This window comes from Macaca nemestrina, chromosome 15, assembly GCF_043159975.1.
Source record: "Macaca nemestrina isolate mMacNem1 chromosome 15, mMacNem.hap1, whole genome shotgun sequence".
In the NCBI taxonomy this organism is placed as follows: domain Eukaryota; kingdom Metazoa; phylum Chordata; class Mammalia; order Primates; family Cercopithecidae; genus Macaca; species Macaca nemestrina.
This window is the reverse complement of record NC_092139.1, coordinates 33,896,114-34,037,283: the sequence shown is the minus strand read 5'-3', so window position 1 is coordinate 34,037,283 and position 141,170 is coordinate 33,896,114. Positions and strand designations below refer to the sequence as shown.

General features: G+C 48.6%; 4 protein-coding genes across 12 annotated transcripts; 1 reads left to right on the top strand and 3 right to left on the bottom strand.

Annotated features, from left to right (window-relative positions):
• Window positions 1-16,743: 16,743 nt before the first annotated feature.
• LOC105496132 (TBC1 domain family member 20) lies at window positions 16,744-44,261 on the top strand. 2 transcript variants are annotated; one of them, XM_011766255.3, is made up of 8 exons: window positions 16,744-16,939; window positions 32,260-32,445; window positions 35,204-35,284; window positions 38,306-38,492; window positions 38,661-38,762; window positions 39,953-40,094; window positions 41,149-41,336; window positions 41,604-44,261. In XM_011766255.3, exons 1-8 carry the CDS (start codon window positions 16,870-16,872, stop codon window positions 41,857-41,859), a joined length of 1,212 nt encoding a protein of 403 aa, XP_011764557.1. In that variant the 5' UTR covers window positions 16,744-16,869; the 3' UTR covers window positions 41,860-44,261. The 2 variants fall into 2 exon arrangements, with proteins under 2 accessions (XP_011764557.1, XP_011764558.1); XM_011766256.3 differs by lacking the exon at window positions 16,744-16,939 and adding an exon at window positions 17,879-17,901.
• A 5,211-nt stretch (window positions 44,262-49,472) lies between these two features.
• Window positions 49,473-71,298, bottom strand: LOC105496133 (RANBP2-type and C3HC4-type zinc finger containing 1). Of its 5 annotated transcripts, XM_011766257.2 has the most exons (12): window positions 70,506-71,213; window positions 69,263-69,407; window positions 61,295-61,388; window positions 60,984-61,182; window positions 59,441-59,562; window positions 59,164-59,337; window positions 57,921-58,081; window positions 56,698-56,809; window positions 53,323-53,502; window positions 52,230-52,328; window positions 51,408-51,551; window positions 49,473-50,148 (listed from the first exon to the last, which is right to left on the bottom strand). In XM_011766257.2, exons 1-12 carry the CDS (start codon window positions 70,525-70,527, stop codon window positions 50,068-50,070), a joined length of 1,533 nt encoding a protein of 510 aa, XP_011764559.2. In that variant the 5' UTR covers window positions 70,528-71,213; the 3' UTR covers window positions 49,473-50,067. The 5 variants fall into 5 exon arrangements, with proteins under 5 accessions (XP_011764559.2, XP_070935654.1, XP_070935655.1 ...); XM_071079553.1 differs by lacking the exon at window positions 69,263-69,407 and having other exon boundaries at window positions 70,506-71,218; XM_071079554.1 differs by lacking the exons at window positions 69,263-69,407; window positions 70,506-71,213 and having other exon boundaries at window positions 57,921-58,172.
• A 12,351-nt stretch (window positions 71,299-83,649) lies between these two features.
• On the bottom strand, window positions 83,650-101,384 carry LOC105496134 (tribbles pseudokinase 3). Of its 2 annotated transcripts, none has more exons than XM_011766258.3 (4): window positions 101,223-101,384; window positions 94,694-94,984; window positions 89,941-90,233; window positions 83,650-85,010 (listed from the first exon to the last, which is right to left on the bottom strand). In XM_011766258.3, exons 2-4 carry the CDS (start codon window positions 94,982-94,984, stop codon window positions 84,518-84,520), a joined length of 1,077 nt encoding a protein of 358 aa, XP_011764560.2. In that variant the 5' UTR covers window positions 101,223-101,384; the 3' UTR covers window positions 83,650-84,517. The 2 variants fall into 2 exon arrangements, with proteins under 2 accessions (XP_011764560.2, XP_011764562.2); XM_011766260.3 differs by lacking the exon at window positions 101,223-101,384 and adding an exon at window positions 99,665-100,286.
• A 26,993-nt stretch (window positions 101,385-128,377) lies between these two features.
• LOC105496136 (neurensin 2) lies at window positions 128,378-136,153 on the bottom strand. Of its 3 annotated transcripts, none has more exons than XM_011766261.2 (4): window positions 136,072-136,153; window positions 133,838-133,952; window positions 133,369-133,585; window positions 128,378-129,784 (listed from the first exon to the last, which is right to left on the bottom strand). In XM_011766261.2, exons 3-4 carry the CDS (start codon window positions 133,555-133,557, stop codon window positions 129,359-129,361), a joined length of 615 nt encoding a protein of 204 aa, XP_011764563.1. In that variant the 5' UTR covers window positions 133,558-133,585; window positions 133,838-133,952; window positions 136,072-136,153; the 3' UTR covers window positions 128,378-129,358. The 3 variants fall into 3 exon arrangements, with proteins under 3 accessions (XP_011764563.1, XP_011764564.1, XP_011764565.1); XM_011766262.3 differs by lacking the exon at window positions 136,072-136,153 and adding an exon at window positions 134,959-135,505; XM_011766263.3 differs by lacking the exon at window positions 133,838-133,952 and having other exon boundaries at window positions 136,072-136,138.
• Window positions 136,154-141,170: the final 5,017 nt, after the last annotated feature.

The following is a 141,170-nucleotide window of genomic DNA, read 5'->3' as shown; positions in this document are numbered from 1 at the left end:
GGAAAGAGAGGACCTTGCTTCTGTGTGTTGTATGGTTCCAAGAACTCCATGGTGAACTTCCTATGACAAACCCTCGATAACCCTCAAGTCTTCAAACCTGGTGGTATACCTCATTCTGTTCCCCCGTCTCTGGCATTCCTCACCCACCCACGCTAACTGGTCTTTCCGAAGTTCATTTCTATAATATAGGATGTCCTTGGATTCAACAAACATTTGTAAGTGCCCCTGAGCCTGGTCCTTTGCTAAACACTGGGGATTGAGAGATGAGACACAAGCCCATGGGGAAATGTATGTTGTTAATTAGAAAAGTGAAAAACAAAATTGTGTATATGGGATAATTCCAACTGTTTAAAAAAAAAAAAAAATCCTAGGAAAAATGCAAATTTCCAAATCAGCATGGTTGACTGAGCTAACTCACCTCTTAAACCCCCATTTATTTGAATAAATGGGGATGCTGACCAAAGTAGCATCACTTTTCAAATAGCCTATTTCAAAGACAGAAATGGAAATCTCAAGGTGGCAAAAAAGAAGGCAGAATTCATCCTGAATATAAGTGGGGTTTTTTTGTTTGGTTTGGTTTGGGTTTTTTTGTTCGTTTGTTTTGTTTCTGAGACAGAGCTTCGCTCTTGTTGCCCAGGCTGGAGTGGAATGGCGCGATCTCGGCTCACTGCAACCTCTGCCTCCCGGGTTCAAGCGATTCTTCTGCCTCAGCCTCCCAAGTAGCTGAGATTACAGGCATGTGCCACCACGCCCAGCTAGTTTTGTATTTTCAGTAGAGACGGGGTTTCTCCATGTTGGTCAGGCTGGTCTCGAATTCCCGACCTCTGGTGACCCGCCCCTTCGGCCTCCCAAAGTGCTGGGATTACAGGTGTGAGCCACTGCCCCTGGCCTAAGTGAGTATTAAAGTCACAGTGTCTCCAAGACAATAGGTCTGGGTATAGGTGGGCCTCAGGCTAGGGACTAAGGTTTGAATGCCGCCAGGGAGATAGGACACAGACTCAGGGCCTTGTAAGATAGAAACTGAAACAATGCTGTGGCACTTGGAAAGGCTGCAGGGGTGGGATTGAGGTGGTGGGGGGCGGTAAAAACTGGAAGAATACTAGCTGTTGTTGCCTCTGGGAGATGAGGTTGATACCACTGAAGGCCCACATGCTTGTGGTTGGAACACTTTGGGAGCCCGGGAGTCCCAGACCAGCCTAGACAACATGGCGAAAACCCATCTCTACAAAAAATAGATTAGCTGAATGTGGTGGTGTGCACCTGTGTCCCAGCTACAGAGGAGGCCAAAGGATGAGAATTAATTGCCTGAGCCCAGGAAGTCGAGGCTGCAGTGAGGTGTGATTGCACCACAGTACTTGAGCCCAAGTGACAGAGCAAGACCCTGTCTAAAAAAATTTTTTTTTAAGTCACGGAAGCTGGGTGTGGTGGTTCATACCTGTAATCGCAGCTCTTTGGGAGGCTGAGGCAGGAGGATTGCTTGAGGCTGAGATTTGGAGACCAGCCTGGGCAACATAGGGAGACCCCGTCTCTACCAAAATTAAAAATTAGCTGGATGTGGTGATACATGCCTATAGTGCTAACTACTATGGAGGCTGAGGCAGGAGGATCACTTGAGCCCAGGAGTTCAAGGCTGCAGTGAGCTATGATAGTGCCACTGCACCCCAGACTGAGCAACAGAGTGAGAAACCCTGTCTGTAAAAGAAGTTATTAATTGAAAAAAGATTTAACAGACTGGGTGCAGTGGCTCACACCTGTAATCTCAGCAATTTGAGAGGTGGAGGCAGGCAACTCACTTCAACTCAGGAATTCAAGGCCAGCCTGGGAAACATGACAAATCCCTATCTCTACCAAAAAAATACACAAATTAACTGGGCATGGTGGTGCATGCCTGTAGTCCCAGCTACCTGGGAGGTTGAGGTGGAAGAATTGATTGAGCCCAGGAGGTTGAGGCTTCAGTGAGCCATGATTTCACCACTGTACTCCAGCCTGTGCAACAGGGAGACCCTGACTCAAAAAAAAAAAAAAAAAAAAGGAAAACTCACTAGGTGCCGGGCATGGTGGCTCAAGCTTGTAATCCAGCACTTTGGGAGACCGAGGCGGGTTGACCACCTGAGGTCAGGAGTTTGCAACCAGACTGAACAACATGGTGACACCCTGTTTCTGCTAAAAAAAAATACAAAAATTAGCTGGGCATGGTGACGTGTGCCCTGCAGTCCCAGCTACTCGGGAGGCTGAGGCAGGAGAATCACTTGAGCCTAGGAGGTGGTGGTTGCAGTGAGCTGAGATCATGCCACTGTACTCCAGCCTGGGTGACAGAGCCAGACTCCCATCTAAAAGAAAAAAGAAAAACTCACTAGGAAGGAATCTTGAAGTCTTGGAGAAGGGAGAACAGTTAGTGAGGCCTCAGAGGAGGGGCTGCCTGAACTGGCTAGGGAGAGGCCCAACCTAAAAAGTTTCAGCTGCCAAGGCCCATGCCTGAGATCAGAACCCTGTCTCCTGGCTCAGTTTTGCTTGCGGGGCTGCTTTTGCACAGCTGTGTTGCCAGGAATCTGTCCAGGTTTCTAGCCAGTCATTGCAGATAAATTTTTTCTTTCTCTTGTTTTTGCTCTCTGTCTAGTCTTAGTCTCACGCAAATTTCTAAGGCAACTGTACTTTAGCTGATCTAGATCCAGTTCAGCCCAAGCAGCTGTTTTTCAGGTTGTGGGTCGGCTGGGCTGGACACCTCCATGTGAACTGGATTCAGGTTTGCCCAATGTGGCAGAAGTTGCAGCAGCTACCCAGGGCACGCTCTTCTCATGGATCACAGAAACATAAGAGACCAAATGAAATCACACAAGCACATTTCAAGCCTCTGCTGTGTCACCAGAACTATCATTCCACTGGCTAAAGCAAATTACATAGCCAAGCCCAACATCAGTGGAGTAGGGAAGTATAGAGCCTGTGTTGGGAAAACTTTATGAGGTTATATGGCAAAAGGTGTGTATGTGTTGTCTTATTACAGGGGAGTGAAGAAACAAAACCAATAATGCAATCAGCCATACTATTAATATATATCAGTAGGAACAGAAGGTAACCACATATAACATCTATGTACATATGTGTGTGGAAAGGATTACACCAACTCTTTTTTTTTTTTTTTTTTTTTGAGATGGAGTCTTAACTCTGTCGCCCAGGCTGGAGTGCGGTGGCATGATCTCGGCTCATTGCAACCTCCACCTCCCAGGTTCAAGCGATTCTCCTGCTTCAGCCTCCCAAGTAGCTGGGATTATAGATGCATGCCACCACACCCGGATAGTGTTTGTATTTTTAGTAGAGACAAGGTTTCACCGTGTTGGCCAGGCTGGTCTCGAACTCCTGACCTTAAGTGATCTGCCTGCCTCGGCCTCCAAAAGTGCTGAGATTACAGGTGTGAGCCACCGTGCCCGGCTGAGAATACTTGTTTTCAAGCAACAAAATTCGAGAATCAGTCTTTGAGACTCCATGGCCAGAAACAGCACAACATTCCACTGTATACAGGGTGCTTTGGGGGTCCTCAGTGTTCTGTTTATTGGAGTGGTAGTTACATGTTATATTTGCTGTATAATTATTTGTTTAACTCTCCATTTATGTTTGGGGCACTTCTCAGTATATTTGCTAGAGTTCAAATGTTTAAAAGTTTACAAAATAAAAGGAAGACTGAGCAGAGTAAGACAAGCCAAAAAAGTATTAACTCAGCAGGAATGGGAAAAGTTATGCAAGGAAGGAAAACTAAATATCATACTGCTGGTTCAGCTGTGATTAGAATTTACATAGTCATAATGGAAACACTGAATACTGGTCTAACCAGGATTACAGTATGATTCCATTATTACAATGGAAAGAGGAGTGATGGGAAATGTTGGCATGTGTGGTACTGTTGGTAACAGTGCAGTCTAAGCTCTAAACTCTCATCATTTATAAGGGGAACTAATGCCTAAAATTGAAAAATCAACCAGTTGCATGTTATTTTGAGATTTTTTAAATTATTGTTAATGTAGTAGCAGTATTTACTTTTAAAACTATATTTATGTATTACTGTGGTGAAAAAGCAACTACATTTTAATAAATGGGTATTTATCTTGAATGCATCCACTCCCCACCTTTCCAATTGCCAAATTTCTCGTCCAGGCCACCATCCTCTCTTGCTTGGAGTATCATAGCAGATAATTGGTCTTGATGCCTTCCCATCTCTCTCAATTCCTGATTCATCTGACATCTGCAACCAGAGATCTTTCAAAAACCAATATTCTAGACCAGGCACAGTGGCTCATATCTATAACCCCAGCATTTTGGGAGACCAAGGCCAGATGATCACTTGAGGCCTGGTAACACAGTGAGTCCCCTTCTACAAAATATAAAAGTAAAAACATTAACTAGTGTGGTGGCGTGTGCCTGTAGTGCTAGCTACTGGGGAGGCTGGGTGGGAGAATCAATGGATTCTCCAGGAGTTGGAGGCTGCAGTGAGCTATGATCACACTACTCTCATTGAGACCTGGGTGACAGAGGGAGACCCTCTCTCTTAAAAATAATAAATAAATTTTATCTCAGTCCCTTGCTTAAAAGCCTTTCAAAGACTAGATCGCAGGCAATGTTGTTGTCTCCTCCCTTCCTCTTTGTTGACAGAGCCCCAGTTTGAGGGGCAGCAGGATCTCCAGCCTGCTGCTGTGAGACTCGGGCAGTTGTGACTGGTTTACAGGTGGACACACAGGGAGAGGTCTTCTGGAGAGCTGAGATCAGAGGACAATCAACTGGCTTCAAATCTAAGGAGAGGCACAAAATGGAAGAGATGACATGGGCACTGGTTACCTGGTAAACACAAGTGGACACTGGTGAGGGACTGGGTCATGGAGATTGCAGGAGTCTTTACCTTTTTCAGGGTTTTTCACCATGAACCCCACTGGGAGCACACAGAAGACTGGAGAAAGTTTTAATAAAATGTCTCAAGATCTGGAAGAAGACAATGGCAGTCACTGTGAAAGGATCACAGTGCTCCACCCAGACCCTTCCCAAATCCTGTCACCCCCTTGGGTGAAGCCCCCTTGCATCTGGGGGAATGAACCAGAACAAAACAAAACTTTCCCTGGGCAGGGGCAGGAATACACACTGGGCCCAGAACTGGGGGAGGAACAGAAGCACTAAGGAGGCCATAACCCCAAAACCCAGGGACACAAAGGGCCTGACAGAGACAGACTTGATCAGAACAGAGAATTCCCTCCTCCTCCACCTGCCAATGGTAAGCTGACAAGCCTTGAGTAGAAAGTAAAAATGTTGGAGGAGAGGGACAAGAGCATGGAAAGAAGACCCTTTCTGAGGGTCACAGAGGGAAGACCTGAAGCTGAGTGGGGAGCACACATGGAAGGAGGAAAATACCTCTGGCAGGCCAGCCCGCACCCTCGGTCCAAGGTGTCATTGGAGGAACTTGAAGCTTCTGCATTGGGGGTAACCATCACAACAATAAACCTCAAACCTAGCCCAACTCTTTTTTCTCATTTATTTTTTAGAGACAGGGTCTTGCTCTGTTGCCCAGGCTGAAGTGCAGTGGTGTGATCGCAGCTCACTGCAGCCTCAAACTCCTGGGCTCAAGCGATCCTCCTGCCTCAGCCTTTGTAGGAGATCAGTCAGGGTGGTGGGAGAAATTGTAGGAAAGACACAAACCATCTTGGAAGGCCGAGAGGTTTTGCAAAAGCTTCGGAAGGAAATTATGGCTGAAGGCAGCCAAATTCTTATCTGGAGCCTGAGAGCAAAGGGCAGATAACAAGGGAATTGTATAGGAACTTATCTAGATAAATTTGTTTATTCCTGTGTCCAGAAACCAACCTTTGATCATTCACACACAGGACTGCTCTCTACTTGGGGTGTTGACAATGTTTATTACCCACAAATTGTGTTTGCTCCAAGGCTTTGTCATTAAATTTGTACTAAATAAATGCGAGGGCCACCAGCTTAGGGGGACTGCTAACTCTATTCGGCCCCTAGTGCCGGCAGTCCCCTAGCCTGCTCTTTCACTGGATATCTGTGTCTGAGTACTCCTTTCATCTGTCGTTTGGCCAGAGTCTGTGAGACAGACTTGACAGGTGGTTCCCTGTGTGAGGAATGCTGCAACAGATTGCAATGGAGCCCTCAAAAATGAAGGTGAAGAGACCGCGCAGTCAGTAAGTCATTGGTGCCTCCTCAGCATTTCCAAGTTCAAGGGAATTGCGCAGGCTAGGGTTTCATCATGGAACAACAGTTGTCAGCTCAACAGCAACAGAATATAAAAGTATCAAAAGAGCTGCTAAAAGCTAGCAGAGGCCGGGCGCGGTGGCTCAAGCCTGTAATCCCAGCACTTTGGGAGGCCGAGATAGGCGGATCACGACGTCAGGAGATCGAGACCATCCTGGCTAACACGGTGAAACCCCGTCTCTACTAAAAAATACAAAAAACTAGCCGGGCGCGGTGGCGCCTGTAGTCCCAGCTACTCAGGAGGCTGAGGCAGGAGAATGGCGTGAACCCGGGAGGCGGAGCTTGCAGTGAGCTGAGATCCGGCCACTGCACTCCAGTCTGGGCGGCAGAGCGAGACTCCGTCTCAAAAAAAAAAAAAAAAAAAAGCTAGCAGAGCCTCAGTTTCACAGGCTCAATTATGGGACCTAATGCAAACTGTTGTTTCCCATAACCCATGGTTCTCGGAAGAAGGTACACTAGACGTAAAGCTCTGGGAACAAGTGGGGAGAAATCTTAACATCATGCACGAGGGCAATGGTTGCTAGTAACATCTTTAACGTTATGGGGCTTTAGTTAGGACTGCTTTGGTCCCACTCTACACAGAAGAGCCTAAAAAGGTAAGGGAGGTGGAACCGTCACCTACCCTGCCGCCTCTTCCTTCTCCCTCAGCCCTGCCATTAACAGGCAAAAATAACAAAGAGGAAACAGAGGTTTTGCCTGAGCCCCCTCCTCCAATAAATTGGAAAAAAGACAAGGGATACACTACAGCTATGGGACCCTGTCTTAGGCAAGCAGCATTAGAAGGGGAGCTCTTAGCCTGCCCGGTAATGCAAGATTGACAAGGCAATCAGGTATATGAGCCCATTTCTTTTGACGCTTATAAAGAGATAAGAAAAAAACATTAAAGAAAATGGAGCTGCTAGTCTGTTTATGAAAGGAATAATTGAAGCCATAGCAGACAACTTCTTTTGACACTTATAAAGAGATAAGAAAGCCGGGCGCGGTGGCTCACGCCTGTAATCCCAGCACTTTGGGAGGCCGAGATGGGCGGATCACAAGGTCAGGAGATCGAGACCACGGTGAAACCCCGTCTCTACTAAAAATACAAAAAAAAAAATTAGCCGGGCGCGGTTGTGGGCGCCTGTAGTCCCAGCTACTCGGGAGGCTGAGGCAGGAGAATGGCGTGAACCCGGGAGGCGGAGCTTGCAGTGAGCTGAGATCCGGCCACTGCACTCCAGCCTGGGCGACAGCGCGAGACTCCGTCTCAAAAAAAAAAAAAAAAAAAAAAGAGATAAGAAAAAGCATTAAAGAAAACACATCCACTAGCCCATTTATGAAAGGAATAGTAGAAGCCATAGCAGACAACTTCCATATCACCCCATGGGACTGGTCAGTGCTAGCTAAAACAACTTTAAAGGCCAGTCAATACCTCCTCTGGAGGGCAGAATTTGATAAATTATGTGAACAGCAAACCTTTTTCTAATTATGGCCACTGTTATTCCTCCCCTACCCCTGATGTGGCTCTCTCAAAATCCTATTTGGGTAGAACAGTAGCCTTTAGAGAGAGAAATTACAAAAAGCCCATGAATTAGTTGAGGAGCAATTAAAAGCTGGCCATATAGAACCGTCAAACAACCCTTGGAATTCGCCCATTTTTGTCATTCCCAAAAGGTCTGGCAAATGGAGACTTTTGCATGACTTACAGGCTATCAATGCTAATTTGCAACCTATGGGGCCCCTTCAACAGGGCCTCCCTTCCCCCTTGAGGTGATTCCTCAAGATTGGCCTATAGTCATTATTGACTTAAAAGACTGCTTTTATACTATTCCCCTTGCAGAACAGGACTCAGAAAAATTGGCATTTACAATACCAGCTATCAATAATGAGAGGGCGGCCAGCTTGCTGATTTCATTGGAAAGTACTTCCTCAAGGGATGCTGTTCTGTCCTACCATGTGTCAGTATCATGTAAATCAGGCTTTGCTCCCCAGTAGAAAAGAATTTCCTAGTTGCAAGATTGTTCATTTTATGGATGATATTTTACTAGCAGCCCAAACAGAGCCAGTACTTTTAAGTTTATATGCCTCTATCATAAAGAATACTCAGTTAAGAGGTTTAATCATAGCACCTGAAAAAGTACAATTGAAATATCTTGGATACATACTAACTTCACAGTAAGACCTCAAAATGTTAAATACTAGCAATATACACACCTTAAATTATTATCAAAAATTACTGGGCAATATTAATTGGCTTTGCCCCACCTTGGGCATAACTACTGATAAGTTACAAAACCTGTTTTCTATCCTAAAGGGCAATACAGCCCTAGACTCTCCCAGGTATTTGACTCCTGCAGCAAAAAGGGGAAATTGAGGAAATAAAGCAAACTATTTCTCAGAGGCAACTGTATCACATAGACCCACAATATTCAGTTCAATTGTTTGTTTTTCCTACTAAACATTCCCCAACAGGATTAATAGGACAGATGACCCCAGGACTACGCTTCCTAGATTGGGTTTTTTACTCACATACCAGGACTAAAACACTGTCTTCCTATATCCAGCTAGTTAGTAAAGTTATCTACATAGGCTGCAGACAATGCAATCAGTTGCTAGGTTATGACCCTGATGTCATAAGAATTCCTTTGAGTAAAAGGCAATTTGGAGCAGTATTGCCCCTATCTCTAGATCTTCAGATAGCACTCTTTGATTACACAGGCCATATAGAGCATGCCCTTCCTGCTGACAACCTAATTCAGTTCTTATCTCGTACTCCTGTAGTTGTGCCTACAAAAGTATTTCACTCTCCCATACCCCAATGCTTTAATGCTTTTTACTGATGGCTCTGGTAAAAATGGAAAAGCAACTATTTGGTGGAAACTGCATAATTTCCTCACTCATTCTGGATTTACTAGCACTCAGAGAGCTGAGTTTGGAGCCTTAATATTGCCCCTGGAGGCCTTTTCCACTCTGCCTATCAATATCGTTAGTGACTCTGCTTACTCTGTTTGTTTATTGCAAAACCTTAAAACAGCCCTCATTAAGTTCACTCTCGAGCCCACCCTGTGTGCACTTTTTCTTCAACTTCAGCAATTGCTGGATCAACGTACACATCCTATTTTTATCACAGTTCACTGCCTGGCCCACTGGCTTATGGCAATGAACAAGCAGACCTGCAACTTACGACATCACTGCTTGACCAAGCCACGCAGTCACATCAATTTTTCCACCAAAATTGGAGGAACTTAACAATTTCAACTTTCCCAAAGACTAGCTAAACAAATTATCCTGCGATGCCTGGATTGCCAGCTTATAGGCATGTCCCCTCCTTCAACAGGCATTAACCCTAGAGGACTAGAACCTAATCAGTTATGGCAAACAGATGTTACTCACATCCCTGACTTTGGAAAACTAAGATATGTACATGTATCCATTGATACCTATTCTCACCTACTTAGTGCACATGCTGTTCCTGGAAAGTCCACCTGATATGTTATTAAACATCTCTTAACTTTTGCATTTATGGGGCAGCCCACAAAAACTAAAACTGATAGTGGCCCAGCTTATGCCAACTCACAATGTCAACAATTTTGTCACACGTGGAACATCCAACATTCCACAGGCATCCCATATAACCCCCAAGGACAGGCCATAGTAGAACGTGTCCACTCTTAAAAATATGCTCAAAAAACAAAAAAGGGGGAATATGAATAAGGACCCTGCAACACTACTAGCAAAAGCCTTATTTGCCCTTAATTTCTTAAATTTAAACGATAAGTTTCAATCAGCTGTAGAAAAGCACTTTGCTAAAACCTCTCAAGACATAAAACCCACAGTTTTCGGCCAGGCGCGGTGGCTCAAGCCTGTAATCCCAGCACTTTGGGAGGCCGAGACGGGCGGATCACGAGGTCAGGAGTTCAAGACCATCCGGGCTAACATGGTGAAACCCCGTCTCTACTAAAAATACAAAAAATTAGCCGGGCGTGGTGGCGGGCGCCTGTAGTCCCAGCTACTCGGGAGGCTGAGGCAGGAGAATGGCGTAAACCCGGGAGGCAGAGCTTGCAGTGAGCTGAGATCCGGCCACTGTACTCCAGCCTGGGTGACAGAGCGAGACTCTGTCTCAAAAAAAAAAAAAAAAAAAAAACCCACAGTTTTATTGAAAGATGTAAACAGTAATATATGGTGTGGTCCAGATGAATTGCTAACAAGGGGAAGAGGATACACTTGTGTTCACATCACCTCAGGTCCTCTTTGGATTCCAGCACAATGCATCAACCTTATGGTGTGGCTAGGACCCAACCTGGTACCAGAAATGAAAGAAATGTTCCTTCAGGACCCACAGCCCTGAACAATGCAGCTTCCTCAGACGACACAAGTCCCGGACATTACCTGGGGGATGCTGAAGAAAACAACCGAGGAGGCTGAGCGAATCTTGCTCTGGACACAAACACCATTCACTCCAGATAATTTATTCCTTGCTATGCTTTATTAACCTTTTTTAATTCCCTCACTCTGCCTGCAACCAGTACCTGCTACACTCTATTGGGTCCATCTTCTACATCCACTTTTCTTCCACCCTATTACCTGGTGGACACCCCCTTCCCAGGCTCTAATAACGTAACTGCTTGGCTGGAAGGGGTTAACATACCCCAGTGGGGTTCCTTAGTAATGACACACACTGAACTGAGGTGGCAAGTAACACTACATGTCACTCCTTGACTGGAAAAAATAATGTTACTGATTATATTCATGTTTATCTTATGTTATTTACTAATTCTAGGATGCAAAGCCAGAATACAAGCAGTGACCACTACACCTGACAAACCTGTTGCTGCACACGTCTGTACTCTTCAACTAACAAAACCTGATACAAAAAACAGAAAAGGGGGAGATGTAGGAGATTGGTCAGTGTGGTGCGAGAAATTATAGGAAAGACACAAATCTTCTTGAAAGGCCGGGAGGTCTTGCAAAACTTTGGAAGGAAATTATGGCTGAAGGCAGCCAAATTCTCTTACCTGGAGCCTGAGAGCAAAGAGCAGATAACAAGGGAATGTAAAGGAACTTAATCTAGATAAAATTGTCTACTCCTGTCTCCAGAAACCAACCTTTGATCATTTGCATGCAGGACTTGGGGGATCAACAATGTTTATTACCCACAAATTGTGTTTGCTCCAAGCCTTTGTCATTAAATCTGTACTAAATAAATGCGAGGGCTGCCAGCTTAGGGGAACTGCTAATTTTCTTCAGCCCCTGGTGCTGGCAGTCCCCTATCCCGCCCTTTCACCAGATATCTGTGTCTGAGTACTCCTTTCAACCATTGCTGGGGCAGAGTGTGTGGGACAGACTCGGCAAACCTTCCCAGTAGCTAGGACAACAGGTGAGCACCAAAAATGCGCAAGTAATTTTTATTATTTTTTTATAGAGATGGGGTTTCACTATGTTGTCCAGGCTGATCTCAAACTCCTGTGTTCAAGCAATCTTCCTGCCTTGGCCTCCCAAAGTGCTGGGATTACAGGCATGAGCCACCCACCCAGCCTATCACAGCTCCTGACTAGGTTAATTCAAACCCCCACACTAAAGGCCTAACAGAAGGAAAAGTGTGCCAGCATGGTGAAACCCTGTCTCTACTAAAAATACAAAAATTAGCCAGGCATGGTGGTGCATGCCTGTAATCCCAGCTACTCAGGAGGCTGAGGTAGGAGAATCACTTGACCCTGGGAGGCGGAGGTTGCAGTGAGCTGAGTCGAGATTGTGCCACTGCACTCCAGCCTGGGCGACAGAGTGAGACTCTGTTTCAAAAAAAGAAAAAGACAAAGAAAACAATGATGTGTACTATAAATCCTAGGTCAATCGTAAACATTAACTTTTCCGTATCTTTCCGACTCAGCCCCATGCTCAGTGGCGGAGCATGAAACAGGCCTAGCCAATGAGCTCATGGCATTCTTCTGGCCACAGTGACCGATTGGTGACTGAGTCAGAGACAGTGAGACACTGCAAAACTTTGCTTGGAAATGCTGGGACAATGGCAGTTGCTCTATTTCACAGAGTAAGACCGGGACATATGTGACATCTGCAGCCACCAGAGTCATGCTAGGACCCCAAAACCTGTTGGAGGATGCATTCAACATGAAGAGGTAAGGAGATGAGCGATGGAGAGAGGCTATGCAGAGGGGTAATAACTTTTTAATTACAGAAGCCAAAAAATCCTCCTCTTGGGAACTTGTTTTGGGTGGGATTTTCAATCACTTGGTTGTGTAACAAAATACTATTAATACAAATTTAGCAGCTTAAATGACACAAATTAATTATCTCAGTCTCCATGGGTCAGATGTCCAAGTGTGGGTCAGCTGAGTCCTTTGTTCAGGGTCTCATTGGGATGAAATCCAAGTATTGGCCAGGGCTGTGATTTCAACTTAGGCTTGCAATCCTCTTCCAAGGTTGCTGAATTCAGTTCCTTATGGTGTAGGACTGAAGCCCTGTGCTCCTAGAGGCCGCATGTCATTCTCTGCCATGTGGCTGCTTAACAGCCAATAGGAGAGCATCTGTGCTGCTTTGAATATCTTTCAGGGAAGGCCGGGAGGCTCTTTGATGTTTTTTGTTGCTGTTGTTTTTGTTGTTGTTGTTGTTGTTGTTTTTAAGATAGAGTCTCACTCTGCCGCCCAGGCTGGAACGCAGTGGCATGATCTTGGCTCACTGCAACCTCCACCTCCCAGGTTCAAGCAATTCTCCTGCCTCAGCCTCCCAAGTAGCTGAGACTACAAGTGTGGGCCACCACGCCTGGCTAATTTTTGTATTTTTAGTAGAGACGGGGTTTCACCATGTTGGTCAGGCCCATCTCAAACTCCTGACCTCACGTAATCCACCTGCCTCGGCCTCCCAAAGTGCTGGGATTACAGGCGTGAGCCATTGCACCCAGCCTCTGGAACCTCTTTTAAAGGACTCAACTTGATCAGGTTCACCCAGGCCAATTTCCCTTTCGGTTACTTCAAAGACAACTGATTAGGGATCCTCATTATATCTGCAAAATCCCTTCATCTTTGCCATGTAACATAACCCAATCGTGAGAGTGAAACCCTGTCATATTCATAAGTATTGCACACGCTCGAGGGGAATTTCTGTCCACACATGCGTACTATGCACACCATTGGTGGGAATCTTGGTGACCATCTTAGAATTCTGCTGTTCTCTTTTTGTTTCTGGAATTTTCCGTGTTCTCCCAGACTTCTAGGCTATAGCCTGTCTGATATATTTTCACCTGGCTTTACTTGTCTCTCTTCCCAGTTGAAAGCTGAGCAATTCACCTGTCACTCTATGTCCTAGCTCACAGCCTGACATGGCTTTGGTGCTCCATAAACATTTGTTAATGGATAAGTAGGTGTGATTCTCACATTGTAAGTGGAGATAAAAATGTTAAAATACTGTAGTTCTACCCTACTGGCTCCATCCAGTCCAAATTCAAATATGACTCAAGAGGCCCTGCCTGACCTGCCCTTGTACACTTCTCTGCCCTCACCTCACTTTCTCTCTCATACCATACTGTAAGAACATTAAATCACTTCCTGTTTCTAATGTATGATTTGCTTTCTCTTAGCTCCATTCCAGTGCCTGTGCTGTTTTCTTGACCTAGGATGCTCTTCCTTACATCATTGACTGACTGACTCGTACCCATCCCTTGATAAACAGCTTGGAGGTTACCTACCCAGGAAACTTCCTCATCACCCTCTCCTGCCCCATTGTGTGGTTCGTGCCCCTGTATGGGCTTCCACAACCCTCTAAGCTTCCTTCTCCTTCCCTAGAACTTGTCATGCCTTCTATGTTAAGAGTCCCTCTCCTCTGCCAGCCTGAGCTGTCCTGGAGAGTAGAGAATGAAACTGTATTGGGTCCCAGGAAAGGTCTGATCTAGAGTTAAGACAATTTGTTGACCAAACAAACGAGTTCAGTATTCTCCATGTTTGTGATTCTGAGTCTTCCAAGATGTCTGTGCTTTCAGGTGTCCTGGGCCCCCGTGGCAGGCCAGCCTGGCAGGCTCTGGCTGCCCTGTGGTCTCCAAGCCCAGGCCACAGGGCACCGTCACAATGCTCAGATCATGGCCTGACAGCCTGTTTTCTATTAGTCCAGGAAAATTTTTGAAAAATTATTGCCCAACACATGGAACTCCTTTCAAAAAGAGTAGGCATGGGAGATTACGAAGAAAATGACTGTCATTTAGAGCTCCGTGCTGATGGAGTGTAGTTAGGCAATGTGCTGCCCGGAAGGTAGAGTACCAGTCCAGAACAGGAGCTGAGTATCTCAACAGGCACACCTCTTCCTTCACCCTGCTGAGCACTTGACATTAGCTTGAGCATCTCTCCCTTTTCCCTGAGAACCAGCCACTTCCTTTTTTTTTTAACAGAGGGTGAGGGGGGCCCAAGCTTCGCAATGACCACACAACTGTTTAGTCCTAGAGTTGTGGTGGTGGGAATGGGGTGGGGGTCACTGTTCAGTCACTACCAAAAACAAGAATCCAACTGACTAGATGGCCAGCGCAGTAAACTGAGAAGGGAATAAATACCTCAAATTGTTTGAACAGGTTACTCTTAAATTGCGATCACTTAATTATTCCTTCAATGGGCACTAAGCGTCTTTTAACCTCAATGATGATTTATTTCATTTCATTTCTTTTTTTTTTTTTTTTTTTGAGATGGAGTCTCACTCTGTCTCTTAGGCTGGAGTGCAGTGGCACAATCTTGGCTCACTGAAACCTCCACCTCCCAGGTTCAAGCAATTCTCCTGCCTCAGCCTCCCAAGTAGCTGGGATTATAGGCAAGCGCCACCATGCCCAGCTAATTTTTGTATTTTTAGTAGAGACGGAGTTTCACCACGTTGGCGAGGCTGGTCTTGAACTCCAGACCTCAAGTGATCTGTGGGCCTTGGCCTCCCAAAGTGCTGGGATTACAGGCATGAGCCATTGTGCCAGGTCTCAAAGATGACTTAGAACAAAGACTAGAAATGTTTTCAAACTTCTAGTGTTAATTTTGCATTAATGTGTAAACATGATACTTTAAATTCTTATAATGTTTAAGATAATTTCAAGAGCTTGGCACTGTGACTCATGCCTGTAATCCCAGAGCTTTGGGAGGCCAAGGCAGGAGGATCCTTTGAGGCCAGGAGTTTGAGACCAGCCTGGGCAACATAGCGAGATTCCCCACCCCCTCTATAAAAACTAAAAAAATTAGCCAGGCATGGTAGTCTTAGCTACTCAGGAGGCTGCAACAGGAGGATAGCTTGAGCCCAGGAGCTTGAGGCTGCAGTGAGCTATGATCACTATTGCACTCCAGCCTGGGTGACAGAGTGAGACTCTGTCTCAAAAAAAAAAAAAAAGAAAGAATTTTGAGAATTCTAATAGATTATTCTTGTACTAATTACAAATATGTATTTGAATAATAGATTCAGACTGTTGATTTTAAGATGAAATCTCATTTGTATTGACACATTTAAAAGTACTCATGACTCAGTATTCTTATAAATTTATTATATTTACAAGAATTACACAAGGACTTGAAAGGCTTTGCTAGACAGAAAACTGTGATACTTAGAAAAATGAATTAAATTTATAAATGCAGTTTCAAATGTTCAAAGAATTTTAATTAGCTAAGTTTATTAATGGGACCAAATAAGTGATATAATTTACTAGATTTATGAATAAAACTGTAAAATTTGGCTGTGCGCCGTGGCTGCCTGTAATCCCAGCACTTTGGAAGGCTGAGGCGGGTGGATCACGAGGTCAGGAGTTTCATGGGTTGGAGGTCTCAGGATAATAAAGAACTGTTGTAGTTGGGGGTGGGAGGTGGAAGAGAGTCATCAAGCAACTGGAATTATAAGAACCTCAGCATAAAGAGCTAGTACTAGAAATTCGGGAGGCCACAATCACAGTATCAGGGACGTAAGTAAGGGAATGGATGTCCAACTGGAAAGAAAGGAACGTCACTGGAGACGAGAAGGAAATCAGACCTGATAAGGCAGAGTGCTACTTTAGATGAGTGGCCACTATTTTGCACAATGTAAGCGGGGCATTGCTCACATGAACGTCTACGTGAATGGCGCTCCCAGGCCTTGTGCAGTGCATAACCTGCGGACCCGTATGAGATGAACCTGCTAGATCCCCAAGTACCCAAGAACTGATGACAGGAGTTCGTGTGGGGAGATGAGACAGGAGGTAAAAAAAAATAAAAATCCTTGGTAAGCAAAGATTTGTCATAATTGTGGAGTATTTACTATATGCTTGGTAATGTTCTAAACACTCTCAATAACCCTGTGAGTTCAATATTTTTATTATCATCTATACTATTTAACAGATGAAAGAAGCTAAGGAAATGACAGCCGGTCTTGAGCACACTCGTTCAAAAGCGCCACACTCTACACCGTAGAGTCTACAGCGCAGAGGAAACTAACTGCTCAGCGCGCTCACCGCCCTCCTTCCGCGTCCAGGCGTAGCGCAAGGTCACGTGCCGGCGCGGGGCGGGGCCAGCGGGGCGCCTTCGCGCCTGCGCGCCGCTGGCCGACCGAGCGGAGCCTGCCGATGCCGAGCGGGCGCTACGTCCCGCGGTCGGAGCCGCGTTTTCTCCCGGCTCCGCCACCAGCCGGGGCTCGGGTGGGGGCCCGGGCCCCCGGGGCATGGCCCTCCGGAGTGCGCAGGGCGACGGCCCCAACTCCAGCCACTGGGACGGCGGCACGGAGAAGGCAGGTACGGAAGCCGACCAGGGCGCCGGGAGCGGCCTGCGAGGGCGGCCCAGGGGGCAGTGGCAGCTGGTGGCGGAGGCGGTGCCGGAGGGGCTCGGGCTGGCGACCGGGGGCTGCGGCGGGGTTCCGGGCGGCGAGAGAGGAAGAGGCGGAGGGCCCGAGGCACGTCTGATGGGGAGAGGGCCTGGAACGGGGGGGCTCGGGCGGGTGCCGAGCTGACCCGAGGGTGTCTGGCGGCAGAGTAGCGTCCCCAGGCAGAAGAGCGGGCGGGAGCTCCGCGCCCCGGCTTTCTTCCGTCTGGAGAGGACCGGGACTCCCCGAGCGCTGGCAGGCCCACCCCGTCCCAGGCGTCCGCCACGTTCGCAGACTCCCGGAGCCGCCTCCCCGAGGGAAATCAGCTCTCCCGAACTTCATTCACTGTCGCCGGCTTGATTGACGCGCTGTCCGCGTACCGCCGATTTAATTACCATACAATTCTCCCTTTAAGGTGCACAGTTCAGTGATTCTTAGCACATTCACAAAGTTGTGCAGCCATCGCCGCTGTCTGATTCCGAAATGAAACCCTTACCCATTAGCAGGCACTCCCCATTCCCCAGTATTCACGAAGCCTGGCAACCACAAATAGACTTTCTGTCTGTCTTCTGCCACCTATTTTAATGTTGATTAGTTGTGTAAAAGCGACCTGGCGCTATGGCTCCCGCCTGTAATCCCAGCGCTTTGGGAGGCCGTGGTTGGAGGATCGATTGAGGCCAGGATTTCGAGGTCAGGCTGGGAAGCATAGCGAGGCCTCATCTCTACAAAAAGTTTTTTTTTTAACGCCAGATGTGGAGGCTCGAGCCTGTGATCCCAACGACTCAGGAGGCTGAGGCGGGAGGATCGCTTGAACCCAGGACTTGGAGGCTACTCTATGATTGCGCCATTGCACTCCAGCCTGGGTGACAGATGGAGACCCTATCTCAATAATGAGTAAATTATTGTATACAAAGCGATTCTATTTTTATACTCTTTTAGTTTGGACCATTTCTGTGAACTCATGTTTTTGTTGCACATTATGTTCTCTAATGTTTTTCATTCAATAAATACATGACAGTTAAAATTATGAATGTACACCGTGAACCAAGTTAAATAATCTTTTTTCCTTGAGGAAGACTAAGGTGACTTTCCCCATTTCCAGTCCTCTGATGGATGGTACCCATAACAGAGCCAAACACGTTATTCAACCCACGTATTTTGAGGAAGCTGCTGGTATTCATATTTTATTTTATATTTTATTTGGGCTCATTTTCTGTTTTTTCCCTTTTTCTCATGTTCTGATACTGAATGAAAGTGGATGGAGCTCTGAACCCTTTGGCACCGTAACCCTTTCATTACTGGTGTTTGTGTGATGTCTGTCCTCAGTGGCATAATAGTCAATGCCCTAGGCAACATGGGTCTTGTGACCTGTTGGCAGTGCAACTGTGTGTCTGTTGCAAGACTTTACCGCCTCTAGTTTCCTTGATTTTGCTTCTCTGGATGAATGGGACAAATTTAAAAATGAGGTTTTTTGTTTTTGTTACTGTTTTGTTTTTTAATCATATCAGAGTATTGTTGGCAAAGTTCCTAATGCTTATCCCTCTTTTGTAGCGTTTATGATCAGATTGGTTTACTCACTAGACTGTTTTTTTTCCATTATAGGGGTGAAACATTCTTAAGTCTTTATAACCTGCTTTATGTTCCAGGTAGTTAACAGAATTTTTGCTAATTTGGATACTGTTTTGTAGAAACTACTAGTTAAGACCTCCAAAAACAGAGGCTACTTTGTTTTATTTTGTGTTTAATAGGACTCTTACCCAGACTGAAGAGTCTCTGTGGTCTCCTGCTGTGGTCTTCTGGTACAGACATGGAGTTAAAGCTTTTTTTTTTTTTTTTTTTTTTTTTTGAGAGATGGGATCTTGCTCTGTCACCCGGGCTGGAGTGCAGTGTCACAGTCAAAGCTCACTGTCACCTCCCAACTCCTGGACTTAAGTGATCCTCCTACCTCAGCCTCCTGAGTAGCTGGGACTACAGGCATAAATTTTTAAGTTAATTTCCAATGTCAATGTCAGGAGTTGTGGGTGGGTGTAGGGGGATGTCTGTCTCCCTCCCTCCACAGAAAACGTCCCCAACCCTCCATTGTTTTAAGACTAGCATTGCTTAATGTGAGCTTAACTTCAGTTTAAAGACTGTAAAGCTTTTATGATAATGCAAGCTTAAACCAAATAATCAGTATGGAATTTTGTACTCTCACACGAGATTCCATTATATAAATTAGTTGATCCAAGTTAGTATTTGTTTTGGTGATATGGAAAAATACATGAAAAAACTTTTAGATGAGGCATGGATAGTGGTCATCTTTAGTTGTTATTGTCCCTTCCCTGTATATTAAGTGCCCTAATCCAGGTGATTTTGGACATGCCTGTTACTCTGAGGAGGCAGAAATCTTTACCTGGATTCTGTAGCCAGAGTTGGGAGAAATTTAAGACAGTAGTGGGTTGTGTCATCTTCATCTGAACCATTAAGAACAACAGTTCAGTTAAAGTGTCCCATTGTTAAAATTAACATTTTAGGGAGTTGAGTCTGATCTCGCTCCCTGACTACAAGACCCTGTTGCAGTTGTTTCTATACCTGTTGCTGTGGTACCCCTCAAATGAAGTCTGCTTTGCACTCTTTATAAATAAATAAATAAAAATAAGCATTCTAATGAAGAGTAGGCCAAAGTCATACCTATCTTCCTTTGTCGAATGAATTACTTTTCAGGCATCAGGGATTTATTTATAGCAGTCTTATATTTTGCAGCCAGCTGTAGGACAGTCATTTTGTTCCATCATGGTTATGATAGCCAAGACCTCTACTGTAAAGGAATTTGGAAGGTTTCGGCTTTGGAATAATAGTGCACTCTCTTGTAAATGGGACAATAAAGAAATTGGAGAAGAAAGGATTGAGGGAGATTAGAATGACATACATTCTACCTCTAGATGAAATGTGGGCTTTTATTCCAAGCAGATATGGCATTCTCAAGTCCAGAAATGCGTGTCCTGCTCTAAATCTATAAAGTTTATCTTGAAATACAATACATAATAGGCGTTTATTTTAATCTTTTCCTGAACATCCCAAGAATAGCTCTATGGTGTTTCTCTTTCGGAAATAAACAGGATGTCTGTGAATTTGTTTTTCAGTGGAGATGCTGCTAACCTCCCTCCCTGTGTCATCTAGCAGTTGATCTCACTCTGTATTCATACATCTTTTGCTCACTTGAGTTTTCTGTTTCCTCTTCCCTTTTTATGTCACAGTGAAAGTCTATACATTTAGTTGGAATAAAGTATTTGTCAGAGTGGCACACGTGTGAGTGCTTTCTCCATCGGCCACTGACATTTACTCACTAGGGTGTGGGGTTGAGGAAGGTGGTGTTGGGGCCTGAAAAAAACAGCAGTCGAAATCCACACTGGGGCAGCATCCTACTCTGGGAAACACCAGTAGTTTTAGAAACAGGCCAAAGAGTCTGCAGATCTGTTTATAGAGAGTTCTGCAGTGAGCATCATCTTAACAGTATGGGAAAAATAATGTCATTTACTGCAAGCCAGTTTTTTCCAGAGGAACGATAAACTAAATCACTTATTATATTCTGCGTGTATTTGTTGCGTTCCCACAGAGTGCCAAAAATTTTGAAATAGTAAGTAAATTTTGAAATGCAGTATTAAAAATAGAATTGGAGGCCAGGTATGGTGGCTCAATGCCTGTAATCCCAGCACTTTGGGAGATCGAGGTGGGAGGATCACTAGAATCCAGGAGTTCAAGATCAGCCTGGGTAACATTTTTTTTCTCTACCAAAAAAAAAAAATATATATATACACACACACACACACACACGGCAACATTTTTTTTCTCTACCAAAAAAAAAAATATATACACACACACACACACACACACACACACACACACACACACACACAGTAACTGGGCCAGATGGAGCCTGTCTGTGGTCCCAGCTACCTGGGAGGCTGAGGCAGGAGGATCACTTGAGCCCAGGAGGTCAAGGCTGCAGTGAGCCACGATCGTGCCACTGTACTCCAGCCTGGGTAACAGAGTAAGACCCTGCCTCAAAAAAAAAAAAAAAAAAAAAAAAAATTGGGACAGAATCTTAAGAGAAATGAGTTATGGGAGGTATGATTTGAGGATTTGAGTTTAGAATTAAGTAACATTCTGGCATATGGTTTGCCAAAACCTCATGGAAATTCAGTTGACTGCATAGTGTTTTTTCCCCCAAGATACAAGATTTCCTTTCCCCCAGATTGCCGAATAACTTATTTAGAAAGAGAGGTGAGGTGGATGTATGTCTAAACAAACTGAAGAAAAATTATCATACTCTTAGCAAATAGGTTAACAAGATTTTTGAATGTCAGCTTCCCTCAAGCAGTATTCAGTATTGCCGCTCAAGTGCTGTCAATTTGTGATGTGTGGAAAGTGCAGGGGTACTCCCAAGTTAAAAAAAATTAAATATGTTAGATTTTTTTCTCTTTGTTGGAAATTCTTCTCAGGTTTTGCCTCCACCAATGTTATATAAAAAGTCTTCTCTGTTTCCTGCGTGTTTTTGACCCCTCTTGAAAACATACAGCCTGGTCTTCCAAAGGATGGCCCTCAGGCCCAAAGTAAAATCCCTCCCTGTGTTCCTCCTGAGTGCAGGATAAACCCAGGCTCCTGTGCGGGATAAATGCAGCCCGGCCTCTTTTACTGCGGTGCTACCTGCTTCTGTTCTCTCCCTTTACCTGACACTTCAGCGTCATAGAACTCTTTGTTTCCTGGATATGGTGTTTCTTTCATGTGACAAGGTCTTTGCATATAACTCTTTTCTTCTGCCTGGAGTACTTTCCCCTTAACACACTCTTCCCTTTGGCAAAATTTTCTTTAAGAAGGTACCAGAGCCCAGTGTGGTGGCTCACATCTGTAATCCTATCACTTTGGGAGGTTGAGGCAGGAGGATTGCTTGAGCCCAGGAGTTCAAGATCAGTCTGGGCAACATAGTGAGACCCCACCTCTATAAAAAATTTTTTAAAATTAGGCATGGTGGCGCAGAAGTCTGAGGTGGGAGGATCGCTTGAGCCCTAGAGGTTGAGGCTGCAGTGAGCTGTGATCGTGCCGCTGTACTCCAGCCAGGGCAACAGAGTGAGACCCTGTCTAAATAAATAAATAAAAATTAAAAAGAAGGGCCAGATGCAGTGGCTCACACCTGTAATCCTAACACTTTGGGAGGTCAAGGTGGGTGGATCACCTGAGGTTGGGAGTTTGAGACCAACCTGACCAACATGGAGAAATCCCATCTCTACCAAAAATACAAAATTAGCCAGGCATGGTGGCGCGTGCCTGTAATCCCAGCTACTCGGGAGGCTGAGGCAGGAGAATCGCTTGAACCTGGGATGCGGAGGTTGCAGTAAGCCAAGATCGCGCCACTGCACTCCAGCCTGGGCAACAAGAGTGAAACTCCATCTCAAAAAAAAAAAATGGAAAAGAAGGATCCAGAATATGTTCTTGGTGAAGCCTTTCCTGACTGCTTTAGAAGTAGTCATTCGTAGGGCTGGGCGCGGTGGCTCAAGCCTGTAATCCCAGCACTTTGGGAGGCCGAGACGGGCGGATCACGAGGTCGGGAGATCGAGACCATCCTGGCTAACACGGTGAAACCCCGTCTCTACTAAAAAAAATACAAAAAACTAGCCGGGCAACGTGGCGGGCGCCTGTAGTCCCAGCTACTCGGGAGGCTGAGGCAGGAGAATGGCGTAAACCCGGGAGGCGGAGCTTGCAGTGAGCTGAGATCCGGCCACTGCACTCTAGCCTGGGCAGCAGAGTGAGACTCCATCTCAAAAAAAAAAAAAAGAAGTAGTCATTCTTGGCCGGGCACGGTAGCTCACTGCTGTAATCCCAGCACTTTGGGAGGCCGAGGCAGGTGGATCACCTCAGGTCAGGATTTCGAGACCAGCCTGACCAACATGGCAAAACCCCGTCTCTACTAAAAGTACAAAAAATTAGCCAGGCATGGTGGTGAATGTCTGTAATCCCAGCTACTCTGGAGGCTGAGGCAGGAAAATTGCTCGAACCCGGGAGGCGGAGGTTGCGGTGAACCGAGATCGTGCCACTGCACTCCAGCCTGGGCAACAAGAGCGTAACTCCATCTCAAAAAAAAAAACAAAGAAATAGTCATTCTTTCCTCTGGATTTTCACAATCCCTTAGATTCTATTATATATAATAATTGTTTGTGTCCCTGCTGTGAGCCCTTCAAGGGCCGGGAGGGAGTAATTCATCTTTTTTATCCCCAGTACAGTGCTTAATACAAGTAGACACTCATTAAGTGACAGACTGAAGAATGACTGGACAAATGGGCAGGCAGATGAATGGATAGAAGGGCACACCTGAGTCAAGAGCTTGACACATCTCATGAACAATTGACTAGGTGCTATGCTGACAGAAGAAACTGGAGATTTTTGTTTGTTTATTTTTGAGACAGAGCCTTACACCGTCACCCAGGCTGGAGTGCAGTGGCACAATCATGCCTCACTACAACCCGCCTCTGCCTCCTAAGCAGCTGGAATTACAGGTGCACGCTGTCACACCCAGCTATTTTTTGTAGAGACAAGATTTTGCCATGTTGCGCAGGCTGGTTGCTCTCCAAATACCGGGGTCAAGCAATCCGCCCACCTTGGCTTCCTAAAGTGCTGGGATTATAGGCATGAGCCCCGTCTCAACTAAAAACCATGCCGGCAGTGCTTTTTATTTTATTTTATTTTATTTTATTTTATTTTTATTTTATTTTTTTTTTTTTATTTTATTTATTTATTTTTTTTGAGATGGAGTCTCGCTCTGTGGCCCAGGCTGGAGTGCAGTGGCCGGATCTCAGCTCACTGCAAGCTCCGCCTCCCGGGTTTACGCCATTCTCCTGCCTCAGCCTCCCGAGTAGCTGGGACTACAGGCGCCCGCCACCTTGCCCGGCTAGTTTTTTGTATTTTTTAGTAGAGATGGGGTTTCACCGTGTTAGCCAGGATGGTCTTGATCTCCTGACCTCGTGATCCGCCCGTCTCGGCCTCCCAAAGTGCTGGGATTACAGGCTTGAGCCACCGCGCCCGGCCTTATTTTTATTTTATTTATTTATTTTTTTGAGACGGAGTTTTGCTCTTGTTGCCAAGGCTGGAGTGCAATGGCACGATCTCAGCTCATTGTAACCTCCACCTCCTGGGTTCAAGCGATTCTCCTGCCTCAGCCTCCCAAGTAACTGGGATTACAGGCACCCGCCACTACACCTGGCTAATTTTGTATTTTTAGTAGAGATGGGGTTTTGCCATGTTGGTCAGGCTGGTCTCGGAACACCTGACCTCAGGTGATCCGCCTGCCTCGACCTCCCAAAGTGCTGGGATTACAGGCATGAGCCACCAGCCTATTTTATTTTATTATTTATTTATTTATTTATTTTATGAGACAGAGTCTCACTCTGTTGCCCAGTCTGGAGTACAGTGGCGCGATCTCGGCATACTGTAACCTCTGCCTCCCGGATTCAAGCGATTCTCCTGCCTCAGCCTCCTGAGTAGCTGGGACTACAAGCGTGCACCACCACACTTGGCTGATTTTTGTATTTTTAGTAGAGACAGGGTTTCAACATGTTGGTCAGGCTGATCTCGATCTCCAGACCTCAGGTAATCTGCCCGCCTCGGCCCCCCAAAGTACTGGGATTACAGGCGTGCCCAGAAGGGGTTTTATTTTTAATGATTTCTAGGTAGGGTAACCATTTAATTTGGCATCCAAACTGGGACATATTTGAAAGTACAGGGAACAAAAAGGGTTTGCTGTGAACAATTTGCCAGTACTCTAGGTATAAACCAGGAAGATCTCAGACAAACGAGAACAAATGGTCACCGTACTAGGTTACCAGGAAACAGCAGTGAAGCCAGGAGGGCAGGTTTACCGAGGTGAAAAGTCACTTGTATTATCTTTCTGTCTGCACCTCCAATTGCACATGACTCCAAACCAGTTAGTGCCTCTGTTTATGTGGTTTTTATGTTTCAGGTCTCGTAGGTAGCTCACCTGTGACTTACTACCAACTTTAATTTATGTTAATAATGGGCCGGATGTGATGGCTCATGCCTATAATCCCAGCACTTTGGGAGGCTGAGGCAGGCAGATCACTTGAGGTCAGGAGTTCAAGACCAGCCTGGCATGGTGAAACCCCATCTCTACGAAAACACAAAAAACTTAGCCAGGCGTGGTGGCAGCATGCGCTTACAATCCTGGCTACCTGGGAGGCTGAGGCCTGAGAATCATTTGAACCCGAGAGACAGAGGTTCCAGCGAACCAAGATTGCTCCACTGCACTCCAGCCTGGGATACAAAGCAAGACTGTTGCAAAATAAATAAATAAAAATAAAATAATAATAATAATGTGGCCGGGCGCGGTGGCTCACGCCTGTAATCCCAGCACTTTGGGAGGCCGAGGCGGGCGGATCACAAGGTCAGGAGATCGAGACCATCCTGGCTAACACTGTGAAACCCCGTCTCTACTAAAAATGCAAAAAATTAGCCGGGCGAGGCGGCGGGCGCCTGTAGTCCCAGCTACTCGGGAGGCTGAGGCAGGAGAATGGCGTGAACCCGGGAGGCGGAGCTTGCAGTGAGCCGAGATCGCGCCACTGCACTCCAGCCTGGGCGACTAAGCGAGACTCTGTCTCAAAAAAAAAAAAAAAAATAATAATAATAATAATAATAATGTACAGCTTTGTCATGGAAACAGTTTGTAGACTGTGGTCTCAGACTAGAACATTGCTGGGGAAGCTGCTTAGTGTCCCTTCTAAAATCTAATGTACCTTCTGATGTTAATCCTTTCTAAAATCTACCCTACCTTCTGGTGATATCTTCCACTTCACATGAACTCTGGTGCCTTGCGTCTAATATATACTACATAAATGTTTTTTCATTAGTCTATTTACTGTCAAATGGAAGGGCCGTATCTCTTGGCCTTTCTTCTGTATCCTTCATCCCAGGCCCTGAATGTCCTTCCTTTCCTTTATGTGTATACACATTTAGTTTTATTGTAACAAGGCAACTTGTACTTTTTTTTCCCCTTTTTTCTTATATAAGCAGGTGAATCCATGTTCTTTTTGCCTTTTTTTTTTTGAGACAGAGTGTTGCTCTTTTCACTCATGCTGGAGTACAGTGGCATGATCTCAGCTCACTGCATTCCCCACCTCCCAGGTTTAAGCGATTCTCCTGCCTCAGCCTCCTGAGTAGCTGAGATTACAGGTAACTGCCACCATGCCCAGCTAATTTTTTTTTTTTTTTTGAGATGGAGTCTCGCTCTGTGCCCCAGGCTGGAGTGCAGTGGTGCGATCTCGGCTCACTGCAAGCTCCGCCTCCCAGGTTCACGCTATTCTCCTGCCTCAGCCTCCCGAATAGCTGGGACGACAGGTGCCTGCCACCACGCCTGACTAATTTTTTTGTATTTTTCTAGTAAAGATGAGGTTTCACCGTAATAGCCAGGATGGTCTTGATCTCCTGACCTCATGATCCGCCTGCCTTGGCCTCCCAAAGTGCTGGGATTACAGGTGTGAGCCACCGCGCCACGCCTAATTTTTGTATTTTTAATAGAGATGGGGTTTCACCATGTTGGCCAGGCTGGTCTCAAATCTCCTGACCTCAGTGATCCACCTGCCTCAGCCTCCTGAAGTGCTGGGATAGGCTGGGTGTGGTGGCTCACGCCTGTAATCCCAGTACTTTGGGAGGCCGAGACTTGCGGGTCACAAAGTCAGAAGTTCGAGACTAGTCTGACCAACATGGTGAAACCCTGTCTCTACTAAAAATACAAAAAAGAAAAGAAAAAATTAGCCAGGCATGGTGGCGCGCGCCTGTAATCCCAGCTACTCAGGAGGCTGAGGCAGGAGAATCACTTGAACCTGGGAGGTGGAGGTTGCAGTAAGCCGAGATTGCGTCTCTGCACTCCAGCCTGGGTGACAGGGCGAGACTCTGTCTCAAAAATAAAAAAAAAAAAAGGGTAGGATTACAGGCATGAGCCACAGTCCCTGGCTGCTTTTGGTTTTTGTTTTTTGTTTGTTTGTTTTTTGAGACGGAGTTTTGCTCTTGTTGCCTAGGCTAGAGTGCAGTGGCATATGGCATCGTCTCGGCTCACTGCAACCTCTGCCTCCCAGGTTCAAGCAATTCTCCTGTCTCAGCCTCCCGAGTAGCTGGGATTACAGGCATGTGCCACCATGCCCAGATAATTTTTTGTACTTCTAGTAGAGATGGGGTTTCTCCATGTTGGTCAGGCTGGCCTCGAACTGCCGACCTCAGGTGATCTGCCCACCTCGGCCTCCCACAGTGCTAGGATTACAAGCATGAGCCACTGCGCCTGGCTGTTGTTGTTGTTGTTTTGAAACAGAGTTTTGCTCTTGTTGCCCAGGCTGGAGTGCAATGGCGCGATCTGCAATCTTAGCTCACCGCAACCTCTGTCCCCTGGGTTCAAGCAATTCTCCTACTTCAGCCTCCTGAGTAGCTGGGATTACCGGCCTGCGCCACCACGTCCAGCTAATTTTGTATTTTTAGTAGGGATGGGGTCTCTCCATGTTGGTCAGGCTGGTCTCGAACTCCTGATCTCAGGTGATCTGTCCGTCTCGGCCTTCCAAAGTGCTGGGATTACAGGCATGAGCCACCGTGCCTAGCCTTGTTTTTGTTGTTAAAGACAGGTCACCAGGATACCTTCCTCCTTTTCCTGCCAAGCCCATTCTGCTGGAGTGGAAAAGTCCAGTGCCTTGATAATAGGGTCTTGCTCTGTCACCTAGGCTGAAGTGCAGTGGTGCTATCATAGCTCACTGCAGCCTTATACTCCTGGGCTCAAGTGATCCTCTCGCCCCAGCCTCCTAAGTAGCTGGGACCACCATGCCTGGCTAACTTTTCGTACATTTTGTAGAGACAGGGTCTCACTTTGTTGCCCAGGCTGTTCTCAATCTTGTGGGCTCAAGCGATTCTCACACTGCGGCCCTCTACAGCACTGGGATTATAGGCGTGAGCCATTGTACCTGGTTCCCTTAACTCATACACTTTTGTTTGTTTGTTTTTGAGATGGAGTCTCACTATGCCTCCCAGGCTGGAGTACAGTGGTGCGATCTTGGCTCACTCCAACCTCCACCACCGGGGTTCAAGCGATTCTCCTGCCTCAGCCTCCTGAGTAGCTGGGATTACAGGCATGCGCCACCAGGCCAGGCTCATTTTTGTGTTTTTAGTAGAGACGGGGTTTTCACCATGTTGGTCAGGCTGGTCTTGAACGCCTGATTTCGTGATCCGCCTGCCTTGGCCTCCCAAAGTGCTGGGATTACAGGTGTGAGCCACTGCACCTGGCCTTTTGCCCGTACACTTTTAACATTTAAAACTGAGCATCATCTTTCCAGTGAAACAAAAATAAAATTTAAAAATGAACAGGAACAAAATTACAATACAGAATTCAATTCCAAGTAAGATCCTACAGGTTATGCTGATTCTCCTAATCAAGTGGTGAGGCTCGAACCATCATTGAGAGAATTTATTGATTTATTTAAACTATATATATATGGTTGAGGCTGCAGTGAGCCATGATTGTGCCACTGCACTCCATCTTGGGTGACTGAGCAAGATCCTGGTATCAAGGCGTTGGACTTTTCCACTCCAGCAGAATGGGCTTTGCAGGAAAAGGAAGAAGGTATCTGGAAGCAATGGGAGACAAAAGTGAAGAAAAGGCAGATGTGATGGGTGCTGCTTTGGATTTAAGAGACCAAAGATAGGTGGGTCTGAAGCCGAGAGAATGTATTGATTGATTGATTGATTGATTGAGACAGAGTCTTGCTCTGACACTCAGGCTGGAGTGCAGTGACGCTATCTCGGCTCACTATAACCTCCACCTTGCGGGTTCAAGCGATTCTCCTGCCTCAGCCTCCTGACTAGCTGGGACCACAGGCGCCCGCCACCATGCCTTGCTAGTTTTTTGTATTTTTAAAGTAGAGACAGGGTTTCACCATGTTGGCCAGGCTGGTCTCAAACTCCTGACCTCAGGTGATCTGCCTGCCTTGGCCCCGCAAAGTACTGGGATTACAGACGTGAACCACTGTCCCCGGCCGAGAATTTATTTTAAAAAGGTTGTCTTGCACTGCAAGGATGTCCGTTAAACATCACAATTAAGCATGTCAAGAGAGTTTTGCTCCCCTTCCTTTTTAAGGTACAGTTCTCAGGTTAGCTTGGCCCTGACCCACTGTAGTCTCTGAGCTCTTGGTCATTATTGTCTGCACGCGCCTTTTTTGACAATTATAGTCTACTGCCTTGTGACATTTGGTGTTGTCTCGTGTAATGTTTCTTGTGTTTTTGACATATTTTCTCAATGGTACCGACAACCAGAAAGAACCGAAATACAGGCATCATCCATTTAAACTTCAGCAAGCCGTCCCTAAAAGCAGACATTCTGTATGCAAACTCTCAGAGCCTTTTACTCCTTTATCATCTCCCCTGATCTTAGCCAAAAGGACAAAAAGCAATACTCTGTTATTTCACATAGAAAAATGATATGATGGCTACTAACCACAAATTCCCAACCAATTTCCTAAAAAAGTTATTTATTTATTTATTTGTTTATTTATGTATTGGAAGGCTAGTCAAGTAAAGCAGTGGGAGTGGAAAAGGAACAAAGAAATCTGATTGTCATGAATGAGTTGTAAACAGCACCACACAGGAGACCAGCCCTAAAAAGCAGTTTAAACATGGCAAAATGCCTATGAGTAACAGACTATCGCATAAGGATGTAAGAAGCTTAAAACATTACTTATTATGGTTTTTAAGAAACAGTTCCTTTGTATGCAGTGTCACAGCCCCTCACCCCACCAGCCACACTGGAAACCCAAGTACCCTTTGACACTCTGGTTTTGAAAACATCTCTGTGTTGGCCGGGCATGGTGGCTCACACCTGTAATCTCAGAACTTTGGGAGGCTGAGGCAGGTGGATCACTTGAGGTCAGGAGTTCGAGACCACCCTGGCCAACATGGTGAAACCCCATCAAAAAAAAAAAAAAAATTAGCCGAGCGTGGTGGTGCATGCCTGTAATTCCAGCTACCCGGGAGGCTGAGGCAGGAAAATCACTTGAACCTGGGACAGGGAGGTTGTAGTGAGCTGAGATTGCACCACTACACTCCAGCCTGGGCGACAGAGTAAGACTCCATCTCAAAAAAAAAAAAAAAAATCTCTATGTGATTCTAATGTTTTTACCAGTTGTAGTAACGTGTAACAGGAGACTTTTTCATGTGGTTTTGTTTTCAATGTAGTACTGAGTTTTGGTGACATGCATTTTTCCTATCTAAACAACAGGAAAAAATTGTTACAGTAAGAGATGTATATGCTCTGTGAAGTTTGGGAATTAAGAATGAACAGACATTCTTTTATGAAAACATTGACACTAACTGCTAGATATGCCTGAATTTACTGAGCATTTATTATAATTGTAATTCCTTGCTTGTTACTTACACAGTATATCTCCTTAGTGCTTTGCATATTACGTACTAATTAAATATCTGTAGGTTGATTTGTAAAATACGTGTTGTTTCAGAGTGAGGAGAGGAACTAAAATTTAATAAGTGTCTACTGTGTACCATGGTAACTATCCTGACAAGAGGGTGTCGGTCCAGAGGCCCAGAGCAGGGAAGTCATCTGCCCAAGATTATGGATCAGATAAGTGGCAGACCCAGGATGTGAACCAAGATCTGTCTGATTTTAACACATCTCTTTTTTCACTTATCTTTTTTTTTTTTTTTTTTTTTTTTTGAGACAGAGTCTCACTCTGTTTCAGGCTGGAGTGGAGTGGCGCAATCTTGGCTCACTGCAACCTCCGCCTCCCGGGTTCAAGCGATTCTCCTGTCTCAGCCTTCCGACTAGCTGGGATTACAGGCGCAGGCCACCATGCCCAGCTAATTTTTTTTGTATTTTTAGTAGAGACGAGGTTTCACCATGTTGGCCAGGCTGGTCTCAAACTCCTGACCTCAGGTGATCCACCCACCTCGGCCTCCCAAAGTGCTGGGATTACAGGCATGAGTCACCGCGCCCAGCCTGGCTTACCTGTTTTTTTTTTTAAATGTATTGGGAGGCTGAGGCAGGAGAATCACTTGAACCCAGGAGGCAGAGGTTGCAGTGAGCTGAGATTGTGCCGCTGCTCTCCAGCCTGGTGACAGACCAAGACTCCATCTCAAAAAAAAAAAAAAAAAAAAATGTACGTATAGGCTGGGCATGGTGGCTCACACCTGTAATCCCAGCACTTTGGGAGACTGAGGCAGGAGGATCACAAGGTCAGGAGTTCAAGACCACCCTGGCCAACATGGTGAAAGCCCATCTCTACTAAAAATACAAAAATATTGCTAGGCATGGTGGTGCATGCCTGAAATCTGAGCTACTTGGTAGGCTGAGGCAGGAGAATTGCTTGAACTGGGACCCGGCAGGTGGAGTTGCAGTGAGCTGAGATTCCGCCACTGTACTCTAGCCTGGGCTACAGACCGAGACTCCATCTCAAAAATAAAAATAATTTTAAAAACGTATAATTATTTCTGGACCAGGCATGGTGGCATGCACCTGTAGTCCCAGCTCTTTGGGAGGCTGAGGTGGGAGGATCAGTGTTGCCTAGGTGTTTGAGGCCAGCCTGGGCAACTTAGAGAGACACTGTCTCTTTATTTTTCTTCTTCTTTTTTTTTTTTTTTTGTCATCCTGGCTGGAGTGCAGTGGCACGATCTTGGCTCACTGCAACCTCTGCCTCCCGGGTTTAAGTTATTCTTCTGCTTTAGCCTTCTGAGTAGCTGGGACTACAGGTGAGCACCACCATGCCCAGCTAATTTTTGTATTTTTATTAGAGACGGGGGTTCACCATATTGACCAGGCTGGTCTCAAACTCCTGACCTTGTGATCCGCCTGCCTCGGCCTCCCAAAGTTCTGGGATTACAGGCGTGAGCCACCACACCCAGCCGACACTGTCTCTTAAAAACAACAACTAATAATTATTTCCAGTCTGTGCCTATGATTTTTGGTTCAGACCTATAAAAAGAGACTTCCTTTTTTGGCGATTTAAAATCTGTTTTATAATGGGCTCTCCAAGCCTCCCCCATGAGGGCCAGTAGACTGGGCCTGAAATGACAGTACATGTGGCTATGAGCCTTTATGCCAGCAGGCAGTCTTAGAGCTTAGAGGGGATACTACCTGTACCTCACATCAAAAAGGAGATTGAGTCCTAGGCAGAAAACATGCACGTGCTGAATATACGCCTAATTCTTCCCTATCGTTATTTTCAGACTTTAACGCCAAAAGGAAAAAGAAAGTGGCAGAGATACACCAGGCTCTGAACAGTGATCCCACTGATGTGGCTGCCCTTAGACGCATGGCTATCAGTGAAGGAGGGCTCCTGACTGATGAGATCAGACGAAAAGTGTGGCCCAAGCTCCTCAATGTCAATGCCAATGACCCACCTCCTATATCAGGTAAGGGGAGTCGGGGAGGCTGTGAGGGGAGTGTATCTAGGAGACAGGGAGAAAAGAAGTCCAGGATCTTTAATTTTTATGGTCCTTTCAAACCAAGGGTATATGAATAAATCTAGAGTGTTTTGGGAAATGCCTGGGCCCACTCTGAAAATAAGGCCAAACCAATAAGTAGAATTTAATTCAAAAGTGGGATGAGTTCTTTTTTTGCTTTTATTTTACTTATTTATTTATTTTTAAGACGGAATCTCGCTCTGTTGCCCAGGCTGGAGTGCAATGGCACAATCTCAGCTCACTGCAACCTCTGCCCCCTGGGTTCAAGCAATTCTCCTGCCTCAGCCTTCCTAGTAGCTGGGATTATAGATGTGCACTACCACCCCTGGCTAATTTTTGTATTTTTAGTAGAGACGGGGTTTTGCCATGTTGATCAGGCTCGAATTCCTGACCTCAAGTGATTCGCCTGCCTCGGCCTCCCAAAGTGCGGGGATTACAGGAGTGAGCTACCACGCCCAGCCAAGTTCTTTTTTTATTAGGGATTAAAATATCGCCTAGGCAAGTGAGTTTATTAAAAATGTATATGCTTTGTTCTACATACTTGCTTGGCAAGTATCTTTTAAAAATGCATATTTTGGGCTGGGCGCTGTGGCTCACGCCTGTAATCCCAGCACTTTGGGAGGCCGAGGCGGGTGGATCTTGAGGTCAGAAGTTCAAGACCAGCCTGGTCAAGAGGGTGAAACCCCGTCTCTACTAAAAAAAAAAAAAAAAAATACAAAAATTAGCCAGGTATGGTGGTGGGTGCCTGTAATCCCAGCTACTCGGGAGGCTGAGGCAGAGAATTGCTTGAACCCAGGAGGTGGAGGTTGCAGCGAGCTAAGATTGCACCACTGCCCTCCAGCCTGGGTGACAGAGCGAGACTCCGTCTCAAAAAAAAAAGCATATTTTGTGGCTGGGCAAAGTGGCTCACACCTGTAATTCCAGCACTGTTGGAAGCTGAGGCAGGAGGATCACTTGAGACTGGAAATTTGAAGCCAGCATGGGCAACATTGCAAAACCCTGTCTACAAAAAGTTAAAAGTTAGCCAGACGTGGTGGTGCACCGCTGTAGTCTTAGTTGCTTGGGAGGCTGAGGCAGGATTATTTGAGCCCAGGAGTTTGAGGCCAGCCTGGGCAACATGGCAAGATTCCATCTCTAAAAGTAAAGTAAAATTAAACACACACAAAAACACCCTCTTTTGTCCAGACACATTGGCTCACGCCTATAATTATAGCATTTTGGGAGGCTGAGGCAAGTGAATCACTTGAGGTTAGGAGTTCGAGACCAGCCTGGCCAACATGGTGAAACCCCGTCTCTAGTAAAAATACAAAAATTAGCTGGGTGTGATGGCGCACGCCTGTAATTCCAGCTACTAGGGAAGCTGAGGCAGGAGAATCGCTTGAACCCGGGAGGTGGAAGTTGCAATGAGCCGAGATTGTGCCAGTGTACTCCAGCCTGGGCGACAGAGTGAGACACTCTCAAAAAAAAGAAAACACTCTCTTTTTATTTGGAAATACTGAGATCCTTTGGAGTTGTAAAATCCTGTAATTCTGTGAAAAGAGTTACCTAACTAATATGCAAGGCCTATGTAGTAAAAAGAGTTCCTTGGAATGCAGTTCAAAATAGTAAAGAAAAGTCCTGCAGAACAGTGAATCCACCCTGCTGGCCATTCACAGTGAGCTCACCTTGTAGCTTTCCTGCCATCATGGCAAAATGCCAACTGCTGAGGATTCTTTCATTCAGTTGGCAAATATTAGTTGTGCTATGATTGTGTGCCAGGTACTGGAGGTGATTGAAACAGGACTTCTGCCACCAAAAAGTTCACAGTGTCATGATGTCACCCAGTAGGTGTCGAGTTGCCACTTGTTACTATCCTTGGAATTGGCTGCTTCAGAGCAGTCAGCTTTTTGTTGGAAGGCTAAGGCAGTGCCATATTCACACCCTGAATCCTGAGATGGTGTTCTACCAGGTTCCAAACTTCCCTCATCTTTTTATACCATGAAGCCTGCATGTGAGGAAGTGTTGCCCAGCCTTACTAGCTTTTGATTTGGGTTGCGAGGGAAATGTATGCTTATTATACAGCACTTGGTTTGTTTGGGGAAAATGTACACTTGTTATATATATAACAGCTAGAGACTGCCTCCTTACTTTCACACTGTATTGGACGTACCAGCTGAACACAAGGACTGTCTCGTCTTCGCAGCGTCTTAGTTTTAGAATTGCTGGGTCAAGAGATGTTAGGTGGTTCTTTGTGTGAGTCTCAGTATACCTTTCTAAACAGCTTAGTGCTCCCACAACTTTATAGGTGTTAGGGTTTTTTTCAGTGGTGTATTGTTCCCACATTCATGATTTTATTTGATCCTTGGAAGGGAATATCCTCATTTTGTAGCTGTGGACTTTGAAATTCAGAGCAGTTCCCAGTGATGTGCAGTGGCCTTCTGCACGAGGCGCCTGTTCTCCTTACATCTTTGTTCTCCTTCTCACCCCATTGTATTACCTCCTGGGAAGTCTGTGCTCCCTTCTCTTAGGGTCATTGTGACTTGCAGGAAACATAATGTTTGGAACTAAACTAGGGATTCCCTGCCAAATGTTGTATCTTGAGTCATATCCTACTCTTTGGGAGAAAGCTGACATGTGTCCTCTAGGCCTTTTGCGTCATCCTAGAATGTTTTGCTTCTGGTCTGGCTTCTTGGACATTCCTGCAGTAACATTCCTTTTCCCTCAATAGGGAAGAACCTACGGCAGATGAGCAAGGACTACCAACAAGTGTTGCTGGATGTCCGGCGGTCGTTGCGGCGGTTCCCTCCTGGTGAGAAGCTCTCGCGGTCCTGCCACATTTGGAAAGACTGTATCTGTCCCAGGTCATACCATGTGACCTAGTATGCTGGACCCTGCCTCCTCAGGGACCTTCAGAACTCTCCTTTTGCTGAGTCATCCTTTTGTTGCCTGGTCACTTTCAGACCCCCACTGTGAAAGCCTGAACCAAAAATAATTTCTCCTGGCCTAGAGGTGGTGAATGAGAGAAGAGGGTTTGTTTTTCCTTGAAGCCACAAAAAGGAGTTAATAAGAATTGTTAGAGCCATCAGTCTGGTGTTTAAGAGCAGATTGGTGTGGAATTGGGCACCAACAAGAATGATTAATATCTTAATTAGGTTTAAAAATAATGATATCTTGCGCATACATATATAAGATTCCTTAGAGGGAAGAGAGGCCAGTCCCTGTTTGTGTAAGAGTATATTCCTTAATTTGTTCAGCAGCGATAGATAAAACATAAATAAATACAAAGAAAACAAAAAAAAGAGAATATATTCCTAAAATTAGCTCTTCATTTCTGGAAGAAAGAAAAGAAGGACCGTTGTCTCAGTTTTCACAGTGAAGGGAACTGGGCAACAAATGTCGCATGGATGACCTATTTTTCTTCCTCTGGCAACTCCACCTTTAGGTTGTGAAGAAAGGAGAATTGCTAAAGGGAACAGGAGCCTCTGAGCTCACTGCCTCCCTCTTCTGGACTGTGCTCTGGCCTGGCTTTTGTTGTTGAAGGGGCTGCTTTCCTGCTGGCATTCCTGCTTCCTGGACAGACTTTTGCAATCCCCAGGTAGCAGTAGTCTGCCAGCGTGGTTTTGATAAAAGCACATGCCCACGGTCCATTCCCTTTTCCTAGCCTGCTGGTTTGGATGAGATCACATAGGACAGATGCCTCCCTTTTTTTTTTTTTTAAAAAAAGACAGAGTTTCACTCTTTTTTTTTTTTTTTGAGATGGAGTCTCGCTGTGTCGCCCAGGCTGGAGTGCAGTGGTCGGATCTCAGCTCACTGCAAGCTCTGCCTCCCGGGTTTTTACACCATTCTCCTGCCTCAGCCTCCCGAGTAGCCGGGACTACAGGCGCCCGCCACCTTGCCCGGCTAGTTTTTTGTATTTTTCAGTAGAGACGGGGTTTCACCGTGTTAGCCAGGATGGTCTCGAACTCCTGACCTCGTGATCCGCCCGTCTCGGCCTCCCAAAGTGCTGGGATTACAGGCTTGAGCCACCGCGCCCGGCCAGAGTTTCACTCTTGTTGCCAAGGCTGGAGTGCAATGGCACTGTCTCAGCTCACTATAACCTCCGCCTCCCAGGTTCAAGCAGTTCTCCTGCGTCAGCCTCCCAAGTAGCTGGGATAACAGGTGCCTGCCACCGCGCCCGGCTAATTTTGTGTGTGTGTGTTTTTAATAGAGAGGGGGTTTCACCATGTTGGCCAGTCTGGTCTCGAACTCCTGACCTTAGGTGATCCACGTACCTCGGCCTCCCAAAGTGCTGGGATTACAGGCGAGAGCCACCGTGCCTGGCCCCCATTTTTTCCTAGGTAGCCTGTTTTCCCTCTGAACCCTTTATTCCTCTTCCATTGATGTAATATCTGTGATATTCTTTCTGTAGGCTGAACTTACCATGTGGCTTCATATTCTTTTTCCATTCATGGTCTTCTGGGCTTGACTCACTGCTCTTTTGCTGAAAATTCACACAGGGTTTAATTTTTACTCTCACTCCTTTCACTGCTTCACCTATCAGCAGCCCTGGGTTTGCTTCATTTCCTTATTTATCTTTTAGGGTATGCTTTCTATTTGAGAAGGGATGGGGTAAATATGGGCAAGAGGTGAGCTTTGCTCTTACCTGCAATCCTTTGTCCAGTTTAGTTTGGGCCCTTACATTAGCTGCTTTCTCTCTCTGAGTATGTGTTTGTAACTAAAAGCTAATGGTGTGGGGAAGCTGTGCATGTGCCGTTCTTCTAACGTGGCTCATGAGGCCAAGGCTTGGCATTTTTACTGCTGGCAGGACTAGCTCTGGACTCTGAAAGAACTCCCAAGACAGGCTTCCCTGTTTCCAGCTATAATACATCTTTGGATCAAGAAGATCGGTTTTTCCCGTAACGTTTGCTTTGGTTTAAAGGGAAACATGCAACTTTAACATTTTTTTATTTTTATATAATTTCATACTTACTGAAAAGTTGTAAAAATAGGACAAAGAATTCCCCAGATACCTTTTACCCAGATTTCGTTTTGTTTTCACATTTTACTACATTTGCTTTTTTAGCTGCTTTCTCTCTTTCCTTCACTTTACACATAGACATACACTTTTTCTCTGAACTATTTAAGTTGCAAACATGACATCTTTTTACCCCTAAATGTTTCAGGATATATTTCCTAAATATAAGGCTCTCACAAAATCACAGTACACTGAGCAACATTAGTAACAACACTGAAAAATAGTTAACTAATTAATCCACAGATTTTACTCACATTTCACCATTTCTTCGAGTCATGTGCTTCACTGGAGAAGGAAATACAGATTTATGCGTTTCTCATGCTGTCATCATATCTCTTTAGCCATTTTTAATCTGGAACAGTTCCTTTGTACTGTATGAGAGGGCAGTTATTTTTGTGAAATTTCTCTTACTTTGGGTGTATTGGGTATTTCTTCATCGCGAGATGTAGGTCTGTGCGCTGTTGATAGGAATCCTGCAGGCGTGATGCTGAGCCCTGTCAGTGCATCGCATCGGGAGGCAGAGGCTTCTGCGGCTCCCATGGTTGAAATACTGCAGTTAAATAATGTGTCCCAGCAGTATTAACTGCAGCGACTTGGTTAAGGTGGTGTCTGCGGCTTCCCCCACTGGAGAGCTAGCGGCTGCCTTTTCCTGTATGCTAGGTGGTATCAACAGTGGATCCTGATATGCGTTGCCAAATTATTTGTAATTCATTTTCCTTTTTTCTCTGAAAATTCATTGCTGGCCTTCTTTGACCTCCTTATTAACTAGGCTGCTTGGTGTGTTCAAAGGCATCTCCTCTCTGTTCCTGTCCCCAGGCATGCCAGAAGAACAGAGAGAAGGGCTCCAGGAAGAACTGATTGACATCATCCTCCTCATCTTGGAGCGCAACCCTCAGCTGCACTACTACCAGGGCTACCATGACATTGTGGTCACATTTCTGCTGGTGGTAGGCGAGAGGCTGGCAACATCCCTGGTAGAAAAATTATCTACCCACCACCTCAGGTACCAGTACAGAAGGACGTGAGAGGACAGGCATCACTCCTCAGCCATCCTGGGGATAACTCATTGGCCCATTTTCTGGTCAACTTTTTTTAGGAGCTTGAGCCCTTGCCATCCCCAGCCCTGATCTAAGTGTTTGGTGACCAGGCTTATTGAATTGTCTCCCTCCAGGGATTTTATGGATCCAACAATGGACAACACCAAGCATATATTAAACTATCTGATGCCCATCATTGACCAGGTGAATCCAGAGCTCCATGACTTCATGCAGAGGTACATGTGTGTCCGCATTTGTGTGTGCATGCATACACACACCCACACCCCTCCTCATAAGCCGAGCGCAGTCTCCTTGTTGTCTTGGGGGGATTTGTTAAGTTCTCCCAAGTTGTTCCAGTCACCAGCAATCTGGATAATTCCGTTCTTGGAGCACTTTTTGGGGACTGTGCTCTTTGGGGGACATATCCCATCCCTTGAGTTTACATCTAGTGGGGAGAGGTGGATAAGGTATGTATGCCAAGGTAGATGTTGAGATGATTGCCACAAGAGAAACACGAAGTCCTGTGGGATCCAGCGGCGAGAAGGAGAAGGCTGACAATGGGTTGTTTTATTTCCTAAGTACCAAAGAGAAGAACTATTTTTTTGCAAATCCCATGTGATGTTTTGTTTCTTCTCTGTTTAGTTGGAAATGTGTTCTTGGCCAATGCCTCTTTTTAAAAAAAAATTTTAAAAGGTAATGGCTATGCCTTTTTTTCTCTGAGACGGAGTATTTGCTCATTGCCCAGGCTGGAGTATAATAGCGTGATCTCAGTTCACCGCAGCCTCTACCTTCCAGGTTCAAGCGATTCTCCTGCCCCAGTCTTCCAAGTAGCAGGGATTACAGGCATGTGCCACCACACCAGGCTAATTTTGTTTTTTTAGTAGAGATGGGGTTTCTCCATGTTGGTCAGGCTGATCTCGAACTCCCGATCTCAGGTGATCCACCCACTTCGGCCTCCCAAAATGCTGAGATTATAGGCGTGAGTCACCGCGCCTGGCAGCTACATCTTAAGATATTTCATTTGTCTCATGTTAATTGAAAAATTAATGCGGTCATGTTTTCAGGCCTGGGAATATGTACCTGTGCCCCCCACAAGGGTAAGACTTACTCAGAAGGAGAATCATGGTGTAGTTCTCTGAAAACAACTGCTTCTCATTCCTGTAGTTGACATTTGTTGGCCATTAGGAGAGCACCCAGTGAGATAAAGCAGCCAGGACCCTGTTGTGGTGTTAGTGTCATGGTACACCTTGAAGACTTTGTATTAAGTATTTTCTGAGGAGAAGATGCTGAATTCCTTGGTAGCTGAATTTTCCAGAAATTCTATTCCTTAATGCTTCCTTCTCACCAGCACTGAGGACAAAGAAGGCCCAGAGAGAGGGACTGGATGGCCCACAGGATCTGACACCTGGCTTTCCTTTGTTTTTAGTGCTGAGGTGGGGACCATCTTTGCCCTCAGCTGGCTCATCACCTGGTTTGGGCATGTCCTGTCTGACTTCAGGCACGTCGTGCGGTTATATGACTTCTTCCTGGCCTGCCACCCACTGATGCCCATTTACTTTGCAGCCGTGGTAGGTACAGGCCACGAGCCAGCAACTAGATTCACCATCACCCATCCCACTGTGGTCATTTTCCCTGAAGGGAAACCTGGGGATTATGGAAAGATGCAAAAGACAGCACTTTTGAGGCTGGTGTGCCTGGACACCATTCTATGCAATATTAATGGGGGTGTCACAAAAAAAATAGTTGTGAAATGCTGGGTAAACAAAATCAGATTTTTTTGCTGCATGGCTCTTCTGAACCTTTAAAACACTAATCTGCATTGTGAATTGTCAGGGTTCCTATTGACATTGCCTGGAACATATATTCAGCTGATGAACACAATTAGGGAAGTAGTAGTACAAGCTGCCAACTCCAGATTTAAGAAGAGATCTGGTGTCATGATAGACAAGGGAGTGGCTTTTGGTGGAGGGTGGGGGCTCCAGTTAGTAGAAGGGCCTGAGGGATGGCGTGGAGATGGGAGTTCAGGGAGAAGGGCCTGAGGGATGGCGTGGAGATGGGAGTTCAGGGACAAGGGCCTGAGGGATGGCGTGGAGATGGGAGTTCAGGGAGAAGGGCCTGAGGGATGGGGTGGAGATGGGAGTTCAGGGAAGTCTTTCAGTGGCCACTGGTCCCTTGAGCATCCGTGGGTTTGTGGACCAAAAGTCAGAAGGAAGATGCTTAAAGGGAGCAAGACTGTTCTTTCTACTGTTTTGAACCATGTCTTCTATGCTGGAGCTCCAGGAATCTCCCAGTATTCTTCTCCTTTCTTCTAAAAGAATCTCCTTCATTTCTTTCAAGATTTAAAGGGACACCTGAGCAGCCCAGTGTACCTGAAGGACTCAGATTGTAACTGGTCAGCCTTTCATGTCACGTGGTGGGAGTTCGCAGGAAGGGCCAGACAGTAGGAGTAGCGCTGAGAGTATATATGTTATTACTTCCTTGATGGATACAAGAGTTTGCTGAACATTTGGGCTGAGTCCTGTCTGTAACCAGTTTAAATTCATCTCCAAGGATAATGGAATGCAGGCGGCCCAGGCCCGTGTGTCTGGCCTCTGACCGCAAGGCTTTACTACCTCCCCACAGATTGTGTTGTATCGCGAGCAGGAAGTCCTGGACTGTGACTGTGACATGGCCTCGGTTCACCACCTGTTGTCCCAGATCCCTCAGGACTTGCCCTATGAGACACTGATCAGCAGAGCAGGGGACCTTTTTGTTCAGTTTCCCCCATCCGAACTTGCTCGGGAGGCCGCCGCCCAACAGCAAGCCGAGAGGTGAGCAAGGCTGGGATGCTGGTTGAGTGGGGGTGGCTGTAAATGAGCAGCTAAGTGAGGGAAGGTTTGTGTCTGGTGGGACAGGATTGGGGCATGTTTCCAGAGATTGAGCTTAGGCCAGTGGAATCCCCACTGTAGACATATGGGTCTTTATCAAGAAGAGCTTTCCCAGCAATGAAAGGCTCTGCCCGCCGCCTATGTGGTGTAGTTTTTCTTTTCTCCTCTTCTTTCATACCACTTCCTTCCTTCTGTCTCTTTCCCCTGCAGGACGGCAGCCTCTACCTTCAAGGACTTTGAGCTGGCATCAGCCCAGCAGAGGCCTGATATGGTGCTGCGGCAGCGGTTTCGGGGACTTCTGCGGCCTGAAGATCGAACAAAAGATGTCCTGACCAAACCAAGGACCAACCGCTTTGTGAAATTGGCAGTGATGGGGCTGACGGTGGCACTTGGAGCGGCCGCACTGGCTGTGGTGAAAAGTGCCCTGGAGTGGGCCCCTAAGTTTCAGCTGCAGCTGTTTCCCTGAAAGCCAGAGAAGATCTTCCTCTTACATCACATTAAGGTCTCACCCTTCCATGGAAGGATTGGGAGGGGTGGAATTTCCTTTATTAAAAGGGTTTCTGTCTAGAGTTTTCTATTCCTGCCACCCTGCCCTGCCTGTTGGTGTTTGCCTTTACTTCAGAGGCCAATAGGAGAGCCTACCTGACACAGAGGGCACTTGGGGGCCTGGCACAGAATCTTATGCCCCTCCCAGTGGGCTTTTGGATGGGCTCTCTGCCACCTCCTGTGGTGGTGGAGGAAGTGGGTTTCTGAAGCTTCCAGCTGCCTTTGCAACCTGCTGGGTCTGGGCTGCCCTAGTTACCGGGAACCTCCTAGTTACCCCGTAGAAAGTGAGCTGGAGCACGGGATGCCCTCTTCACTGCTCCTGGTCTGCCCGCATCCAATGAACACAGGAGGAGGGGCTGCTGCTGAAGGAGTCAGGCTTGAGATTGAGAACAAGAGGCCAAAGGACTCGTCTGGGAGCATGATCGGCCCCTCTTACTAGCAGCTCCGAAATCAGAGACAGAAGGGAACTAGGTTACTTGTTAAATCCTACTTATTTTCCGCCTAGAGATTGCATGGGCATTTCCAGTCAAGTGGGAAGGAATGCTCATTTTTAGGGCCTAGACCTAGACTAGTTTTGCCTGCCTTTTTTTTTTTTTTCCTCCCTGTTTTCTTCTACAAGCCACAAAACATTGCTTATAAAAAGTACTTTTGTTACTATTTTTAGAATATATACACCCCATATGTAAATTACCTTCACTTTTAAAGTAATAATAGTTCCTTCACAGAAAAAAAAAATAGTTCTCATCAGAAGGATGAGCTTCTAAGATCCTGAATTTTATTTTCTACTTGATTAACATTTCACTTTAGACAGAGTTGCTATTTGCAAACAGCTTTCCACTTCCAAAGTGCCACTTTCTGACCAGTTTTTCTTCCTGTTTTCCTCAAATCATACTACTCCCACATAGGCGCCCATTCACTACCTTAGCGTCGTTTTTTGGGTCTGATTTGTCTCGTCAACTGGTCTCTCCCACCTGGTTGGAAATGTCATTGGAAACTTGCTGGCACCCAGAAAGGAACAAATGGAGCCTGAAGAGCTTGGCAGGAGCCTGGAACAGCCAACTTCCCTGCCCAAGCTTCTCCAAAGACTCTCCAGGCCTTAGGGAACAAGAGGCATCACTCAGTCCTTCCGGGACAGCTTCCCTCTAAGCAAAGCCAGGTTTGTTTTAGATTAACTCTGGCCTGAAAAAAAAAAAAGTGCCTTTTGCTGCTTTAAAGAATTGGGGTATATGGTATGAAGCAGCCATGTACTTGTATTTTCCTGGTCTTTCCTGGGCACTGATCTCTCTTGGCAGGTGTTTTCTTAAAGTGAACACACCAGAAGCACTCCACCCCACCATATCCAGACCTCCATGCTCTCCTTGCATGCCTGTTGTGTGCAGGGTGGAGGGTGTCCCACATGCCAGGCAGCTGGCGAGCCAGAGCAGCTGGGAGCCCTGTCCACTGAGTTACACTAAGCACTTTATTTTTATTTATTTTATTATTATTTTCTTTTTTCTGAGATGGAGTCTCTGTTGCCCAGGCTGGAGTGCAGTGGTGCAATCTCGGCTTACTGCACCCTCCGTCTCCCGGGTTCAAGCAGTTCTCCCTGCCTCAGCTTCCTGAGTAGCTGGGACTACAGGCATCTGCTACCATGCCTGGCTAATTTTTGTATTTTTAGTAGAGATGGGGTTTCACCACATTGGCCAGGCTGGTCTCAAACTCCTGACCTCAAGTGATATGCCCGTCTCGTTCTCCCAAAGTGCTGGGATTACAGGCGTGAGCCACCACGCCCAGCCACTACGCACTTTAAAACCAAAAAAAAGCTCAAAGTGATGGATCATTGTCCATGGCAGGAGCCCCACCTTGGGGTAAGCCTAATGTAGATGGATTAATTTAGAAAGTGGTGTATTTATCAGGGCAAAGGAAATTCTTCCAGAGGTGATGATGCGGCATATATTCCCAGTGCTCTCCCACAGCAAGCTGGCCCTCTTGTCATCATTTCAGTGGGCGGCAGCAGCTGCCCCTCCTTCCACAAGCACTCAAACCTGTTTGTAAATACTGAAGGAATTGATGGGGTTGAGGAAAAGAGGTTCATGTGACCAGGGTCCCAAGGCCACAGCTTTTCAGATCCTAGGAAGCAAGTGGCATTTGCTTGAGTTGTGGCCTCGGAAGGATCATGTTTATCTGTTTTGTAACTTTGCTGACACCAGGATTCTCCCTGTCATTGAGAAGAAAGCATTATCTAATTACCTTCAGGTGGTTTACTTATTCTGTAAAGAATATGTGTAAATATTTTGTACAGAGCCCTGTATCAAATAAATAGCCATATGTGGTTACTAATCACCTCTTCTGTCATTCTGTCCTTGCCCATCACTCAGTGGGAATGGTCTCTGATCTGGATGCTCCCCACCTTCCATGTCAGGCCCAGAACTATGCCATGGCCTGTGGATCGTGGTCGGCCTTGACTGGCTAGGAGACCTTGGGCAGTATCTACAGTCCTGCTGTTTCTATTTCATCTGCAAGAAGTATGACCCACATGCTCCAGCTGCTGCCCAGGGCACCGTGATATTTTATATGTGTGTGTGTGTGTGTGTAGATGTTTTTGTCCACAGTTCTGGTTCATCACTTCCATAGCCCTTTGTTGGGGCACTGCAGGCCTCAAAAATGGAATCTCTGTCTGTGACCTTATGCCCTCATTTCACTTGCTCAATGCCAGACTCTAATCTGACTGTAGCTCATAAGACCCTCATTCCAGAGAGGGTCCTGCCCCATACCCGGGAAGGAGGAACACTGCACAGAGAGATCAGGAAGCATCTAGACCGACAGGACTTGCTGGGTTTAGACCTTATGCTTTTTGTCCAGTTTCATCTCAACATGGTTGCCATGCTTCAGCCATGCCTATCCAATGATGTCTCCATAAAAGGCCCAGGAAGGTAGGCTTTGGGGAGCTTCTGGAGAGCTGAACATGTGGAGGGAGGGAGGGGAACGAGAATTTGTCCATGTGCCAAGAGGATGGCACACCCCTACTCCATGGGGACAGAAGCTCCCTCATTTGCCCAGGACCCTTCCAGACCTCACCCAGTGTGTATCTTCATCTGGCTGTTTACTTATTTGTATCCTTTCTAATAACATTTGTAATAAACTGGTAAACATAAGTTTCCCTAAGTTCTGTGAGCCACTCTGGCAAATCATCCCACCCAAAGAGGGTGGTCAGTCCAACGTGCGGAGGGGGCAGTCTCGTGGGACAGAGCCCTGAACCTGTGGATTCCATTTCCAGATACTATAGGTACGGTCAGCACTGAATTGAATTGGAGGATACCCAGCTGGTGTAGGCTGCAGAATTGCTTGCTTGCTTGGTGTCGGGAGAAATCCCCAACACATTTGGCCACAGATGTCTCTTGGCGTTGAGAGAGCAGCGGAGGAAAACACAGTTTGAGTTCATGTTTTTTCCACTCTGGGTACTGTCACAGTTGACGCAACTGGTGCGGGTCTGGGGTGCTCTGGGCTACGTTTCACACCCTGGTCTGGGGATCCTAGGAGCTGGCATTTGTTTTTGGATCCTAACCAGAGCTTGATGTGCCGCTTCTTCTCCACATGGCCTTTCTGTCCACAAAGGAGCTGCTCAGCCTGCTCTTCCCAAGCTTTCCAACATCCTCCAGACACTGCCGGCGGCTGGGGAGCGCAAGCGAGCACAGAGCAGTGCCCGGTACAGGGCCTCCACCCTGGGGATGGGGCCATCAGGGAGACCCTGTTGTCTGTGTTGTTCATTTCCTTGGCCCAGAGGGGAGATGTGCAGGTTCCCAGGGCCAAGCCAGTGGCACTCGGCTCCTGCCACTGTGGGCCAGGGTCACGTTGCCCTTTGATCTGACAGTCGTGGGGTACACAGGGCTGCCCAGGGCACTGTGCTGCCTCTGCAAGCTCACACCAGAACTGCACTCCAGGAGCAATCTGTATCCTGCAGCAAATTCAGGGGCGCTTTCATAGAAGGTGAGGGTGGAATGTGGAGGATGAATAGAATTATGATAATTGGAGAACTGAGGAAGGGTATGTGTGGGATACTAAGAAATATTTGGTCTTCCTCCTGGGTTCCTAACACGGGGCTCCAAGCTCCAACAACCCTTGAAATTTCATGAGTGGTGAATGTCTTGGTATTCATAACCCCTTTCCAGCCCATTTGAGTTAATGCTAATGAAGTTGTTACAGTAGGGCCCCTAGATTGCCTCAGGGTCGCTCCTGCACCAGAAAGACCAGGTGATTTCGAAGGTGGAAACTTTCAATCCCAAGCAGTGACTCCTGGGAGTCCGGCTGACTGAGGTGGAGCACTTTACAAACTTGAGATTCAGGGCTGGGCGCGCGGTGGCTCACGCCTGTAATTCCAGCACTTTGGGAGGCCGAGGTGGGCAGATCACCTGAGGTCAGGAGTTTGAGACCAGCCTGGCCAACATGGTGAAACCCCATCTGTATTAAAATACAAAAATTAGCCGGGCATGGTGGTGGGTGCCTGTAATCCCAGCTACTCGGGAGGCTGAGGCAGAAGAATTACTTGAACTTGGGAGGCGGAAGTTGCAGTGAGCCAAGACTATACCACTGCACTCCCAGCCTGGGAGACAGAGCAAGACTCCGTCTCAAAAAAACAAACAAAAAACCCAAAACTTGAGATTCCAGTGGCTGCCAGTTGCTCCCATCCCTTACCCTGTTCATCTCGAGTGTGGCTGTTCCTGCCCGCACTGCATCCCTGAGGACACCACACCAGGAAGCGTCAGGGCAGGGCGATCCTCAGTTCTGAGTCACTCTGGCAAATTATTGAACCTGAGGGGGTGGAGTCATGGGAACCCCTGAATGTGTAGTTGGCCAGGAAGTGTGGGTAGCCCTGACGTTGGTGTCAGACATCTGGAAAAGTGGTGTCAGAAAACACCACACAGTATGCAAGGCTGAGGGGAAACGCCAGTGTAAAAATAACACGTGAGTAACAAGTTTAGGTGGTTTCGGGCCAGCAAAGCCCAAGAGGGCTCTGGTTTAGGGTCTGTGGAGGAAGGTGGCCCTGTCCGTGGAGCATCGGGGCCGGGTGGGGATGGCTATAGTGCTGTGGAGAGGAGTTAAGCCTGCCTTGAGGGTGATTTGAGGGTGAAGATAGGCCTTGACCTGAGCTGGGTTTGGAGGGAGAATTATTGGTGGCCTGATGGGGTCTCAGACTGAGGGTCAAGTGTGTCCCTTCCTTCCTGGCTGGATGAGCATCTAAGTCACTGCCTCTCGGAGGCTCACGTCCATAACAGTAAAGCAGGGATGGTTTTGTCTCTCCTGGAGGGCTTCCTGCAAGAGTGTTGGTGAAATGAATTTCTGTTTGTGAAGCTGTGCATTTTCGTCAGCAGTTATCAATCAACAAACACCTGTAGCCAGTCCTGCACTGGGCCCACGATCACCCAGGGATGAAGTGGTGACTGAAAGGAGGAACAGGCCAGAGGCTTCACCAGCCAAGAGGTGACGGGGCTGAGACTCAGCCTAGCTCTATCTTCCTCCCGCTGCCACTATCCCCTCTGGTGTTCTGGTGGCCCCTGCTGCCAATTCCTGCTCCTCACGAGGGCCCCTGCTCCCTGGTCTTTTCTCCAGACTTCCTCATGGTTGGCACTTGGGAGCACCAGGCTGTGGGCTCACCTCCAGCTGCCTGCATTTGAGCAGATTCCATGCCAGCCCCAGGCACTAGAGGAAGACATCAGTGAGTGCCGGCATAGGCCACGGGGCCACCTCAGTGGCAGCTGCTCTTTATCTGAGCAATGGGCTTCCACTCACCTTCCCCTGCCCCTGTCCTGCACCTGGGGAGAGAATGATCATTGTGTCACGCAAGTACATTTGGGACCTCCTGCTGCTTCCTCTAGATGGTTTGAGTCCAAAGCCCTGGGGTGTAGTTTTCATTCTGCTCTGGAGAGCTGGTGCTGGGCTCTCAAGGTCTGGGCCCCTGGCATGGGGGGAGCCTTGGGAGGTGGAGGCCCCTCCACCTGGCCCTGCAGTAGAGGGTGCCCTGGGCCTGCTCGTCTTAGATCTTTCACTCACAGGTGCGAGGAGCATGGAGCTGAGGCAGGAACCGGAGTTGGCCCCGCATACCTCGCTGCCCCTCCGCACCACTGCAGCATGGACAGGGCGGGTCAAGCAAAGCCACAGCCAGCACAGCCCTCTCTGACCGTCTCACCCTCACCTGTGATACACTGTGGGTAGAGACCCACTTCATTTTCCTCTTAAGAGAAAAAGGATGGTGCGAGGGCACTGGAAAGGCCTGGGCGTGAGTCCTGGGGTGGTCAGGACTGTGGCAAACCGGAGGGTATATACCACATGAAGAGACTTGACATCTCTGCGACTCCATTCCCCCCATGTGGAAGTGAGGACCTGGCATTACCAAGCTTTGACATTTTCAAGAGAAGCCGGGCATCGAGATTTTAATGTAGTAAAAGATGTTGCCAATTTAAAAAGATTGGCAACCAATGTAAATTTCTAAAACATTAGGTGGACTGATTACAGCCGACGGCACCACAAGAGAACAATCTCTGCTTTTGTCTGGTGCCCAGGCTCCTGAGAGACACTAGGCCAGGCCCTGGCAAGAGAGGGAAGAGTGGGTATGAGACAGCATCTGCCCAAGTGGGTCCCATCCACGCGCCTGCAGCCTGGCTCTCCTCTGCTTTTTCTGTTTCCTCCCAGTTGGTGGTTCTGCCTGGGCCTTTCTGCCTCCAGGGCCGGGAAGGCTGCCTGAGTGCGCCCCTCATCCTCTGCGATGGTCGACTGCCCTGAGCCAATGCCGGTAGTGCCGGCAGGACCCAGGCCACTCACACATTCTGGGACAGCTCTGCGCACAGTGACTGGGGCCAGCTCTTGAGTCTTGGCATCCAACAGCAGGTGGCAGTGCCTTTCCAGAGGCCAGAACAGGCCCTTCCCCACAAAACCACAGGCCTTCAGCAGAAGAGGCACCCTCCACCTGCTATGATGATGGTCACATCACAGCGTGGACAATAAATACCAGATCTCAAAAGGGGAAGGAGGGTGGGTCACAGAATGGAGGAAAAACTTACAGAATGAGCATCCCAGGACCATGTCTTAGTCACCTCTGGCCAGCACTGAGTGGGTGCTAATCAATACTGCTGAATCGATACTTTGCCGTCTTGCTTGAGATGTGAAAATTAGGATGGACCTCACCCCTCAACTGCAGCAGCTTGGTTCCTTCTTGAACTATCGACCTGCCAACCCTGGATGCCTGCTGAGAGGTCAAAAGGGAGCAGGAGTGGCAAGACTTCCCCTCCCGCCCCTAAGCCCATCCTTCTCTGCAGACTTCACATACTGCACACTCCGCCTGTTCTGGCTGACGGGGACCCAAGCGCATCCTGGTCCAAGGCTGGGCGTGGGGTCCACGTCTGGTAGAAAGGTCCCAGTGCTCAGTCACAGCCTCATTCTACCATCGATGGACTGACAAGTCAACTTTCTGAGGCAGTTCCCAGAGACCTCGGGATCCTACCTGTGTGTAGGGTCCCAGCCCAGGACATTCACTTCCTCTCAAGGACATCACACTCATCCTTTCACGGAAAACCATTTTAATTATAATAGTTTACACACGCTGCAGAGAGGGAGACGCAGAACTCGACCTGAGGGGCTGTGCTTTCAAACTGCCCAGTCTCCTTCCCGGCTCTGAACAGGTTAGCAAGAGTTCTAAGCGCCCCGGGCCTCCAACCACAAAGGCAGAGAACAGTTAGCCCCGGAAAGCTGACAGGGGAAGGCAGGGAGGCTGAGAGTGCTTGGTATTCGAAAGATGAGTGTTATGGTGGGCGGAGTGTGGAGTCACACAGAGGCTCCACCCAGCAAGGCCTCTGGCCAGGGGCTGTGTTTAAGGCTGGGGTCAGGCAGAGGTGGGAGCTGCAGGGGAGAGAAGTCTGGCTGGCAAGCCCCAAGGGAAGGACAAACGCACTGGGGCAGATGTGACCATGGACAACAGCAGTGCAGGCAGGGCCCCTACAACGCTACAGCAAGCAAGGCCGTCCACGAAGCTCAGGGACTTGGTCTCCGCACAAAAGCATCTCCCAGCCAGAAGTTGGAGCCAAAGCCCCAAGCCCAGCCCTGCCCCGTAACAGAATGTGGATGTGGGGCTGGGTCAGCATGGGGTCCCACCACTTGCTCAGTGGCAGTTCTGACAGCTTGGGTGGCAAGGAATCCCATTCACCCTGCAGCGGCAGCCCCCGCTGGTGTCTCCTGGGCCCTAGAAGATGACAGGAAGAGAAGAGAATGTCAGGGCAGTGCAGAGACTGCCCCCACAGCCGAGTACTCTCCCACCTGGGCCTTTGCCTCTGCAGGCCCTCCTGTAAGAATGGCCTTGTCGGCCTCAGCTGCCTGATGGAGAGTCACTGAGGCCTTTTCTGGGCTCCCACAGCACTCAGTCTACCCAAGCCTAGATCCAGGAACAGGCCAGGGAGAGGATCTGACCACTCTGCATATTCTAGACATGTCAGCATACTAGCAGCATGCAAGAAGGCAGTTTCCTCCGCCTCTACCTGTCTGAAAGTCTACCTGAACGTTACAACAGGCTCCCAATTCCAGAGCACACCCCTAATAATGACAGCTACCATTTGCAAGAGTGCTCACCAAATGACAGACTCTCTAAGCACTTCTCTTGCAATTTTTCCACTTGATTCTGACAACAAGCCTGAGATAAGCCCAGCTATCATCTCCATTTCACAGAGGAAATAGGGCTGAGAGAGGTGAGCGGCAGCCTAATCACACAGTCAGTATGTGCCAGAGCCAGGGGCCAATCCACCTCTAACTCCAGATGGAACCTTTACTTGCTGTCCTCTAGGGCAAGGGTGGGCAAACACCTTTTCTACAAAGGGCCGGTCATTTTGGGCTGGGCAGCCATAGGGCCTCTGCCTCTGCAGTGTGAAAGCAACCACAGACAACATGTAAATGAACGAGCACGGCTGTGCTCCAAAGCACTTTACCTATGGACACTGAAATGTGGATTTCATGTAATTTTCACGTCACAAGATAGTCATCTTTTGGTATTTTTTCAACCATTTAAAGATGTAAAGGACATTCCTGTGGCCGGGCATGGTGGCTCACGCCTGTAATCCCAGCACTTTGGGAGGCTGAGGCAGGCGGATCACCTGCGGTCAGGAATTTGAGACCAGCCTGACCAACATGGAGAAACCCTGTCTCTACTAAAAATACAAAATCAGCCAGGCATGGTGGCGCCTGTAATCCCATCTACTTGGGAGGCTGCGGCAGGAGAATTGCTTGAACCTGAGAGGCAGAGGTTGCGGTGAGCCGAGACTGCGCTATTGCACTCCAGCCTGGGCGACAAGAGCGAAACTCCGTTTCAAAAGAAACAACACTCTGACCTCGGGAGCTGTGCGAAGTCAGGTGCTGGGTTGGATATGGCCCATGGGCTGTAGTTTTCCAAGCCCTCCTCTAAGGCAAACCCACAAGGGCACCCTCTCCACACCACCACCAGCGAAGACTCACCCTGGGGCCCCAGCGTGGGCCCTTGGTGACCCAGCAGATCTCGGTGTGGCAGACGGTGCAGCGGATCCAGTCGCAGCCGTCCTTCTTCTGTACCACGATCTGGCACTGGGGGCAGCGCATGGCCTCGCCCTGCTGCAGCATCACCTGGAGCGGGACAGGCACTGGCCTTGGGGCGGGGCTGGGGCAGTCACCCAGCCTGGCTCCTCCCCATGGCAGGGAGAAGATAGAGACCCTCTGGTGCTGTGGAGTCTATCCTGTGCAGCTCCGCCAGGCCAGGCTCCGTCCAGCAAGCCCCTCTTCATTCCTTTTTTTTTTTTTTTTTTTTTTTTTTTTGAGACAGAGTCTCGCTTAGTCGCCCAGGCTGGAGTGCAGTGGCGCGATCTCGGCTCACTGCAAGCTCCGCCTCCCGGGTTCACGCCATTCTCCTGCCTCAGCCTCCCGAGTAGCTGGGACTACAGGCGCCCGCCGCCTCGCCTGGCTAATTTTTTGCATTTTTAGTAGAGACGGGGTTTCACAGTGTTAGCCAGGATGGTCTCGATCTCCTGACCTTGTGATCCGCCCGCCTCAGCCTCCCAAAGTGCTGGGATTACAGGCGTGAGCCACCGCGCCCGGCCGCCCCTCTTCATTCCTATGGTCTCCACCCAGACGCTCTTCCCAACATGACAACTTGGCCTAAGTCCCATCTCTGGATGGAAGTGACAGCCAGAAGGGAGACCAGAGCCTCCAGGGATGTGTGAGCACAGCCCTTGCTGAGAAGCCCCCAGTCCCCACCTGGATCCCAGAACTTAAAATCCCTAGGCCTCGGCCCTGTCCCAGCCTCACATTCAGCATCTCTGTCGTCTGCCGGGCAGCCACATCATTCTGAGCCCGCAGGGCCAGGTCCTCCTGATACTCCTTGCAGTTCATCTGCTCGTGGATGGCCTGCAGCAGGTGAGGGACTCAAGGTGAGAAGGTTCCTCAGGGGGTTAAGAAGCTGGGAGAGGTGAGGCGCAGGGCAGGAGTCCACAAAGGCACTTAATGCCTCTAGGTGTAGTCACTGGCAGGACCTCACTTTGTCAAGCATAAGCCATTTTACAGAAGAGGATACTGGCACCAGGGAGGTGAAGTCAAGGTCATCACATATGCTAACAGCAAAATATACCTCAGCCTCTTGAGTAGCACAAGCTACCAGCACATGCTGCCACACCCAGCTTATTTAAGTTCTGATGGGCACGGAAATCCCTTACACCCGTAAGGTGAAACCCCGCATCCCTGCCAAGGCCCTGCCCGGGGTTACAGGCCCAATGACCCCAGACTGAGCTTGCTCAGGCTGAGTGTGAGACCAGGCTCCAGACCTGTTTACCGGCTCCTCACCTTCCACTTTTGAGATGAAGGGGCAGGGACAGGCCTAGGGGAAGGATCATGCAGGGCTGTCTGGGTTTGGGGTCAGCACTCAGTTCAGGACAGGGGCGGAGACGTGGCATAGGGCCAGGGTCGGGCATTAGTCTGTGACAGGTTCAGTCAGAAGCCAGAGTCAGAGCTTAGTTCAGGGTCTGGGCTGAATATGGGACCACCTTAAGTGACAAGTGCAGGGTCAGGTTTGGTCAGAGGACGAGTCTATGGACTTGGATGGGGTCAGGGCTCAGTGTGGGACTGGGATTCAGTCTGTGACTGGGGTTGACTGGTCCCAGGTCAGGGCTCCATTGTGGACCAGGGCTGCCTAGGTTGGAGGCTCCATCTGGGGCCCGGTCTGGGACCCCATCTGTGGGGCCAGGGCTTGGTTCAGGCTTGAGCCACACTCTCCCACCGACATGCAGCTCTAAGTCATGACTAGCAGGCCAGGGTCACAGCTCCCTTCCCAGGAGAACACGCACTGCACCGTGGTAAGCTCCAGGCAAGATGACAGTGACTAGGTGGGGTGAGTCCCTGGCCCCACCTTGCAGAGCAGGCAGTTGACGTGGAAACACACAGGGCAGGTGAACTCGTTGACATCATCCTCAAAGAAGCACCATCCCTTGCAATCTGGGGTCTTGCAATGGTAGCTGAAGGCACTGCGGTTTTCAGCAATGGAGATGCCCAGGTCTAGAAATCGCTGGTAATCCTCAGGGGTCAGGAGCTGCCAACAGACCACGTCCTTGTTGCTCAGGATTCAGAACACCTGACATATGACCCTTGACCACCATATACCTTCCAGAAAGCCCCCAGCCCATAAACTCCAACCCAGGCCAGGCTTTTTCCTTCATGTGATCCTCATAGTGTTGAAAAACTCCATTCAAAAAGTGGATTTTAGGCCAGGCGTGGTGGCTTATACCTGTAATCCCAGCACTTTGGGAGGTCAATCAAGGCAGGAGGATTCCTTGAGGCCAAGAGTTTAAGATCAGCCTGAGAAATACAGTGAGACCTCATCTCTACAAAAAAATTAAAAAAAAAAAAAAAAAAAAAAAGCAGGTGTGGTGCTCACACCTGTAGTCCCAGCTACTTGGGAGGCTGGGTTGTGAGGATCGCTTGAGCCCAGAAGGTCAAGACTGCAGTGAGCCATGACTGATGCACTGCACTCCAACCTGGGTGACAGAATGAAATCCTAGCTGGAAAAAAAAAAAAAAAAAGGAAAAGAAAAGTAAAAAGAAAGTGGGGGGAATTTCTAAAAGTTTTGGTGGTGGATGGTGGTAATGGTTGCACAGCAGTGTGAATGTACTTAATGCCACTGAACGGTACACTTAAAAACTGGTTAAAATGGTAAATGTTATGTCTACTTTCTCACAATAAAGAAAGGAACATAAACAATAAGCAATGTTGGGAAAGACATGATTAAACTAGTATTCTATAAAGAAAATGTGGTACATATACACAATGGAGTACTACTCAGCCATAAAAAAAGAATGCAATTCTGTCATTTAGAGCAACATGGAGGAACTGGAGGTCATTATGTTAAATGAAATAAGCCAGGCACAGACAGACAAACATTACATGTTCTCACTTATTTGCAGGTGCTAAAAATCAAAACAACTGAACTATCAAAGATAGAGAGTAAAAGGATGGTTACCAGAAGCAGCGAAGGGTAGTGGGGCATGGGAAGGGAGTTGGGGATGGTAAATTGGTACAAAGAAATAGAATAAGAACTGGTATTTGATAGCACAACAGACAGACTATAGTCAATAATTTAATTGTACATTTTAGCCGGGCGCGGTGGCTCAAGCCTGTAATCCCAGCACTTTGGGAGGCTGAGATGGGCAGATCACAAGGTCAGGAGATCGAGACCATCCTGGCTAACACGGTGAAACCCCGTCTCTACTAAAAAATACAAAAAGCTAGCCGGGCGAGTTGGCGGGCGCCTGTAGTCCCAGCTACTCGGGAGGCTGAGGCAGGAGAATGGCGTGAACCCGGGAGGCGGAGCTTGCAGTGAGCTGAATCCGGCCACAGAACTCCAGCCTGGGTGACAGAGCGAGACTCTGTGTCAAAAAAAAAAAAAAAATATTGTACATTTTATAATAACTAAGAAAGCATAACTGGACTGTCCATAACACAAAGGATAAATGCTTGAGGGGATGGCTTCCCCATTCTCCATGATGTGATTATTACGCACTGCATGCCTGTATCAAAGTATTTCATGTACCCCAGAAATGTATACACCAACTATGTACCCTCAAAAATAAAAAATAAAAATTAAACAAACAAACAGCTGACCCACCAGCGAGGCCCAGGTGAAATCAGCGAGGCCCCGCCCAGATCAGAAGAACCATCCGGGTAAGTCCAACCCAAATTATAGTCATCCCTCGGTATCCAGAGAGAATTGGTTCCAAGATCCCTGCAGATACCCAAATCCAGGGATGCTCAAACTCTTTATATAAAACGGCATAGTATTTGCATACAACCTACCAACATCCTCCCATACACTTTAAATCACCTGTAAATTACTTATAATACCTAATATAACATAAATGTTATATAAACAGTTCATGCTGTATTGTTTCTTAAATTTGGTTTTTATTGTAATTTTTTTGTTTTCTTAAGAATATGTTCTATCCACCGTTGTTGAATTCTCCAGTGTGATACCCACAGATACAGACGGCCAACTCAACTTGCAGATTTATGAGCTAAATAAATGACTGTTGTTTTGAGCCTGCAGTGATTTGTTACACAGTAAGTGCTAACAACAACAAAGGCTTACCATGTGACAAGCACTACTCTAAATATATATATAGTTTTTGAGACGGAGTTTCGCTCTGGTTGCCCAGGCTGGAGTGCAATGGCGCAATCTCAGCTCACTGCAACCTCCACCTCCTGGGATCAAGCGATTCCCCTGCCTCAGCCTCTGGAGTAGCTGGGATTTCAGGCATGTGCCACCATACCCGGCTAATTTTGTATTTTTAGTAGAGATGGGGTTTCTCCATGTTAGTCAGGCTGGTCTCGAATTCCCGACCTCAGGTGATCTACCCATCTTGGCCTCCCAAAGCGCTGGGATTACAGGAATGAGCCACTGTGCCTGGCCGCACTACTCTAAATTCTATACACATATGCTCTGCCATAATCTTTGTAATCCTGGAAATAGAAGCTGTAACTCTGACTCTAACAGAGATGAGATAGAGGCATAGAGAGGTTAAATATCTGACTTATGGTTACACACCCAGGCCACCAGGCTCCAGAGTTCCCCGACTATTTTTTTTTCTTTTTTTGAGGCAAGGTCTCACTCTGTTGCCCAGGCTGGAGTGTAGTGGCACAATCACAGCTCACCGTAACCTTGACCTCCCAGGCTCAAGCAATCCTCCCACCTCAGCCCACTCACTCCTGACCCCCGCCCGAGTAGCTAGGACTACAGGCGCACACCCTCGCGACTGGCTATTTTTTGAATATTTTTTGGAGAGACAGGGTTTTGCCATGTTGCCCAGGCTGGTCTGGAGCTCATGGGTTCAAGCAATCTGCCCACCTTGGCCTCCCAAAGTGCTGGGATTACAGGTGTGAGCTGCCACGCCGAGCCAAGTCCCTGACTCTTAACAACTCTGCTGTCTTTCCTTCATAGATGTGGTTTCTTGACTAGCTACTCCCCTCAATTCTTTCTCTGCTTGGGGTCTCAGCACCCCACATAGACAAATCTCTTGAAAAATGTCTGGGGGGCCAAGGATGGATGATCGCTTAAGCCCAGGAGTTTGAGACCAGCTTGGACCACATAGGGAGACCCCCATCTCCAAAAAAAAAAAAAAGAAAAGAAAAGAAAAAGAAAGAAAAGATGCCTGCTGCCTGAGCCAGTCCCTACCTGCCTGCTCCGGGCCCAGTTCCTTAGGACTGGGGTATGTCTCCCACCCCGAGGCCTTACCGCCTTGATCTCCCTCTCCAGCAGCTTGCCCGAGCACGAGTAGGTGTTGTCAATGAAGGGGCAGGAGACCTCCGCCTCCTGGCTGTTGCGGATGGTGCCCTGCAGGCACTCCCTAGGGGAGGGGAGGGGAGGGGAGGGGAGAAGAGTTAGGATCATAGGAACCCCATCCACTGGGGACTCCACCCCTCACATGGCAAGGCCTGACCCCAGGGGCCTCACTCAGTCACCCCAGGTGGGCTTCTCCTCAATATCCCCTTCCTTCCCATCCCTCTCACCAACCCATCACCAAGGCCTCCAATCCTGTCTCCATATGGCCGCTCCAATTCTCTGGTCCAGGCCCCACATCCCCCGCCTGGGCGACTTCAGGAGCCTCCTCACTGGGCTCCCTGCATCCATCTGGCCCCTAAAGTCTATCTCAGAACAGCAGCCATGTCTCCCCAGTGACCCCCATCCCACCCAGAACAAATCCCAACTCCTCATCGCTGCTCACAGACCCAACACCTCTCTATCCTGCTCTTTGATTACCCCCTTCATCCCTCTGCTCCAGCCACCAAGAGACCTCCTCAGCCTCCTCCAACACGCCAGGCCCACACCTACAGCAGGGCTTCCAGTCCCAGCTCTGGAGCTACCTCCTTGGAAGCTTCCAGACCACCCTTTCCAGGAAGGACTCCTGTTGTCTCTTAACGTACTGTATGTAGCATTTGACATAATTCACAAGGACATCAACCAGTGATTATCCAATTCACATCAGCCTCTCTGCTGGAATGTAAGCTCCAGGAGGCAGGCATGGAGCCTGTCACCCAGGGACTGCTCCACAAGGGTCTGCTGTGGTGAGTGGGTCTGTGTTCCCCACATTCAGGGGTGAAAGGGCCATGACAGGAGACTCAGAAACTGGCAGATGCCCACAGCGAGGCTCAGAGCAGCGTGGCTGCAGGAGCCTGGGCGGTGAAAGGTAGAGGGGAAGGGAGGCTCTGGAGTCTCCACCCATGCCTGCGTTCATGTCTAGGCTGCTTCTCTTACGAGCCATGTGGCCTTGGGTAAGCTGCTTGGCCTCTCTGCACCTCAGGTTCCTCATCTGCAAAATGGGGAGACGGAGCCTACCTCGTAGGTTTTCGCGGGCGTCCAGTGAGGTATCAGAGCACAGGGCCCCACCCACGTCCAGCCCTGCGTAACTGGCGGCTTTAATAAAGCTGCATTGCCGGGGGTGGGATTGGGGGCCGCACCTGCAGAAGGTGTGCAGACACTCACGCAGCACCACGGCCTCGCCGGGCGCCAGCACCGAGTAGCACACGGGGCACTCGGCGGGCTCGGTGTTCAGCACCAGGCTCCTCTGGTCCAGCTGGACGTGCTGCAGGTAGTTCCCCTCCTGCTGCTGCTGCTTCCGCTGGGCACACGGGGCGGGGCCACGGGGTGGGTCAGGGCCTCGGGGGCGGGTCAGACCACGAAGGGGGAAGGACCGGAGGGCGTGGTCAGGGCTGGGTCAGACCAGCAAGAGGCAAAGCTGGGAGCCAGTCGGGATCGGGGATCGGGGATCCGGGATGGGGGTGGGCAGGGGTGGTCAGGAGCAGGAAGGTTGGGAGGGGCGGGGCTGGGAGAGAGGCCAGGCGGACCATGGGGAAGCCAAGGGAGGGGAGGCCGGCCAGGTAGCCAGGGAAGGCATCAGGAGAGGGAGCAGTGGCAGCAGGGAAAGGAAGGGGGCCAGGGTCTGAGTGGTGAGTCAGGTAGCAGGGCAGGGCCTGGGCCAGGGCTGGTGGAGCCAGCTCAAGGTCAGGGGTGAGGAAGTGACAAAGCCGGGGAGCAGAGCAAGGCTGAGATGAGAACAGGAGTGGGCTGGCCAGGGGTAGCACCGGGTCCAAGGGGAATGCAGGTGGGCCAGGGGTGAGATCAGAATGGGGAGCACTTGGGGGTCACTGTCTGTGTCATTAGTGTGTGTGTCATGATGGGGGCGGGGGAGGGCTAAGGCGCAAGACCAGGGTTGGGGGTCATCCCCCTAGGGAGCAGTGAGGGGGCAGGCCAGGCTCTCAGGAAGTCAAGGGTGGGCCAAGCCCGAGAGGGATGAGGTCAGGAGTAGGAGAGTCCAGGGGGAGGTCACGGGGAGGTGGAGTAGGATTAGGTCACAGGCAGGTGAGGGTGAGATCCGAGCTGAGGTGTGGTCATGGCTAGGATGCTAGGGTCATAGCCAGCCATACTTGTGTGGTGTGTCAAAGCTAGGGATGGAGCCACAGCTCACGTGGGAGTGAGGCATGTGAATCTGGATGTGCGTCACAGCCAGGGAGTGGGTCTCAGCCACAGGGTGACCTTTGAGAGAGGGCAGGTCACAGCCAGGTGCAGGGTCACTGCCAGCAGCGTGGTTGGGAGGGGCAAGGCAGTAATGGGGAGGAGCGGCAATGCACAGGTGTCTCCCTTCCTGGCCTACACCTCCCCCGTGCGGTCTGCAGGTGTCTGTCCAGGGACTTCCGCACCCACCTGCTGGTACTGACGCAGCGCCTCCTCCTCGCCCGCCAGGCGAGCTCGCTCCTCCTCGTCGGGCTGGTATGAGGCGGGGACCTGGTAGGCCTCGGGGCGTGCCCGGCAGCACATCTCACAGCCAGGCCGCGTGGGCTTGTTGATGAAGGTGCACCCGGGGCACTGCCAGCCCACCTGGGAGCAGAGCGGGCTGTGAGTCGGACTGGACAGGGTGGGGCAAGGGAGGGGCACAGAAGAGGATACTGAGGCCAGGGAAGTGTGGTCAGGGACAGCTTACCGGTGGGGGCTCGGGCACTGCATCTGGCTGCCCCCGTCTGGGTTCCTGGGGGACCCTGGGCTTTGGGGGACCTGGTTCCAGAGGGCCCCGTGGCTGCAGCGTGAGGTCCTTGAAGCCCAGATCTGTGGAGAAGGGTTAAGGGGTGGTGGTTCCACGTGGCCCGCTTGGTCCACACCCATGGGGGTGGGTCTCCCTGAGCCAGCCAGGCAGACCCTCCCCCTATCCTCTCCCTCCTCCCTGGGGGCATCTCCAGCTTCCATCTGGCCAAATGGGCATCCTGGCTCCTCCAGGGTCAGGGTCCCTACTCCACCCGCAAATGCTTCTATGTCCTCTGAGCTTCAAAATCTACCATAACACCTGCCTTTCTGTGCCTCCTGAAGGATTCACCAAGTGGGACACAAGAGCACCGCTGAGGCGGTCCTGCCAAAACAGTGGCTCACTCCATTCCCCAGGAAACATCAGCCCCTACCCCCGCCACAAAAAAGAAACTGGCCTAGACTCTTTGAAAGGGATTGAGACATGACAGTTGAATGCCAAGTCTTTGCTATAAATGATAATAGTGGGACAGCTGGTAAAATCTGAGTAAGATCTGTAGATGAGATACCAGTACTGTATCAGTGTTAGTTTCCTGAGTTGGATTGTTATGCCTAGTAATGTAAGAAAATGACCTTTCTTTTCAAGGGAATGCACACGGAATTATTTAGGGGAAAGAGACACCATGGCTGCAACTTACTCTCAAAACGGTTCAGAAAATAAAATAATTTTATATAGAAAGAGAATGATAAAAGAAAGCAAATATGGTAAAACCCACATGAAAGGCACACGGGAATTCTTTATATACTACTTTGTAAAATTTGGCAACTTTTCTGTAGGTCTGAAACATTTCACAAGTTAAAAATTAAGAATAGGCCGGGCGCGGTGGCTCACGCCTGTAATCCCAGCACTTTGGGAGGCCGAGACGGGCGGATCACGAGGTCAGGAGATCGAGACCATCCTGGCTAACACGGTGAAACCCCGTCTCTACTAAAAAATACAAAAAACTAGCCGGGCGAGGCGGCGGGCGCCTGTAGTCCCAGCTACTCGGGAGGCTGAGGCAGGAGAATGGCGTGAACCCGGGAGGCGGAGCTTGCAGTGAGCCGAGATCCGGCCACTGCACTCCAGCCTGGGTGACAGAGCAAGACTCCATCTCAAAAAAAAAAAAAAAAAAAAAAATTAAGAATAAACACTAGTTATCATCACCGTCATACCCAGTTTATGATTTTAGCAAACTGGGCAGCAGATGGGACTAACCTTGCCCAAGGTCACACAGCTGGGAATGCCAGAGCCTGGATGGAATCCACCCGTCCCCATGCCAGCTGTTGTCATGATGGGTCCCTGAAATGCTCCCTCCCATGTGTCTTAGGTCCTCTCTTCCCCACTTGGATAGGGTCCTCTGGGTGAGCCCCTGACTAAAAACCCAGGGGCTCTGCCCCTGCTTGCCCTACACTCTCAAGTGAGTCCAGGGCCCCTGCTGGGTCCCACGGTGCTCGGGGCAGAGCCTCACCTTCCAGCATCCGCAGCTGCCGCTCCCGCTGCAGCTCCTGAGGGTTGAGGGAGGTGTTGCGGGCTGATAGCAGATAGAGGTAGGCACTGTCCCCATTCTGCCGCACCCCATGGGAGTGCAGGGTCTCCTGGTCTCGTGCCAGCCGCTGCCCAATCACCCACTGCTGCAAGACTGGTGGGAAGCCATAGTCCAGAAAAACCTGGTGGGGGCAGCGAGAGAGAGAGTGGGAAGGCAGGGCCAGAGGTGAGAGAGGAAGCAGGAGCGAAAGGGAGAGCCTCCACCCCAGTGTCGCCCTCAGCCTCCTCACTCACCATGTCTTTGAGGGATGCCACTGTCATATCAGGGCGCACTGTGAGCCAGATGGTGACAGTGTGCATCTGAGCATCCTCCACGCTCACCCACAGCCTGCAGAGAACAGCAGGGGCTCAGCATGGGCTCTGGCCAGGGGTCCAGCCTCAGCCACCGGCTACAGACATGTACGTATTTGCACACAGGCGCATGGCCATGCACATACACACACACAACCCCCAGTCTGGGGTAGGCCCCCACCCATGCTTCCTCCTTTATTAGAACCAAAGTTAGGCCCCTCCAATGGCTCCATGCTACTCTTAGAATCAACTCATGGCAGCACACGAGGGCCTCCATGATCTGGTGCCTCCCTGACCTCTCCAACCTCTTCTATCTTCTCTCTCCTGCTCCTTAGTCAAACCACCAAAAGTTGTTGTTTACTATATGCTAAGACTATTCAATGCACTGAATGTGTATTAACTCATTTAATCCTCTTAATGAACCCATCAGGCAGGTACTGCTGTATCCCTGTTTTACAGATAAAAATGTGAGGCACAGATAGGTTACAGTGACTCTGCCAAACTAAGCAACTAATAACTGTTAGAGGCAGGATTCATTTGTATGTATTGATTTACTTTTAAGGCACAGGCTCTCTTTCTGTGGCCCAGGCTGGAGTACAGTAGTGCTACCTTGGCTCACTGCAGCGTCAACCTCCTGGGCTCAAGGGATCTTCCCATCTCAGCCTCCTAAGTAGCTGGGACCACAGGCTCATGACCCCATGGCTAATTTTTTAAGTTTTTGTAGAGACAGGGTGTCACTGTGTTGCCAAAGCTGGTCTCGAACTCTTAGCCTCAAGTGATCCTCCTGCCTTGGCCTCCTGAAGTGGGATTACAGGAGTAAGCCACTGTGTTCAGCCAGAGGCAGGATTTAAATCCACATGGTATTATTCCAGAGAAAGTGGTTTTAACTTTCTCGAGGATCCTCCAACATTTTTGAAAAATCAAAAGCATGAGAAGATGAAAAAGCAGAACTGACCCCAAAGCAAACAGAGATCATTTAGGGTATAGAACAATAAGCAACAGTGAAGTCTAAGTAGTACCTTCAGAGAGATTTGGGAAAACATTGCATTCAGAAAGCAAGAAAAGGCATGAAGTAACCAAAAAATGAGCAAGAGTCCTGCACGTTAAAAGTGACTGCTGAATCCCAGCACTTTGGGAGGCTGAGGTGGGTGGATCACAAGGTCAGGAGATCAAGACCATCCTGGTTAACACAGTGAAACCCTGTTTCTACTAAAAATACAAAAAAAAAAAAAAAAAAAATTAGCTGGGCGCTGTGGTGGGCGCCTGTAGTCCCAGCTACTCGGGAGACTGAGGCAGGAGAATGGCATGAACCCGGGAGGCGGAGGTTGCAGTGAGCCAAGATTGCACCACTGCACTCTAGCCTGGGCGACAGAGTGAAACTCTGTCTTAAAAAAAAAAAAGGAAAAAAAAAAAAGTGACTGCTGACTACCTGAACCTTTATCTCTAACTACCAGTTACAGGAAAAATGGGAGATAGTAAATGACACTATGACAGTCTGGGTATTTGTCCCTGCCCAAATCTTATCTTGAACTGTAATCCTCAGTATTGAAGGTGAGGCCTGGTGGGAGATGTTTGGGTCATAGGCACAGCTCCCTCACAGCCTGGAGCCGCTCTCACCGTAGTGACTTCTCGCCACAGTGAGTCCTCGTGAGATCTGGCTGTTATAAAGTGTGGCACCTCCCCCGCAACTATCTCTCTTTCTCCCTCTCTCACCATGTGAAGTGCCTGCTCCCGCTTCAGTAAAAGCTCACTGAGGCCTCCCCAAAAGCCAAGCAAATGTCAGGACCATGCTTCCTATGCAACCTGCAGAACTGAGTCAATTAAACCTCTTTTCCTTTTTTTTTTTTTTCTGAGACAGAGTTTTGCTCTGTCGCCCAGGCTGGAGTGCAGTGGCGCGATCTTGGCTCACTGCAAACTCCACTTCCCAGGTTCACGCCATTCTCCTGCCTCAGCCTCCCCAGTGGCTAGGGCTACAGGTGCCCACCGCCACGCCCAGCTAATTTTTTGTATTTTTCGTAGAGACGGGTTTCACCGTGTTAGCCATGATGGTCTCCATCTCCTGACCTCGTGATCCGCCCACCTTGGCCTCCCAAACTGCTGGGATTACAGGCGTGAGCCACCGCGCCCCGCCAAACCTCTTTTCTTTGTAAATTACCCAGTCTCAGATATTTCTTTGTAACAATGCTAGAGTGGCTAATACATACCATGAAGAGGTAATGGATAGATCCAGAATATGGGGAAAATTCTAGAGGTCAAAAGACCAGGTTTCTTAAAAAAAACTAGTGGCATAAAAATAGAGAAGAATAAAAGAGACTTAAGACATATTAAGAAATGCTATGTGTAGATCTTGTTTGGCTCTTGATTTGAAGAAAACAAACTGTAAAAAGCACTAATGAAATAGGAAAATTTGAATATAAACAGTGCATTAGGGGATTTTAAGGAATTCTTATTCCTTTTCTAAGGTGTGATAATAGTATTGAGGGTTTTTTGTTTGTTTTTTGTTTTTTTTGAGACAGGGTTTCGCTTCTGTCACCCAGGCTGGAGTGTAGTGGCATGATCTTGGCTCACTGCAGCTTCAATCTCCTGGACTGCAGTGACCCTCCCACCTCAGCCTCCCGGGTAGCTGGGACTAGAGGGGTGCACCACCATGTCCAGCTAATATTTTGTAGAGATAAGGTTTCACTATGTTGCCCAGGCTGGTTCTGAACTCCTGGATTCAAGCAATCCACCTGCCTCAGCCTCCCAAAGTGCTAGGATTACAAGCATGATCCACCGTGCCTGGCCAAGTCCTAATTTTTTGAAGACACATACTAAAGATTTAAGGATAAAATAATATCTGAAATTTGTTTAAAAGTAGTCCAGAAAATGTTCTTAAAATTCTTCAGGTAAACAATTTGAATACCCAGTCGACTGTCAATGAATTGAGAGAGCAAAATAGAGATTTTTTTTTTTTTGAGGAGTCTTGCTCTGTCGCCCAGGTTGGAGTGCAGTGGCGCGATCTCCACTCACTGCAAGCTCTGCCTCCCGGGTTCACGCCATTCTCCTGCCTCAGCCTCCCCAGTAGCTGGGACTACAGGTGCCCGCCACCGCGCCCAGCTAATTTTTTGTATTTTTAGAGACGGGGTTTCACCATGTTAGCCAGGATGGTCTCGATCTCCTGACCTCGTGATCCACCCGCCTCGGCCTCCCAAAGTGCTGAGATTACAGGCATGAGCTACGGCGCCTGGCCTAGAAATTTTTAAACATGCAAAAACTAAAAATTTACCACATTTTCCACATGAAAAGTTCTTGAAAAACAAAAATAGATGAGTCTCATACAGGAGAATAGAAGAAAAGTAAAACATGAAAAGGACTGGATCTTAACCCCAAAATGTTCTTCCAGCAATAAGGGTTTTGAAACATAAAAGTGCATATGGTTTCGACTGTGCTAGTTATTCTATAGTGAATAATATTTCCATAATCAAAATACTATAAATCCTTTCTAGTAGTATTGCACTTTTAGAATCAACCTAGAGGCAAAGCATAAAAGCCTTAATTATGTTAGAAAACAAAATTTTTAAAAGCTATAATCTTAACACTATCAACAAAAAAATACAGCTGGAGCTCATTCAATGTCACATCAAGATCGCTGGTGAACAGCAGAGCATCACAAAAACAGCTGCAGTCAAAGCTTAAACACTTAATTTTAACTTACATGCTATAAATGCATATTCACTGGCCAGTCTCTAGGTGTAGAGCCAACGGCTTTTCTCTCTTTCTTTCTTTGAGACAGGGTTTCACCTTGTCACTCAGGCATGATCATGGCTCACTGCAACCTCAACCACCTGAGATCTAATAATCCTCTGGCCTCAGCCTCTCAAGTAGCTGGGACTACAGGTGTGTGCCACCCAACCTGGCTAATTTTTTCATTTTTTGTAGAGACAAGTTCTCACTATGTTGCCCAGCCTGGTCTTAAACTCCTGAGCTCAAGTCATTCTCCTGCCTGAGCCTCCCAAAGTGCTGAGCCGCCATGTCCAGCATGAGTTTATACCTGCTGACTGGAGTTTCCCATGGATTTTTCTTTTTTTTTTGTATGAATCACATCCATAATCATGATCTATATATTTCTAGTAGCGGCTTCTTCAAAGTGAGCAAGAACTTAGACACACTCCTGAAGCATCAGAGCACAGAGCCCTTCTGGATTTTTACTGTATTTCCTTACTACTGTCTCACCCAAAAGTGTTAATCTGTGTGTGTGTGTGTGTGTGTGTGTGTGTGTGTGTATGTGTCTGTGTGATTTGTCTCTTGTCTTTTTAAAGCAATCAGCTTATTTTCACAGAAACAACTCTTTCAGTGCTCATGTTTTATTAATTAATGTAACAGCTAAGTAAACTATGTTATTACCAATAACACATACAACAGGTATCATTTGCTAGGAAGCATAGGGTCCATCGATGAGAACCCAACAGCAGGTCTGGAGAGGTGCTGGTTGCCCACAGCCTCTCAAAACTCAGGTTCTGATCCAGCAAGTCTGAGGTGGGACCTGAGATTCCCCCCATGTTGTGGTCCAGGGGCCACACTATAATAGCAAGATGGTGGCTGACATTGTACATTTTACAGAGGAAACGCCAGTGCCAGTTAGTTAATTCAGGGGATCAACTGGAAGTCAACTGGGAAAATGTCCACAATGATACTTCAACAAAAAAAGTCATGAAAAGCAAAGGTGGAAGATGAGTATGTTAACTTCCTCATTTTTCATAGCAAGGAGTACACAGGTACTGTCTCAATCAACCATTTCAAGAAGTAGATATACCAATATTTTGTTTAAAATCAAGTGGCCAATGATCTACAGATTCAATGAAATCCCTACCAAAATCCCATTTGTTTTTTTTTTTCTTTTTTGCACAACCAGACAAGCTGATCCTAAAATTTATATGGAAATTCGAGACTTGCAATAACCAAAACAATATTGAAAAAGAACGAAAGCTGGAGAACTTCCATTTCCTGATTTCAAATACTATGAAGTTACAGTAATCAGAACAGTGTGGTACTGGCATAAGGGCAGATGTATATTATAGTTCAATGGTATAGAAATGAGAGTTCAGAAATAAGCACTCATATTTATGGTCAATTAATTTTCAAAAAGGTTAAGATGATTAAACAGGGGAAAATAGTCTTTTTAACAAATAGTGCCGGCACAACTCAATATCCACATGCAAAAGAATGAAGTTGGACCCTTACTTCACACCATATATAAAAATTAAATCAAAATGGATCAAAGACCTAAATGTAAGAGCTAAAACCATAAAATATTTAGGAGAAAATATAGAGGTAAATCTTCATTACCTTGGATGAGGCAATGATTTCTTAGATATGACACCAAAAGCACAAACAACAAAATAAAACATAGACTACCTGGACATCATCTAAATTTAAAACTTTTGTGCTTCAAAGGACACCATCAACAAAGTGAGAAGACAACCCACAGAATGAGAGAGAATTTTTGCAAATCATGCAGCTGATAAGGCACTTCTATCTCAGATGAATAAAGTATTCCTACAACTCAATAATAAAAACAAACCCAGCTGGATGTGGTGGCTCATGCCTGTAATCCCAGCACTTTGAGAGGCCAAGGTGGGTGGATCACCTGAGGCTTCAGGAGTTCAAGACCAGCCTGGCCAACACAGTGAGACTCCATCTCTACTAAAAATACAAAAATTAGCTGATGTGGTGGTGGGCACCTGTAGTCCAGCTACTCAGGAGGCTGGGGCAGGAGAATCATTTGAACCTGGGAGGCGGAGGTTGCAGTGAGCTGAGATCGCACCATTGCACTCCTGCCTGGGCAATACAGTGAGACTCCATCTCAAAAAAAAAAAAAAAAAAAGATAAACCCAATTTTAAAATGGGCAAAAGACCTAAATAGGCAAACCTCCAAAGAAAATATGCAAATGGAAAATAAGCACATGAAGATGCTCAACATCATTTGTCATCAAATGGTTAGGAAATTGCAAATCAAAACCACAATGAGATAGATACCTCTTCAAATTTACTAGGATGACTATAATAAAATAGATAAATAACAAGTGTTAGAGAGGATGTGGAGAAACTAGAACCCTCATATATGCTGGTGGGAATGTAAAACGGTGTAGCCACTTTGGAAAACTGTCTGGCATTTCTTTAAAAGGTTAAACATAGAGTTACAGTATAACCCAGCAATTCCACTCCTACTATATACCCAAGAGAAATGAAAACATGTCCACACAAAAAGTTGGACACAAATGTTCATGGCAGCATTGTTTATAATAGCCAAAAAACAGAAACACCCAAATGTCCATCAACTGATTTAATCAGTAATGATAATGAGGTATGTCCATACAATAGATCATTATTTGGCAATAAAAAGGAATAAGGTTCTGGCTGGGCATGGTGGCTCACACCTGTAATCCTAGCACTTTGAGAGGCTGAGGTGGGAAGACTGCTTGGGCCAGAAGTTCAAGACCACCCTAGGCAACACAGCAAGACCTTATCTCTACAAATTCTTAAAAAATTAGCTGGGTGTGATGGTACACGCCAGTAGTCCCAGCTACCTGGGAGGCCAAGACAGGAGGACTGCTTGAACCCAGGAAGTTGAGGCTGTAGTGAGAGATGATGGCACCACTGCACTTCAACTTGGACAACAGAGTGAGACCTCATGTCAAAAAAAGGGGAATGAAGTTGTTATACATGCTACAACATGGATGAATCTAGAAAACATGATCCTAAGTGAAAGAAGCCAGACACAAAAGGCCACATGTTGTATGATTCAACTTATATGAAATTTCCAGAGAAGGGAGATCCCTAGAGATAAAAAGTAGATTAGTGGTTGCCTAAGGTTGGGGAGTTAGGGAAAAGGTAGAGAGATGGAGACTGACTGCTAATGCGTACCAGGTTTCTTTACAGGATGATGAAAATGTTCTAAAATTGATTGTGGTAATGGTTGCACAAACTTGAATATACTAAAAGCCATTGAACTGTATACTTTAAATGGTTGAACTGTATGGATAAATAAATAAATAAAACTGTTTTAAGAAAAATCAAATGGGACCTACCATGAAAACTGAAAATCAGAAACCATAAAACTATTGCCTTACTATCCAGTAATGAAAAAGCAGTCAAAAAAGAACCATAGACACTAATGTTTATTGAGTGCATAATACACGCCAGGCACTGTGCAAAGTGTTTCAGCATTGAGTTTAAGTCTCCTGGAGCAGAGACTGACAGTATCCATTCTCTTCCCTTCCCTTACCAAGCAAACCCCTGAATTCTAGTTGAATATCCTGACTATACAGTCTTCCCTCAAGTTGAACTGTAGCTGTACAAATCAGTTCTGGTCCATAGAAATTAATGGAAGAAGTGTGTACAACTTTTGAGCTATGCTCTTTAGAGGAATGTGGAGGGGTGCCTTTCTTCCCTTCCTCCTGTGATGTGATGGCTGGATGGAGCTGGAATGGCCATTTTGCACCATGAGGAATCTGGGAATGAAGGGCAGAACAGTGAGAGAAGCAACATGAGCCTCTGAGGACTGTGGGGAGCAGAACCCCCCTATCTGGACTCCCTGCCATAAATTTGTTTACATCACTGTTCTGTTTTCTTCTGTTGTGTAAGGACTAACATACAGTACACCTCCTAACAACCCTATGAGATAGCTACTGTTACGGTCATCCGAATACAGTACACCTCCTAACAACCCTATGTTATGGTCTGATTTTTAACATGAGGACACACTGAGAGGTGAAGTGACCTGCCCTATATTTCACAGTTGATTAATGACATAACTAGGGTTAGAAGCCAGGCCTGCTGAAGCCAGAACCTGCCATTAGGAAGAACTGTTTTACAGGCAAGAATGTCCTGTCCTGTTGTCCCTAGGGTTCAGGCCAGCCATGCACTCCTCACCTGATGTCCTGCGTTGGGGAGACCTCAGGCTTCAGTTGCACACTCAGGGGCACCCGTTGCTCTGCCAGCCAGATAGCACACTTCATTGCCACCTGTTCATCCCCGCCCGCCACTGCTCGGGTGAGGCTCAGGGCCATTTCCTCTGCTGAAAGCCAGTACAGCAGGAGCCAGTTAGCACAGGGTTTTATTTTCAGGTGGTGGGCGTAATGGGGTGGGAAAGGAGATGATCCTTTGTGTGTGCTTTCTCTGTCTTCCTGGTGAACTCCTACATATCCTTCAGCACCCAGGCTAAAAGTCCCTTTCTCTGGGAGGGGTTCTTTGATATTCCCTACTCCTCCTCACTCTAGGCTCATTTGGTTCTGTTTGTCCTTCATATTCCCAGGGTCCCTCATACTTCTATTCATTTATCCAATAAGCAGTTATTGAGCTCCTACTGTGTGCCACCCACTGTCCCAGGAACTGGAATCCCACAGAGATTTATAAACAGGGTCCCTCTCCTTATGGATCTCCCTGCCCAGTGGGGAGACAATGAACAAGTTTAACAAGAAAAAAAAAAAAGTCAGATTGTGATCCTTGCTGGCAGGAAAATAAACAGGTTAAGGAGACCAGGGGAGGCTTCTGGGAGGGAGTAACACTGAAGGTGAGACCTGAAGGAGGAGAAGCTGCACGTGTCAAGCCCCAGTGGGGAAGAGTGGTCCAGGTGGAAGGAAGAGTAAGGGCCTTGGCCAAGAAATGGTTGGATGAGAACCGAAAGAAGCCAGTGGGGCTCCAGTAGAGTGAGCATGGCGGGGTGACTGAGGAGAGATGTCCTGTGGGCCACCCAGGGGCTCTGGGTTTTGTTTGTAGAACACAGAGGGGCATGGGAAGGTTTCCAGCAAGGCAGTGACTGACTTCTGTTCTACAACCCTAGGTGCAGGGGGCAAGAGAAAAGGCAAGGACCCCTGCTACTCAGGTCAACTGAGGTCTGTATCCCACCAGCCCAGGAGGTCTCCAAGTTCAATGCCCTGTGTCCTCTGCGAGTCCCCAAGCCCCATCTCAGCACAGAGACGGCCCAAGGAGTTCTCAGGGCCCCAAGATGGCTCTGGAAGCCAGTAGGTACTAAAGGAGGAAACTGATGGGGAGGGGGGCAGAGGGAGGGCAGGCTAAAGCCCCCTCTCCAAGGTCCTTCCAGGCAGGCAAGGCCAGGTCCTGCGGGGCCCACTTCCCACCGGAAGGTCCCCAGCCACCTCCAGCCTCTGCCCACCTTTCTTGGTCTTCTCGTCCATCTGGCGTGGCTGCGCCCATCCCCCTGCGGGGGACCGTGCCTCCTGGGAAATGCTACCTCCGGGTCGCCTGGGAGAGGCGGGAGACCAGGAGCAACTCAGCCAGGCCGTGTGGCCTCCGGCGCGGCCCAAGTTCTGTCTGTGCCTCGCTGTCCCCGCGGCAATCGGGAAGCATCACACTGCCTGGTGACCAGGCCGGGATCCCGAGTGGGGCGGTGAGAGGGCAGCGGGCGCCGAGACAAGTCCGCACTGGGCGCAAGAGGAAACGGGACCAGCCGAGGTGGGGAGAAGCGGGGAAAGGACGCCCGGACACCGCCCAGCCGGGGCGTTCCAAGTCCCGGAGGACCCCCACTTGCGGGAGCACTCCTGGCGTCCTGGGTTTCAACGCAAAGCCCTCTCTCCTCCCAGGAGGCCCCAGTTCTTCGCAAGCGGAGCGGCTTCGGCGGAAGAGAAAGTGAAAGTGGCGGCCCCGGAAGTGGGGCGGGACTGGGAGGGGGGCCGGAAAAATTGTCGCCTCATCCGGGACCTCCAATGCCCGGCCACCCGGCGGCGGCGGACGCCGAGGGCGGGGTTCCAGCGCTCCCGGCGCTCCTGTTTGGGGCGACCCCACCCTGTCCTCCGGGGCTGACCGCGGACCCCCGGACCCCCGCCGGGCTCACCCTGCGGCCTGCACCGCGGAGCAGCGGGAGGGGGCAGGGCCGAGAGGCGGGGTGGGCGGGGCGCGGGGCCCGGGGCCGGGGGCCGGGGGCCGGGGGCCGGGGGCAGTAGCAGGAACCTGAGCAGGAGCTGGAGCCGGGCCTGGAAGGCGGCTAGATCCACAGCGTCGAGCTGCCGGGGACGGGTTAGGAGCGCCCCCTGCGAGGCCGGCGCCTGCTCACCCAAGCCTCAGGCATACCACGGGGCAGGCCCGGTCCTTGGCTCCGTTTGCAAATGAATAAACGAAGGCTCTGTTTGTTGATGACCTGTGCAAGGCCACTCAGCCGAGGTTTGAATCCAGGCCTGGCAGGCTCAGGAACCCGCCCTTACCCAGGTCCGACGCTGCCTCTCAGCGGTCACCGTCTGTCTTTTCGTTGAGCTATTGGTGAAGTTTGCATTCGCCTGCTTTAATTTTTCTCCCGCTCCTCGTCCCATCGATCAGCAGGTCCTGTGGGCTCCACTTGCAGACTCTCATCCCTCACCTCCTCCGGCCCCATCCCGCTCCAGCTCCATCAGTGCTCCATCATCTCAGGGGTCCTGAATCAGCCTCCTCCTGGGCCTTCTTGCTTCTCTTTTTGCCCTCTTCTGTCCATTTCCACCCAGCTGCCTGAGAGTCCTGTTAAAATGTAAATCAAACTCAGGCCACTCCCCGACTCAAGTACTCCCATCTCGCTTAAAGTAACAGCCGAGATCTTCCCCAGTGCTTGCAAACTGCCTCCAGATCTCTGTCTTCGTAGCTGACTACCCTGCCCTTGCCTCACTCCACTCAAGTCCCATTGACCTGCTGGGTCCTGGAGTAAGTCAGACACACTCCTGCCTTAGGGCCTTTGCACCTGCCGTAACCCAAACGTCTGCATGGCTCGCTCCTTCCCTTTATTTTGGTCTTTACCCAAAAATCTTCCCTAACTACTCCATCTGAAATTTCACAGACACGCATGTATCCAGCATTTCACATCCGCCTTCCTGGCTTCATTTTTTTTTCTTCTCAGCATCTATTACTGTCTAACGGAGCATATTTTACTTATTTATGTTTTTCTGGGTCTGTTTTCCTCTCCTCGAGGGCAGGGACTTTTTGGTTTGTTTTGCTCACTGCTGTGTTCCTGGTGTCTAGCACAGTTCCAAACACGTAACGGAGGCTCCATATGTTGAATGAAGGAATGAACCTGATCTTCATCTGGGATAATTTTTCTTTTTTCTTTTTTCTTTTTTTTTTTTTTTGAGACAAGAGTCTCGCTCTGTCGCCCAGGCCAGAGTGCAGTGGCGCGATCTCGGCTCACTGCAAGCTGCCCCTCCCGAGTTCATGCCATTCTCCTGCCTCAGCCTCCCGAGTAGCTGGGACTACGGGCGCCCGCCACCAGGCCTGGATGATTTTTTGTATTTTTAGTAGAGATGGGATTTCATCGTGTTAGCCAGGATGGTCTCGATCTCCTGACCTCATGATCCGCCTGGCTCGGCCTCCCAAAGTGCTAGGATTACAGGCATGAGCCACCGAGCCCGGCCCATGTGTGATAATTTTTCTTTTGCCTGAAACGCATCTCTTAAGACAATGTTTTTCAACCTTGGCTGTACATTTGAATGGCCTGGGGCAAGCTTTTTTTTTTTTTTTTTTTGAGATGGAGTTTCACTGGTGTTGCTCAGGCTGGAGTGCAGTGGCGTAATCATGGCTCACTACAGTCTCCAACTCCTGGGCTCAGCTTCCCGAGTGGCTGCAACCACGGCCACGTGCCACCACACTTGGCTAAGTTTTGTAGAGACAGGGTTTGGTCATGTTCCCCAGGCTGGTCTTGAACTCGTGGGCTCAAGAGATCTGCCCACCTCGGCCTCCCAAAATACTGGGAAATGGTTGCTGTTGAGACATCATCACCTGTCAATCTAACTGCTGTTCTTTTTATAAACAACTTTATTGAGATATAATTTATATGCCATAAAATCCACCCACTTAAAATATACAATTTAATAGTTTTTAGTAACATTTACAGAATTGTGCACCCATCACCACAATCAAATTTTAGAACATTTTTGGCTGGGCATGGTGGCTCACACCTGCAATCCCAGCACTTTGGGAGGCTGAGGCGGGCAGATCACTTGAGGTCAGGAGTTCGAGACCAGCCTGGCCAACATGGTGAAACCCTGTCTCTACTAAAAATGCAAAAATTAGCCAGGTGTGGTGGTGGTCATCTGTAATCCTAGCTACTGCGGAGCCTGAGGCATGAGAATTGCTTGAACCCGGGAGGCGGAGGTTGCAGTGAGCTGAGATCGCACCATTGTACTCCAGCCTGCGTGATAAAGCGAGATTCCATAAGAAAAGAAAGGAAGGAAGGAAGGAAGGAGGGAGGGAGGGAGGGAGGGAGGGAGGAAGGAAGGAAGGAAGGGAAAGAAAGAGAGAGAAAGAAAGAAAATTTTTATCACCCAAAATAGACCTGTACTCATTAGCAGACATTCCCTCTTCCCCATCCTCCAACTGACAGCACTAATATACTTTATGTCTCTATAGACTTTCCTCTTCCTGATATTTTATAGAAATTAGATCTTACTGATGGGCCACAGTGGCTCGTGCCAGTAATCCCAGCACTTGGGGAGGCCAAGCCGGGTGGATCGCTTGAGCCCAGCAATTCAAGACCAGCCTGGGCAACATGGTGAAACTCCATCTCTACAAAAAATATAAAAATTAGCCGAGTGTGATGGTGTGCACCTGTAGAGCAGTGATTGCCCCACTGCACTGCAGCCTGGGTGACAGAGTGAGACCAAAAAGAAAATTAGGCTTTGACAATATGTGAACCTTTGTGACTGGCTTCTTTCACTTGGCATAACATTGGGGTTTTTCTTGACATAATGTTTTTGAGGTTTATCCATGTGGTAGTACTGGGTATTTTTTGTTTTTTGTTGTTGTTTTGGGATTTTGTTTGTTTGTTTGTTTTGTTTTTTGTTCTTAGAATCTCTGAATCTTTTCCTCTGAGTGCTTTTAAGAATTTTTTTTTTTTTAATATTTGGGGTTTTTTTTTGCATTTTTACTATGATGTGTCTATGTGTGAAATTTATGGAGTTTCTTGAATCTGTGATTGGTGTCTGATTTCTGTCTCATTAATTCCCTTTTTAGCCATGTCTAATTTGCTGTTTAGCCCATCTTTTAAATTTAATTTTTGTGTATGTGTGTGTGTGATGGAGTTTCACTCTTGTTGCCCAGGCTGAAGTGCAAATGGCACGATCTTGGCTCACTGCAACCTCCGCCTCCTGATTCTCCTGCCTCAGCCTCCTGAGTAGCTGGGATTATAGGCATCTGCCACCACTCCTGGCTAATTTTTTGTATTTTTGGTAGAGACTGGGTTTCACCATGTTGGCCAGGCTGGTCTTGAACTCCCGACCTCAGGTGATCCATGTGCCTCAGCCCCGCAAAGGGCTGGGATTACAGGCATGAGTCACCACACCTGGCCAACATTTTGTTTTGTAATCTGCATCTGATAATACTGATATGCAAACTCTGGGCATATCTGTTTCTGTCCGTTTTCACTCCTATTGTCTTGTTTTCTCCTAATGACCTTGCTGATTTATTATGGTCATGTACCATCAGTCCTGAGTGACCTGCACATATTTATATTGGGGGCAGCTATATTGTTTCAGGTTTTCTGGTCTCAGCCTTGGCCCTTCAGGGGAAGAGCTGGCATTCAAATTGAACACCCTTCACCTCAGTGGGTAGACTCTAGTCATTCAAACTTGGGTTCCAATCTCAGTGCTACAGTTCACTATCTCTGTGACCCTGGACAAAGATTCCCCCATCTGGGCCTCAGTTTCTTTCTCTGTACAATGGTGATTATAATGGCTCCTCCCACATAGGCTGTTGTGAGAATCTGTACAAGTTATTAATTATTGATACATAGCAAATTTCCCAAAATTAACAGCTTAAAACAGCAATAAACATGTATGCTGTTACACAGTTTCTGTGGGGTAGGAGCTGGGGAGCAGCTACATAGATGGTTTTGACTCTGGGTCTCTCATGAAGTTGTAGTTAAGATGTTGGCTGGGGCTGCAGTCATCTGAAGGCTTGACTGGGGCTGGAGGATCGACTCAAGAAAGCTCTCTCATGTGCCTGGGTGGTGCTGGTTATTTGCAGAATGCCTACGTTCCTCACCACGTGTACGTTTCCACAGGGGTAATTGAGTGTCCTCACAACATGGCAGCTGGCTCTCCCCAGAGCAGATGATCCAGAAAAGCAAAGCAGAAACCTTAACGTATTTTATGACCTAATCTTAAAAGTCATACTTTCTCATTTCACAATATCCTATTAATTACACTGGTCAGCCCAGCTCAGGATAGGACGAAACTGTTCAAAGGTGTGAATACCAACTGGTGAAGGCCACTGGGGGCCATTTGGCTGTCACATATGAAGTGAGATGATGCAGGTAAAGCACTCAGAGCCATGTCTGGCACGTGCTATGTGTTCATCCCAATCAGTGTCCTGGCTTTGCTCTAGGCAGGTGGAATCTGTACAGGAACAACTTTTATTCAATCATTCCACAAACATTTATTGAGCACCCCTGTGTACCAGGCACTGTTCTAGGAAATGAGGGAACAGTTATAAACAAAACATAGTCCTTGGCCTTATGAAACTCAAAAAAACATAAAATACACTGCCCGGTGGTGCTCAGCGCTATGAAGAACCATAAAGCCAGGTAAGGGAAGAGAGAACAATGAGGAAATGAGGCCTGGGTGTCTTTCTCCATGGATCTGGTACAACTGTAGTGGTGGCTTAGATTCTGACCTCTGCTAAAGCCCTCCCTCCCCTGTGAGTGCATCCTGGCATCACAGGCATGTAAAATTTATACCCATTTTACATCTAGGCTAAAGTCAAACTGGTCCAGAGAAGAGCTGAAATAAGATTTGAGTCCCCAAGGAGTCCGAATTTCTTCAAATACAGAGGTTCTCCAACTTGGAGGCCCAGCAGCATCACCCAGGGAGCTTGTTAAGATGCAGGAGCCCAGATGTTCTGACTCTCTAGGTTGGGGGAGGGTCCAGGGATCTGCATTTTAAACAAGCACCCCAGGGATGGATGCAGGAGATCAACCAATCACATTTGAGAAATGTTCTGGTTGTGGGTAGTGGTCATGCCTGTAAACCCAGTGCTTTGGGAGGCCAAGGCAGGAGCATCATTTAAGGCCAGGCATTCAAGACCAGCCTGGGCAACATAGTGAGGCCCCTGTCTCTACAAAAACAAATTTTTAAAAAATTAGCCAGGCATGGTGGCACTCACTTGTGCTCCCAGCTACTCAGGAAGCTGAGGTGGGGAAATAGCTTGAGCCCAGGTGTTCAAGGCTGCAGCGGGCCATGATCACACCACTGTAGGTGACAGACCAAGACCCTGTCTTTTTTTTTTTTTTTTTTTTGAGATGGAGTTTCACGCTTGTCGCCTAAGCTGGAGTGCAATGGTGCGATCTTGGCTCATTGCAACCTCTGCCTCCCGACTCTGTCTTTTTTTTTTTTTTTTTTTTTTTGAGACGGAGTCTCGCGCTGTCGCCCAGGCTGGAGTGCAGTGGCCGGATCTCAGCTCACTGCAAGCTCCGCCTCCCGGGTTTGCGCCATTCTCCTGCCTCAGCCTCCCTATAGCTGGGACTACAGGCGCCCGCCACCTCGCCCGGCTATTTTTTTGTGTTTTTTAGTAGAGACGGGGTTTCACTGTGTTAGCCAGGATGGTCTTGATCTCCTGACCTTGTGATCTGCCCGTCTCAGCCTCCCAAAGTGCTGGGATTACAGCGCCCGGCCGACCCTGTCTTTTTTTAAAAAAGACACCCTGTTCTGAGGGCTTAGTGGCCAGGCAGGGCTCTAGGTCCAGCCTCAAGTGATGGATAGGGCTTAGCCATGCAGAAAGAAGACTGAACAGCTGGAGATCCAGAGACACCAAGCAATTTACCCAGGGGCATACAACCTGTAGGGACAGTTTTAGGTGCACATCATCTTATTTAATCAAATATATCTCATGTTGTACAGTAGTTCCCCACTCCCACCCCCATGATCTGTGGTTTTGCTTTCTGCAATTTCAGTTACCTGCAGCCAACGACATGATGAAATCTCATGCCATCCTGCACTACTCCACCTAGGATGTGAATCATCTCTTTTCCACTGTATCCATATTGTAGACGTTACCCACCATTAATCATCAACATCATCTGCTCCTGACATCCAACCATGGTCATTGTCATGGCTTCATGATCCTGGATCACCCAAAGGAGATGATTCTCCTTCTGACGTATCGTCAGGTCAGCAGTAGCCTAATGCTAGATCACAATGTCCATGTCATTCATTTACCATCATCTCATCACGTAGGCATTTTATTATCTCCCATCATCACAAGAAGGGTGAGTACAGAGCAATAGGACATTTTGAGGGAGAGACCACATTCAGATAACTTTTATTACAACATACTGTTATAACTGTTCTATTTATTGTTAACTCTTTTTTTTTTTTTTTTTTTGGAGGTGGAGTCTCACTCTGTTGCCAAGCTAGAATGCAGTGGCCTGATCTCGGCTCACTGCAACCTCCACCTCCCGGGTTCAGGTGATTCTCCTGCCTCAGCCTCCCAAGTAGCTGGGATTACAGGCATGCGCCACCATGCCCAGCTAATTTTTGTATTTTTAGTAGAGACAGAGTTTCACCACATTGGTCAGGATGGTCTCGATCTCTTGACCTCGTGAGCCGCCCACCTCAGCCTCCCAAAGTGCTGGGATTACAGGCGTGAGCCACTGTGCCCGGCTGTTGTTAACTTTTAATTTGTAAGAGTTTAATTTACAAATTAAATTTTATCGTAGGTATGTGTATATAGTAAAAAACATGGTATATACAGAATTCTGTACTATCTGTGGTTTCAGGCATCCACCGGGAGTCTTGGAATGTATCCCCCCTGGATAAGTGGGACCATTGTACGTTGAAAAACAAGACCACACATTATTTTCAGCTCCTCCTGTCAAGAGAAAGAATCTATTTGCCTACATCCTGAACTTGACATGAAATTTGACATGCTATTTGATATGCTTTGATGCTAGTGCAGCTTGAATACTGGAATTTGTTCTCTCTTGTTGCTTTCTGAAACTCTGAGACCACCATAGGAAGGAGTGGGCTATGCCTATTGCAGGATGAGGCCACGTGGAGCAGAGAAGAGCCTTCCTGGCAAGGTAGACATTTGAACTGCTTGCTGCCTGCAGCTGCAGGAGTGACCCAGCAGAATTCAGCCCAAATTGTCAACTTACAAGATCATAAAGTACTGTTTGGGGTTTGTAATGCAGCAGAATGACATGGCCTTGTTACTGGTGGAGAATATTTTTCCTCCCTTCACTAGGGGCAAATTTTCCTTAGTCATGGTAATTAACACTATCTACCAGACAAACTCCAAATCTGAAAGACTTAACACAAGAAGCTTTATTCCTTACTCAGTGAAATCCAAGGTGGATCTGGTGGTTCTCTTCCAGCTTGTAGCTAAGGGAACTCATAGCCACAAGGTGGCTGTGGCAGGGGAAGAGAGGGATGAGGCTCACCAGCTCTCCATTGCTTCAGCCTGCCACTCCTACACACACCCCATTGGTCAGAACTAGTCATGTGACTGTAAGGGAGTCTAGAAAATGTAGGGGAGCTCCTGAAATATTGAGATCTCTGTCTTTGCCACAACGAACTTCCACAAATATAATTAGCTATGTCATTTGTATGGTTATCTGTTTAACATCTCTCTCCTCTATTAGACTGTGAATCCTTGAGGGCAGGAGTACATCTGTCTTGCATGGCACCTGGCCTATAGTAGGCATTCAGCAATGTTGTTAAATTGCTAAATGAGTGAATAATCTGGCAGGTCACAATAGGATCTTTTGTGTTCAGCCCCCAGTGGCAGACATTCCTCAAGTAATTTTCTAACAGTCCTTCCCTTTCAGTAATATACATGTACTAATTTGATAATGTAAAACTCTTATACAATGATGATTAAATGAAGACAAGTAGAACATGAAAGTCCTCACTAATTAGGGTCAGGGGTGTGGTGACATCCATTATTTGATAAGAGTGAATATTACATTTTATTATTATTTTGAGACAGAGTCTTGCTCTGTCACTCAGGCTGGAGTGCAGTGGTGCAATCTTGGCTCACTGCAATCTCTGCCTCCTGGGTTCAAGTGATTCTCCTGCCTCAGCTTCCCAAGTAGCTGGGATTATAGGCACACACCAACATGCCCAGCTATTTTTTATATTTTTAGTAGAGACGGGGTTTCACCATGTTGGCCAGGGTGGTCTTGAACTCCTGACCTCAAGTGATCTGTTGGCCTCAGCCTCCTAAAGTGCTGGGATTACAGGCATGAGCCACTGCTCCGGGCCGATATTACATTTTTAATGGGTAGTTTTCATGTGGCTGCATCTGTGCATGTTGCAGGAAGTCAGGGACCCCGAATGGAGGGACCAGCTGAAGCCATGGCAGAAGAACATCAATTGTGAAGATTTCATGGACATTTATCACTTCCCCAATCAATACTCTTGTGATTTCCTATGCCTGTCTTTACTTTAATCTCTTAATCCCATCATCTTCGTAAGCTGAGGATGTATGTCTCCTCAGGACCCTGTGATGATTGTGTTAACTGCACAAATTGTTTAAACAATATGAAATCTGGGCACCTTGAAAAAAGAACAGGGTAACAGCGATGTTCAGGGAACAAGGGAGATAACCATTAGGTCTGGCTGCCTGAGAGCCGGGCGGAACAAAGCCATATTTCTCTTCTTTCAAAAGTAAATAGGAGAAATATCGCTGAGTTCTTTTCTTAGCAAGGAACAGCCCTGAGAAAGAGAATGTGTTCCTAGGGGGAGGTCTCTGGGAATGTCTGTCTTTTACGGTTGTAGATAAGGGATGAAATAATCCCGGTCTCCTGTAGCGCTCCCAGGCTTATTAGGACGAGGAAATTCCGACCTAATAAATTTTGGTCAGACCGGTTGTCTGCTGTCAAACCCTGTCTCCTGATAAGATGTCATCAATGACAATGCGTGCCCAAAACTTCATTAGCAGTTTTAATTTTGCCCCGGTCCTGTGATCTTGCCCTGCCTCCATTTGCCTTGTGATATTTTATTCACTTGTGAAGCATGTGATCTCTGTGACCCACACCCTGTTCCTACACTCCCTCCCCTTTTGAAAATCGCTAATAAAAACTTACTGGTTTTGCGGCTTGGGGGGCATCACGGAACCTGCCGACATGTGATGTCACCCCCGGATACCCAGCTTTAAAATTTCTCTCTTTTGTACTCTTTCCCTTTGTTTCTCAGACTGGCCAACACTTAGGGAAATAGAAAACAACCTACATGAAATAATGTTGAGTTATCGGGGGCAGGTTCCCCTGATATCTGGCACGCCAATGTGGTTTTTTCTTTCTCCCAAGTGCATGTGGGAACCTGATTCCCTTTGGTAGGTGCAGAGAAACATCATCGGTTTGGTCCACTGAGACGCTTGTTCGACTCCCTGACGACTGGTGAGTAGTCTCTGTATGGTCCGGGTTAACTATGGGTCACGCGGAGTCTAAACATCATGCTTATCTCTGCTATATTAAACTCCTGTTAAAACAGGGTGGTGTCCGAGTAACCATGGAAAATATGGTCACTCTATTCAAGGCAGTAGAAAAATACTGTCCTTGGTTTCCTGAAAAAGGAACCTTAGATGTAGAACTATGGGATCATGTTGGTGCAACATTCTGGGAACTGGTCTCCACAGGGAATTATGTTCCCATCACAGGGGTGATTGGGCCTTAGTATGTGCCGTCCTGATGGCATACCAATCCCATGACCCCCTACAGTTACCACAATTTTCTGAATCTGACAACCCTCCACCTCTTCCTCAACCTCCCTCTCCCGCGCGGCCTTCGTTATCTGATCAGCCTCTCCCTTCGGCTACTCCTCCCCAACCTGATGATGTTGAGAATTCAATGTCTAACTCCAGTGACTTTGGATTGTGGTCACCCCCTGATGATCTTATTTCTTTTCACGAAGAGCCGGTACTTGTAGCTCCCGTGCCCCGACTCACATAGCCCAGGACCATATATATGCTAATTCTTGTCTCTTCAAACCTCCAGAGTCACCTAATGGCTCTGGGACCAAACTACAATTTACCTATAATTCTTCAGGCCCTCCCCCGTCCACTTCAGCCCCTCACCCTCCTGTAGTTTCGGTTCCTCAACCGGTCACTTTGCCATCCACTCAGCCTGCTTCTCTGTACCCTTCTTCACACATGGATGCCAGTAATCACCAGTATACTTCTGCTCCTTCTGCTCCCCCGATATCTGCAGCCTTGTCAAAAGTTCCTGCTTCAAGGCAAAACCAGAGGAGTCTTTTTCTATGTTGTGGGGTCTTGGATGAGTCTTCTGCTCTCTCTAAAGCTCATTTGTCTTATCTGTAAAATGACAGGAGCATCTACCTCACTGGATTGTCTTGAGGAGTAAATGAGTCTCTTTGTGCAATGGAGTAAAGTGTTGGCACGGTACCTGCCCTTGGCAGCCCTCCTGTTCCCCTTGCTCCATTGGTAGGTATCCGGCCAACATTCAGCTTGGAGGCAGCTGGGACAGGGTCTGTTGGAAGCTGGAAGGGGCAAGATAGAGGTCAGGGGCTGCCCCATGAGACCCTAGACACAGGTAGGCCCTGTTCTGGGAAATGCTGGGTGCACAGAGATGAGACTGACTTGTCCCTGTATGCATCGGTTAGCTTTTGCTATAAAACAAAATAGCCTCAAACTTAGTGACTTAAAATCACAATGATTGGCCTGGTGTGGTGGCTCGTGCCTGTAATCCCAGCACTTTGGGAGGCCGAGGTGGGCGGATCACCTAAGGTCAGGAGTTGGAGACCAGCCTGGCCAACATGGCAAAACCCTCGTCTCTACTAAAAATATAAAAATTAGCCGGGTGTAGTGGCGTGTACCTGTAATCCCAGCTACTCGGGAGGCTGAGGCAGAAGAATCGTTTGAAAATCTGGGAGGCAGAGGTTGCAGAGAGCCGAGATCACGCCACTGCACTCCAGCCTGGGTGACAGAGTGAGACTCTGTCTCAAAAAACAAAACAAAACAAAAACAAAACAAACAAACAAAAAAACACAACGATTTTATTTAGCTCAATTATCCAGAGTGGCGGCTCTCCAGTATCTGCAGTTAGCAGGCTGTTGGCTGGGCCTCTGCACTTCTGCACATTATTTTCCCTACGATCTCCTCCCTCTTTGAACCTGGTTTTGCTCCGTAATCACTCCCCCTCCATATGATGCACGAGCTCCACCTACAGCTCGAGCAGTGCCATGGTTAGTGTAAGCCTGTGTCCCACGAAAGTAAGCTGGTGATTGGTCAGAAACGGCAAGTGATGCAGTTCTGACCAATGAGAAGTGTGGGAAAGTCAGTCAGGAGCGCTTCTGGGAAAGCTTCCTCCATCCCAAGAAAGAGATGTGGGAGCAACTTTGTTTTTTTTTTTTTTTTTTGAGACAGAGTCTTGCTTTATTGCCCAGGCTGGGGTGCAGTGGTGCGATCTCGGCTCACTGCACCTCCTGGGTTCAAGTGATTCTCCTGCCTCAGCCTCCCGAGTAGCTGGGACTAAAGGCACGCACCACCACGCCCAGCTAATTTTTGTGTTTTTAGTAGAGATGGGGAGATGGGGTTTCACCATGTTGGTCAGGCTGGTCTCAAATTCCTGACCTCGTGATCTGCCCACCTTGGCCTCCCAAAGTGCTGGGATTACAGGCGTGAGCCACCACGCCCAGCCAGGAGTAACTTTTATTGTGGGCTTATTGTGCCAGGCGCTGCTTGTTCTAATTGCTTTACACAAAATAAGTCATTCAGTTCTCATAAGTTAGGTAATATCGTTGTCCCCCATTTTACAGATGAAGAATCTGAGGCACAGAGTGGTTAAGAAACTTGCCAAGGGTCAAACAGCTATTGAGTGCTGGAGCCAGGATTTAATTCCGGGCAGCCTAACTCCAGAGTTCTGAGTTCTCAGGTATTACAGTGACCCCTGGCTTCTTCCTCTGGTCACGGACCTCTTTAATGTGACACCTGCTGTAGCCATTGGGCCAGCAGTCTCAAGGGACAATACAGCCAAGAGACAGAAGGAGCCTGGAGAGCCGGGGTCCCTGCCCACAGCTTTGGGAGTTGAATGGACCATCACTGAAGCCCACCCTATGTGCTGACTTATTGCTTTCTGTGAAACGTATTTCCATCTTGTTGAAGCCATTTTGATTCAGAAAGTACCCTAATAGAGACACTGCTGCTGCCAGAAGAAACAGAGGGAGTGCAGGAAGACCCGCCGGGCTCCGGGTAATCTGTTCTCACAAACCACTCAGCCCAGGTTGTGACACAATTCTATGGCCTTTCTCCATGGGGGTCAGTTTTGAAGGCAGGGAAAATTGGTAAGAGATGGTTGGAAAGGATGGAAGAAATCGCCTAGAAAAATAAAATTATTTCATAATTCTCCTTTATTAGGCACAGGTAAAAATACATACTCACAGTATCCAAAACCTAGAGTATGGACCTGGGATTGTGGACCCCAAGTGTCCCCAGAACAGTCCCACCTGGGACTTTCCAGGTGGCCACAGGACAGACCCTGCCTAATCCTGTCCCTTAACCTTGGTGCTCAGGTCAGAAACCCCATGGTTGACAGGCCTGAACCCTCATTCCAGAACATTCTTGAGTTAGACAAGAACTAGCCTCATAGTTTGGATTCTTATCTCTGGCCCAAATCCCAGGCTTAGGCCTGGAAGGAGAATCTCTCAATCAAGAGGACAGTGATGCTGGGAACATGGGTCCCAGAGTGAGCTGGGCTTGGGTCCTGAGTTGCAGGGGAGAGGCCTGGAGCCTTTGGCACAGGGATACCTCCCTTTCTCTGAAAAGGTACAAGATACAAAGGCAGCTGGTTTGTTTGTGAAAGGGATTGTCCTTGGACAAAGGTGCCTGAGCACCAGCATCAGTGGAGGCCGACACTGGTACAAAGTGTACCCAGTGTAGACAATGACCTATGGTCATGGGAAAGTGCTGTCAGCTCAAGAATGCCAGTTTGTCATCTCTGTGAGCAGGGAGTATCGTCCCCTTTGCTCACTGCTGTATTCCCAGCACCTAGAACAGGTCTTGGCACTTGATAAGCACCCAAGCAGGAATTGCCTATGTGTGAAACAAAGCAGATGTGTACACAGCACACTCCACACGGGCTTCTGCCTTTCTCCCTTCTGGAAGGCACTGAAGGTTTGGCTCAGTTCAGAGGCAGGAGAAGGCTTGGAGCCACCCCAAACTCAATCCACTGTTGGCAGCCGAGCATGTAGTAGGGTGGCCCTAGCCATACAGAACCACTTCTCTGTCTCCCTCCTCTTCCCTGGCTTCGTCTGGCCCTGGTCCATCAGGGACCACCTGGTCAGCCTCCCAGAGATGGGATCTGGTTGGGGCTGAGGGGATGGGGTCCTCTTGCAGCCAGGGGTGCAGGAGGATGCCTGTGGCTGTGAGCCGCTCAGCTGGCTCCCGACGAAGGAGGCAGCGAACCAGACAGCGGGCAGGGGCTGAGAGGCCTGCAGGCAAGGCGTAGGCCCCGCGGCGGATCTTGCCAAAGAGCAGGACAGGCTCTGAGTCCTGGAAGGGGTAGTGGCCTGCCAGCATGGTGAAGAGCGCCACGCCCAGGCTCCAGACATCTGCTGCCTTGCCTGAGTATGATGCCCGTGAGCTGAGTATCTCAGGTCCCACGTAGGCTGGGCACGCGTGCTTGTCCCACAGGGAATCATCCGGCCCAGTCAGCACACAGGCGTCCTCCAGGTTCTCCAGCACCAGCTTCTTCCTGGGACATGGGGAGACACTGAAGGGTCAGGTCCTACCCAGAACCCCCATGCCACCACCCCATACTGTCACCCTAGCGGTACCCACTTTCCAAGTGCCTGCTGGCCTTTGACAGTCCTGTGATATCTGATCCTGTTTTATAGATAACCAAGCCCAGGCTCAGAGAGGTTAAGTCATTTAAGGCCACAGAGCAATTACATTTAAACGAAAAATTCTGAAAGAAATACATTTTTCAACAGTCCCATGGGGAGGAGCCTGATGGGGCTGAGAGGGTTAAGCCTCTCTTAAACCAGATACAAACTTAGGGTCCAGGCAGGTAATAAAATGAGAGAAACAGGAAGTGTGCCAGACATCTTAGCACAAGCCCTGCCTAAAAAGGGTACCACTAACAATGCATTCTAGGGTTTATCGAGTTTCTGCTGTGTTCCTGGCCCTTGGCCTCTCATTACCTGGCTTATCTCATTCTATCCTGGCTACAACCTGCAAGGAGGACACCATTTTACAGCTCTAGAGAATTGGCCTGGGATGGGAACCCTGGCTGGCAGATACCCAGAGCCAGTGCTGTGACCCGCTCTCGTAGTTCCCAAGATGGCCCCACGTTCCCATTCTTTTCCCAAAGAGAAGCCAGGACTTGTATTTTAATGAAAAAGTCCCCATTTAAAAAATATTGGCAACCAGTTTCTATAAAAAACACAAACAGGTAAGCAGGGCAAAAAGAAAGTGTGTATAAGGCTGGGCGCGGTGGCTCATGCCTGTAATCCTAGCACTTTGGGAGGTCGAGGTAGGGGGATAGCTTGAGTTCAGAAGTTCAAGACCAGCCTGGGCAACACGGTGAAAACCTATCTTTACAAAAAATATAAAAATTAGCAGGCATAGTGATTCGCACCTGTAGTCCCAGCTACTTGGGAGGCTGAGGCAGGAGAGTATTGCTTGAGCCCAGGAGGCAGAGGTTGCAGTGAGCCGAGATCACGCCACTGCACTCTGGCCTCGGCGACAGAGTGAGACCCTATCTCAAAAAAAAAAAAAAAGTTTGTCCTGCCATTTGCAATTTTTACTTTAAACAACTCCTATGGAGCACTCTAAGATGACTTTAATAGTAATCATTCTATTACCACTGCTATTAGTTTTTCCTTTATGGCCCTACTTCCACTATTTCCTGGGTGTCCAGTGGCATTTCACAAATACTGACCAATCCTATGAATCACAGTATTGGGGGACAAAGAGTGTCAGCATTATTAGCCCATTTTACAGATGAAGAAACAAAGGCTCAAGCAGGTGAAGTCATTTGCTAAGGGCCAAAAAGCAGGTAAGAAGCAGAACCCAGGATTTAAACACAGGTCTATCTAACTTACGGTCCCTCTTCTACCAATGACTCTCATGTGATTTTTCTTTTTTTTTTTTTTTGAGATGGAGTCTCGCTCCGTCGCCCAGGCTGGAGTGCAGTGGTGCAATCTCGGCTCACTGCAAGCTCTGCCTCCCAGGTTCATGCCATTCTCCCGCCTCAGCCTCCCGAGTAGCTGGGACCACAGGCACCTGCCACCATGCCCAGCTAATTTTTTTTTTTTTTGGTATTGTTAGTAGAGATGGGGTTTCACTGTGTTAACCAGGATGGTCTCGATCTTCTGACCTCGTGATCTGCCTGCCTCGGCCTCCCAAAGTGTTGGGATTACAGGCATGAGCCACCACGCCTGGCCCCTTCTTTTTTTTTCTTTAGAGACAGGGTCTCACTCTGTCACCCAGGCTGTAGTGCAGTGGTGCGGTCCTAGCTCACTGCAGCCTGGAACTTCTGGGCTCAAGCGATCCTCCTGCCTCCGCCTCCCAAGTAACTGGGATCACAGGTGTGCATCACCACACCTGGCTAATTTTTCTAAATTTTTTTGTACAGATGGGGTCTTGCTATGTTGCCTAGACTGGCCTCGAACTCCTGGGTTCAAGCAATCCTCCTACTTTGGCCTCGCGAAGCCCTGGAATTACAGGTGTGAGCCATCAAATGACTTCTTGAAAAGAGCAGGAAGCACGCTCTCTCCTCCAGTAGGTCTGGGGCAGTTGTATCTCCCCTAAGCTTAAAATGTGTTTGAAGTCATGTACTAGCTTACAAATCATTATAAATTTTACTTCTTTAAAAAAGGCCTGCTTATTTTAATACAAAATGTAGAAGGAAACATTAACAGCAAATCAGCCTTAGGGGCCGGGCGCAGCGGCCCATGGCTATAATCCCAGCACTTTGGGAGGCCGAGGCAGGCGAATCACTTGAGGAGTTGGAGACCAGCCTGGCCAACATGGCAAAACCCCATCTCTACTAAAAACACAAAAATTAGCCAAGCGTGGTGGTATGCGCCTGTAATCCCAGCTACTCAAGAGGCTGAGTCACTCACTTGAACCCAGGAGGTGGAGGTTGCAGTGAGCCGAGATCGTGCCACTGCACTCCAACCTGGGCAACAGAGCGAGACTCTGTCTCAGAAAAAATAAAAGAAAAGAAAAGAAAAGAAAAGAAAAAGAAAATCAGACTTAGGCAAACACACAATAATAACTGCTATAGGCAATATAGATGGCTGCTAAAATTAGTGGGTGAAAGTTGAGGAAAAACAGGATATTTATATGCTTAGCTTACCTCCCCCCAAGGGATCTGTCAATTACAAAGGGTAAATTAGGAACTTTACAGTAGAGAAACCTGGCAGGTCCTACTCTAACCAAGTGATCAAGGTTACAACACAGTGATGACTATCAACTCAAGCATCTCCTGATACGATGTGGAGAGGGGCCTATCGATTCTGTGTTGTTCTTGCCAAAAATATATAACTGCAATCTAACTATGAGAAAACATCAATCAAATCCAAATGGAGGGACATACAAAGTAACTGATCAGTACTCTTCAAAAATCTCAAAGTTATAGCCAGGAGCGTTGGCTCACGCCTATAATCCCAGCATTTTGGGAGGCCGAGGCAGGCAGATTGCTTGAGCTCAGGAGTCCGAGACCAGCCCAGGCAAGACCCCATCTCAATTAGCCAGGCGGGGTGGCACACACCTGTAGAACTAGCTACTCAGGAGGCTGAGGTGGGAGGATCACTTGAGCCCAGGAGATCGAGGCTGCAGTGAGCTGTGATCACACCACTGCACTCCAGCCTGGGTGACAGAGTGAGACCCTGTTTCAAAAAAAAAAGTGTCAAGGTCATGGATCATCAAAGATAGGGAAAGACTGAGGAACTGTCTCAGATTGGAAGAGACCAAGGAAACCACTGACGACTAAATTAGGATCCTCACTGTATCCTGCACAGCAAGGGGTGTTAGTGGGAAACTCAGGAAATTGGAATAAATCTGTGGCTTAGTTAATAGTACTCTACCAAGGTTGATTTCTTAGTTTGGGTAATTGTACCATAGCTATGTCAGGTGTTAACATTGGAGGACACTGGTTAAAGGATATATAGAAACTCTTTGAACTATTTTTGTAGGTTTTCTAAAAGTCTAAAATTATTTCAAGATAAAAAGTTTTTGAAAATGCAATGGGGTCACACTCCTTTCTCCACAGAAAACTCCTGTGTAACTGGCAGCTTAGTGCACTCCCTGGCACATCTTGACTGCCCCCAGGAGTCTGGAGACGGAACAGGAGGCGAGTCTCTCTGCCCTTCTCCCCAGAATTATCTTTTAAAATGTTTTCTTAGCATCTAGGTCAGGTACAGTAGCTCACACCTGTAATCCCAGCACTTTGGGAGGCTGAGGCAGGCGGATCACCTAAGGTCAAGAGTTCGAGAGCAGCTTGGCCAACATGGCAAAACCCCGGGCATGGTGGTACATGCCTGTACTCCCAGCTATTTGGGAGGCTGAGGCAGGAGTATTACTTGAACCTGGGCAGCAGAGGTTGCAGTGAGCCAAGATCACACCATAGCATTCCAGCCTAGGCGACAGAGTGAGATTCTGTCTCAATTAAAAAAAAAAAATTCTTAGCATCCCAACCTAGAGAAGGAAGATTATCTTTTAACCAAAAAGTGCTAATTCTCAGTTTCACAGAAAAAGTGCCCGTGTGGGGAACCTCAGACCATGTTTTGGCTGTGGTCTTAGAATCCTGAAAACACCCTAACAATCCAGCCCTTTTCCCTACCAATGGAGAAACTGAGGCTCAGAGACACTAGGTCACCCAAAGTCAGTTGGTAAGCCCAGCCAGGCCCCCTGCCTCTCACGCTCAGATTGAATTAAGACCCAGGCTCTGGAGTCAGATCTAGGTTCAAATCCCAGCTCTACCATTTATTTTGCTATGGGATCTTGGGCAAGTTACTTGAGTTCTCTGGGCCTCAGTTTCCTTGATCATATGAGAATAATAATAGCACCTGCCTCATGTGTGTAAGGATGGAAGATCTCATTAGATAATGTGGCGATGCCTTCATCACTGTCAGCTACTATGACTTTCACATCTCAGTGCTCCATCCCAGCCTTCCAAAGGGGCTCCCAAGAGGACTGAGTCAACTCTTTTTTTTGTTTCTGTTTTTGTTTTTTTTTGAGATGGCGTCTCACTCTGTTGCCCAGGATGGAGTGCAGTGGCATGATCTTGGCTCACTGCAACATCTGTCTCCCAGGTTCAAGCAGTTCTCCTGCCTCAGCCCTCCGAGTAGCTAGGATTACAGGTGTGCACCACCACACTCGGCTAAGTTTTATATTTTTAGTAGAGACGGACTTTCACCAAGTTTGCCAGGCTGGTCTTGAGCTCCTGACTTCAAGTGATCCACCCACCTCTGCCTCCCAAAGTGCTGGGATTAAAGACCTGAGCCACTGCACCTGGCCTCAGTCAACTCTTCTCAGGGAACTAGACAGGGGCTGCTAGTTACTCCAGCCTCTCCACTTCTTGCCTAAGTTACTTTGCCTTCCTGGGCCTCGGTTTCTCTCCATCATGGCCCACCCCCTGGGTGTGTCTGTGGCTGGGGCTCTGCAACCACACTCACCTCTCACAGTCAGTGAAGACAAAGCGACACAGCTTGAGATCACGCAGGACCAGACCGTGCTGGTGACAGTGTGCCAGGGCGGTGGCCATCTGGCGGAAGAGCGCAGCAGCCTCAGGCTCAGGGATGCGGCGGCAGCTTCGCACCAGGCTGTGCATGTCTCCGTGGGTCCGAGTGAAAAAGGCATAGAGGAGCTGGGTACCAGCCAGGACCTCAGTGGGCTGAGCCACATGCTTGTGCAGGGGCAGCCGCGCATAGGGCTCCAGCACGGCCAGGGCCTCATGGATGGGGTACACCTGTGGGCAGAGAATGGTGTGAGCACAGCTGGGGACTCCCAGGAGCTGAGGCTGGCATTGCAAACAGTCACAGCTGGCCTAGCTGTGCTACCATGTGCTAGGCATTGCACTAAGCGCTTCACTTCCCGAGTCATTCAGCCCTGACCCCACCCTGTAAGTAGGATGACTCACTCCATTTTACAGTTAAGGAAGCTGAGAGGCCACACAGCCAGCAAGCAGCACAGCTGGGATTTGAGCCTATGCACTCCATTGTCTGTGCTTTTTTGTTTTTTGAGACGGAGTCTGGCTCTGTCACCCAGGCTGGAGCGCAGTGGCGCAATCTCAGCTCACTGTAAACTCCGCCTCCTGGATTCAAGTGATTCTCCTGCTTCAGCCTCCTGTGTAGCTGGGATTACAGGCGTGTGCCACCACACCCAGCTAATTTTTGTATTTTTAGTAGAGATGGGGTTTCACCATGTTGGCTAAGCTGGTCTCAAACTCCTGACCTCAGGTGATCCTCCCGCCTCAGCCTTCCAAAAGGCTGGGATTACAGGTGTGAGCCACCGCACCTGGCTTTTGGTCTGTGCTCTTAACTGCTAGGCTATATGGCCTCAAACATCAGATAAATGAAAAGTAACAGGTCACCCAAACAGAAAAATAACCCTCAAAGCAGGAGGAATCCAGGAGGGCAGATGATGCAGAAGGCACCTGATGCTCATCACCGTCACAGCTCCTGTCCTCTACACTTGACTGTCCACCCACCCTTTCATTCATTCAGTATGCTGGCCCTGGGCCTGTGTGGGCCAGCCACATGTCCAGCAGGACTGACAGCCATGGGCTCTGCTCTCCGGTGCCCGCTGGGAGGCCATGCAAACATGCCCAGAAACTAAATATTGACAAATGCTGATAAGCATTGCAAAGGAACAAAGAAAGATGCTGGAATAGAGGTGTTTTTTTGGTTTGTTTTTTGTTTTTTGAGACGGAGATCGCTCTTGTTGCCCAGGCTGGAGTGCAGTGGTGTGATCTCAGCTCACTGCAACCTCCGCCTCCCGGGTTCAAGAGATTCTCCTGCCTCAGCCTCCCGAGTAGCTGGGATTACAGGCACCTGCCACCATGCCTGGCTAATTTTTTGTATTTTTAATAGAGACTGGGTTTTACCATGTTGGCCAGGATAGTCTCGAACTCCTGACTTCAGGTGATCTGCCTGCCTCGACCTGAGCTGGCGTGAGCCATTGTACCTGGCCTGGAATAGATTATTTTGGAAGGGGGCACCCATTTTAGAAAATATGGCTCAGAAGCCGGGCGCAGTGGCTCACGCCTGTAATCCCAGCACTTTGGGAGGCCGAGGCAGGCGGATCACAAGGTCAGAAGATTGAGACCATCCTGGCTAACACGGTGAAACCCCATCTCTACTAAAAATACAAAAAATTAGCCGGACGTGGTGGCGGGCGCCTGTAGTCCCAGCTACTTGGGAGGCTGAGGCAGGAGAACGGCGTGAACCCGGGAGATGGAGCTTGCAGTGAGCCAAGATTGCGCCACTGCACTTCAGCCTGGGTGACACAGCAAGACTCCGTCTCAAAAAAAAAAAAAAAGAAAAAAAGAAAGAAAGTATGGGACTTTCTTTCCCAGAGTCCCCCAGGAGGGACTCTGGGAAAGTGATCTGAATGATTCAGAGATGCTCATGGAATAAGCTTTCTGAGTAGGGGCACAGACAGTGCAAAGGCCCTGAGGCCGGAAACAGCTTGGCCTGCTCTAGAAACCCAACCAAAGATCAGCGTAGCCAGAAAGGGATGGGGAGGGGAAAAAGGACATGTGATGAGGGTGGCAAGCTTGATGGGAAATGTGCTAGGCGTCTGTGGGCATTACAGCAAAATTTCACCCTAGCCCTGAAAGGTATGACCCATTTTACCAATGATAAGACTGGGTTCAGAAAAGGAAGGTGACTTACTAGAAGCCAGGCAGCTAATTGGTGGCAGAACAAGTATACTCACTTTGGTTTGTCTGACTTTAAATCCTTTGCATGTTATGTTGACTATGCCACAAATAAAAATAAATAAGACACATACATATTTAATCTATGATAAAAAAAAGTTAAAGTACCTGACTTTAAAAACCAGTTGGGGCTGGGCGCAGTGGCTCACGCCTGTAATCCCAGCTATTCGGAAGGCTGAGGCAGGAGAATCACTTGAACCTGGGAGATGGAGGTTGCAGTGAGCCAAGATCATGCCACTGTACTCCAGCCTGGGCGACAGAGTGAGACTCCATCTCAAAAACACACCAACAAAAAACAAGTTGGGGTGACATGGGGGAAATAACCCCAAAACAGAGATGATTATTATTTGTAGTTGGGGCGAGCCCATTCCTGCTCCCGTGCACTCACACTTGCTGCCTGCATGCTCTTCCACTAGACCTGCAAGCCTGACTCCTTCCATTTGTTCAAGTCACTGCTCAAATGTCACCCCTCAGAGAGGATTTCCTGGACCTCCCTTGCTAAAATCACCTGCACTCCTGTCCTCCTTGTCCTCTGATCTCTCTATTCCCAGCTTTATTTTTCTCCATAGTGCTTGTGATTACCTGACACATTTTATTTATTTATTTATCTTTTGAGATGGAGTCATGCTCTGTCGCCCAGGCTGGAAGGCAGTGGCGCAATCTCGGCTCACTGTGACCTCTGCCTCCCGGGTTCAAGTGATTCTCCTGCCTCAGCCTCACTAGTAGCTGTGATTACAGGCACTTGCCACCGTGCCTGGCTAATTTTTGTATTTTTAGTAGCAATGGGGTTTCACCATATTGGCCAGGCTGGTCTTGAACTCTGGACCTCGTGATCCACCTGCCTCAGCCTCCCAAAGTGCTGGGATTACAGGCGTGAACCACCACGCCCGGTCACCTGACACATATTTTACTTACTCACTTGTTGATTGTCTGTATCTCCCACTAGAATGTCAGCTTGATGAGAAGAGAACTTTGTTTTTAACCACAGCAGGGTACATGGCAAATACGGGTGCTCAATGAAGTTATGTTGAATTAATGAATAAGGTGATAATTTACAAAGACAGGAGTTTGATCTTTCTACACACTGACCAGAAAAGCTGAGGAAGTGTGGAAATGGCTGTTCAGCACCCGTGGTGCACACTGGCATGGGGATGAGTATGTTCCAGTGGATTTTCCCAAATGTTTCTGGAGAATCGGGGCCCTGTGAACGCAGGACGCTTCTGTCCTGAGCCTGCTTGGGTTATTCCTCTCATCATGGACTCACCTCCCCAGGGAGAATGGAAAAGAATCTGTGATGCTGCAGGAGGGGGACCCAGAGTTCTGGGCTCCTTACAGCACCTGCTAAGAGCCCTGGAGATCTGTGCACAAGAGCCCAGGTGAAGCTAGGAGCTGGACTCCGTCTGGATCTACCCCGCTGCTCACTGCATCTCCATCAACAGAGCAAAGCTCTGCTGCTGCTCCCAGGAGGAGGAGGCTTAAGTCCTTCCACCTCTCTGTGCATTCCCAAGGGACCCAGGCCCCCGCTACTCTCCATTGAGTATCCAGGTCCCCCTTGTCTTCCTTATGCTTGCCTGCCAGGGCAGCCTGCCCTGATTGTGTCTGAAACGCTTATCCTAGCACAGGCACAGGACTCTCTGGGCTCAGCCTCCTGGGCCCAATCCCAGCTCTGATACCACCTGGCTCTGTCACGTGGCAAGTAACCATGGCTTTCTGAGTCTCAGTGTCCTCTATCTGTAAAATGGGCACAATGATAGTAACCACCTCATTCGTTGTGTGAAGATTAAGAGATTGTGCACACTAAACAATCAACATAGTACCTGTGTTACACTTTTTTTTCTCATCTCTGTCCTCTTGGACTGTCACTTGCCCGTGTCCTGCATGGGCTGACCCTCAGGGGCCTTGATCCTGTCCATTTCCTGGTTTCGGCCAGGAAGCTTCAGACTTTTCTGCCCCTTACCTTACCCCAGGAGCCAGGCCCAGTGCTACGTGACTTCACGCATGGCCCTTCCCCTGTCTTCATCTCAGTCTTCCTATCTGTAAAATGGCCACGGGTTAGGCTCAATCACCTCCGGGGTCCCAGGAGTTTTGATGTCTACCATGCCCTACCCTTCTCTTGTGCAAACATCTTCAGTAGCTCTGCACAGCCCAGTGGAGGCCCCTTGTTAACACCTTCATGACCAGCTGCTGCCAACCCTCATCTCCTGCCCCTTTCTGCACACCCTCTCCACTCTGGCCACAGATAAGTCCTTTTCATTCTCTAAAGTACTATCCCCTCACTTTTCTAGGCCTTTGAACAGCTGTTCCCCCTGCCTGCATCTCCCATCTCCCACTTCTATCTGGTATCAGTCCAGCAGGGGCTCACTGGATGCTTCCCCACTAAACACAAGAATGAATGAACATAAGGACCCGTCTGTACCCTGGCAATCCTTTGGAGGCCTCCTTTCCAGGCCTCCTGTGATGCTGGGGGACAGTGGCCCATGGGCACGTACCTTGCAGGTATACTCAGTGCCTGTAGGGCAGTGCAGGGCCCGGTAGGCCCGCCCGCCCTCCTCGGGCTCCAGGAGGACATAGGGCCCAAGACGGGAGGCAGTGGCCACAGCAGTTGCATGATCTGGAGCAGGAGGTGGGCTCAGGGGCAACGGGCAGGGAGGCAGCCTGGGCTGGGGCCCACTTCGAGCTCGTTTCTGGACGGGATGCTCAGTGTCTAAGTTGTCATCCAACTCCAACTGCTTCTTCCTGGACAGGGAACCTGCAGGAGTGGCCAGAGGGGTGGCTCGCATCTAGCAAAAAGGGGAGAAAAGCAGTAGAGTGAGACTGCTTGGCGACCCTCCTTTCCCCTGCTGTATCCTCCCACATACATGGCCCAACATTTATAGGGGGTGATCTGGCAGTGTGTGTTAAAATGACAAAGTCACATACCCTTAACTGGGTGACCCACCTCTGGGAATTTATCCTCCAGTTAAACTTCTTACCAAAAAATTAAATATAGTAAAGGCTGTTCATCAGAGCCTTGTGTCCAATAGCAAAAGCAGGAAATATCCCAAATGTCAGGCAGTAGAAAGCTAGTTAAAACTTCATGGTATAGCCATGTAGCAGAATACTACACAGCCCTGAAAAAGGACAAGGAAACTCTCTATATATTGATGTGCACTGATCTCTAAGATGTATTAAGAAAGACAAACACAGAGTTATGTATTATACAATACTTTTATGGTGGTTTTTTTTTTCCCCCAAGAGATGTTGTTGCCCAGGCTGGTCTCAAACTCATGGCCTCAAGTGAACCTCCCACCTCAGCTTCCTAAGTAGCCGGGACTCTAGGAGTGAACCACCTCACGTGGCTATGCATTTATGTTAAAAAAAGAATATATATAAATATGTTATATTATATATGTATATATATATTATATATTATATATAAAATATATATTATATATGTATATCTGTATATATATTTTTGAATATATATAATCTCTGTCTCTGGAAGGATGCACAAGATTAGGAGGAGACTCTTACTATCACAGTTCACTTGCAGCCTTGACCTCAGCATTCAGGTGATCCTCCCACCTCAGCCTCCCAAGTAGCTGAGAATACAGGTATGCACTATAATGCCTGGCTAATTTTTTTATTCTTTGTAGAGACGGGGTCTCCCTATGCTGCCCAGGCTGGTCTCACCTGAACTCAAGCAATCCTCCTGCCTCAGTCTCCCAAAGTGTTAGGATTACAGATGTGAGTCACCATGTTTGGCCGACTTTTATAGTTTTGAATTTGAGCCACGTAAATGTATTTCCTGGCTAGGTGCAGTGGCTCACGCCTGTAATCCCAACACTTTGGGAGGCCGAAGTGGGCGGATCTTGAGGCTGGGAGTTCAAGACCAGCCTGGCCAACATGGTGAAACCCTGTCTTTACTAAAAAATACAAAAATTAGACCGGGTGCAGTGGTTTATGCCTGTAATCCCAGGTAGCAGCACGTGACCAAGGCAACGCCAAAATACAGCCCACAGCAGCACTTTGGGAGGCCGAGGCAGTGGTCAGGAGTTTGAGACCAACCTGCAAACATGGTGAAACCCCATCTCTACTAAAAATGCAAAAATTAGCCAGGCGTGGTGGCGTGGGCCTGTAATCCCAGCTACTTGGGAGGCTGAGACAGGAGAATCACTTGAACCTGGGAGGTGGAGGTTGCAGTGAGCTGAGATCACACCACTGCCTGGTGCACTCCAGCCTGGCCAACAGAGCAAGACTCCGTCACGGGGAAAAAAAAAAATTAGCCGGGTGTGCTGACGCGCACCTGTAATCCCAGCTTCTGGGAAGGCTGAGGCAGGAGAATCGCTTGAACCCAGGAGGCAGAGGTTGCAGTGAGCCGAAATTGTGCCACTACACTCCAGCCTGGGTGATAGAGTAAGACTCTGTCTCAAAAAAAAAGTATTTCCTAATCAGAAATTTACATTTAAGAAAATAAATACCTGCTTGAAAACCCAGCTTGTTCCTAAAAATTACAGTAAAGAAGATCAACTAATCTCGTAATCCATGGCTCTAGTACATTCACAGATGAGAGATATGATCTTGTTCACTCACTTAACACTGGGTGCTAGGGAAGAGAAGTGGGTTAGACAGCATTCTTGCCATCAGGATCTTCTGGTCAATTTGGAGGGCAGATGAAATCATAAAATCATATCCAAGACTAGGTGCAGTGGCCCACATCTGTAATCCTAGCACTTTGGAAGGCCAAGGTGGGAAGACTGCTTGAACTCAAAAGTTCAACACCAGCTTGGGCAACATAGGGAGACCCTGTCTCTATCAAAAAAAACTTTTTTTAATTAGCTGGGTGTGGTGGTGGATGCCTGTAGTCCCAGCTACTCGGGAGGCTGAGGTGGTAAGATTGCTTGAGCCTGGGAGGTTGAGGCTGCAGTGAACCATGTTTGTGCCACTGCACTCCAGCCTGGGTGACAGAGTGAGACTCTGTCTCAAAGAAAAAGTCACGTACAGTGTGATCAGCCCTATTATACAGAGAAGCGTGGGCCTCTAGGAACCCAGAGAGGCCTCTCTCCTGGGCTGGTGGGTCAAAAGAGGACTTCCTAGAAGAGGTGATATCTACACTGAGACCTGAAAGTGAGGCAGAGTTAGCCAGGTGACATGGAGAGTCACCATGGTTCTCCATGACCATGGAGAGTCGTGGTTCTCCAACTTGAGCAACCATTGAGATCACCTGAAGGCCTGTTTCCACATACACTGCTGGGCCCGACTCCCAAAGTAGCTTATTCAGAAGGTCTGAATCTGCATTTCCATCCAGTTCCCAGGGGAAGTTGATGCCACTGTCCAGTAACCCCTGTTCTGGGGTGATGGAAGAGGCAAAAGAACGTGCTGCATGTTCCCCAACAACATGTTGGAGAATGAGCCTGACTGCAAAAAAAAGTGAAAAGTTAAAAAAGAAAAAAAAAATAGGCAGGGCGCGGTGGCTCACGCCTGTAATCCCAGCACTTTGGGAGGCCGAGGCAGGCGGATCACAAGGTCAGGAGATAGAGACCATCTTGGCCAACATGGTGAAACCTCATCTCTTCTAAAAATACAAAAATTAGCTGGGCATGGTGGCGGGTGCCTATAATCCCAGCTACTCAGGAGGCTGAGGCAGGAGAATCACTTGAGCCCGGGAGGCAGAGGTTGTAGTGAGCTGAGATCTTGCCACAGCACTCCAGCCTGGTGACAGAGCAAGACTGTCCCAAAAAAAGAAAAAAAAGAAAAGAAAGAAACGTCTATTTCATTTGAGCTATTAAGTGGCTGTTTCTATATTACAGCTGAGCCTAATCCTAATTAACACACAATAGGATTTGGAATTCTCCAAAGGCAGTGGGGAGCTACTGAAGGATTTTCAGCAGGGGAACATCATGCCTTTAGGGTGGATTTGAAAGTACTAGACAGGCAGTGAGACTAGCTAGGAGTTCTGCACAAGCAGGAGTCCAGGCAGGAAAAGGTGACCTGGACTAGGGGGGTTGCTAGATGGAGACACGAAGTTAAGGGCTCATAGGAGGAGGATCAAGAGGACTCAGTGGCAGACTGGATGGACTGGATTGATTGGACATGGGGGTTGACGGAGAGGGTGGAATCGAGGTGAGGTCCAGCTTTTGGCTCCTGCAATGAGAAGAGATGATGGCTACATGTCCTGAGCTGGAGGAGAAGCCCTTATTTTGGGGACTATGGAAGAAAAATTTTAAGTTTAATTTCAGACCTGTTATGTCCTGGCAGTATCATGAAAAGTGGGTTTATTCTGTGGAATAGTGGCAGTGTACCCACTAACAATGAACACAGTGCTAGTGGGGGAATAAAAGGTGCAACTTTCGAGGAGTGCATTTTGACAATATCAAAATGAAAAACAGGCTGGGTGCAGTGCTTCATGCCTGTAATCCCAGCACTTTGGGAGGCTGAGGCAGGAAGATCACTTGAGCCCAGGAGTTCAAGACCAGCCTAGGCAACATAGCGAGACTCTGTCCCTAAGAAAAAAAAAATTATCTGGTCATAATGGCACACACCTGTGGTCCCAGCCATGCAGGAAGTTGAAGTAGGGGAATCACTTGACCCCAGAAGGTAAAGACTTCAGTGAGCCATGGTCAGGCACTCTAGCCTGGGTGACAAAGTGAGAATGTCTCAAAAAGACAAACAAAAAAAATGAAGTGTGTGAGTTTTGATTCAGCAATTAATCCCATTGCTAGAATGTATCCTGTAGAAGTGTGCGTGTGTAAGCATGCAAATACAAAGTTATCCTGCAGCCCTTGTGACAGAAATAATTTGCTGTCTATAATTACAGGGCTGGTTACATAAATTATACTTCATCCACACAACGGAAAAATTTGCAGCCATTTAAAAGGTTGAGGACGCTGTTTATAGCCTAATTGAAAGGATCTCCAGAGTGAACTGTTAAATGAAAAGAAAGCCACCATCCACGCAGCTGTGTGACTGTGTGTGGGGTGGCTGAAGGAGAGGGCAGTAGGGCATGTCAGGGCAGGAAGGTTCTCTCTAGAACCCATCTGCCCACCCACTTAAACTCCATTCCAAGGATGTGCATGCCCAGGTCTGAGCACTGGTGCGAGAGGGACCTCAGCCTGGTGAAAGACCTTCCCAACAGTTCAAGGCAGGATGAACAGGGAAACATGAGTCAGTTACCAGACAGAGGCCCACCTCTCCAAGTACGCGGCTCCTAAACGGAAGAGCTGCCTTGGAAGGGAAGGTCTCCCCACATGAGTGAAAGGTCATGACTTTGGCTTGGTAAGAACGCAGTAAGGAGTGGCTTAGTCAGATATTCCTGGGTTCTAACCCTGTCTCAGACCCTTTCTAGCTGGGGGGTACCCCTGGTCAAGTTCCTCAAGCTTTCTGAGCCTCAGTTCCTGTAAAGTGGGAACAGGATGCAAAGTTTACAGGTTTTTAGTGATGATGAAATGAAAAAACAAATGAAGCACGTAGAGCTTATAGACCTGTTGCAGGGTAGGTGTCAGGAAATGGTCACTATTAGCACTCCTCCTGTTGTTCTTCACAGCAAGATGCTTAAGTACCATCCTTGGGAGTCTTAGAAAGCTCCCCAGGTTCGAGGCTGGGATGACAGAACAGTCTCAAGGCTGTTCTGAGTCCCGCAGGATGCTACCTGGCCGTGCACATGCTTTGTGCCCTGTGCAGCAGGAGACTGCCTGGAGTCCCTCTGGCCTGTGCCACATCAGAACTCCAGGCTGCCTTGGCCCCAGTCATCCCTCAGAGCCTGTTGGGGCCTGGAATAAGCTCCACCCAGATGGGGACAGATGGGGTAACTGAGTCTATAAATCTTGGGCAAGGCATTTTGCAGACCACACTGCAGAATAGAATCTGTGCTGTGGAATGAAAGCAGCCCCTAATATCTACCTCTTGCTGTTTCCTGCCATACTCGAGACCCAGGGAAATGAGGGCGGGTTACATCAAGCGTGCGCGCGCGCGCGCTCACAGGTGTACACACACCCCTGAGACACTGTCTAAGCCAGCCAGCGACAACACATCCAGGGAAGACAGACATTAAGTGACACACCCTTGCCCTCCACGGGTAAGCGTTAGCGCGCACACACACACACACAGCCCTCCCAGCTATCACACCCATGGTCTACACAAGCAAGGCCGGCCCCACCACCCCCCGCCCCGCCCCCCGCAGCCAGGCCCCTTCAGTGGGAGCGAAAGCGAAAGACGGCGGTGTCCCAGTCAGCAGTTTCAGCGGAAATTGAAGGGCGGCCCTGGGACAGGAGGGGATGAGGCAGAGGGAAAGAGGTGGCTGTCGTCCCCCGCCCTCCCCGGTCTGCAGGCACAGCACACACCGCAAACACACGCGCACCTTCCACCTGCAAACCCGGAGCCACGCAGCGGGAAGAACCAGCGGCGCTGCCCGGCCGGGGATCCCCCGCTGCGACTTCGCTCCCACTCGTTCGGCTCCCGCACCACTCGCTCAGTTCGCTCCCAGGGCACCCCAGCCCTCTCCCGGCCGTGTCCCCTGCACCTCCAACCCCTGCCACCAAGTGCCCAGCCCTCCAGACAGTTCTCACCATCCCCGGAGGCACAGGTCCCCGGGACCCACCCTCACCCAGAACTCTCTCCTACGGGTTCCCGAGGACCCCCGCAGATCCCCCGCAGATCCTCCGACACCCCCATAAAGAGTCCTCCAGTGCCCCCCACAAGCCCCTCACCTCACCACACGACTCCCCTGTCCCACACTCACGCAAAACAGACCCTCGCACACCCTCCTCTAGGGGTGACAGCCGGACACCTCCGTCCCTGGCTTCCCCAGCCAAACTCGGGCGACCCCACGCCCTGCGGGGCCGCGTCACCTGAAGCCCGGGGGGAGCACTAGGCCCAGGGTGTCCCCCGACGGCAGAGTCTGTTAAAAGGGGTGTTGTGTGTGTGCGCGCGTAACACGCAGCAACACGCAGAGGCGCAGAGCCTCCCGGCGCCCCTTCCCCGGCCGCCCGCTCCAACCTCCCAGGCTCCGGGCAAGTCCACAGTCCGCACCCCGCCGAGTACCTTGTCCTGCCGTCCCGCGTGGGTCCTGGCGCCGCCGGTGCTCAGAGCCTCTAGGGTACCAGCAGGTGGGCCGGCCCGCTTCGCTGCTGCCGAGCTCGGGATCCCGGTCCAGCTCCAGCCCGGCCCGGGTCCTAACAGTGGACGTGTGCGGAGCCGCCCCCACTTCCGCTGCGAGTCTCGTGCGCGCCCGGCTCCCAGCCTGGGTGATGTAAACCTGAGCTAATCAGCCGCCGTCTGATGCCCTCAGGCCCAGTATTGCACCATCCCCGCGCCCCGCCTCTCCGGGTCGCCGCCAGGGCGCGCTCCGCCAGGGCCTCTCTCCTCCGCTGCACCTGGGGACCCCGCCCTCGTTGGCCCACTAGGGTTGTCTGGTCTCAGTGCAGACACCAGCCACGGACTCTCCCTATCACCTTGGAAAAAAACATTTGCTTTTCTGAGCCTTACTTTCCCCACCTATGAAATGGGAAGAACATTCCTCCTTCTCGGGATGGTGCTCAAAAGAGCAAACAGTGACTGTTGTCCGGGTGCTTCCCCTTTTGTAAAGTACATTACCAGCACCGCCTTATAAAACCTTTAGGAGAAGTGGACATCTGGCAATCTCCATTCTCCCCCTTCTACTGAGAGCCAGCCTGAGGCCCAGCTGTGGGCAAGTGGTCCAGAAGCTTCAGGAAGGCCTATGGACCTAAGAGCTGACTCTGGGCTCAAAAGAACCACTGTGGCACCCTGGGGAGGCCTAAGGTCTGGTGAGCTTCCCCGCGTTCCTTTGCTAGAGGCAGTGCGGCCTAGTGGCGAAGAGTCCCTAGAGCCAGCTGGCCTAAGAGTGCACTCCACCTCCCCTCCAACCCACAGTGCTACCCCAGAAAAGCTACCTGAAACCCTGCCTCAATTTCCTTTTCAATAAAACGGGCTCATAATTGTGCTCACTTCATAAAGTTATTGTGAGGATTAAATAATGTAATATGTGTAAGACGCTTAGAACAGTGTGTGGCACATTGCGGATGCTCAATGGAGTGTAGACAATGGAGACAGAGAGGGAAAGAGGCCTTTAATATGCTTGCACCCTAGGCCTGGGAGGGCTTGGTGCTACTTCCTCTGCGTCCCAGGGGTCCAGCACCTTTCTTAGAAATCCCTTTTGATCTGAATTCACTAGTGTCAAAATATAACTCCTCAGCTGGGCGAGCTGGCTCATGTCTGTAATCCTAGCACTTTGAGAGGCCAAGACGGGAGGATTGCTTGAGGCCAGGAGTTTAAGAACAGCCTGTCTTTACAAAGAGAAAAAAATAGTGGGCATGGTGGTGTGAGCTTGCAGTCCCAGCTACTTGGTAAGCTGAGGTAGGAGGATCACTTGAGCCCAGGAGTTCAGGTTACAGTGAAACATGATTGTGCCACTGCACTCCAGCTTGGGTGACAGAGTGAGATCCTGTGTCATAAATAAATAAATAAATAAATAAATAAATAAATAAATAACTCCTCTAGAGGCCGGACGTGGTGGCTCACGCCTGTAATACCAGCACTTTGGGAGGCTGAGGCAGGTGGATCATGAGGTCAGGAGATCAAGACCATCCTGGCTAACACGGTGAAACCCGTCTCTACTAAAAGTACAAAAAATTACTAAAAATACAAAAAACACGCCTGTAGTCCCAGCTACTCGGGAGGCTGAGACAGGAGAATTGCTTGAACCTGGGAGGTGGGAATTGCAATGAGCTAAGACCGTGCCATTGCACTCCAGCCTGGGCGACAGTTTGAGACTCCATCTCAAAATAAAATAAAATAAAATAAATAAGATAACTCCTCGGCCGGGCGTGGTGGCTCAAGCCTGTAATCCCAGCACTTTGGGAGGCCGAGACGGGCGGATCACGAGGTCAGAAGATCGAGACCATCCTGGCTAACACGGTGAAACCCTGTCTCTACTAAAAAATACAAAAAACTAGCCGGGCGAGGTGGCGGGCGCCTGTAGTCCCAGCTACTCAGGAGGCTGAGGCAGGAGAATGGCGTAAACCCAGGAGGCAGAGCTTGCCGTGAGCTGAGATCGCGCCACTGCACTCCAGCCTGGGCGACAGAGCCAGACTCCGTCTCAAAAAAAACAAAAAACAAAAAACAAAAAAAACAAAAAAAAACTCTTCTAAGCAGAGGCTGGATGGGAGGCAGGGTGGAGTCATATTTGTTTTCGTGTTTCCAAATCCCTGGGGACCAGCTCACCTGTGTCCCAGAGACCTCAGGGCATACCAGGGCATTCTGGGATCTCATTTACCGCTAGCAACTCCCCTCCTGGGGAGGGGTGAATAAACTCATCTTCTATCCTGGGACACCGAAACGGTTAGGAAGATCCCACAGCTGTAAGGGGTGAAGAAACGTGGGAGGGTTGTTTCCTGAGCACCCCTCTGAAGGTGTGCTGGGTTTCCTTGTACATTCCCAACTAACGTTATTTTGTGCTGTGTCAGCCCCTGTGCTAAATGCTGGGGACTCAGCAGTGACCAGACTGATCCACCCCTGCCCTTACAAATCTTACAGATCAATGGAGAGAGAGACCATTATCAGGAAAATAAAATTAAAACCATGATCGTTTAAAATAGATTGCATCATGCATTTTCTTGAATAAAATAGGAAAGATTTGTTCTCTGTCATTTTCAGCAGGGCTTATCAGAAAGGTGATGTTTAAACTAAAAGCTGAGGGAAGAGAAAGGGTGAAGAGTGCAAAGGTGTGAAAGGGAGACAGAGAAAAACAGTAAGTCACCTCCATTCTGCAGACAAGAAGAGTTAAGGTAAAGGACCTACCCAAGACCACCCAGCTGGTTGTATAAGACTGATTTCAGGCTGGGCGCGGTGGCTCACGCCTGTAATCCCAACACTTTGGGAGGCCGAGGCAGGCGGATCACCTGAGGTCAGGAGATCGAGACCAGCCTGGCTAACGTGGTGAAACCCTGTTTCTGCTAAGAATACAAAAATTTAGCCAGGATTACAGGTACAGGCACGTATCTGTAATCTCAGCTACTCGGGAGGCTGAGGCAGGAAAATCGCTTGAACCCAGGAGGTGGAGGTTGCAGTGAGCCGAGATTGCGCCACTGCATTCCAACTTGGGCAATAAGAGTGAAACTCCATCTCAAAAAAAAAAAAGACCGATTTCAGATTTGAACTTGGGGCAGCTGACTCCAGTGCCCATGCCATCCTGGGATATTTCACAAGCTTTGTATCTCTGCAGCCTCCACATGGATCTATGGGTATGGTGACAGGATCAGCACCCCGGGTATGGCCCCCAAATTTTGGTGCCTTGTCACAGCTGGGGTTGTCAAATCCCAATTCTCTAGACCCTTCTGTGTTCCAATAGAAATATAATGCTGGCCAGGCGTGGTGGCTCACGCCTGTAATCCCAGCACTTTGGGAGGCCGAGGCAGGCGGATCACGAGGTCAGGAGATTGAGACCATCCTGGCTAACATGGTGAAACCCCGTCTCTACTAAAAACACAAAAAATTAGCTGTGCGTCGTGGTGGGCGCCTGTAGTCCCAGCTACTCGGGAGGCTGAGGCAGGAGAATGGCGTGAACCTGGGAAGCGGAGCTTACAGTGAGCCAAGATGGCACCACTGCACTCAAGCCTATGCGACAGAGTGAGACTCTGTCTCAAAAAAAAAAAAAGGAAATATAATGTGAGCCACATATGTAATTTAAAATTAGTCATGCACTAAACACACTGGTGAAATTAATTTTAATAACCCACTCTATTTAACCCAACATACTCAACATAGTATTTTGCCAACTGATAATATAAAAATCAGTAATGACATCATTAAAACTATTTTTTGCTGGGCGCGGTGGTTCACGCCTATAATCCCAGCACTTTGGGAGGCTGAGGCGGGCGGATCACCTAAGGTCGGGAGTTCGAGACCAGCCTGACCAACATGATGAAACCCTGCCTCTACTAAAAATACAAAAATTAGCCGTGTGTGGTGGCCAGCACCTGTAGTCCCAGCTACACGGGAGGCTGAGGCAGGAGAATTGCTTGAACGTGAGAGGCAGAGGTTGCAGTGAGCCAAGATCGTGCCACTGCACTCCAGCCTGGGCAACAGAGCGAGACTCCATCTCAAAAAAACAAAACAAAACAAAAAACCATTTTTCATGCTAATGTCTTCAAAATCTGGTGTAGGCTGAATGTAGTGGGTCACGGTTGTAATCCCAGCACTTTGGGAGGCTGACGTGGGAAGATTGCTTGAAGTCAGCAGTTCAAGGCCAACCTGGGCAAAGCAGTGAGATCTCATCTCTACAAAAAATTTAAAAAGTTAGCCAGGTATGATGATGCATGTCTGTAGTGCTAGCTACTCCGGAGGCTGAGGCAAGAGGATGCTTTAGTCCAGGAGTTCAGAGGCTGCGGTGAGCTATGATCGCATCATTGCACTCCAGGCTGGATGACAGAGTGAGATCCTGTCTCTAAAACAAAAGAAAACAAAATCTGTTGTTTATTTTATGCTTAGTTTGTACACAAATGAGTGTGAAAGCTACACTGCCAATGGTTAAAGTGAAATGTAGTCCTACCAAAACAATTAAATTGTATTTAATAGATAAAAATATTTTACCTGCTTTGGTTTTAAATTTAAAATTCAGCCAGGTATGGTGGCTCGCACCTGTAATCCCAGCACTTTGGTAGGCCAAGGCAGGTGGATCACTTGAGGTCAGCAGCTCAAGACCATCCTTGGCCAACATAGTGAAACCCTGTCTCTACTAAAAATACAAAAATTCGCCAGGCATGCTGGCACACACCTGTAATCCCAGCTACTTGGGATGTTGAGGCAGGAGAATCACTTGACCCCGGAAGGTGGAGGTTGCAGTAAGCTGAGATCATGACCTGCACTCTGACCTGGGCGACAGAGGGAGACTCCATCTCAAAAAAATAAATTAATTAATTTAATTAAATTAAAATATTCAATAAAATAAAAAAATTCTCAGTCACACTAGCCACATTAGCCATACTTGAAGTGCTCAATAACCACATGTGGCAAATGGCTACTGCTATGGTTTAAATGTGTCCCCCAAATGTCATGTGCTGGAAACTTAATCCCCAATGTGGCAGTATTGAGTGGTTGGGACATTTAAGAAGTGATTGGATCGTGAAGCCTCTGCCCTCATGACTGGACTAACCCACTCGTGGATTAATGGATCTGTGGGTCATCACAGGAGGAGAGTTGGTGGCTTTATAAGAAGAGGAAGAGAGACCAAAGCATAGCATGTCAGCACGCCCAGTCCCCTCGCCATGCTATGCCCTGTGCCACCTCTAGACACTTCAGAGAGTCCCCACCAGGAATAAGGTCCTCACCAGAAGTGTCCCCTTGGTCTTGGACTTCCCATCCTCCATAGCTGTAAGGAATAAATTCCTTTTCTTTCAAAATTGTTCAGTTTCAGGCATTCTGTTATAAGCAACAGAAAACAGACTAAAACCACTACATATTGAGCAGTACGACCCTGTACCAAGAATTCCTAACACATGGTCCAGGGGTGCAACAGAGGCGAAGAGTCTAGGTAGGCTGGAGTTTGACTCCTAGATCTACACCATAAACACCAAATAGCCTCAAGCCTTGGTTTCTGCATCTATAAAATGGAATTAATTATACCTCCCTTGCATTGCAGTCATAAGGATTAAATGAATTGAGGCTGCCTCATGTCATAGTTGTACCACATTGCTTGGGTTCAAAACCACATCTATTTTGGGCAAGTTGCTTCAGCTCTTTGTACTTCAGTTTTCCCATCTGTAAAATGGGGATAACAATAGTTTCTACCTCACTGGTTTGCATGAGAATTAAATGACAATATTTGTGAAGTGCCTGGAATATAAATGCTATACAATCATTTGTTCAGAAGCGAGAAAGAAAATGGTGACCAATCCCCCCAAAATTAAATGCAGAAATGTACTCTTTTCTGGAGAGAGAGTCAGGCTTTTATGAATTTCTTTCTCCAGGCTCAGAACATCTTTCTACTCAGGTTTCTGAGCCCAGAAAGCTGCTTTTCTCTTTGCTATAGTTTTGTGTTTTTTTTTGAGACAGTGTCTCCCTGTGCCGCCCAGGCTGGAGGGAAGTGGCATGTGATCTTGGCTCACTGCAACCTCCACCTCTGGGTTCCAGCATTTCTCCTGCCTCAGCTCCCTAAGTAGCTGGCATTACAGGTGTGCACCACCACACCCCACTAATGCTTTTGTAGTTTTGGTAGAGACGGAGTTTCACCAAGTTGGCCACGCTGGTCTCGAACTCCTGACCTTAAATGATCCACCCACCTCGGCCTCCTAAAGTGCTGGGATTATAGGTGTGAGCCACTGCGCCCAGCCTCTTTCCTATAGTTCTGATGAGTTCCGTCTCTGACTTCCAGCACTGGGATGAGAAGTTCAGAGGGCTGTGCTCTGAGGAAGGAAAGGATGTGGGGCCCACAGCAATGATATGAGCCATGCCCGACTCCTTCCATTCCACGTGGGTGTCCCTAATGACTGCCATATGCCTAAAATTCCACCATAGGTGTCCTTGAAACTTTTCATCTTCATACATTTCCCCCACAAAAGTGACATGATGCCTTAGAACTTCTGGTTGTGTTCCAGGTCTGACTGAAGCCACTGAGCCTGTGAGATTGTGGACCAGTCACCTCCCTTTGGGGGGCCTCAAATTTCTTATCTGTAAAATAAGAAGAAAGGCCGGGCGCGGTGGCTCAAGCCTGTAATCCCAGCACTTTGGGAGGCCGAGACGGGTAGATCACGAGGTCAGGAGATCGAGACCATCCTGGCTAACATGGTGAAACCCCGTCTTTACTAAAAAAATACAAAAAAATAGCTGGGCGAGGTGGCGGCGCCTGTAGTCCCAGCTACTCGGGAGGCTGAGGCTGGAGAATGGCGAAAACCCGGGAGGCGGAGCTTGCAGTGAGCTGAGATCTGGCCACTGCACTCCAGCCTGGGCAACAGAGCTAGACTCTGTCTCAAAAAAAAAAATAAAAATAAAAAAATAAGAAGAGAAAGTTGGAGTAGGTCAGTGTTTTCTGAAATATACTATGTACAACAATGGCTGAGTGCCAGAGGGTTTTAGGGTCTCCAGATTCTGTATGAAATAACATTGAATCATAATTGTGATACACTTACACCCTTTCAATTTTCTTCATGTTTCTCCAAGGACTCAGGGAGAAAGTCTCATTTAACAGCTTCTATTTATTTTATTATTATTATTTTTGAGATGGAGTCTGGCTCTATTGCCAGGATGGAGTACAGTGGTGTCTCGGCTCACTGCAGTCTTCGCTTCCCAGGTTCAAGCAATTCTCTTACCTCAGCCTCCCGAGTAGCTGGGAATACAGGCGTGCAACACCACACCCAGCTAATTTTTGTATTTTTACTAGAGACGGGGTTTCACCATGTTGGCCAGGATGGTCTTGATCTCCTGACCACGTGATCCTCCCACCATGGCCTCCAAAAGTGCTGGGATTACAGGCATGAGCCATTGCGCCCGGCCAACAGCTCTATGTTTTTTTTTTTTTTTTTTTTTTTTTGAGACAGAGTCTTGCTCTTGCTCTGTCACCCAAGGTGGAGTGCAGTGGTGTGATCTCAGCTCACTGCAACCTCTGACTCCTGGGTTCAAGCGATTCTTCTGCCTCAGCCTCCCAAGTAGCTGGGATTACAGGCATGTGCCACCACGCCTGGTTTTTTTTTTTTTTTTTTTGGTATTTTTAGTAGAGACGGGGTTTCACTGTGTTAGCCAGGATGATCTCGATCTCCTGACTTTGTGATCTACCCGCCTCTGCCTCCCAAAGTGCTGGGATTACAGGCATGAGCCACTGTGCCTAACAGCTTCTATGTTTTTTAACACCTCTCTTGTTAAGAATGAGAGAGCAGGGTTTAGCTTGGAGCTTTCAGCAAGAAACAGGATTTAGCTGGAATGGAATAACCTTGGTCTGCTTTTTTTTTTGTATTTAATTTTATGCTTACCTCTTCTTTATGGCAAATCATATAGTTTTCTATTTGAGGTCAGTGATTTAAAATTTCCATGTTAAATAAATTTACATAAGTTTTTAAAAATGAGGTGGTTGCAGCCGAGTGCAGTGGCCCATGCCTGTAATCCCAGCACTTTGGGAGGCAGAGGCGAGTGGATCACCGGAGGTCAGGAGTTTGAGACCAGCCTGGTCAACATGGCAAAAACCCATCTCCACTAAAAATATAAAAATTAGCCAGACAGGGTGGCGTGCAGCTGTAGTCCCAGCTACTTGGGAGGCTGAGGCATGAGAATCGCTTGAACCCAGGAGGCAGAGATTGCAGTGAGCCGAGATCATACCACTGCACTTCAGCCTGGGTGACACAGCAAGACTCTGTCTAAATAATAATAATAATAAAAATAAATAAATAAAAGATGGACTGGTTGGAAGGAAAACATTATGGAACTAATATAAAAAATAAGTGGCCGGGCGCGGTGGCTCAAGCCTGTAATCCCAGCACTTTGGGAGGCCGAGACGGGCGGATCACGAGGTCAGGAGATCGAGACCATCCTGGCTAACACGGTGAAACCCCGTCTCTATTAAGAAATACAAAAAACTAGCCGGGCGAGGTGGCGGGCGCCTGTAGTCCCAGCTACTCGGGAGGCTGAGGCCGGAGAATGGCGTAAACCCGGGAGGCGGAGCTTGCAGTGAGCTGAGATCCGGCCACTGCACTCCAGCCTGAGTGACAGCGCGAGACTCCGTCTCAAAAAAAAAAAAAAATAAATAAAAAAAAATAAGTACATGGATTCAGACCAATCAACTAGGGGAAGACAGTGGGTGATTCAAGAATGGCAACTCCAGGCTATGATCCTCTCTGGGATCCCTTATCTAGGAGACTAGGCACCTCCCTTTCTAGAGGCCCCTGGGGGCTTTGCAGAAATCCCTCACCATCCTGATCATGCTAGGCTGGGCCTAAGGAGAGACAGGAAGGCCAGCCCGGTGGTTGTCCCAGGGACGGCCTGGGATTCTTCCTGAGAAAGTCTCTTCTCATGCCGGTGGGTGGAGCATGGCCCTGTGTGAGGACCTCCCTTATGTCATCTTGTGTCATCCTCAAACTTCCCCCATGAAGCTGATGTTTTTATCCCTGGAGACAGATGAGGAAACTGGGGCTTAGAGCAGTGACATCACTAGTTTAAGGAGGGAGGGAACAGTGGGATTCAGAGCCAGTTGGCCTGGCTCAAAATCCATATGGCCTCTTGTCCACTGTCTTGGACAAAGTCCTGGACAAAGTCACTTAGCTACTCTGAGACCCACAGCCGTATCTATAAAGTGGGATTCATGACAGTGTTTTCCTGTAGGGTTATTGAACTGCTTATTGTCATTGGGATTTTCTGTTCTTTCTCTCTCTCTCTCTCTCTTTCTCTCTCTCTTTCTTTCTTTCTTTCTTTCTTAGAAGGTCTCGCTCTGTTGCCCAGGCTGGAGTGTGGTAGGGTGATCATGACTCACTGTAGCCTCAACCTCCCAGGCTCAAGCGGTCCTCCGACCTCAGCTTCCTGTGTAGTTGGGATATGGGCACGCGCTACCATGCCTGGCCTGGGAACAGTTATTGGATTAAATGGAGGGTTAAATGGGCTAATACAAGTTAAGTTCACCGCTTAGGAGTGTTCCCAGCACATGGTAAGCACTGGAGGGTGAGTGGCTATTACTATTTCCAAGGCCCCAGGGCTGCTGCACCTCCTCTCCCAGCAGACACACCCTGTGAGAGCTGAGGATAAAGGGGGAGGTGGGGACACACTTCCTGAGAGTGGCCCCTGTGGAGCCTAGGCTGTGCCTTCCAGTGCTTCCTCACGTCAGCCTCACCACAGCCCCATGAGCTAAGGATGCATTTACGCCCACTTTGCACGTGAGCAAATCCGGTGTCAAAGAGTGAAAGTAACCTCCCCAGCATTACACAGCAAGCCAGTGGGGTGTTTTGAGACAGAGTCTCACTCTCACCGAGGAGTGCAGTGACGTGATCTCAGCTCACTGCAACCTCCGCCTCCTGGGTTCAAGAGATTTTTACGCTTCAGCCTCCTGAGTAGCTGGGATTACAGGCGTGCACCACCATGCCTGGCTAATTTTTGTATTTTTAGTAGAGACGGGGTTTTACCATGTTGGCCAGGCTGGTCTCAAACTCCTGACCGTAAGTGATCTGCCTGCCTCAGCCTCCCAAAGTGTTGGGATTACAGGTGTGAGCCACTGCTCCCGGCCTGGGATTTAAACCCAAGTCTGTGTGGTTCCAAAGTCCACGTCTTTCCACCATTTCAGGAGCCTCAACAAGATTGACGAGAGGTTCCTGGGGAAGTCCTGTGCCCTCCTCAAGGGTGAAGGGCTCTCTCTCTGTGTGGTGGAAAGAGCTAGATCGTAGTCATGGGCTGAAGACAGCTGGTCTGGTTCTGACCCTGCCTCTGACCTTGGGCAACTACAGGTCTCTCCCCAGGCTCAGGCATATAATTGCTGCTTTGAGTGTATAAAGGGTTAGGATCTCCGAACTTCTAGGATCCTGATTCTCTTTCTCGCCTCTCAGCTGGAGGAGGAGGGAGCCCCAGATCTGCCAGCTCCCAATGCTGGACTCATTGCTGAGTCACCTGACCTTCCTTCCTTCCTTCCTTCCTTCCTTCCTTCCTTCCTTCCTTCCTTCCTTCCTGCCTTCCTTTTGTCTGCAGGTCCTGAAGCCATCAGAGGCCAGAGAAGGAAGGGGATTATGTGTGTTCAGTCTGGATAACTGCCCAGCCCTTGCCTTTCTGAGAAAAGCTTGGGGGGTGGAGGTGGAGCGCTGAAGCACTCAGCCAGTTGCATCAGAAAACCTTGCACAAGACGCCCTCCTGGGTCAAACACCCTGTCCCATAGTCCCCACCCCTACCCTGTCTCCTGGGGTGCCAGAGTGAGGACTGTTTGGCCTTGTGAGGGACACTGAGCCAGGCCAGGCTGTCAGGGAGTGATGGAGGAAGTTGAGGGATGGAGGAAGGCTTTGGGGCCAGTGCTGAGAGGGCTTAGGCTGCCTGGGTGATGGAACTTGAGCTGGAAGTTGCTCCTCAGGGCATTTAGATCCAACTCATCCACCTGGCTCCCCTCCGGAAGAAGAGGAGACAAGGCCAGTGCCCTGTACACTGACTGAGCCCAGATCCTTGACTCTGGTCCTGAGGTGAACCCTATTGCCTGAATTTGCACTTCAATCTGGCCTGAAACCTTGAATGTAGTCTGAGCCGTGATCGCTAAGCCCTGAGCCCTAGCCACAGCTAACCCTGACCCAGGCCCCATACTGAACACTGTCTTGGTCGTTCACTGGGCAGCCATCTTTTCCCCACATGATCCATAAACTGAATTTGAATTCTAACTCCTGATTTAGTTATAATCCTGGAGACAGATTTAGCTCTAATCCATCATGTGTGACCCCAGCCCCAGATAAACCCCAACTCTAGCCCCAGATACCCTGGACATAGATTCTCTCTCTAGTCTCAAAAGGGCAGTGCTCCGGCACAGGCATCAAGAGCTTGGCACCTGCTCCCCTCCCCTCTGGCCTGCTCCCCACCCCTCCCCAGGTCGAGGAAGGCTGAGGGGCTGGGTTGAACATGAGGCAGCCCCCTGACCAGCCTGACTGTTACTCAGCAGGGTCGGGGCTGGAGGTGGAGTCAGGCAGGACCACTGGGGATAGGCCAGGCAGGTGCTGAGTCAGGGCAGGGAGAGAGGGGACAGTCTCTGAGAGCAGAGCTGGTCTGGTAATGTGGGATGTGCATGTGGTCTGAAAGGCCCTTTAAGGCAGGTAGCCCCAATCCTATCCACCCCCATCTACCCATTTATTGTCCATTTTTCCATCACTTATCCATATTATTCTCTCCCAGAGCATCCTGTTCTTTTCCACCAGAACACTCACTATAATTGGAATTATGCATGCATTTGTTATTTGTTTAGTGTCTGCCTCCCCCACTGAACTACAGGCTCCCTTAGGACAGGCATCTTGCCTGTGGCTCACCAGTGTCTCTAGCACCTCATACAGTGCCTGGCACACGGCAAGTGGTCAGTAAATAGTAGCTGAAGGGATTAAATCCCTCCACCCATCTATTCATTCCTTTTCCATCTATGAATTATTCTTTCATAACACATTCCCACCATCTAGCCATTCGAATTGCTCGCTGTTCTTTCATCTACGTTCCGTTGGACAAGCATCCATCCATCCACCTACATAGCTTTCCCATATCAATCCATGCTATTTATACAACGTTTCTTCGACAAATATTTACTGAGTACCTACTACTTGCCAGACAACATTCCAAAGGCTGGCGATACTACAGTGAAAATAATAGACAAAAGTGGTGCTTACATCCCATTAGAAGGAAATGTGCAGCCAGGCACAGTGGCTCACACCTGCAATCCCAGTACTTTGGGAAGCTGAGGCGGGAGGATCACTTGAGCCCAGGAGTTTGAGACTAGCTTAGGCAACATGGTGAAACCTCATCTCTACAAAAAAATACAAAAATTAGCCAGGCATGGTGGTGAGTGCCTGTAGTCCCACCTACTCAGGAGGCAGAGGTGGGAGGACGGCTTGAGCCACGTAGGCCAAGATTTCAGTGAGCTGAGATCACGCTGTTGCACTCCAAACTGGGCAAGAGAGTGAGACCCTGTCTCAAAAAAAAAAAAAAGAAAGAAACATGCAAGAAATAATTACCATAATAAATACATTATAGCATATTTTAGAGGGTGATGAATGCAAGAGGAAAAAAGAGTAAGTACAGAGGATGAGGACTGTTGGGTGGGCGGACAGTGGCTGTACTGAGTGGAGTGTTCCAGTGGATGCCCTGAGACTATCTGAAGGGCAAATTGTTCAGGAAGAGGAACAGCTCATGCAAAAGCTCTGTGGGGAAGCTGACTAGCTGACTGGTGTGCCATCAGAGAAGGTCAATGTGGCTGGAGTGCAGCAAGTGACAGGGGGGCAGCGGCAGATGAGGTCAGAGAGGTAAAGGGAGTTCAGATAATCTGGAGATTTGGAGGCCTTTGAAAGGATGCTCGGAGTCATGGGGAGGCAGGGGAGGGTTTAAGGAGAGGAGGGAAATGATCTCACTTACCTTTTTTTTTTTTTTTGAGATGGAGTCTCGCTCCCATCATGGAGGCTGGAGTACAGTGGCGCGATCTAGGCTCACTGCAACCTCCACCTCCTGGGTTCAAGCAATCCTTCTTCCTCAGCCTCCTGAGTAGCTGGGATTACAGACGTGCACCACTACGCTCGGCTAATTTTTGTATTTTTAGTAGAGACAGGGCTTCATCGTGTTGGCCAGGCTGGTCTCGAACTCCTGACCTCAGGTGATCCACCCATCTCAGCCTCCCAAAGTGCTAAGATTACAGGCGTGAGCCACCATGCCCAGCCTTTTTTTTTTTTCTTCTTTTTTTTTAACATAGAGACAGGGTCTTGCCACATTGCCCAGGTGAGTCTCAAACTCCTGCACCTGAGTGATCCTCCTTCCTCGGCCTCCCAAAGCACTAGGATTATAGGCATGAGCTACCATGCCCAGCCTTGACTTACTTTTAAAATAAAATCATTTAGGGATCTGTACTTGGAATAGACTGAATGAGGCAAGGACAGGAAGACAAGGGAGCAGATGTTGCAATAATTCTGTTAAACTCCAGTGGCTCAGAGCAGGGCAGTGGCCGTGCTAGGGGTGAGATGTGATTGGATTCTGGGTGTATTTTTTTTTTTTTTTTTTTGGGACAGAGTTTCACTCTTGTTGCCCAGGCTGGAGTGCAATAGCACAATCTCGGCTCACTGCAACCTCCGTCTCCCAGGTTCAACTGATTCTCCTGCCTTAGCCTCCTAAGTAGCTGAGATTACAGGCATGCACCACCACGCCCGGCTAATTTTTTTATTTAGTAGAGAAGGAGTTTTGCCATGTTGGTCAGGCTAGTCTCAAACTCCTGACCTCAGGTGATCCACCCACCTCGGCCTCCCAACGTGCTGGGATTACAGGCGTGTGCCACTGCGCCTGGCCCGGATTCTGGGTATATTTTAAAGGTGGAGTCAACAGGTCTAGATGTGGAGTGTGAGGGAAAAGGAGGTGTCAAGGTGCTGCCAAGGTTTCTTGGCCTGAACAGTGACAGGTATGGAACTGCCATCAAATGAGATGGAGTGAGGTGTCTGGGGGAAGCCCAGGTTCAGCTTTGGTTCTGTGGAGTCTGTGATGGCTTTTAGACACCCTCGAGGAGACATCAGGTAGGTATTTGAATGTATGGGCTGGAGTTCAGGGGAGACGTATGGGCTGAGGATACAGTGTTGGGAGTCATAGACGTGAGACTGGATGAGAGCTCCAGGGACCGAGTCCTGACTGCTCCAACAGGAATGGGAGAAGCAGGGAGCCTGAGAAGGAGGAAAGCCAGCAGAGAGTGGAGGCCTGGCCACCAAGTGAAGAGAAGTACATCAAGGGGCAGGGAGTGGTCAGCTGTGTCAAACTGTTGATCGGTTAAGAAGATGAAGAATGAGCCGGGCGCAGTGGCTCATACCTGTAATTCCAGCACTTTTGGAGGCCAAGGCAGGTGGATCACGAGGTCAAGAGATTGAGACCATCCTGGCCAACATGGTGAAACGCCATCTCTACTGAAAATACAAAAATTAACTGGGCTTGGTGGCTTGTGCCTGAAGTCCCAGCTACTTGGGAGGCTGAGGCAGGAGAATCGCTTGAACCCAGGAGGCAGAGGTTGCAGTGAACCAAGATCGTGCCACTGTACTCCAGCCCGGATGACACAGCAAGACTCTGTCTCAAAGGAAAAAAAAAAAAAAAAGATGAAGAATGAGAACTGAGCATTGGATTTAGCAGTGTGGTGAAATTGACAAAAGCAGTTTCAATTGGGGAAGTGACAGGTAGAAGCATGATTGGAATGGAGTTAAGAGACAAGAGGCCCTGGTGTGGTGGCTCACACCTGCAGTCCCAGCACTTTGGGAGGCTGAGGTGGATGGATCACTTGAGCCTGGGAGTTCAAAACCAGCCTGGGCAACATGGCAAAACCCAGTCTCTACAAAAAATACAAAAATTAGCCAGGCGTGGTAGTGCATACCTGTAGTCCCAGCTACTTGGGAGGCTGAGGTGGGAAGATCGTTTGAGCCCAGGAGGTTGAGGCTGCAGTGAGCCACGATCACACCACTGCACTCCAGCCTGGGTGAGAGAGCAGATCCTGTCTCAGAAGGAGAGAGATAGAGAAGAGAAATTAAAAACAGTGAGGATAGACAATTTTCTCCAAGACCTTTTCTGCAAAGGGGAGAAAAAATAGGGTGGTAGCTGTGGGGAGGGCTTAGGATTGAGTAAAGGCTGTTGTCTTAAAGACCCACCCCATGAATCTATTCAATCACCATGTACCTGTACCTGACCATCCTTACCGTGCATCTGACCCACCATCCGTTCCTCATCCGTAAGCTGAATCTGTCCAGAACTCCTATAGGGTACCACCTCCCACGCCAGACACTGCAGTGGGGCATGGAGGGCAAGAAACGGACAAGCCCAGATTCTGGCCCAGAGTAGGTAACTCAGTTTAGGTGAACTGAATGAATTACAGAGCAAGAAGACACTGTGCCTGCCCCTCCAGCGGGAGAGACCGAGTGTCAGTGCTGGAGAGCATTGTCTAGTACAAGCCAGGGCTGTGGGTGTCTTGCCTGAGGTCACTTAGGGTCAGTGATGGAATCAGGACTCACGCCCAGGCCTGCTGTCTTGGGAGACAGATTATCTCTTCCAGGGAGAGTTCCATGGGGACAGAACTTAGCTGAGGGCAAGGAGTGTGTAGGAGTATGTGGCACTTTTGAGCAGACTTTTTTTTTTTTTTTTTTTTTTTGAGACAGAGTTTCACTTCTGTTGCCCAGGCTGGAGTGCAATGGCGCGATCTTGGCTCACTGCAACCTCCACCTCCCGGGTTCAAGCGATTCTTCTGCCTCCGCCTCCTGAGTAGCTGAGATTACAGGCATGCGCCACCATGCCCGGCTAATTATTTTGTATTTTTAGTAGAGACGGGGTTTCCTCAAAATTCAAAGGCACAGAAGGGTAATACTTGAGAAGTCTCCCTCCCATTCCTATCCGCATCTCTTAGTTCGTCTTCCTGGGGTCAAGCCATTTTCTTGTGTTTCCTTCAAGACATAAAATATGACTATTTAATGTCACTTTTTTACACAGACGGGAGCACACTCCATGTTCTTCAGATTGCCTTTTTCCTTCCTATTTAACAATTTATCTTGGGGACTCTTCCATATCAGAAAGTTCAGAAAGACCTGCCTGGTCAGTTTTTACAGCTTGGTCCTATTCCATGGTTAGGAATGTACTGGTTTATTTAAACCATCCCTTGTCAATGAACATTTAATTATTTCCAGTCTTTTGCTATAACAAAAAATGCTGCAGTGTTCATACATGGGGTTGTAGAGAGAACTTCTGAGCTAATTTCCTTTAATTAGCTAGAATCTTTAATTACCTAGAATCTTTCTTTCTTTCCCTCTTTCTTTCTTTTCCATTTCTTTTTTCTTTTTTTCTTTTTTTTTTTTTTTTTGAGACAGTTTCGCTCTTGTTGCCTAGGCTGGAGTGCAATGGCGCGATCTCAGCTCACTGCAACCTCGGCCTGGGAGGCAGGGATTACAAGCGTGAGCCACCACGCCCTGCCTAGAAGAAGAGTTTCTAGGCACAGTCAAATATTTGTGCATTTGCACTTTTAATAGAGATCTCTGGCTCCTCCTCTATAGAGATTGTTATCAGTCTACCTCCTGCCAGCAAAGGATGTGAGTACCTGTTTCCCAGAACTACAACAGCATTGGGTGTTACCAAAATTTTTGATTCTTACCAAACTGATTTAGAAAAATGTAATCCCAGCACTCTGGGAGACTGAGGTGGGTGGATCACCCAAGGTCAGGAGTTCGAGATCAGCCTGGCCAACATGGCGAAACCCCGTCTCTACTAATAAAAAAAAATTAACTGGGCATGATGGCAAATGCCTGTAATCCCAGCTACTTGGGAGGCTGAGGCAGGAGAATCGCTTGAACCTGGCAGGCAGAGGTTGCAGTGAGCCAAGATCACGCCACTGCACTCCAGCCTGGGCGACAAGAGCAAAACTCCATCTCAAAAAAATAAAAAAAGTCTTCCTGCAGCTTTCATAGGTATTTCTCTTTTTCTAGTGGATGAAACTTTCCACATTTTACAGCCATGAAGGCAGATGTGGAAGAGGAGCTGTCTCATAGTCGGCACCACCCAGGCTGCCCTGGTGGGCAACAAGTGTCCCATCTCTGAGGTGAAGCCGGGGAGGTGAGAGGAAGCAGGACATGTCCTCTGAGTGAGGGCTGTGGTGAGTGTGGAGGCCCTACGCTTCTGAGAACTGTCTTCACTCCCTCTGCTTCTCTGTCCTCGGCGCTCCCTCACTTCCCTAGAGGGGATGTCCCCAGCGGCTCTATCATCTCCCCCCATCTCCGTACCCCCACAGGCCACCCGAGTCCCCCTACACCTCCTTACTAAGCCATTTCTCTCTTTCTGCCATTTAATCTTTCTTTGGCCCAGAGCTTCTGGAAGGCTGGGGTAAGGTGACATCTGGCCCTCCTACTTGGCCCCACAAGACACTAGAGAAAAATGTTAGCGTCTTAGACTATCATGGCTGGTCCAGCCCTTAGTTGTGTGTCAGCATGCAGATGTGTGTGCACGTACATGTGCATGTGTGCCAATGTGCACACATTGTTGTGTATGGCAGGGATGCACGTCTTTGAGGCTGCCCGGAGTGAAGGACAAAATGCCTGGGTTCTGAAACCAGAACAGACCTGCGAGGTTTGCTGAGTCATCCAGGACAGACCTGCCAGGCTTGCTGAGTCATCCAGAACAGACCTGCCAGGCTTGCTGAATCATCCTCCAGCTACACTCCCTTTCTCCTAGTCCTCGAACCTACCAAGTTCTTCTGCCCCAGGGCCTTTGCCCTTGCTGCGCCATCTGCCTGGAACTTTTCCTATATCTTTCCAGGCTCTTCTTCTTCAGGTCTCAGATCAAATATCTGCTCCTCAGAGAGGCCCTCCCTGACCACTCATCAAGTATCATGCCCCATCTAATCCCTACAGTTTGTCTCTAATCCATAACTCTTCCTTATTTTATTCATAGCACTTGTCAAGGTTTGAAGTTATCCCATTTATGTATTAAATTATCTTTTTTTTTTTTTTTTTTTTTGAGACTGAGTCTCACTCTATCACCCAGGCTGGAGTGCAGTGGCTCAATCTCCACTCACTACAACCTCCACCTTCTAGGTTCAAGTAATTCTTGTGCCTCAGCCTCCCGAGTAGCTGGGATTACAGGTGCCCACCTCCACACCTGGCTAATTTTTGCATTTTTCGGTAGAGACAGGGGTTTCACCATGTTGACCAGGCTGGTCTCAAACTCCTGACCTCAAGTGATCTGCCTGCCTTGGCTTCCCAAACTGTTGGGATTACAGGCGTGAGCCACTGTGCCCAGCCAAATTGTCTTTTGTCTGTCCCTTCTTTCCCATTAGAATGTAAGAACCTTGAGGGCAAAGATGCTGCATCCCCACGTCTAGCCCAGCATCTACCAGTTGTTCAGTGAACGTTTGTCAAATGCATGAAGGAATGTAAAGTGCTCAGTGCAATGCCCGACATAATAAAAAATCAAAATTGCTGGCTCTTGTTGTTATATAAATGTTAGTGACTATTATTGCTATTTATGAGGACTACATGTCACTCAGCAATTCTTAGAGCAGGTAGTTATTTGAGTCCTGTATAATGGAGTGTCACAGGAGAAACGGGGATATAAGAGTCAGTGGATACTGCTGAGGAATAGACAATATAGCTGGGAAGGCAGGAACTCAGGAAAGAAAATCATGATGTGTTGAGGTCATGATGCGTTAGGTTATTCTAACAAGACTGGGAGTGAGTATAATTACCCTGATTTTAGATTAGAAACCGAGGCTCAGAGAGGGTGACGTGCCTAAGGTCACCCAGCATGTCTCCAAAGCACTTAGCTCAGTGTTTGTGGAAACTCAGTGGCCAATGTGTCATCTGCACATCTGTCTGGACCGCCCTGGGGCATCTCCAGCACTTGTGTGTACCTGGGCACACTCCATGCACATGGGCACAGGGCGGTGGGCTTTGGGTGTGTGAGTTTCTCACAACTCTGGGGATCCTGGTGGAGAGGTCCATGCTGAGGAGCACTGGGGTCTGGGAGGTCTTTACCCCTGGGGTCCGGGGTCTGGGCTGAGGAGGCCTTTGTCCTGTGACTGGAAGAAGAAGCTTTTGCGTGGGTGTCAGGCATGACGTGGGGCAGGCCCAGCTAGCACACAACAGGGGCAAGGTGAGGCCTGGGAGGGTGAAGAATGAGGATGCACTGTGCTAGTGGGGGCACCTGCATTGGCCAACATCTGTCTGTGCCGGCGCACACATGTGTACACACGGACACACACAGGCACACAAGTACACACACACATCTCTCATAGCCTCTTGCTCCCCCAGGCATGCTGACAACCCCTGCTCACACTGGCTGAGTCACTCTGCATGTCAAGGGCCCTCCCATTTCCCCAGCCTGACTGGTGTCATTCAAGCTCTTAATGTGGCAATGACTGGGCTGTGTCCATCTTGCTCACCAGACATCCACAGAGACCCATCCAGGGCCAGTACAGAGTGAGCACTCAGATTTGTGTAAAAAATAAATTCACAGCACAGCACGGTGGCTCACGCCTGTAATCTCAGCACTGCAGAGGCTGAGGTGGGCAGCCATTTGAGTTTGGGCAAACCACTTCACTTCTCTGAGCTTTATCTTTTTTAACATTTTTTTTTTTTTTTTTTTGAGACAGAGTTCCATTCTGTCACCCAGGCTGGAGTGCAATGGTGTGATCTCGGCTCACTGCAACCTCCACCTCCTGGATTCAAGTGATTCTCTTGCCTCAGCCTCCTGAGTAGCTGGGATTACAGGTGTGAGCCACCACACCCAGCTAATTTTTGTATTATTTTTAGTAGAGACAAGGTTTTACTATGTTGGCCAGGCTGGCCTCCTGACCTCAGGTGATCCACCTGCCTCAGCCTCCCAAACTGCTGGGATTACAGGCGTGAGCCACGGCGCCTGGCTGCTTTATCTTTCCTTACCTAGAGTAGGTGCTCAGTAAATGTAGCTGCTAAAAAATTCAGGAGCAGAGTGAGTGCAAATGCAGTGCGTCAGTGTCTGCAGACCTCCTCACCATCATTTACACGCCCATTGGTGTGTACATGAATGCATGTTGGTGTACATCCAGGCATGTAATGTGCTATTCAAGAACTTGGGTGGGTCCCTCAATTTACATTTCACTGCATGTGTCTGTGAAGTCTTCAGAGCCGATTGTTTTTCTCAACAAATGCACATCATTCCTGGTGTGGTGTTGTGGAGGATTTTCTGAGCAATTGTCATAGACAGGAATTGGTGTGTATCTGAATAGACACGTGTGTGCTTGCCTGTGTCTGTGTGGACCTGTGTGAGGGGTTATGAGTATGACCTCCAACCTGATTAGTTCATTTGTAGAATCTGTGGGGTCATTTCTGCATCCGGGGTATTCTGGACCTGGATTACTTGGGTTCAAATTTCAACTCCGCTAGCTATGCCATCTCAGACAGGATGCTTAAACACTCAGTACTGTTTGCTTTTCTGTGAATTGGAGATAATGGTAACCACCTTATGGTGGTATGAGGACTGCAAGACCTAATGTATGTGATGGACTGAGTACAGAGCCTGGCATGGACAAGCGCTTGTCTCTCACTGCCCCCGTGCCTGCCCCTGTGATAGGATATTACTTTGTTCTTCTATTACAGTGCTTACCCAGGTATATTGCCATTTGCTGTCCACAGGACTGTCCTTTCCACTAGACTGTGAGTCCCTGGAGGACAGGACCCTGCCTGAGCCCTCCATCATTATAGATTACGTATTGCCTGCTAGTTCTGAACCTCCATCTTCTCTCTTTCATATAACAGCTGGCATTTAGGGCCCATGTCTACGTGCCAGGTCCTGTGTTAAGTGCATTAAGTCTTCAAACAATCTCAAGGGATTGGTGTCCTTGTTGTTCCCATTTTGGAGACAAAAAGACCCCTGACATTCAGAGAGGTTAAGAAATTGCCCAGGTTCACACAGTGGCTTGAACACTGGCAGACAGATTCACTCTCAGCCTGCACTAGATATAAGCTGTGGGAGGAGACTGTGGGGGCAGGAATGTTGCTGAACAGAAAGAATGCCTGCCTTCTGGACTGCCCCAGCAGGCTCTCTCTCACACCACCCCCATTAATCCCTCCCCCATCTGTATGACTGTTACTGTTTTTGGCCGGATGCAGTGGCACACACCTGTAATCCCAGCACTTTGGGAGACCTAGGCGGGCGGATCACCTGAGGTCAGGAGTTCGAGACTAACCATGACCAACATGGAGAAGCCCTGTGTCTACTAAAAATACAAAATTAGCTGGGGGGCATGGTGGTGCATGCCTGTAATCCCAGATACTCCGGAGGCTGAGGCAGGAGAATCGTTTGAACCTAGGAGGCGGAAATTGCGGTGAGCCAAGATTGCACATTGCACTCCAGCCTGGGTAACAAGAGTGAAACTCTGTCTTAGGAAAAGAAAAAAAAAAAATCACTGTTTGTCTCTCTTACCCTGGGGCATCTCAGCCCCCTGCCCTGGCACAGTGTTCCCAGGGACGAGGCAGTGGCCCCAGGTCACTCCCTCTTTGGTCCAGTTGTGGGTGAGTTAGAGAGACGTCTCTGAGCTAACCTAGTCCCCTGGGTCAGTAGGGATGGGGAGGGCATGCCGGACTCAGCAGGAGGGAGGGGGCCTCCAGGGTGGTGTGGGGGTTGGTTGCTCAGAATCTTGGATAGAAGAGGGGTGAAGTAGAAGGTGGACCTCACCGGTCAGCCTCCTCTCCTTCCCAGATCTTCCCACCTCAGAGAGGAGAGGGAATGGTCCTTTCTTAGGTCCTTTTTGGGGTGTGTTAAACCAGATCCCTGTTACTCCATCTTGACCACAGTAATTTTTTTTTTTTTGAGACGGTGTCTCACTCTGTTGCCCAGGCTGGAGTGCAGGGGCACAATCTCAGCTCACTGCAAGCTCTGCCTCCTGGGTTCAAGAGATTTTCCTGCCTCAGCTACTCGAGTAGCTGGAATTACAGGTGACTGCCACCATGTCCGGCTAATTTTTGCATTTTTAGTAGAGACAGGGTTTCACCATGTTGACCAGGCTGGTCTCGAACTCCTGACTTCAAGTAATCTGCCCTTCTCAGCCTCCCAAAGTGTTGGAATTACAGGCGTGAGCCACCGCGCCTGGCCAGCAATTGTTATTTTTTGCTCTCTATTTTGAAGTAATTGTAGATTTATCGAAGAGTTACATGGACAGCACAGGGGTATCCTTTAGCCATGTCTCCTTAGTCTCCTCCAACCTGAGAATGTTTCTTGTCCTTTTGTGACCTGGACACCTTTGAAGAGTGCTGGTCAGATCTTTCGTAGAATGGGTCTTCTCATGATTAGGCTGGTTACAGATTTGGGGAAAGAGTACCACCCAGGCGAAGTGCCCTTCTCACCACATCATTTCAGAGGCTGTGATATCAACAAGACTTTCGACTAGCGGTGCCAGCCTTCATTTGGTTAAGGAGGTGTCTGACAGATTTTTCCACTGTGAAGTCACTGTTTTTGCTTTTCCACATTCTACTCGTTAGAAGCAAGTTGCTGAGTCCAGCCCACACTCAAGAGGAGAAAAATTAAACTCCATTTCCTAGATGGCAGAGCATCAAAGAACTTGTATGCATATGTTAAAACCGCCATACTAATTAATACATATTTGGAGGTAGATACTTTGAGTCTGTGCAAATATCTTGTTTCAAGCCTGGTGGGGTAGTATGTACCTGTAGTAGCAGCTACTGGGGAGCATGAGGTGGGAGGATCCCATTGAGCCCAGGAGTTCCAGACCAGCCTGGACAATGTAGTAAGATCCTGTTTCTAGGAAAAAAACCTTGCTTCTCCTTAAAGTTTCACCCATTAATTTTACTGTTCATTGCTAGATGTTGCCTGCAGCAATTATTATTCTGGTGTTCTAATGATGATTTTCAATTTCTCTCAATCCTTCTACATTTACTAATTGGAATTCTTCTGTAAGAAGACTTGTCCTGGCCAGGTATGGTGGCTCACGCCTGTAATCCCAGCACTTTGGGAGGCCGAGGCAGGTGGATCACCTGAGGTTGGGAGTTCGAGACCAGCCTGACCAACATGGAGAAACCCCATCTCTACTAAAAATACAAAATTAGCCAGGCATGGTGGTGCATGCCTATAATCTCAGCTACTCGAGAGGCTGAGGCAGGAGAATTGCTTGAACCCAGGAGATGGAGGTTGCGGTGAGCTGAGATCGTGCCATTGCACTCTAGCCTGGGCAACAAGAGTGAAACTCTGTCTCCAAAAAAAAAAAAAAAAAAAAAAAAAAGAAGTGTCCTTTCCCCCCAATTTTTTTTTTTTTTAAACAGAGATAGGGTTTTGCTTTGTTACTCAGTATGCAGGCTAAAGTGCAGTGGTGTGATCCTCCTGCCTCAGCCTCCCAAATATTAATAGCTGAGACTACAGGCATGTGCCACCATGCCCAGCTAATTTTTAATTTTTTGTAGAGATGGGGCCTTGCTATGTTGCCCTATGTTGCCCAGGCTGGTCTTGATCTCCTGGCCTGAAGTGATCCTCCTGCCTTGGCCTCCCAAAGCACTGGGATGACAGGCGTGAGCCTCTGCACTCAGCCTTACCGTATTTTATTAATTAGTCCCCTACCGTGAGCATTTATGCTGTTTCTAAATGTTTTCATTACAAATAATACTATAGTGTTCCAACATGTAGAGTTGAACCTAGAGATCCACCTGCATAAGAGGGAGAAATCAAAGGGCATGTGTATTTTCTATTTTGATATTGTCAAACTGCCTGCACCATTTATTCCCCGTGTTAGCTTCCCTTTATTTTTTTGAGACAGAGTCTCGCTCTGTCCCCCAAGCTGGAGTGCAATGGCGCGATCTCGGCCCACTGCAACCTCCACCTCCTGAGTTCAAGTGATTGTCATGCCTCAGCCTCTCGAGTAGCTGGGATTACAGGCATATGCCACCATGCCTGGGTAATTTTTGTACTTTTAGTAGAGATAGGGTTTCACCATATTGCCCAGACTGGTCTCCAACTCCTGACCTCAGGTGATCTGCCCACGTTGGCCTCCCAAAGTGCTGGGATTACAGGTGTGAGCCACTCCACCTGGCCGGCATGGTTGCATTTTTTTGTTTTTTTGAGATGGAGTTTCTCTCTTGTTGCCCAGGCTGGAGTGCAGTGGTGTGATCTCAGCTCACCACAATCTCCGCCTCCCGTGTTCAAGTGATTCTCCTGCCTCAGCCTCCTGAGTAGCTGGGATTACAGGCATGTGCCACCATGCCCGGGTAATTTTGTATTTTTAGTGGAGATGGGGTTTCTCCATGTTGGTCAGGCTGGTCTCCATGCCCGACCTCGGGTGATTCACCTGCCTCAGCCTCCCAAAGTGTTGGGATTACAGGCTTGAGCCACCGTGCCTGGCCTGGTTGCAATTCTAAATAGGCTGCTCAGGGATGGCCTCACTGAGAAGGTGGTGTTTGAGCAATGACTTGAAGGAATTGCCCATGTGGTCAACTGGGGAGGAGCACCCCAGCAGAGGGAACAGCGAGGCAAAGGCCCTGAGTCAAGATCCTGGCTGGAGAGGACGCAGGAACCTGGAGAGCGATGGGAGTTGGGGTTACAGAGGAAGGTGCGGGGGGAGTGGAAATCAGCAAATTGTGTAAGGCCTTGGAGGCCACAGGGAGGGTTTTGGCTACTCTGAGTAAGGTGGGAGTCATGGGAAGGTTTGGAGTGGAGGAGGAACATGATCTAACTTATGTTCTAACAAGATCTGTCTGGCTGCTGTGTAGCAATTAGACGTGGGGAGTCAAGGCTTGGGGTAGGGTGGGGTCTAAACCTCAGAAGCCAGGAGACCAGGGGGAAGCTGGTGCAATGATCCAGATGGGAGGCGATGGTGGCTCAGACCATAGAGTCAGCCATGGGGATGTCGAAATGTAGTTGGGTAGAAGATATATTTCCAAGGTTGAGTTGACAGCACTTGCTGATGGAATGGATTCAGGGTGTGAGGAAAGAGAGGAAGTTTTGGCTGGAGCAGCCAGAAGGATGGGGCCGCTACTCTCTAACATGTGGGCAGCATAGTAGAGGCAGGTTTGGTTGGGGAGGGGTAATAAAGAGAACAGTTTGAGATAGCTGAGTTTAAATTCAACATACAGGTGAATGCAGATGGAAACGCAAGCCTGGAGTTTAGGAAAAACTAGGTTTGAGAATAATAGCCGCCACCTCAGAGGTTGTTGTCTTGGTTAAATGAATTCCTGAATTCTGTAAGGCACTAAGAACAAGGCCCAGCCTCTGGTGAGTGCCAGAAGGGGTTAATTACTCTTCCAGGCCTGGAAAAGATCTCATGTTTGGCCTCAGCCCCCTCTCCCACACCCTGGCCCTCACATTCCTTTCAGAACTAGGGGAAGTGAGTTCTCAAGGTGGCTGAGAAATCTCCTTCCCACCCAAAGACAGGAGCTCCGCACTCAGGCAATAGGCCAATCAGGCTAAGCATTTTTTTTTTTTTTTTGAGACAGAGTTTCACTCTGTCACCCAGGCTGGAGTGCAATGGTGTGATCTCGACTCACTGCAACCTCTGCCACCCGGGTTCAAGCGATTCTCCTGCCTCAGTCTCCCGAGTAGCTGGGATTACAGTCATGCACCACCACGTCCAACTAATTGTAACTACTAAGAAGTAGTTACAGGGTTTTACCATTTTGGCCTGTCTGGTCTTGAACTCCTGACCTCAGATGATCCACCCACCTTGGCCTCCTAAAGTGCTGGGATTACAGGCGTGAGCCACCTCGCCTGGCCCAGCCACCACTCCCTGCCCTTGGCTGAGCATTTAAATCCACTGCAGGACTTGGGTGGAGCTGGAGGCCATGATCCTAAGTGAAGTAACTCAGGAACGGAAATCCAGATACAGTAGGTTCTCACTTATATAAGTGGAAGCTAAGCTATGAGGATGCATAGGCATACGGAGTGATATAACGAACTTTGGGGACTGAGTCCGGGGAGGTTGGGAGGGGATGAGGGATAAAAGACTGCCTATTGGGTACAGTGTACACTGCTCCGGTGATAGGTGCACTAAAATCTCAGAATCACTATGGAACTCATTCATGTAACCAAAACCCACTTGGGCCCCAAAGGCTACTGAAATAAAAAGAATTAAAAATAAAAATAAAAAGTAAATCCACCATGGGGAAGCCTTAGGCAAAGGACTCACCTCTCTGATCATCAGTTACCACATCTGTAAAATGAAGACAATAAGGCCGGGTACGGTGGCTCACCCTGTAATCCCAGCACTTTGGGAGGCTGAGACAGGCGGATCATTTGAGGTCAGGAGTTCCAGACCAGCCTGGCCAACATGCTGAAACCCCGTCTCCACTAAAAATACAAAAATTAGCCAGGCGTGGTGGCGCGTGCCTGTAATCCCAGCTACTTGGGAGGCTGAAGCAGGAGAATCGCTTGAACCCGGGAGGTGGAGGTTGCAGTGAGCGGAGATCACTCCGCTGCATTCCAGCCTGAGCGACGGAGCGAGACATCTCAAAAATAAATAAATAAATAAATAAATAAATAAGGCCGAGCGCGGTGGCTCACACCTGGTATCCCAGCACTTTGGGAGGCCGAGGTGGGTGGATCACGAGGTCAGGAGATTGAGACCATCCTGGCTAACACAGTGAAAACACGTCTCTACTAAAAAAAAAAAAAAAAAAAAAAAGAAGAAGACCAGTTCTTTTCTCAACAGGTTATTTTGAGGAGCAAATGAGGAGAAATAATGGGTCGTGCCCAGCACACAGTAGGTGCTCCTAAGAGTCTGTCTTTCTCCTCCCCACACCCCAGTGGCCAGGGAGAAAGGAAACAAAGTCAGTATCCATCCCAGCTGTTTATTGAAAGGGAAGGTGGGATGGAAGGGGTGCAGGATGAGGAGGGGGTGTGAGGCACAAGGACAGTAGGGCGTGCCCTGGTGGGGGCGGCCTGAGGATCCCCCAGGAGGCCTTCAGGCTGGTGGAGACTGAAGGTAAGTTAGGGAGGGGAGTGGGCGAGAGCCTTGAGTACTGCTCTCCAGCCGTATCGGAGCTCCCTCTAGTGGTACAGAAGAGAGATGACGCCTCCGGCTGGCTGGTGCCTCTGAGAGGGCACATTTATTATCAGGGTCACGGCCAAGGCTTGTGGGCTTGGTTTCTAGGTAGGTGGACTTTGAGGGGCAAAGACAACCCACGATTCCTGCCCCCTACCCCCGGCTCTTAGAGACCATTTAAATCCATATCCAAAGAATATCCAGAGCCACCTGGGACCATCAGGCCTCTGGCTAGTCTTTCTGGGCCAAACCTGTCCTCCACCCTGAGGACACTCAGGGAACCAGGAAGGTGTGGGGCTGGCTCTGCCCCACCTGTAACACAAGAGCTGGCCCAGGAGGAGGCTGAAGATGTGTTTCTAGTTCCTGCATGCTGCTTTGTTGTGTGACCTTGGACACTGTCACCTCCAGCCTCCTTCACCCACCTCACCTATCAACTGGGGCTAGTAATTGCCTATGGTGGGTGGGCTGGGGGGCTCTGATGCCAAAATGCAGGTAGAAGACACACTGTGAGAGGCATACATCTTCATACATCCTGCAGGGAAAGTCCAAGTGAGCATCTGGGACCCATTCGAGCTGAATGACCCCCACCCCTTCATCTGTGTCTATGGAGGGCAGTGCGTGTCCTCAGCCTGGCAAGAAGAGGAATGAGATCCAAAGCCCTCATGGCGGAGAGGCAGGAGCTGATGGTTTGAAAGGGCAGGGGGCTTGCCCAAGGTCATGCAGAGGAAGGAGTGGGGACGGGTTGAAGGAGATGTTTTCTGCCCCTGAGGGCCTTGGGAAGAGGGTGTGGGTAGGAAGTTTTGGGAAGACTTGAGGAAGGTTGGCATCTTGGAAGGGCTGGGGCCCCAACCTTGGGAAGGGAGCACTGGGATTTGAGCGCCAGACTTGACCTGGATTTGGGCTCTAAAAGGACCCTGCTAAAAGGGAGAAGTCGGGGAAACACTGAGAGGGGGTTGTAGTGAGAAGGGGGAAGGATCCAGGACCCACATCTGGCTCCTCCTTAGACCATGTGGGCAGCTCAGGAGTCCCTCTTGGGCTGGATAGTCTGCACAGAAGATTGCCCAAAGGGGCTGGCGGGTGGCGAGAACCATGGCTGGCCACTGGCATTGCGGAAGATGGGGGACAGCTGCTGCTCTGGCTCATCCCCGAAGACCTCCACGTGGCTGTCGGCTTCGGGGTCCAAGGGCTCTGCCTTGGTGTCCTGGCTCAGCCAGCCTGTCATGGCCCAGAAGAGGCAGACGGCGAGCAGAACTCCAGCCGCCACACAGAGCGCTGTGCCTGCCAGGCGACAGGTGCCCAGGGCCTGGTTGTAGTCGGCTGCCCGCTGATCCAACACCAGGAACTCACCCTCACCGATGCCCTCCAGCTTGGGGGGCACTGCATAGCCAGTAGTCAGAGCCGCCACACCCAGCAGCAGAAGCAGGGTCCCCGAGGACAGGCTGATCTGGGGAGAAGCAGACAGACCAGGAAGCAGGGTCAGCCCGGGGCCCCTGACCAAGGGATCTTCTTGGATCCTCACCAGACTTAAGGGTAACCACTCTATCCATCCTTAGGAGATTGGAATCACAGAGCACACTTGCTGGGGTCTAACTGAGAGGAGGCATAAACTATCATGTTCTATTTGGAATCTTGAGGCCTCTTAATTTCCTGCCCAGCTCCCACCCAGCAGTGGGTTTCTCCGGCCAACCCTGCATTTCCCTCCATCCCAGTTCATCTCCTTGTCCTTTCTACCTTCCCTGTCTCTACTGGGTTAACTCCTATGCACCATTAGATCTCATCTCAAACCTCACCTCCTCAGGGAGGAGATCCCTGGACTGAGTTGGGTCCCTTGCTTTACTCTGGGCAAACTCTGTGCCTATTCATTCTTCAATACACTTACCATTGTGCACACTTGGACATGTATTTTGGTTGCTATGTAAGTGATGTCTGCCTCTCCCGCAGTACTGAGAGCCCCATGAGAGCAGAGACTGTGCCTGTTTTGGCTCACTAGGAGTCTTCTGTGCCTAGCATGTGCTGGTACAGAGCAAAGGCTGAATAAATGTTTGCTGAAGGACTAAATAAACCACAGCTAAAAGAGTTCCTCAAGGACAGGGACCTCGTGTCTTAAATTCTGTGTTCCCAAGAGCCTAGCACAGTGCCTGGCAATAAGATGCTTAAAAATTTTAAGGCCGGGCGCGGTGGCTCAAGCCTGTAATCCCAGCACTTTGGGAGGCCGAGGCGGGTGGATCACGAGGTCAGGAGATCGAGACCATCCTGGCTAACACGGTGAAACCCCGTCTCTACTAAAAATACAAAAAACTAGCTGGGCGTGGTGGCGGGCGCCTGTAGTTCCAGCTACTCGGAGGCTGAGGCAGGAGAATGGCGTGAACCCAGGAGGTGGAGCTTGCAGTGAGCCGAGATCGCGCCACTGCACTCCAGCCTGGGCGACACAGCGAGACTCCGTCTCAAAAAAAAAAAAAAAAAAAAAAAATTTTTTTAAATAACACACTAACCTTTCCTTGGAAGTCTTCCTTGATCATTTCCTCTCCTGGTGTTCTCTACAGACCTGACCTGAAGTTATGTAAGTTGGTCTCTCTGCACAGGTTGGCACCTTACCTCCTCACTAGAGTGAAGTCCTTTGAAAGCAGGAGGGACCCTCTGCCTCAGTCTCCCGAGAGTATTTAGCAAAGAGCTATGCCCATAGGAGGGACTCAGCTCATTGCCACCTCTGCACCTTGACCCATTGGTGCACCCTGGCCGACTAGTCTCCTTGGCTGTTACAGACATCAATTCTTCACATTTTTTTGCTGCCCTGGCAAGATACTCCAGTCTACCACTGGGAAACCACAGTAAGATTTAAGTGAGATGAATCTCACTTCCTACCAGTCAGCATAGTCCATCTCTTAACCATAGTAATTAGTTCAAGGCTGGCAAGTGACCCAATAAGAGCCAATGCAATGCTTGTCAGGACTTCTGGAAATGAAAAGCATTGTTTCTTATAAATGGCGTTTTAAATTTCTGGCTATCCTGAATCTTTTACCTCTCCATATAAACTATAGAGTCAGTTTGTTGATGTCCACAAAATAACTTGCTGGGGTTTTGATTGGCATTGCATTGAATCAAAGATCAGGTTGGGAAGAACTAACATCTTGACAATATTGACTATTCCAATCCATGGACATGAACTATTTCTCCATTTATTTAGTTATTTGATATCTTTTGAGTTTTGTAGTTCTTTTCATATTGCAGATATTTTGTTAGATTTACACCTAAGTATTTCTCTGTTTTTTGGTGCTAAGGTAAATGGTAATATGTTTTTAATATCTTGCTATTTTGCTTTCTCTCTTCCTTTTTTCTCTCTTTTCTTTTTTTTTTTTTTTCCTTAACAGAGTCTCACTCTGTTGCCCAGGCTGGAGTGCAGTGGCACAATCATGGCTCACTGCAGCCTCTACCTCCTGGGCGCAAGCGATCCTCCTGGCTCAGCCTCTTGAGTAGTTGGCATCACAGGCCCGTGCTACCACATCCAGCTAACTTTTTATTTTTAGTAGAGATGAAGTCTCACTATGTTGCCCAGGCTGATCTTGAATTCCTGGGCTAAAGCAAATCTCCCGCCTCAGCCTCTCAAAGTGCTGGGATTATAGGTGTGAGCTAGTACCCCGGCCATTTTTCTTTTTCTTTTTTGAGACAGAATTTCACTCTTGTTGCGCAGGCTGGAGTGCAATGGCATAATCTCTGCTCACTGCAACCGCTGTCTCCCGGGTTCTAGTGATTCTCCTGCCTCAGCCTCCAGAGTAGCTGGGATTACAGGCGCCCATCACCACACCTAGCTAATTTTTGTATTTCTAGTACAGATGAGGTTTCACCATGTTGGCTAGGCTGGTCTGGAACTCCCGACCTCAGGTGATCCACCCGCCTTGGCCTCCCAAAGTGATGGGATTATAGGCTATTTTCTTTTCTGAAGGAAATACCACATGACATGCTGACTTTCCTTAGATGGTGTGGAGTGAAGATCTGAGGGTCCACACAGTAGTGGCTATTTGGGGAACATGGGAGAGTCTGAAGCTAACAGGCTACCAGGGTGGGGGCACCATGAGGAGGCTGAAGACTAAGAAAACTTGCAAAGTCCGTGGTGTAAAGGGTTGAACTACTGGATCAAACTTTGCCTGAAAGTATGCAACCTTGGGTCTCTTCTAAAAAATAAGCAACATTTTCCCTTCTTCTTCTTTTTTTTTTTTTTGAGACAGGGTCTTGCTCTGTCACCCAGCTGGAGTACAATGGTATGATCTTGGCTCACTGCAACCTCTGCCTCCTGGGTTCAAGTGATTCTCCTGCCTCAGCTTCCAAAGTAACTGGGATTACAGGCGCCTGCCACCACGCCCAGCTCATTTTTTTTTTTCTTTCTTTTTTTTTTTTTAGAGGGAGTTTTGCTCTTTCGCCCAGGCTGGAGTGCAATGGCTAGATCTCAGCTCACTGCAACTTCTGCCTTCCGGTTTCAAGAGATTCTCCTGCCTCAGCCTCCCGAGTAGCTGGGATTACGGGCACCCGCCACCATGCCAGGCTAATTTTTGTATTTTTAGTAGAGATGGGGTTTCACCAGGTTGGCCAGGCTGGTCTCGAACTCGTGACCTCGAGATCCGCCAGCCTCAGCCTCCCAAAGTGCTGGGATTACAGGCGTGAGCTACTGCACCCAGCCCATTTTTGTATTTTTAGTAGAGACAGGGTTTTGCTATGTTGACAGGGCTGCTGTTGAACTCTAGACCTCAGGTGATATGCCCACCTCAGCCTCCCAAAGTACTGAGATTACAGGCATGAGCCACTGCACCTGTAATTATTTACATACAATAAGTATGTAAATAATATGCATGTAAATACAAATACAATGAAGGCTCCCTTCATTATTTAAACCCATTTGAATTGGATTTTCTGTTGCTTAAATGTGCAAGACTCCTAACTACTACGCTATCTCTTCTTTTTTCTTTGGGCCTCAAATTCAGACTCATTTCCTCCATCAAGGCAGAGGAATCACAGGAGTTGCTCATCTGGCCTTACCTTCCAACACAGTGAGGGCCAGGGCCGGCGGGAGCACAGGACCAGAGGTCCCTCAGGGTCATCGCTGAGAGCAGTGCCTGCACAGTCCTCATAGAAGAGGTGCAGGTAGGAGCGGACCCCATACCACTTGCCATCCTCCACGTTGGGGCCGCGGCTGCAGCTGCAGGAACGATTGCAGCTCGGCATCATGGATCCTTGTGGAGCAGGTAAGGTGCAGCTGACGGAGGGAGGGATTAGTGGGAGCTGCTCATGGTGACCTTCATAAGCCCCCCAAATCTTTATGCCCCACCCGCTTCTCCTCCCACTTGAGACACCCTACACTCATAGCACAGTCTGGCCTTTTGGAATCCCAGCCTGTCCTTCCCGAAGCACAACGCGAATGAGCCAATGCACTGAAGGGCTTAGCCCAGTGCCTGGCAACTGGAGGTGTCAATAAATGTACATGTTTACCCTGGAGGCCACCCAGTACCTGGGACTGTGGGCTCTGAAGCCTAACCACTTGGACTGGAGTCGTGGACACACTGCTTCCTGGATGTGTGACCTTAGACAAGTGCTTCCACCTTTCTGAGTCTCAGTTTCCTCATCTGTAAAACAGACCTAATAATCATACTTGTTTCATACAGTTATTGTGTCTGATGCTGAGAAATGGTAGCTGTTGTGAATAGTACTGTACTTTTTTTGTTATTACTTCCATCTTGAAATTTTTAGGCTCCACCTCTGGAGTGAGAGCGCCTCATCCTCCACTCTCCTTCAGACCCCCTTCTGGGGGGTAGTTGTCATGGCTGACACTTGGGCTGGAGTTCCCAAGCTTCAAGGCTATAAAATGTCCTCCCCAGGACTTCCCCGGAAAGCCTCCAGATTCCAATGAATTTTGACTCCCTAGGAAGTGAAAGTCAAGGGCCCTCAGGATTAGAGGCTCTTAGGCTTAAGGGCTGTTAGATTTCCAGAGAAATCTATCAAATAACCCCCTCCCCTCTTTTTTCCACAAAAGTAGACACAGATCTTGGGAATGGAAGGTACTTGTGTATCCATATACAGGTTTCGCCCAAACCAAAGCCAGGAGGCGCTGGGGGAGGACTGGGCTTCTACCCCAGTCTCCATAATGGCCCTCAGCCTTAATTAGCAGCATCCTACAAAATGAAACAATGTGCTTGTTCCAAAGGGTAAAATAAAGGTCCTGACAGTCCCTCTCACTTCCAATCAGATGTAGTCCTCAAATCCCTGCATAGAGAAACTCACCGAAACAGCACAGAGAAACACACAGACATGCTCACAAAGCACACAGAGACATACCCAGATAGGTACGACATACACACACACACACACACACACACACACCCCACACACACACACACACGGTTGGAGGTTCTGCTTGGAGTCACACGGCACACAAGATTGCTGTCAAGAAAGCCTGTCCATAAATAGTGGCTTTACACCCTCCTCACTTACAATTCAGGAAAAGAAGAGCGGGGAAGAAAAGGAGGAAAAACAACAACAACAACAGCCATGACAGAGAAAGGGAAAAGGCAGACACTAAAAGCGACAGACCCTCGGAGGAGGAGGGCGAGAGGTCTGGAGAGGAGGGCTCACCGGAGGAGGTGGGCGGGGCGGGCTGTGAGGAGGGGTGCGGCCAGCGCTGATCCCGCCCCGGCGAGGCGCTGGGGAGGTCCGGGTGGGGAGAATAAATGGGGCCCGGGGGACGGTAGGAGCCTCAGTGCGGAGACCATTATTAAAGACCGCAGGTGAGGAGGTGTGGAGGGGGCTTCGGGACTGTTGGCCTGGGTCGACTCCTCCCCTCCAATTCACCGCTTCCCCTACTCCAAATAGATGTAATCACTCAGTCCTGCTGGTACTGGAGAAGGAAGGTGACCTTGACGGTGCCTCCCCCTCGGCCTGGCCCCTCCCCCTCGCGTTTTAGGGTTGCAGGGAGTAGGTCTAGCTGGCGGGGGGCGGGGCGCAGGTAACCGGGACGAGGGTTGCCATGGGAACAGCTAGGGAGGTGTCCCTAGCCGGGAGCCAGGAGGAGCTTGGTGGGAAGGGAGCGGGAAGAGGAGGGGGCTGCGTTGTCCGACTTGGGGAGACTGCGGCGGAGGGAGGAGGCGAGGGGTGGGAGGCATAGGCAAAGGTGACAGGAGCCAGGGGCCGAAGATGGATGGAATCTGTTGCCTCAGCACGGCCTCATTCAGTTCTCCTTCCCAGACCCTCAGACTCGCCCACTACAGCGTCCAGCGCTGCCCAGGTGGGGGAGAAGGGCGTCCTCCAGAAGGGGGAGGAGTGGGGGGTGTTGGTCGGGGAAATCAGGCCATTTCCCCCCTCCCCTTCTCCACCTGCACCCGCACCACTCTTTCTGACAGGACCATCGATCCCCTGGTCCACACTAACTGCGTCCTTTTCCCTAGAGAGAAACTGAGGCAGAGACGGGTAGGAATGGGTTTTTGGTTTGAAGTGTTGGCGGGGGTGGGGAGTGTCCTTTGAAATCTCTGCCCAGCCTATCAACCCTGAGGTGTCGAGGGGCGATGGAGCTGGTGCTACCTCTGCCCCCTGCTACTTCCCTGGGACCCCCACCTCCCAAACCCGAGGCTCAGGCGCAGCGGTCCTGTCCCAGGCGGGACACAGCCTGGGCTGAGGATGCAGGCAGAGCGCGGGGATTCTCCAGGGGATGGGGCTGGGGTCTGGCCGCGCGTGGAGCAGGGCTAAGCTCACCTCTCTGCTTGCAGTCTCCGCCTAGCAAGCGGGAGCCGGAGCGGGAGCCTAGCAAAAGCGGGTTCGGTTCGCGCCTGCGCCGCAGTTCGGGGCGGGGGTGACATGGGGGCGGGGGAGGGGGGCGCCGGCCCGTCTCAGGGACTGGTTCTGCAGATAGCGGCCCGCTGCAGCTCCCCCAGCTCCTGTCCCCTTCCAGAGTTCCCTTCTCTCTCTGACACCCCAGGTCCCTCACAGAGACCCCTCGGACTCCCTGGGTCCCAACCCCTCATGCAGTCCCTCAAACTCCTTACCGAAGCTCCCATTACTCCCGCAGTTCCCCACCCCTCTCATGGAAGACCCATCCCCTCACTGAGCCTTCATCTCCTCGCTGTACCGTCAGTCCCTTCTCTAGGTCTCTATCCACTTTATGGAGCCCCCACCCCAGTATATAAACCGGCATCTCCTCGCTGAGCCCCGCCCTCTTCACAGGTTCCCATCTCTCTCTGGGCTCCTACCGGGAAGTCCCCTCCCACTTGCCTTGGGAGCCCCTAATCTCTCTGAAGTCCTCACTTCTCACTCAGTCCCCATCCTCTTTTCGTCCTCTTTTCCTGTTTGAGTCACTACCCCTCCCTGGTACAGGATCAGCCCTTGTACCTTGAGAAGGGAGTTTGGGTGGAGGACTAGGGGCTAGCCCCAGTTCTGCCCTGGGCAATGTGTGCCCACTGCCCATCTCCCTGGAGAGCCAGCCTGTGCCAGTCAGTTGCATCTACTTCACGCCCTGTCATGAGCTGTCAGCCTTGGTTTTGTCCCACATTTGCTGTGTGATCTTGGCAAAGTCATTGTGCCCCTCCAACCATCATCAGGCACCCTTGCACAAACATGCCTTCGTGTCTTGAGCATCCATTCTGTTTCTCCTTGTCCTAGGGGCTGGGGACACACAGATGAATGAGCTCTGCAAGATAGGACCACATCTTCCTTTTTAGCTTTTTTTTTTCTTTAAAAAAATTTTTTTAAAATCTGTTGCCCAGGCTGGAGTGCAGTGGCATGATCACAGCTCACTGCAGCCTTGATATCCCAAGGCTCAGGTCATCCTCCCACCTCAGTCACCTGAGGAGTTGGGACTACAGGCTTGCACCACCACGCCCAGCTAATTTTTTGTATTTTTAGTAGAGACAGGGTTTCACCATGATGCCCAGGCTGGTCTTGAACTCCTGAGCTCAAGTGATCCACCTGCCTCAGCCTCCCGAAGTGCTGGGATTATAAGCATGAGACACCGCCTCTGGCCAAGGCCACGTATTTCTTGTTCATGTTGTATCTGTGAGCCTCCCATAGTGCTTGGCATTGAGTAGGCAGCCCAGTAAATATTTACTGAACACAGTCTAATAATAGTAGCAAACATATTATGCTCATTATGTGCAAAGTGTTTAAGCGCTTTGTATGTTCTGTTTAATACTTATTCATTTAAGAGTGTGTGTGTGTGTGTGTGTGTGTGGTGGGAGGAACTCTTGCAGCTCAAAACTAAAGGCCCCAAATGGTGACAGGAGATGGCATTGGAGAGGCAGGCAGAAGTGAGACCTCGTGGGGCCTCATAAGCCAAGGTAAGGAGTTTGAGCTTCAACCCAAGGGTAGTGGGGAGCCATGGAAGGGTTATAAAGAGGGGTGGGGTGTGATCTGACTTTCATTCTGAAAAGACATCTGGCTGCTGTCAGGAGAACAGTATATTGAGCACAAGAGTGATAGCAAGAGATCAGTGAAGAGATCAGAGATGACAGCATCTTGGCCTGGTGCAGAGAAATGAAGAGATTCAAGAGATGTTAGACTGTAAAATGAACTACAGGAATAGCAACAGATTGGAGACAACCTGTGGTGGTTTTAAAATACAGCTACAAATTCTTTAGCATTCCTCTGTAGAGAGGTGGGATCCTTGTACCCTCTCTGAATCTTGGGTGAGCTGATGACTGCTTCAACCAATGGAGTATGGTGGAAGTAACGCTCTGATTTCCAAGACCAGGACATAAAACTACGCACAACTTCTGCTAGAACTCTAGCTTTTGGAGCCCTGAGGCACCATGCCTACCTAGGGCTCCATGTCTAGCTAGAGGCTGCCATGCTGTGAGGATGCCAAGACCATCAGGAGAGGCCACATGAAGGCACCACAGTCCCAGCTAAGCTTAGCATTGAGTCATCCCAGTTCAAGCATAAGAGAAGTGAGTGAAGAAGAACCAGAAGAGGCAGGGCATGGTGGCTCACATCTGTAATCCCAGCATTTTGGGAGGCCAAGGCGGATGGATCACCTGAGTTCAGGAGTTCAAGACCAGCCTGGCCAATGTGGTGAAACCCCATCTCTACTAAAAATACAAAAATAGCCAGGCATGGTGGCATGCACCTGTCATCCCAGCTACTAGGGAGGGTGAGACAGGAGAATCGCTTGAACCCGGGAGGCAGAGATTGCAGTGAGCTGACATCGTGCCATTGCACTCCAGCCTGGGCAACAAGAGCAAAACTCCGTCTAAAAAAAGAAGAAGAAGAAGAATCAGATGATTCCAGTGGCCAGTCATTGAATCAGCTTCAGCCTTCAAATCTTCCTAGCTGAAGCCTCAAACATTGCAGAGTAGAAGCAAGCTGGCCCCATTGTGCCCTGCCTGAATTCCTGACACACAGAACTCACAAGGATAATCAAGTGGTTGTTTTGTTATATCACTAGGTTTGGGGGTTTTGTTCTGTGCTAACGGATAACTGGAACACAACTTAAATATCCATCAATGGAAGACAAGTTATATACATTATATCTCTGTGGAATACTATGCAGTCATTAAAAAGAAGAAATTAGTGCTGTAGTTATTTATATTAATCAAACTTCAAGAGAAGAAAAATGCAGTGTTCTGAAAAGTCTTGATAGTATGCCTCCATTTGAAATTCTCAGAAAGATGGCACATATAGAGAACTTCTGGGAAAATAGACAAGAAAGAGGTAACAGTAGATGCCTTGGGGGAGGGTAACTGATGGCAAGGGTGGGAATGAAGTTCACTTTTTTTTTTTTTTTTTTTTTTTTGAGATGGAGTCTTGCTCTGTCACCGCGCTGGAGTGCAGTGGTGTGATCTCAGCTCACTACTAGCTCCGCCTCCCGGGTTCAAGCAATTCTCCTGCCTCAGCCTCCCGAGTAGCTGGGACTACAGGCACATACCACCACACCCAGCAAATTTCTTTGTATTTTTAGTACAGACGGGGTTTCACCATGTTGGCCAGGATGGTCTCTATCTTCTGACCTCATGATCCGCCTGCCTCAGTCTCCCAAAGTGCTGGGATTACAGGCATGAGCCACCGCGCCTGGCCGAAATTCACTTTTTACTATACACCTCTATGTTAGTTATCTATTGATTTTGTAAAAATTTAGGTGAGAAATAATGAAGGATTGGAGTGGGCAGGAGAAATGGAAAGGAGGGTGCAAGTCTGAACAATGTCCATAAAGTTAAGTTGGCAGAACTTCTTGGTTACTAAGAAGTAAGGTAAGTGAGAGGGATAGAGAGAGAGAGAGAGAGAGAGAGAGAGAGAGGGGATAGAGGCCCAGTGTTCTGTTTATAGGTCAGGTGGGTGATGCTCCCATTAACAGAGATGTAAAATAGATGAGGGAAGGCCAAGCTGTGGAGAAGTTGATGCCCTTAGCTTTTGGCAGAGCTGAATGGCACTGTACAGGACACACTGGCCGAGAGTCAGGGGCAAGGTCTTGGCCTTAGATACAGCATAGAGAATTGTTGTCACTGCAAATGGCAGTTTTAAACTTGAACTGGCTTTAAGCAAAGGGAATATAAATGCTCACATAATTGAGAAGTCAAGGGACACTGGCTTCAGGCATGGCTGTATCCAGATGCTCAGGATCTTTCTCTTTGATTTCTTGGCTCTTCCCTCATCTGTGTTGGCTTCAGTGTCAGGCAGATTTTCCCTATATGGTGGCAAAATGGCCACAGACTTTACATTTAACTGCTGGGAAAAGAATCTCTCTCTCCCTATAGTCCCAGGAAAAGCCCTGATATTGATTCCCCTCAGCCCAGTTGGGTAATATGTCATTTACTGAACCCACTGGAGTATCTCTGATTGGCTGGTTACTTGCTCACCCTTTGGGTGGCTGGCAGTGGTTAACCCAGAGAAACCTCTTGGACTGACAGCCTGCTTGAAGAGGTTTCCTAAAGGGAAATTGAAATACTGTTACTGTAAGCAAGGGCAGTGGGACCAAGCGCGGTGGTTCATGCCTGTAATCCCAGCACTTTGGGAGGCAGAGGCAGGCGGATCACGAGGTCAGGAATTTGAGACCAGCCTTACCAACATGGTGAAACCCTGTCTCTACAAAAAATACAAAAATCAGCCAGGGGTGGTGATTTTACATGCGCCTGTAGTCCTAGCTACTCAGGAGGCTGAGGCAGGAGAATCACTTGAACCCGGGAGGCGGAGGTTGCAGTGAGCCAAGATCGTGCCACTGCACTCCAGCCTGGGTGATAGAGTGAGACGCCGTCTCAAAAAAAAAAAAAAAAAAAAGAAAAAGAAAAAAAAAAAAGCAGTGGATGTAGACCTGGCAAGAACAATGACATTGAGATGAAGTGTGCTCAGGTCAGAGCTCCGAGGAAGCCCTCTGCTGCAGGCTGAATGTTTGTATCTCCCTCAAATTCATATGTTGAAGTCCCAAGGTGATGGTATTTGGAAGTGGGCCTTTGGGAGGGATTACAGCCCTGATAAGAGGAGACTTGAGAGCTTGCTTCTTCTCTTCTCTGTGCCATGTGGGGCTACAATAGGATGGCGGTTATATACACAAGTCAGGCCCTTGGCTGCCAGCAGAATGGAATTTGCCAGCACCTTGATCTTAGACTCTTCACCCTGCAGACCTGAGGAATAAATGTGTGTTGTCAAGCCACCCACTCCATGCTAAGCTGTTATAGTAGCCCAAGCAGATTAAGATGCCTGTTTGACTCTCTATGACTGCGTAACACACCACTCCAAAGACAATTATTTTATCATCTTTCACAGTTTCTGTGGGTCAGGAATTTGGGAAGGGCTCATCTGGGTGGTTCTGCCTTGGTGTCTCTTTTGTGATTACAGTGGAAGCCGGAGCAGTGGGGAGCTGGAGCAGC

Coding starts and splice junctions, on each gene's coding strand:
- LOC105496132 (XM_011766255.3), top strand. CDS start 16,870: ATGGCCCTCCGGAGTGCGCAGGGCGACGGCCCCAACTCCAGCCACTGG. Junction 32,446..35,203: donor TGACCCACCTCCTATATCAG/GTAAGGGGAGTC, acceptor TTCCCTCAATAG/GGAAGAACCTACGGCAGATG. Junction 40,095..41,148: donor CCATTTACTTTGCAGCCGTG/GTAGGTACAGGC, acceptor ACCTCCCCACAG/ATTGTGTTGTATCGCGAGCA.
- LOC105496133 (XM_011766257.2), bottom strand. CDS start 70,527: ATGGACGAGAAGACCAAGAAAG. Junction 59,563..60,983: donor GCAGCTGCGGATGCTGGAAG/GTGAGGCTCTGC, acceptor CCTTCTCCACAG/ATCTGGGCTTCAAGGACCTC. Junction 51,552..52,229: donor AGACGACAGAGATGCTGAAT/GTGAGGCTGGGA, acceptor GTCCCGCTCCAG/GTGATGCTGCAGCAGGGCGA.
- LOC105496134 (XM_011766260.3), bottom strand. CDS start 99,745: ATGGTACTTAAGCATCTTGCTGTGAAGAACAACAGGAGGAGTGCTAAT. Junction 90,234..94,693: donor GCACTGAGTATACCTGCAAG/GTACGTGCCCAT, acceptor CTCTGCCCACAG/GTGTACCCCATCCATGAGGC. Junction 85,011..89,940: donor GTCTTCACTGACTGTGAGAG/GTGAGTGTGGTT, acceptor CCCATGTCCCAG/GAAGAAGCTGGTGCTGGAGA.
- LOC105496136 (XM_011766261.2), bottom strand. CDS start 133,557: ATGATGCCGAGCTGCAATCGTTCCTGCAGCTGCAGCCGCGGCCCCAAC. Junction 129,785..133,368: donor GGCCCTCACTGTGTTGGAAG/GTAAGGCCAGAT, acceptor GCTTCTCCCCAG/ATCAGCCTGTCCTCGGGGAC.